This window comes from Phalacrocorax aristotelis, chromosome 5 (assembly GCF_949628215.1).
Source record: "Phalacrocorax aristotelis chromosome 5, bGulAri2.1, whole genome shotgun sequence".
Taxonomy (NCBI): Eukaryota; Metazoa; Chordata; class Aves; order Suliformes; family Phalacrocoracidae; genus Phalacrocorax; species Phalacrocorax aristotelis.
In genome coordinates this window covers 17,045,110-17,160,139 of record NC_134280.1, presented here as the reverse complement: position 1 = coordinate 17,160,139, position 115,030 = coordinate 17,045,110, and the positions used below count along the sequence as shown (strand labels likewise).

Here is a 115,030-nt window from a genome sequence, read left to right as displayed (position 1 = left end):
TAAGATGTTAAGTCCTAAGATATGAATTTGAAGGATTTGGGGAAACAGTCTCAAATGTTCAAGATGTTTATTATACTGAAGCAGAATTCTAGCTCCGGAGGGATCTCAGATCAGCACCCGATTCACAGGATCCATCTCCTGGACATCCTAGCATAGTGTCACCACACATGACCCCTTTGTACCATGAATGGGTCCTCCTAAGGACAGATATTCAGTCTTCCCTCACCAAGTTGTTCCTGTTTTCTTAAGCTGAGTATGGCAGTGTTGTGCCACAGTATAATCATGGTGGTCCTAAGAGGAATATCCTCAGTGTTACTGTGCCTGATCATGAATCCTGGTAGATAAGCAAATGCCTGATGACATACTAGATCCTCTCGGTTCACCTTGATTTGGAGAGCATGGCTTATCTCTCAGAATCAGCCTCTAATGGGCTTGTTTAACAACATTGTTTCCTCTCTAAATCCCATGTCAGACAAGTGAGAGCTAGTTCTAGGACTGTTGCATGCTGCTAAAATAACATACATCTAAGAATGCAATTAGAGACTTGAAACAAATTTGACTTGACTCAGGAGAGTAGTGGAAATATCCAAGGGACCTGTGATTATATAGTTTCTCTTTTTTTTTTTAAATGTCTAAATTCCAGGTCCTTTTAGGTTTGGGATTTCATGATAACTACTACATTCCTGGATAGTTAAAACCACTCAGCATTTGGCTAAATGCCTTCTGAAGATGTCCTGAAATGCACCATCTATTGCGGCTGCTCTATTCAAGTCACATTCTGACTAGTCACCCAAGGGGACAAGGAATTCCTTTTGTAGGAGTTAGTGTAGGACTTGTTACCAGGAAAGCTCTATGTTTGGGATTGTCTAGTCCTGAAGAGAAGTGCTGTGGCTTTACAAGTTTGAATTTGAAATCCAAATCCTAAAGGAGGAAGGGGGGGGGCTGTCCTTATCAGCAATTGTATCATCTCTGTCACATACTCCTGCACACTGACTGGCCTCAAGACTGCTTGTGGAGAAAGCGCGATAAAACAAAGACCTGGATTTCTTCCTAAGCCCAAAGAAAAAGTTGTGCAGTTGTACTTCTTTCCTTGGGCTCCTGTTGCAGGACATGCCTGATTTTTCCTTCTCTTCCCTTAACAGAGAGAAAGCTGCCATGAGAGTACAAAAATTTGCTCTGTATCAACTCAGAGGCAGACCATGATCCTTGCAGGAAGAGAGTGAGTGGAAGTTCAGTCCCTGCTTGGGGAGAAAGCAATAGCACAGGGACTCCCTGTGTGCAGAGTACCATGCTTTTTGCTCCAGCCTAAGGCAGCACATATACCAAGGCACAGCACTCCAGAAATTATTTCTGATCTCCTTTGAGAAGATCATTCCAATCAGTACATGGATTATTTCTGGATGCTTAGAGGATGCATAACCCCCACCTATTGAGCCCGACTTCCCAGCAGCAGCGTCCTTTGCATCAGCACATTTGCAACTGCCCAGAAAGAAAGAAAGACCAAAGAAAATGTGACAGAGCTCCCTCCAGCCCCCAACTGTGTCTGCCCACAAGTTATGGTAATTACATCACTTGAGATTTATTTAATATCTCCACCCGGGAAAAAGAACCAGGAAGTCTGGCTGTGACAAGCAATCAGAGGGTACTCAGCTGATGAGCAGCTCCCCATCACTGAGAGAGCAGTAGGAACCTTCAACGGATTGAATTTAAGTAATGGTTTGCCAGAGGGATGGGGCCCACGCCACAGCAATCAAAGCTCATCTGCACCATTAAGGAGCTGTAAGTGGAGCAGGAGGCGCAGTGCAGCTATTGACCGAGTAGGTGGGCATGAAAATGGGTTTAGGTAACTGTTTACTTCCTGAGAGACGGAGAACACAAAGGGATCTCTGGCAGCTTTCTGGCTCTCTGATCCCGGCTGTCCACATCAGCATTTATATTACCTGTCTCTCACATGCTTGTGCACAATGACCGGTATGCTGTGTTCAGGCTGTTAGGCTGCAGTCCACACAGAGTTTTCCTGCTTGCATTTGCCCTCTCACTATCTCTGCCATTTTTTAAAACTCTGACCTAACAACATTTAAAAGAAAAAAGATTTCTTATATGATTTTGTGTCAACCACCACATAAGCAGATTGAGTATCACTGCAGCTCTAGCAACCCTCTTTCTTCCTTCTTCCACCCCCTCTTCACTGAGTGATGGCTTGCACAGAGAGGTGAAGAGGAGGCACATAAACAGCAATACTTTATTCCTCCCTGTCGAGGTGGTAGCTAAGGGCCAATGGGCCTGCACTGCTACAGAAGAACAGAGTGAAAATATCTGCCGTGAGACCGACCTGCACCCAGACACCTGAATCCATCTCCCCTTCCAATTTCCCAGTCAGTAGCTCAGATGTAACCAGTCAAGAGGAAGCAGTTCTCCACTCTCAGCTGGTGGATCCATAGTTTTTTCTTCCTCTTTCTTGGCAGGGGTAATGTGTCCCAGAGCTGATGCCTCATATATATTTCCTCCCTATGTTAACCTCAGGACTGTTAGTGGGCTCTAGAGACAGGCCCTTCTGCAAAAGAAGGTGTTGCCCATCATTTGCTGCACATTGCTTCCTGTGGAGCAAAGTTAGGAAGGCTGCATTGGCCTCCGGACAGCTCCCTGCTCTCACTGGGATCTCACCGAAGTGTCTTGGGCCAGCTTTTTCCAGTGCAGTCATTTTAGGCAAGGCACCTTGATCCATACCAAGGGACCTGAATGCAGCATCCAAGTGTGAAAACACTGGCCACTGTCCCATTTACCAAAAGAAGAATAATAGTACCCACTCACCTCTGGGAAGCATATGGAACACCTCCGATTTATTATTTGTTTTATTTATTTTGTCACATTTATCAGCCATTCAACTCTCTGGGCACACAGCCCATACATTAAAACCCAGAGTATAATACAAAGGTCTCCTCTACCCTGAGAATATCCTTTCTGTGAAACCAGGCATGGGCAGGAGGGAAGGATGAAAGATGCTTTACACAAGCAAAGGATGACAACAATATATTTTTCTCCAATTTTGTTATTGATGGAACCAGTCTAAAAATGTTGGCGACATCAAGACAAGAAGATGAGGGCAATAAAAAGCAGGGGGGGCTGGAAAGCCATCCTGGAGCACGGGCACAGAGACTCAGCCTCTAGCCAGCCTGTCTCATGCTCAGGAAGTCCCTAAAATGCTCTTTCCATTATTATTTCTCTAATGACCCCATTAGACACATGTGGAATTCTGAGAAGCCTTAAATATGTTGTAGAGAGACACACTGGCAAATCTGCCCAGCTTTTCTGAGAAATGGCAGGCTGCAGTGATGAATGTTTTAGCTTTAGAGCATCCTGATGTGTAATTTATTTGCTGGAAATTAATTGCATGTGCTGGTTTCATTTTCCTGTAACGAATAACCAGATTTGCTCCCTTTTTAATTAGGTAACAACATAGATTCCTCTGCTCTGATCATGTCACAGTGGTTTATGCATGTCGCGTCTTATTCTAAGGGAGACAATTTCAAACCATTGTCTAGGGCCCAGCCCAACTTTTGGGTGATGTGAGATTGTCTGTCAGCTGTAACTCTTGGGTCACTGCCAATGAAGACCTCAGGCACAAGACCAGCTGAGAACCCAGCCTGTTGGGTTGCACACTGTATCCTACTGAAGCAGGAGTTTGAGGAAACCCTATGGAGAAACCAAATTCAGGAGCCTGAAATTTCAATGGCGTTGACATGATGTCGGACCCAGGCCCAGCTCTATGTCATCAAAAGGTGCTTCCCATCTGGTGGGTGTTCACTGGTCCCTGAGCTGAGACATCGCACCAACATTAGACAGATTGCATGGACTAGAAGCCGTCAGATCATCTGTATCATTAAGACTTTTGGACAACATCAAAACCAGCACCTTTGTCAGCAGTTCCAGCTGGGATGGCAAAGACAAAGTACCAGTGGAGAGCTACCTTCCCCCTTCTGTGGGGAGGCTGGATGGGGCTGCATGGACACATATAGCTGGATGATGTGGAGAAAGCCACCTCGCTGATGTCTGCAGTGAAAAGCTAATGGACTCCAGGAGCTCCTACTTAAGATTTTCAAATAGGCTGAAGAGAGTAAAAACTGTCAGCTTTGGCTGCCATTGGTTACTTCTAGCAAATCTCTAATTAAGCAGTAGTGTTCAGTCATATTTACCCTTCATTGGGCTACCAGGAACCAATATTCCTACTGAAATGTGTGTTACTGAAACAAAACAAATCTATCAGCGAGCAAGCGCTGCTGGAGTGAAATGAAAAAATATTGATTATTATAGCTATTAAACCATGAAATCCTCTGCAGCTAATTAATCTGTGAGGGAGAAGTTTGTTAGTGGGATTTTGGCTTCCTGATGGGAGCCTGTAAAGCAGGCACCATCGCCCGAGAGATCACCAACCACTCGATCGCTGCCACCTGCCCCTTGAAAGTTTCCTTATTTCGTGGGTTCCCGTGAACGGGTGGGTTTGTGGCGGGTGGGAGATGAAAACCGGCCTGGAGGCGCACCGGAGCACAGAGGCCGCACGTTCAGGAGGCTGCAGAGCCTCACGGCCTCCCGGTCGCCCGGCGGGGCCGGCTCCCGCCGTCCCTCCTCCTCCTCCTCCTATTCCTCCTCCGGCTGCGGGGCGCCCCGGGGCTAGGCAGGGCTAGGGGGGGCGCTGGGTCGGGGGCGCGCAGCGCGGCGCGGGGGCGCGCCCGGCGGAGCTGTCCGCGCCGCGTGGTGCTGAAGCCGCAGCGGCCGCCCAGCCCCTGCCCCGCCCCATCTCCCCTCCTCCCCGGCCTGGGCTCTTGCAGGCAGCCGGCGGCCCGGGGCATGGCAGCTTGGGGAGGGCCCCATTTCTCCCTTTGATTCTCCCCCCACCCCACCCCGCCTTTTTGCTTCTTTCCTCCCCCTCTCGTTGTTTGGTGGTTTTTTGGTTTTGTTTTTTTTTTTTATGCCGGGGGAGGGAGGAGAGCGCGGCCACGTTACACCCCTCCCTTCCTGCAAATCCCCGCTTGCACTGCAAACAATCTGCCTTCCCCATTGCATCCAAGGGAGATAGCAACAGCAACATCATCACGGCAAGCCGGATGGGAGAGCAGAGAGGAGGCTGCCGCTGAGGGAGAAAGGCACACACGCACACACCAGCTCGATGTTGCCAAAGCGGTAGGAGCCGCACGAAAAATAAGCCATGCTGCCCCGTGTGTCTGGCGCATTGTGCTCCATCTGAGCCTTTTAGGAGGAAGAAGAGAATTATCTGCTCCGATTATTTTTTTCCCTGCCAGCGAGAGTGCGACAGACTTGCGATGGTTGAATGTCAATGCCTGTGAGAGAGAACAACAGTCAGAGGAGGAGGAGGGCAGAAGGGGAGGAAAATGAAGGTGGAGACGGTGGTGGAGAGAAAGAAGGAGCCTCGTTCAATGCATCAAAAGGAGGTCCCTGCAATTGCCGATAGAGCCCTGGCTGCCTTGCCATCCACAATGGTCTGCACAAGCTGCCAATGCGTTTGATGACGTTCCTGTTTTGTGAAAGGAGGAAATGAAACGTGATCATGTAAGATCCACGTTTCCCCGGTCAATTACATGCGAAGAATAGATCCAATTTCGACGGGTTTCTTTGGTTCAGGATGGTAACAGCTTAGGGAATAATACAGCCGCCTTCACTCACCAATTTCACGCTGATTTTTTTTGGTGTGGTCCAGACAGCTGCTGGAATAGAGAAGGTCAGAATATATAAATATATATAAAAATATATATGATATATGATATATATATTATATATATAAATATATTCATCTCAGTGCATCTGGGATTAAGCTCATCGAATGCTAATTATTTCTTTCAGGACTTCTAATATTTACAATGAAATCTTTTAAAGGCAATGGTAAAATCTGAAGCCACCTGGGAGTACAGTGTTGGAAACGTAGGGTGTTTTCCCACAAACAATGTGAAGGTCTTTTTTGTCAAAGAGGCAATTTTGATAATAACAACAGCTACCAATTTTGCATTTTGATAGCCAGACCGGCTGCTATTTTGTCTGGGTGCACACCGGGTCTCGTGTGATCGGGTTTTCTTTTTTAATTGAAACAAAAAGGTTAAAAAATAGAAGAAAAAGGAAAATTACTTGAGATGCCAAATACTGTCGAGAGAAGCATATTCTCCCTCCTCCCCACACCCTCCGGAGACGTGGACCCTTCTTCTTTACAGGCTTAGGAGTTGCGGGAGCCGACCAGGGGCTTTCTCCCGCGCCCGCCGCCCGCGCCCCCGGACCCTCGGGCGTGGGAGATTTATTTCCTCCTCCCGCTGATTTCTAAACAAACTTGCGGAAGGGGGAGGGGGGTAAGAATCCCCCCCAGGAGCGCGGAGTCGGGTTGTTTTTGTGGTTTTTTTTTTTTGTCTTTTTTTTTTTCTTTTATTTCTTGTCATCCTCGGCGGATTCCAGCAGGCTGCCGGGGATTTCACCCCCTCGCCCCCCGGCTCTGCTTTTGTCCTTTCCCCGCCGGCCAGCGCAGCCCCCCCGGCACTGAGGCCGCCGCGGAGCCCCCCCGGCCGCGGGGCGCCCGGCTCCTGCCCTTTGCTTTCCCACCCCGTCCCCGCCTGCCAAGGAAAGGCACATGTTAATACCACCCGGCGCGGTCATTTTCTGCTACTGCTGCTGCGGGCTCCTCCGTCCGAGACAGATGTTGCGAAACCAAGGCCTCCTCAAGTGCCGCTGCCGCATGCTCTTCAATGACCTGAAGGTCTTCCTGCTGCGGAGACCCCCCGCGCCGCCGCCGCCCTCCCCGCCGCCGCCGCTCCCCATGCCCGGCGGCGCAGAGGCGGCGGCGGGCGGCCCGGCGGGGGCCGCTCCGCCCGGGGGCCGCGGGCCCGGCTGGCGGGCAGCGGCGGGAGGCGGCGGCGGCGGCGGCGGCGGAGCGGGCAGCCCGGCCGCCGAGGAGTGGGGCAGCCCCGCCGGGGAGCCGCCCGCCTCCCTGCCCAGCAGCACCTCCTCGGATGACTTCGGCAAGGGCAAGGCCGAGGACCGCTACTCGCTGGGCAGCAGCGTCGACAGCGGCATCCGCACGCCGCTCTGCAGGATCTGCTTCCAGGGGCCCGAGCAGGTGAGCCCGCGGGGACGGGGGGCGCCGGGGCAGGGGGACAACGGCCCGTGGCAGCGATGCTCCGGCCTGCGGGAACTGGGGCCAGCTGCTCGCAGGGGTGCTGCTCCCCGCTGCCTGGAACAGGACCCCAAACCCAGAGGGGCTCTGCCCTCTGCCCAGGCCCTGGGCTCCGGGGTTTTGCGCCTTGGCGGTGTTTCCCAGGGAAATGTGGGGCGAAGGCCCGCCCCGTCACTCTCTGCTGCCTGGCAGCCTTGCGCCGGGCACCCATGCCCGGCCTCAGAGCCGTGCAGCTGTGGCACGGCAGGGACTCACGGGCTCCTTCGTGGAGCAGAGCACATCTTGGCGTGGGGGGCTTTTTGTTGCCTCATGGGTACCCAGTTGTGTTGACCCCAGAAGTGATGCAAAGGAGGCGTTTAATGTGCTGTTTGCTTTTAAAAATACAACTTTGGTCTGTATAAAACACGTGGCGGGAGGCAGCCCCACCTCATCAGTTGTTCCCAGGGGACGGCTAGCAGGAGCTCTGCAGGTTTGCCATTGCTCTCGTGTTCCCGGTTGCACTAGCTGGAGGAGGAAAACCGCTTGTTACAATTGTACCTGCTGAAGCTGCAGCCTTGAGATGCTCCTTGATACTGACTGAGGTTGGGCCAGTGAAGTTTCCCTCCACTACACAGGAGAATGAAACAAACGAAACCTCGCTAGAACATCAGGTGCCACCCTGGGGCATTACTCTGCCTATTTAATGACAGTTAAAAGCAGTTCATGTATTTTCAGGCTGGCAACTTCCTTACAGTAATATATACAGCAATATTTGTACCTAATGTGACACAGCTGCAGGTGGCAAGGAAGGCTGCAGACCACTGCTTGTGTGATACCACAAGCCCGGATACAGATAACTCTATTACTCAGGATAGTCCTGTTACCTGTGATAATAAGGGATCCTTGCACAAGAAAGGGTTGCAAGGTTCGACTTGGCTGATACCCATTTCCATTTTAGGCACAGGTCCTGGCACATAAGGCGATACGTTAAAATCTTAAGCAAAACAGGTTCTGCCTCACATCTTCGTTCTCCCTCATGGACCTGTGTGCTCTGCTAAGGAAAGCCAGTGCTCATCTGAGGGTGGCCACGCTCTGGCACACGTCCTGCCTGTCCCAGGGATAGCACCCACATCTGTAACGCAGTGATCATGCCTTCCCTTGTGTCTGTCCAAACATGGTGGTGATGGGGGCAGGGAGGTGGGGAATAGGCTCCCAGTCTTTGGGGCCTGCCACCAACTCATCCAACTGTCCACAGCCCTGCTGCATGTGTCATACCAAGGGTCCCATAGATCAGAGCTCGGTGCTCAATGGACTGTAGCCTTCTCTAATGGTTTATGCAGCTGACTGATAGCTGTGAGACACAATTTTCACCATAGGCTTTTAGATGGGGGTAGGGGAAATAATTCTTTTTTGGAGATGCTGTATGCCTTCCTCACTTGACTGTCTCCTCCCTGTCTCTTCTAAAAGTTGGAAGCCATGCAACTCCCTCCCTGTGAATTTGCATCATTCCACATGTCTAGTACTCTTCCCTGGCTTGCCATTCTGCCTGTGTACACGAGACGTAGTGCCTGCAAGATTGGCTTACATGTCTGAGCAAAGAGAGCCTAAGCAGAATTTAAATAGAGGTAACTTGCTTCCTTAGAGAACATAAATGCTTGGAAATAATTGGATGCTAACTTTCATACTGAAAACCTGTGTAGGCTGCATTGTAAAAGTGAGGCTATTTGCTGACCATCTGCCAACCTACCTGAGTGAGAAGCTGAGCAGACGTGACTGGCATCTAATAGAGTTTCAGCAGGATTTCTCTTTTTTGCTTCTCACAGTTTCTGGCCAATGCAATAAGACACTTACAGCTAGTCCTTGAGCAGTACCTTATTCCACAAAAAATTTTTTCTTCACCAGCATGTCTTGAGGAGTGTCTGAAACCCTTTGCCCTGCAGCAGCTGGGAAGCATAAGTCATTACGGAGGCCCAAATCACAGGGTTTTAAAGCATGGCCAGATCCTGACACAGCTTCCTAGAAGTACGGTTCAGAATAACTGAGAGCTGAATCAGTGCAGCTGATGTCAAGACCTGCAGTTTGGTTTATTTGGCCATTACGTCAATAAAACTCTAACAGGGCTAAATCCCAAATTCCTTGTTCTTTTTTATTATGCTGGTTATTACCGGTTTAGCCTTTATTTCCCATTTGTTTTCCAACTCAACAGCTGAGTGAGGACCCTTCATGTTTTGGATGCTCAAAACTGTAAAAGTCATAGATGCACATTATTCCATACCACCCCTGCCAAGATCATAATGAAAATTTATCCATTTGGAAACAAAATGTAATTGCTAGTTCTTTACTGTGCAGATTAATAACAATGACAGATATAAACAGTGTTTTATTTACCTGTCAAAACCATCTGAAACTGCTGCAGCTGTGGGCAAATTCGCAGGGCTGCATCACAGTACCAAGAACAAAAGCCTTCATTATAAATTGACTGTTAGGCGCTCTAAGCTTATTTACCCAGATAAAATGACAGCGAGTCTCCAAAAGATGTTTTAATCCTGTTTTGATTTTAAAAAAAATACACCAGCCAAAAAGGTTTATTTGCTAATCTAACTTCACAAGTAGGTTTTATTCAGTATTTAATGCAAAATAAAATCGGTAGGGATTTCAACTTTAAATTTATGATTGCCCACCATGCATGATACTTCAGGCTACCGAGTTGCTTATAGCTTAAGCTCCTCATGTTTGTTTGTGGCTGCTATGGGTAAGCTGATTCTTTCATTTTAAAATGTGCTGAGGACTGTAGGAAGGAGTAAAGCTCATTATTGTAAAACTGTTCTGATCCTTGCATGTTCCTTGAGAGAAACCAGTGGTGCGGATGAGAAAGAGTAGATCTGATGGCCAGGTAATCACAGCATCTTGGCTCCTGTTTTGAGGGCATGAAGAGCAAGCTCTGCTCAGGTCTGGCAGTTGAAAGAGGCAACTACTTTTATTGAAAACGAGGGCTTAACATTGTGAAAGCTGATGGGCTGAACTCTGAGCTTGGTAATAGCATTGCGTTTCAGGGTCTTGCTTGGCATTTTCAAAGGTTTCACTGAGTGAGCATCCAGCACCATTGTGTCAGCTAATTCTGAGACCCTGGATCAAACAGTAAAGCTCTGGGACAAAGTGAGAAAGAAAGATGCTGGAGTATTTTCTTCTGTTTTGGTTAATGCTTAGTTTTTGCAGAATTTTGTCTGTTTTCATGGATCTCTGACAATGTTCTGCAAGAGGCAGAAACTAAGATGAGCTCTGCTCTCACAAATGTTTCAAAATGCTTGCTATGGATCCAAGTTGAAAGCAAGTCATGGAGAGTAGCAGGAAAAGACATGTGTGAAAAGCCTCTTCACTTCAGCAGATAAATGCTTTGCCCATGCCACAAGGAGTTAGCAGTACTGTGGAGTTTAGGATCTCAGAGATGGTGCTAGCTGTGCCAAAAATAAATAGAAAAGCATTCTTAAATGAAACCAAGATCGTTTGGAAATGAGTGTGTCTCAAGGATTGCTTGTTAGATTGTCAGTTAGAGCGTGCATACATCTTTCCTTACCTGCCAGCTTCTGTCTGCATTTCTCTATTACACTGTTCTGGGGAAAAAATGCTGTAAAGATGGAGATTTGAAAAGTTAGTGCAGATAGGATTGGCTGGCTAAGGAGGATCAGAGAGAACAGACTGTGGACTCTTTTGCCTGCAGGCTTCTAGCTTGGACTTAGCTTGGTATTCAGTAGAAATTCTTGAAAATAGACTGTTCTTCCCACCGAAGTCCCCTGCAGATTTTAAGGACACCAATTCATTAATATGAGAACATGAAGACCTTCAAGGAAATTGGAATGGAAGACAACTTATAATGGGTATTAGGACATGTATTTCCATGTGATATGTCATTAGGCTGTGGAGCTCCTTGCTGCAGGATGTTAGCAGGACAAAGACCTTGACTAAGTTTAATAAAGGATTGTAAAGCCATGTGGTTGTTAAGGATATTTAGAGTCATTGCAATTAATGATAACGCTTCTGAAAGTAAAGTTCTGCTTCAGGCCTGAAGCCAGTCTAGAGATCAGGGTAACACTGAAGAGGAGCAGAGCCCTGGGGCTGGTCTCTAGCCCCACAGCTCACCAGCCCCTTGTGCATGGCCAGTGAGATCCACCTCTCCAGGTGCATGTCTGGATTTCATGCATGTGTAATGTAATGACTTCAGCATGTAGGCACTTGATATATTCAGGAGGACCTCTCTAGAGCTAAGGTGACCCTAAATTACTCAGTCTGGATTAATACGCCATTCTTGGGCGACCTATGTAGGATCAGTGGATGGTTAGTAGCATTGAATGGCTCATCATTAGCATGCATTGCTTCAAATAACTGGTGAGAATCTCAACCCCGTTCCTGTTAGAAATACAGGCACAGGCAAAAGCCATCATTAGCTTCCTGCCTGGTAGTGTCTTCAGAGAAGGCATGAACTAAGCCAGGAAGTATTGCCACTCTACAGTCTGGTCTCTCAGCAGCACAGAGGAGTGGAGGAAGTCTCTGGGATGCTTGATTTCTGATTTACGATGTTGTAAGATTGAGGAGAATCAGGTAGCTCTTTTCTGGAGTGAGACAAAGAGGAAAAGAGGTAGCCTGTGGCAGAATTCAGGTCACGAGTGTGAAAATGAAGGAGTAGAAGAAACAGCTGTGCAACCAGCATCACAAGCATGTCCAAAGCCAGGGAAGCTCAGGTAGGGGGATACTGGTGTTCAGTGGGGTCTGTGAAGACCAGCTAGACCATCAGGACATTGTTTTCAAACACATTGAATAACATGATGATGGTGCAGGCTTCCCATCCATGTCCTTTTCATAGGTGTATTCCCACAGGATTAATTTACTTGATGTCAGAAGGAGAATCATTCATTGGAAAACAGCCAGTCCTGCTAAAACTGAAGGCTAAGAGATGCTGGGATGCAGCCCTTTAGATTTCAATCTGTATATTATAATTTATGACAGAAGGGAAGGGAAGATGCTTCCTGTGACATTCAGTCCACCTCTCTGCCTTCCCATCTTTGAATCTTAACACCTCGATAGCTAACTCTCCTGTTCCATCTGTCCCAGGATCAAATCTATACTGTACAAGCAGAATGTTTTTGGCTTCGGCAAAAGCTTTGCTTGAGCCATCAACTGAATGGAGTCCAGGATGTCATTTATTTTAGATTTAGGCTCTTGTTGCCACAGAGTTGATTGGCAAAGCTCCCATTAACTTCAACAGCAAAAGGGTAGGCATCCAGAGCAGGGACTTGACCCCTGTATTTCAATAATGTTGTGCACACAGTGGGGTTTCTATAAATAATAGTGAAGGCCACTAGTCCCATTGGCTTTTAATTGCTCCAGGAGATAGGGTTTTCACCTTTTGTGCCTGCTGAAACTCTGATGCCTGACCCATTTATCTCAGTGCCGCTAGCTAGCCTGAGGAGTATTTTTTCTTTTCTTTCACTTTTCCCCATATAAAAGGCTTCATGAAGGAACTTGTCTGTGTTTGTGTCACTGTTTCTTAAATATACATTTCAGACCATGATTAACGGTGGCTGATGTCAGTTAGTGACAGAACAAGCAATGCAAAAGCATGTAGCTCCATTGTTTGCATCTGTAGAGTCACTGTTATTTCTACAAAGGCAACACTTGCTACTGGAAGGGCTCTGTTTGTACAAAACTGAATTGCATTCAGGTTGTCGTTCAAGCAAAAATTCATTCCCAGTGAGGGCCTCCTCTGTGGCAGCCTTTTGCTCACATTGGTATTTTTCCATTCAAGGTTCACCCAGTCCAGAAGTCAGAAATACTGTTGTGCCAAAAATCTGTGACGCTGTGTGTTCTATGTGTCCACTGCACATGTCTTCAACACTCCTAGGCTGGAGTAAGATAATAAGATAGACTGTAAATATTATTGGTCCATGTCTGTGGCCACCCCGTCCCTTTCATTAGCTGATTGCTAAAGGAATAAAGCCGCGTGATGATGTTAGCTGAGTTTACGCTCATCAGCCCTCCTCTAAACCTACTGACCGATTTCAGCCAGATTTGGCAGAGAGTGGAGATCTGAAAGCATTAAATTCCTGCAAGTTTCATGAAAACTAGCTGGATGAGGAAGAGGAAAACTAGAAATGTCTTGTTGTGGGTGAGATTATATCATTGGCTGTGTTACACAATGTAGAGTCCATGCAGGACAGAGCATCAGTTGGAGCAAAAGCTTTGACAGAAACGTGTATCCCATTAGACATAAAAAACCTGTCGACATGATATGGTTTCCATGGGAAACCAGACTCATAATACTCACAGAATAGCTTGTTAACTTTTTATCTTTCTCCTTTTCCTTTGTTAATCAGGGTTACTTGCCTAAAATGAATTGCTTGATGCTGAAGATTTTCTTAGCTTCCCCCAACTTTTCACAACTGACCTTTTATCCTTTTCTGATTTATCACTGGTTACAGTAGAACAGATTACATTGTTGGCAGTGGAGAGTGATGAGTAATGACTTTCTTCTGGTGAGGAAAAGACCAGCAAGACCTGGAAACCTGTGTAGATAATAAATGGGCTGTCCCCATGCCCCTCTGTGAAAAGGGATGAGATAAGGCAAAATGTTGGTGGGCAGACTGGTTCCAGTGACAGGGCCCAGATCCTGAAATCCTCACACATCTTTTCTTCTGTTGCATCATTTCTTCTTCTTTACGCTCTTTGGTGGTTTTCTCTCACCTCCTCTTCCTTCTCTTCTTGGCCAAAGTCAACTGACACATCAGACCTTGGTCCCACCCATCCTATCTGGCTCTACTCTGCACAGGTTCTCCTATGGCCTATGTACCATCTTAGCCGAGCACCATCTGTTTGCAGCTTGAATACTGGTGGCATTGCTCACAACAGTCACATGAGTTTAACCTGCTTCCCTGGGTAAGAGTGAGGGAAGGGCTAGTACCGAATGGGAGAATGATACACAAAAATATGTTTTACATGTTTTATTCTTTCCTACATCCTGTGCCTTGTGTTTCTTGGAGAAACCAGGCTGTGCTTGGGGAAAACTGTGTAAACTCCATGGAGAATGGGGTAGTTCAAGCTTGAACAGATTCCTGAGAAAGTTTTGTCTCCTCTGTAGAACTTTGTAGGGAACTTCTGTTACGGTTGGAGAATAGGAGTGTCAGCTGTATTTTTTACCATGGAGTCACAGACATTTTAGACTGGCAGGTCCACATACAAAACAACTTTGCAGAACAGGAGAGAGAAAATGGACTTGATATTCCACCAGTTTGGGAGGTCAGAGACTGCTACTGTCTGTGGTGTCCCTTTGTGCCATGCCACTCTTAGTTGTTTACCAAGGGTTGCTTGATTGACAGTGTGTTTACATTTAAGGTAAGGCCATGAGGTCAACTTTTCCATGCAAAATTATGTGTCATTAGCTAAGAGATCCATGTAAGAAGCACCTTTAAAGTTTGTAGTGCATTGAGCATTTGGATGTGTTTGCCCTGGATGCAGACAGTCCTGTAGCCACAGCATCTGTGAAGTTGTTCTCTGTGACTGCCATTGTAACCTCTGGTATTATGTGGGTTTAGCTTCTGTTACTTAACCCATGCACCAATCATGCCCAAGCACTGGTCAATGCCCAAGTCTCAAGAGATCAATTAGTCCACCCATCCAAAATCCTGGCAGAGGCTGATCTAACCAGTTCTTAAGAGTGATCATGGGTGGAGACTCCATCTTTCCTGCTGCAGCCTATTTCTTCTTGCCTTGCCCATTAGGAGGAGAGCAGATTATTTTTACTGTTTCCTTTTTTCCAAGTAGTAAGTAACTGAAAGTATTATCCAGTAGTTGTATGTAAATATAGTGAAAATTCATCCTCTGAGGACAACTGAAACCATGAGACTCCCTGTTCTTCTCTAGGCTAAACAATCCCAATTCTACTTTTGCTCTTATGACATATTCTTTAGAACTCTAATCATCCTTGGTCTTATCCTTTGGACTCTCACCAAATGGTCCATATTTTGCTTTAAATGCACTGTCTAAAGTTGAAAACAATTCTCCAGCTGAGTCCTTGTCAGTGCTGAGCAGTGCAGACAGGTTTTCAATCCTGTTTAACAGATAACAGAAGCCATCCATTCCAGAGTGATGTTTGCCCTCTTTGTTTGTTTGTTTGTTTGTTTATTTATTTGTGGAACAGCAGAAGATTATTGATTGTTACTCAACTCATGATCCCATATAATCTCCATGTCCTTCAGAAGTGCTTCCTGGCCAGTCTTCCTCCATGCTGGCTCTATGCAGTTGGCATTACTGTCTTGGTGGAGGAGCTGTACTTGGTCCAACTGAATTGCATCCTTTTTTCCCCAGTCCCCTCCTCTGCAGTCTCTTAATGGGGTTCCACAAGGCTCCTTTCTCCTTTTCCTTCCCATCTTTCTCCCGCTCATCCACTTCCTACATCGGCTGTCTCCCAGCCTTCTGGCTTGATTTGCTTCATTCCAACCCCAGATCTCCTTCTGTTACTGTATGCTCTGGTATCAGCTCAGATTTCTTGTATCTAGTGTCTTCCTCCATGTCCATCTTTCTTCTGCCTTCCTTTTGTGCTAGCACTGTCACTCAGGACATTGACCCTACCCTCAGCTTGAGCTTCTTTCCTCTCACTTCCCAGCTGTGTATTCATGTTGTGCCCAGATCTTCATTTGCTTTCTTTTGGGTTGCACAAACACCTGCTCAGGTCCCCATTTCTTCCCTTATTTCTGTGATTCCTTCTTCTCCACCTTCCCAGCACAGACATTGCCCTGTTTCAGTTAAGTCAAAACCAAGACATGAAGATCATTTTCTTTGCCTGGTATTTTGATGGAAGAAGTGGTTCCCCTGAGAACTCCCCTCCCATCAGCGTTCCCTGTCTTTACTCAGGTAGATCCTGTTCAGTTTTTTGCTCTGATTCCCATTCTTTGGGAAAGCCAGGAAATCCCTGTGGATGGATCTGATGAAGACTTAACACACAACATTGGCACGCAGAAATCCTGTGGACATTTCACCCACATCACATCAGTACCTACCCTGGCAATTTCATGCAGGCAGTGAACTAAAGCTCAAAGGATGGTTTGCTCTTTCTGCAAGTACAGGGCCATGGGCTAAACCTCCCCCTCCAAACACACCAGCACTTTTAGTTGTGTCAGGTTGTCTTCTCAGCCTGTCTCATATCCTGCATGACCTTGCCCTGTCTGATGAATGAAAGCACTTTCCCTCTCCTTTTCTCCTTGTTAAGCACACTAGGACCTGTCAGGATTAAAGGTGCTGGAGAAGTACAAGCAGATTATTATCCCATCCCAAGTGATATTGAAAGAACATTAAGATGGATCAGATGAGCATTCAGGAAAAGTAGGTAATAATAAAATATATCAGAGGGAAATAGCAGTTAAGTAATTAAAGAGAGGGTTTGCACAAGAGGCAGAAGTAAAGTTATGGGTGCTTCTGGCCTCTAGACCATTCTTTATTTTAATACTGTGATAAGCTTTAGAGGATGTCAGTACGCCAAGCATTGTACCAAGAAGTGAAGCAAAGGCTTTGCTTGGCCTAAAGAGTTCACATTTTAGGACATAAAAAACCTAACATTCCTTTAACATTGAAGAGAGGTGAATTCTTACAAGATTTAGGGCCAGAGGGTGTTATTGGGCTAGTCTAGTCTGAACCTGTCTATAACAGCAGTGAAATAAGTTCCCTCAATGAAATTCCCACTTGAAGGTTAATAGCTGTGCAAGTATTGGAGAAGAAATATCCCATCTTGATTTTAAAATCTCCAACAATGGGAAATTGTTGCAGTGCCCAAGAAGAAAACCTGGAGAAATGGAGAACTGAAACTGTATTTGCATATGAACTTTTGCCTTGTGTTCTGTGACTTTCTGTCACAGAAAGTCTATGTATGGTGTATGTCCTTAGAAACCAGCTTCAGAAACTCTTGAGCTGGCTGGCAGAGGAGATTTTCCCTATGGAAAAAGTTCTGTGTTTGAAGACAGCTTTTATTCCACATTAGATTAAAACCAAGAAACTTTCAGTCTGGGAGAACATGCATGAGATTCAGCTAGTTCGCAAAAACCAGTTCATAGCCTCCTCTGACATACGAAAGCAGAAGTGCTGTCACCTGCATTTAACCCATGTTTAGAAAATTTTATTCCTAGGCAGGATGGCTACATAATTTCTAAGAGAAACTTTTCTATAGCCCCCATAGCCTGTTGTGAGGACTCCTACTTAAAATCCAGCTTGCTGGATGACCTGCCATGACCTGCCATGACCAAGCTGCCATGACCTGGTCCAGCTGCCATTGCCTTTTTCTTTCTCAGTCCTCATGGATTTATTTCTTGCCCTTCTTGCAGAGATACGAAAATCTGCAGGAGATCCCCTGGCCTCCCCATCCTGCAGCTATTCAAGAGATCTCTTCTCTTACCTTTTTCTTGGTGTTGCCAGACAAGAGCTTCATATCTTTAGAGGTGTGCTCAGACATATGATGCAAATGTCAGGGGAAGGTGGAAATTCTGAGTGTTATATCTCAGATCAAACAAAATCAGACAACCCCAGAATAATTTAGGATGCAGGGATCTCTGGAGGTCATCTTGTCCATCCCCCTACTCAAGCAGATCCAACTAGATCAGATTCCTCTCGGCCTTGTCCAGCTGAGAGCTGGATATCTCCAAGAATGATTATTCTACTCACTACTCTCTAGACCTCTGGTCTGATATTTGACCTCCCTCATGGTGAAAATGTTTTTTTTTTCTGATTTCTAATTAGAATTTCTCATGTTCCAAATTTAGTCTGTTGCCTCTTTTCTTAAAACCATGTACCTTCAAGAAGAGTCTGCCTCTCATAGAATCATAGAATTGTTTAGGTTAGAAAAGACCTTTAAGATCATCAGATCCAACCATTAACCTAACAGCTGCCAAGTCCACCACTAAATCATGTGCCAAAGCACCACATCTACATGTCTTTTAAATACCTCCAGGTATGGTGACTCAACTGCTTCCTTGGGCAGCCTGTTCCAGTGCTTGTCAACCTTTTCGGTGAAGAAGTTGTTCCTAATGTCCAACCTAAAATTCCCCTGGCGCAGCTTGAGGCCATTTCCTCTTTTCCTATCGCTTGTTACTAGGGAGAGTAGGCTGACCACCCACCTCACTATAACCTCCTTTCAGGTAGTTGTAGAGAGCAATAGGGTCTCCCCTCAGCCTCCTTTTCTCCAGGCTAAACAACCCCAGTTCACTCAGCTGCTCCTCATAAGACTTGTGCTCCAGACCCTTCACCAGCTTTGTTGTTCTTATTTGGAAATGCTCCAGCACCTCATTGTCTTTCGTGCAGTGAGAGGCCCAAAACTAAATACAGGATTCAAGGTGTGGCCTCACCAATGCTGAGTACAGGGGGTTGATCACTTCCCTATTCCTACTTCATGCATCATGTATTCATGATACAAGCCCAGATGCTGTTGTCCTTCTTGGACACCTGGGCACACTGATGGCTCATATGCAGTCAGCTGTTGACCAATACCCCCAGGTCCTTTTCCACCAGGCAGCTCTCCAGCCACTCTTCCCCATGCCTGTAACATTGCATGGGGATGTTGTGACCAAAGTGTAGGACCCAGCACTTAGCTTTGTTGAACCTCATAAAATTGCTTCGGCCCATCAATCCAGCTTGTCCAGGTCCCTCTGTAAAGCCTTCCTGCCTTCCAGCAGATCAACATTCCTGCCCAACTTGTTGTCATTTGCAAACTTACTGAGGGTGCACTCAATTCCATCATCCAGATCATTGATAAAGACATTAAACAGAACTGGCCCCAGTACTGAGCCCTGAGGAACACTGCTTGTGACCTGCCACCAACTGGATTTAACTCCATTCACCATGACTCTTTGGGCTTGGCCATCCAGCCTGTTTTTTACCCAGCAAAGAGCACGTGCCATCCAAGCCATGAGCAGCCAGTTTCTCTAGGAGAATACTGTGGGAAATGATGTCAAAGGCTTCACTAAAGTCTAAATAGACAATGCCCACAGCCTCTCCCTCATTCACTAAGTGGGTCATCTTGTCATAGAAGGAGATCAGGTTAGTCAAGGAGGACCTGCCTTTCATGAACCCATGCTGACTGGGCCTGATCATCTGGTTGTCCTCTTTGCTGTATCTTTCCATGGGGTGGCTGAAGACAGCAATGAGATCTCCCATTAGCCTTTACAGTGATTTTAGGAGGAGCTGTACAAAAGATAGGATTAAATTTCTGCTCTAGCTCTCTAGGGTGGATTTGGACAGGTGCTGTGCCGCCTAGCCACAGAGTGAAGAGTGAGAACAAATAACCCTAATAATAGCAAAGGCTCAGATATTTCTGTTTGTCATAGCCAAGACATTTCTTGATCCAATAATTGCTAAACCTCCAAGAGGCGATACTATTTCAAATATGAGTTTTATATAGAAATACTGGTTGTAGAAAAGCTTGATTGAGCAAGAACTATTTCTGTTTAAATTGAACAGAAGGATAAGCAAGAAGAGATCTGTAACTAAGGTTTTCAACTTTGCAAAAGCAGATTTTGAAAAATTAGGAATCTTTAAAAATAGACAGTATAGCAGAAATTTATTATACGTTGTCTAATGACTACTAAACCAGCCATTAGTCTCTTTGTAACAAACAAAAGCATTCTGTTACAATTGCTGCTTTCTGGAAGCTCACAGTCATTCTCCCTTCTACAGGCTATTTTTGCTTTCTGCCTTCAATTAATTTGCCTGGAAAGCTGTTAAAAACCTGTCCCAAGACGTATTTTAATAAAAATGAAAAGTGTTCTTTTCTCCCTTTCTAGCTTGCTTTTCTAAGCAACAGTACTTACCCATGTAAGTTCTAAGTCCATGAGATATACTCAGTGACATTAAAACTTCTTTGCCAAGTTCAGCCACCTTTGATAAACAAAAGTTGAAGAATTCTTAAGCTTTTATGAGTTTCATGAATATACGTAGCCAAGTGGGGCATACCCCCACATTGGGTTTGTGATGTCATGGAGGGGAACTGTCTTACCCCTTACTGTCCACCCCTACTAGACATCAAAGAAGTGACTTTACTCCCAGGTACAAATCAGAGAGAACCTATATTTTGTTTGGCTTCATTGCTCTGAGAACGTCTGAGTTTGCTGTTGGTTTTGTTCTCCATTCTGTTTAAAGAAAGGCAAGTAAAAGATCCATCTGCCAGCAGAGGCTGAGCCTAGCAAGTTTAAATGCAGTACTAGAGTATTTCAGAAAACTATACATTTAGGAAAACCAAGGAACCACATAGTAAAAGTTCTGATGTCTTTTCCACTGACCAGCGTCTGTTTTTTCAGCCGGCCTCTTCCAAGTGCACTTCACAACAGGGCAGTCATGCCCAGCCAAATGATGCTGTTTGCCCTTCAGGCAGCACAGACGTGGAGGAGGTTGATGTAGAGCTGCCTAGGAGAGCCTGAAAGCCTGAGACAGAACCTTTGGTAGCTGGCTGATCTCTTCCCCAAGCCTGCAGAACCCCACATGTCACTTGATCGCTATAGCAAACCCAACTGGAGTGGAGAGCCAGGTGGTCAGGGGAGTGATTGTAGACCAGTTAAGTGAGCATGCATGGTGGGGAGAATATCAGAAATAATTCTGTGCGACTTAACGAGAGGAGGAACTTTGATCAGAGGCAGCCAAAGTATGTCTGTCAGTAGGAAAGCAAACTAAGCTGCTGGGACTCTTCAGATGTTGTATTGTTGTGGTAAGTCAAGGGGAATGCAGAGAGGGCTGTGGGCTTCCACAGAGAGTCCTAGAGGCTCCACGTCAGAGACTATTTGCAAACACAAGGCATACAAATGTGTGTGTGTGTAACTGAGCTGCTCTGTGTGTGTTTAGGAGGATCAGAAACATACAGGGCAAATATTGCAGTCTCCTCTGAAGCTGGCAGGAGGTTTGCTGCCGTAGCATGGCTCTGTTTTCTGTTTGGGTTGGATCCAGTTATTTTTCCCTGTAATGGATGTGAGGAGACTGCTGTGATCGGGTTTCTCTGATGAAACAGAAGGTTCAAGGCGATGATCTTGGGAGACAATAAGCTGGAAAACACATGCTCTGCATCTCTGATCAGCACAAAGTTGTATTGCACCTGGTGGAGCCTCAGTCATTCGCTCCTGCCGGCAATCCCACTGCCACCAAAAGAGCCCAACGGTGTTCATGTGCTCCTTGCTTCCTTGCATCACTCCCAGTTCTGCCTTTCCCCACTTGTGTATCTCCTTCCATAGGATTTAAAACTTCATCCCTCTCCAGGTGATGTCTTTCCAATGGGGGAATGTAACTTTCTGTCTTTTCTCACCAGATAAACCTCTGCCCCTAAGCATTCTGATCAGAGCAGCAATACCAGCCTTCCCAGGCTACAGGGGAGTTTTTCACCTTCTCTGCCTACCTCCTGAATGCTCCCAGCTTTTCAGCATGCTCTGCATTTTGGCCTGATTAGGCTATTTGTTCTGTTGTATTGCAGAGACAAGGAGTGGTGCTTAGGCACAAGAGAGTATGTTCTCTCTGTATCTTGTAAAATAAGAGAAAATTTGCTCAGCTGGAAATGAAATAACCTGGAGTTCAAAACTCATTTCCACTGACAGCTGTTTTGCATTTTCATACATTTAGCAGCCATCAGCACTGGCCAAGGTCTCTACCCCTAGGTAAATGCCCCTAAGGCACATAGCTATTTGTATGCTGGAGATACTGATGAGTAAAAAAGAGGCTGTAGGAACACGTGGGGATCAGGAAAAGCATCCAGATCCCTGCAATTTGGCCTGCCTTAACCATGTCTGGGACAAATATGTAGGTCCTTCCTACAATTTATATCCTGTCAGGGGGGAGGCAGGGATTTTTGCCAGGTGTCTCTCTACCTGTAAATGTGTGTGGCATAACGTCTGGGACACAGCAGCACTCACATGTCTGTCTTGAATCTGCTTCCTTTTATATCACTGTGTCTACATTGCCTTGAGCCTTTTTTCTTCCCTCCTGAAATGTGCACAGCAGCATCGGAGGTAGATATCTTCAGTGCATTGCTCCACTCTTGAACTGCACACCCTCTGGGCCTTTCATGAGATGGTCGGAGGACCATGGAGGTCAAGGCCCTGGTTTTGCACTAACACACTCCCTGACCCCTCTATCTTTCAAGGATCAGCCTGATCTCCAAGCAGCAGCCAGCCATTATGCCCTGCTGCAGTGTGCACCGATCCTAGCGCTCACTATTAGGTGGGGATTTGCTGGGCATGTATTTGCAGCAGTATAGTCAAAGGCAGATGCCATGTGGCAGAGCCAAATGTGATAGAGAAGGAGATTAAATGGTTACTTGTGGGTCAGCTTTTCCTGCAAAGGGCAGTTTGGTGCCATGGTGCGCATCTGAGCTGTTGAGCAGATGCAGCAGTTTCAGGCTGCTGCAAGACACTTTCCTGGAGGTCTCTACTGATTCTCACTGCAGGTTTGGAGACACAACAAGCCAACCAAGAGCTCTCCCAGCCAGGGACATCCTGTGCAGAAAGCAGTCCTTTGGAAGGTGACTACTGTTTGCTGTTACTGGTACATATGTACTCATAGATCAGCACTTTAGCTGTTTCTCCCAGTAGCATGTGCATGGCACGTCCAATGCAACATGGTGATTTGCAGCATATCATGACCGGGCTGAATCACAGTGGCAAAAGGATCAGGCCTGTGTGTGTTTTGGTTTTTCAGTCCCCATACTAGTGCTCTGCGTCTACCCACTGAAAAAGATCTTTCCATCTGGCTGGTCATCTATGAGATTCACCAGGTTATGAAAGCAGGATGACCAAGAAAGATCCAAGACATGATGATGGCTAGGAACTTAGGCTTGTTTAGGGTTGCGCAGTTTCTGACACTGGGATGTCAGGGCTGTGACTGTGAAACAGTAGTGAGCCCTTCCTGGACAATACAAGCAGTAAAGAAAACTTCCTGGTCAGGGCAGTATTTAACCTATGTGAGAAAATCTCTAAGCAAACAGCACACCATGATATGGAGGAAAACCACATGGCCTTCCCCCCATGATTGCACGGAGAGAGGCACCTCTGCTTTCTGCAGAGCCAAGGTTTGCCTTTTTGCTAGAGAAAAAGGGTAGGGTGAAGGGTGTGGGGAACTGAGCAGCAAACACAGTTCTCTCAGCTGAGAGTTAATCTAGAGATCAGTATTAGCAAACCCCAGGTTTTAGAGTCAAGGTGACAGCTCAGTCACTAGATAACAAACAGGTCCTAGCCTAGGTGGAGGGTTGCTCGCTGGTTCTAAGAGGACACATTGAGAGTAATTCTGCCATGGTCACAGCTTGACTAGAAGAGGTTCCTCTTCCAGTTCAGGTGGATGAAGGACGATGAGCAGCAACCCAAGGATCTCAGGTTCTCCTCCAAGCTTTGTAAACAGGCTCAGAGCCTGGGCACATCACGGAGGTGGGACACAGCTCCAGATTGCAGACACCTCAATGCGAGTGTCACAATGTAGGTGTCCACATGTGGACTGGGTGTCTAGGCAGTGAAAAAGCAAGAGCTTGGCTCATGCCCCACACAATGATTTCTTAACAGAAAACACCTCGAGGTAGGTAATCGTGTCCCTAGTCAATACAGTCAGTGGAACTGGAGAGCTGGACACCTACATTTAGTTAGCTGACTTGCTCCCAGGGCTCTGCTGTCAGCATTGACTAGACGTCCATCAATTATATGGGACCACAGATACCCAGTGCGCATACAGCTGCTACATCTAGATATAGTCCATCTGGACCTGGATTCACTTGTAGTGATATGTAGAACCCTTTCGTCCTGCCATAAAGCAGGATTAGAAATCTTCAGTTCTTGCTAGGAAGGCTTTAAGGGATCCTTGCTTGACTATAAAACACCTAGAACACTTCAAAGTTAGGTGCTCTGCAAATGTTGAGATTCACGTTATTATAAGTAAAAAGCAATTCAGAAATGAGTGTACAACATAGAAGAGTAGTAAACAGATGGGAGAAGTTGCCAAGTAAGGATGTGCTGAAACAGTGAGCAAAAATAAGTGTTAGAGACAGTCTGACATTTTTATAGTGAGACAGATGCAGCCAGGATTTGAAGCAGATAGCAATGAAATGGGGCCAAGGAGGTGAGCTGCCTTTTCTTGGCCAAGTTCTCCTGTTGGGCAGTCCTTCCTGCACTCAGACAGCGAGCATTCCTCGTCGCTGGCCTGGCTGGGAGTTTTCGAGGTAATCACAGTGCAACACAGCTCCAGTGGACAAGGCAGGAAAAGCAATATTGTTTATGATGAGCTGCTGTGTGGGAGAAAAGAGAGTTTAAACACAGCCTTGAAGTCACTGGATTACACCAGCACTGAGCTGAGTTGAACTGACAACTACTAATTGCTGAGAGAAAAATTACTCACTAAAACCCAATAATAATTGTCTTACATCTAATTAAAATGGATGATTTACAGTCAAATAGAAAACTATAGTCTTGGCATGGGGCACATGCAGAATGTGATGGACAGCCTGCAGCCTTGCATATCTTTTACAGAAATAGAGTTTGAAAGTTGTGCGAGACGTACTGTATTTTAATTAACCAAAACCCAGAGAAGCTGTTCTGCAAACCTAGGCAGAAATTGCTCATGAGGATGCTGTTCTCCTGGCAAAACACTGAAAGTCCAGTCTGATGCTGATAACTGCAAAACTCCTCTGGCTTCCGAGGAGTTACTATTTTACCTTTTCTGGTATCCAGGTGGAATTGCTGCTGGAAACTCTTCCATGGGGTGGGGAGAGCATCGGCAGAGAGGGTCTCCACAGAGAGTATCTCCACAAAAAAATAGCGAGAGGGAGCAATTCTGACTGAACAAGACTGAGACAGACAAGACTGAGCAAGACTGACATAGTAAATGTGTGACAGGCACTTCTGAAAATTCATGTGCCTGCCAGAGACATTAAAACTTTTTCCTGTTGGTGTGGTAAGAATGTATGAAATATTTGTCGGGGTTTACACAAGCATGGGTTATAAGGAAAGCTCTTGTATTTTAAGGGATTGCATACTTTATTACAGTATATGCTACCTAAGTAGTACTGAGAACAGTTATCATATATGTGTGTACTACAAGGGAACAGTAAGCAAAAGGCAAATGGTTGTTGGTGGTCTTATGTGTGATTTGGATGAACAGGCATGGTTTTCCTCTTTTTGGCATCCAGAATAATCTTTTCACCTCCATAAAGTGACCTGAAGTCTCTCTGAAATGCCAGCTGGTGTTGAGGCTCTCCTCATTTGGGTGCAAATGCCTCCACTATGCTTCTGGGTCATTGGAGCTCAAGGGATGTGTCTCTGGTTCCCAGTTCACTTTTTAACCTTGAGCAGGTTGTTTCCAATCTCTGTTTTGGGAGGGACTGCTCAGCAGACCTTGGCTCTGAATTTCAAACTGCTGGGCCTGCTCAGCAGATGGAGATGTCTGCTGGGGAACAAGGCACTCAGCATCTCTGGAAATGGCACTGTCAGTTCAATGTAATTTTTCTTCTTTTAAGAAAAAGTTGGCTTGGTTGGCCTTTGTGTTACTGTTACCTTCCCGTGCATATCTTGATAATTCCTTGTTGTTGGGTCATTTCTGTTTGTAAAGCACATTAAGGACAGTTCAATACCAGTGTGGGACAGGCTCTTCCCTAAGACGGTGGTGGCCTCCTATTCACTTCCACTTCTCTTTTTCTCTCTCTCTTGCAATTGCTTGAAAATTCCCTTGAGCCCTTGCTTAGCTGGTTCACCCTGGACTCAAAATAGTAACAGCCTTAATCCAGGGGACTTCGCTAATCCTGGGGTCAGAGTGGGAGGCATGAGTGGTTGCTCTGAGCAGCAAACCCATTTATGCAAAGTGTTTCACTCTCTGAGCAGCATCATTGAGGAAGGATGAGATTAGAAGGATATCACTGGCAAAGTGACTAAGAGATTTATTTTATTCATAGGCTTGGCTTGTATTTAAGGAATTTACATTATTGGGATTTTTCAAAATCTGAGCTGGCCAAATCTATCCTTCTTCCAGCAGTGTCACATATATTGAAGGCTTGTTGTTTCCTTTCTAGTTCGTACCTTCCAGCATGGACACATCGCTCCCATTGCTTTCTCTGTTGCTTTTCCATGCTTGTTTTCAAATGACAGAAGTACCACAGCCTCCCCCAAGTTCCTAAGAGTTTATCATAAGGTGATTCAGTGTCAAGACATTTTCCCAGGTATTCAGCCTGTTTTTTCTCTCGCTTAATTAATTTTTTCCTGATTTGTCTAGTTAATACTGTTGGGAAGGATTAAGAGGGATGCATCCCCTCTGACACTGACATGTCTGAATATTTATAATGAAGAAGAGTTAGATTTTGAAACTTTTAGGTCAGAGATCCCCTCTAGAGAGGGAGCTGGTCCAGATCCATCCAGGATGGAGATCAATATTTCTATGCATCTGTCCTGAGAGAAAACCCTTGGGAGGACAGACCTCAGGGAGCTCTTACCCCAGCTGAGGTCAGGGATGCCAGCGTGAGGCCTCCAGCTTGCAACACTGAGGGAAGCCCTGGAGTGCCTTTGCTCCACTAGGATTGTGTATGCAGCCAGAGTACTTGGGAAATTATATTAGCAAAACCCCACACTCCTCTGCTAATTAAGACTGACACCTTGCTGGGGGCTTTGGAGAGGTGACAGGGCTGGGCTGGATGAGGAGTAGGGATGGCTGGGCTGGCACAAACAACTTGTTCTGGGAGAAGTCTGTGTGGAAAAAGACATGCAATGCTGGAAGGCGAAATGTCCACAGTGAGCAAAGTCAGGCTAAAGTCAGTTCAGAAACTGTGTCCTCCTAGCACGGTGTCTCCCTGCTCAGCAATTGAACCAGAAGCAGCAGGGACATTCTTAAGGGGGAAAAAAAAGGTGTCACTGAAGTTGAACATGAGGACATGGGTGTCACTGAAAGAAGGCAAAGTCTAATCTACAGACCTTTCCTCAGTGTAAGGATGGCTTTCTGGTCTCTTGGTGTGCTCACGAGCAAGCTGAGCCAATCTAAGCCCATGCAGCTATACTGAGCAGCAACCTCAGCTCTGCATTTCCACCCCTTCCAAGCCCTAGCACCAGTGACCATACAGCCAAAACTCGAACAAGAATCAACTTTTTAAAAATTCTGATTAGCTTTCAGTCAGATCAGTTCCCCAGTCTGACCACTCAGTCACCAATGCAGCACCAGTGAAGGAGCAGGGCAACACACCCAGGACAGCAAGGGAAAGGGGGACATGACAGCACAAACTTAGGCATAAACTGTACATGGAATTGCATCCCAATACCAAGAATTTAGCAACTCCCTTCTAGCAACAATGGCAACTCCCTTCTAGCAACAATGAAGTATAAGGCATTTGAAGATACACTGCAGCAATTTCAAGGGGATTATTCTAAAGCCCAGTGAGATAAAGCATACTTTAGGCTCAGCTCTTCAAGAAAACAAGCTCCCTACCTGGCCTGACATCTGAATATCTGTCCCAGGAGGGACAGATATTTACCTCTATAATAATTTCCTTTACGTCTCTAAAAGGAAAAAGAAAACCAGTGGCACTTTTAGGCATGGAGCCATGCCATTTCTGTTCTCATATACTTTGCAGTTTTTCCCAAGTGACACTGAAGTTGTTCCCAGATCAGTGATACAATGCCTTCTCACGAGCCTGAGAAGAAGAGCTTTACAACGGCTATGTATGAGGTGGTTGCAGGCTGTGATTTCAGAGGTTTATTTCTTAGCTCTCAAAGACCCCCACTACAAAAGAGAGATTGACAGTCTGGGGCCAGTCCATGGCAGGGGGCTGCTAAGATGGTCAAGGGGCAGGAGCCCATGATGGGTGCAGAGAGGTGGAGTGAGTTGGAGTTTTTTAGCCTAGCAATGAGACAATGAAAGGGGAAATCTGCTGCCTTCTGCTACCTAAAGTCAGATTATAGAGACCGCAGGGACAGAGGGCAAGAGTAAAGGACAAGAGACAATGGCACAAGTTGCAGCAAGGGAAATGCTCTTTTGATATACAGAAACAAACTTTCACAGTGAGAGTGGTGCAGCCCTGAGTCAAGGACCCAGAGTATGGTAGGATCTCAGTCCTCAGAGATCTTCAATGTTCAGCTAAATGAAGCCCTGAGCAACCTTGAAGCTAGGTCTGGTGTGAGCAGGAGGTTGGACTAAAGAAATCCAGAGACCTTTCCCAAGCTAAATTCTGCAACCCTATGAAAACTACAGGGTGAGGGGACTGAGAAGTGTTTGCAATGTCACTGCTCATAGGATTTAGACTTCTTGTTCTGGAGAACAAAGTTGGGGGGGACAAGATTTTCACACATGCAGAGATGTGTGCCCACCCTCTTGCCTGCCTTCAGACGGGAATGTGCCTGCAGCCGTCTCAGTGGTGTCCCGACTTCTGTCTTGTTGACCTTTAAATGCTTGAGCTGGCCCAGCATGAGAGCCTGCCCTAATGAGCACAGCAAAGAGCCTCTGGAACCGGTGGCAGCAGTCGGTGCGTTACTGGTGCCAAGGAGGTGCCTGTGCCTGGCTTCATACTCATGTCAGGTGTCTGCTGCTGCCATTCTTCACCTGCTGCAATTTTAAGATCAAATTAATGTAGAATCACTGAAAACTGGAGCTAGAAGGGGCTGGATAGACCTGCTGTACGCCCACCACCTGCTTTACCTGTGCCTCTAACATAGCCCCTGCTATATCCCTTGCATAACCCCCAATCTCCTGTATCATCCTGCTTCTCTCCACCCCATGGCCCCCAGCTGACTCCCCACCACTCACTTTTCTCCTTGTTTCCAAGCATGGCTCTTCTGCCTTTTCCCCCCTTTGTGCCTAAGACCTGGTGCTCAGACCTGGATTGGAGGTCCCTTCTGTCCTCCTCAGGGATAGCAGCAGAGTGGGAATGGTGATGGAGCCACACTCTGAGGTTCATTTAGCTCCCATGGTGAGACCACCTTCTGGTGAGCATGAGGCTGGGTTTGGTGCCTCTCTCTCCCAATCCCTTCCATCCCAGCAGAGATGGAAATAATATCCTCCAAGCCTGTCTCGCTTATGGGACCCTGGAGTGCCTGGACAAACTGTGTGCCCTTGCCCATCCCAGTGCTGCTGCTGCCCTTTCTCTATAAGGGAGCAAGGAAGGAAAAGCAGGCAGGAACAAGAAAGCACTTCTTTGACCAACCTGGTTTTCTGCATGTTATCCCAGCTCCATCCAGTGTAAGATCAGACCCCTGCTTCCCAGCTCATCAAGCCCTTTACCCTCACTGTTATTCCCCAGTCCATCTCACTGAGGCATCCCAGTCCTCCCTCCGGTGACTGTCACCTCAGAGTCACAATTGGAAGCATCTGTCTTACACGTCCATTTCCCAAAGCCCTTCAAAGCTCAGTACTGCCAACTTATCACACTTGTGACTGTCCTCACACGGGGCTCTTTCCCCTCTGGCACAGCCCCATCTCCTGCACAGCCCCTGCCCTCCCAGCAGCTCTCCCAGCCCATCCTCCAGAAATGGTCTTCCCAGGTCCCCCCTTCATCTTCACCTTCCTCCCTGGCAGGAGCGTGGGAGGAGAAGGCAGGCAAAACCTCTCCCTGTAGAGTGGGTGTGCTTAATTTGGTGTTTGTTTTCAGTGCCGTCTGCTCAGTCACTGCTTAATGGAGTTCATTTGTGATGTTCAAAGAAAGAAAAAAGATACATCCCTGCCTCACTGCAGCACCTTCTTTCAAGGGAAAATGCCTTCCCTGTTTGCCTGTGGATGCTGGTTTCTGTCTGTGAGGTTCAGCTACCAAAAGAACTGAGTGTGGTCACCTGAAACATGCTTTGAAATGCTGCTTATTTTCTCCCTCAAGGGAGCAGGTGAAACATTTTCAATCTTGTCTTGTTCTGCCAAGGGGGAAAGCAATGCTAAAACGCAGCCTGACCCAGCGGAGGAGCCAGGTGAAGACGACAGCTCAGCAAAGGCAGCATGGGCTCACCCAGCCAGGTCCAGTCATCACAGGCAAGCCCCATATCTCCTGAGCATACCCAGCACCAGCAGACAGAGAGTCTCTTCTCTCCCTGCTCTTGCTGAGGACAGACCCTGAGCATCCATGCGCTGGGGGTGGTCAGGAAATCTCGACTGATTTCTATCCAGAAGTCCAGGCTACTCAAGACCCATTTGGCTTTGTGTCCACAAAGTCCTTTATTTAACCAAAGTCAGGCCTTCAGCCTCCACAATACACTCTAAAGTGTGAAACAGTTGATTTGTATTCCTTTAAATTGCTATTAATTTCCTCTTTTAAAATTTCCCTCCCATTCTTCTACACTGAGTTTGGATCAGGTGCCACAACCAGCCTTATGTCCCTGGACAGGGGCAGGTTTCCTGGCCGCTGCATGGGATTTGGTACCAGACAGCAAGTTTGCAGGGGAGCCATTTTCCTGATTTTGGCATGGGCTTTGACTCTTACGCAAGCCACTGTGAAAGGAGGGGCATTAGGGAATGGCTGAGGTCTCCAGAGAGCCAGACCCAAGCAGAAGTGTGAAATGTCACTGTGCCAGTGGGTAAGGAAGAAAGTGTGTTAATGCTTTCGAGAAGCACCATCAGGCCACAGACTTCATTTCTCAGCCATCCACCTCGCCACCCTATTTGCAAACCGCAAATAGTAACACCTCCCTCCATCCCTTCCTCCCTCCAGGGAGTTGGGAGGCAAAATTAACTATTGCAAGGCCCACTAGGCGCATGGAACAAAGCATCCAAAGTGTATATGAAAAAAGCCTTTCCACGATGTAAATTCTCGCTTGTGATGTATTTTAGGCTTTTCACAAAATTAAAAATAAAGCGAGACAAGCCTCCTCCTAGAGCTGAGAGCTGGGTGTGCATGCAAGGCGGATTTTGGCTCAGAGCAGGTGCTGCTCTCCGCAGCGTGAGCAACTTGAAGGAGAGAGCCCAGCCTCGCATTGTGCTTTTAGCACAAAAGGATGGATCTTGAGGCTCACTGCAAAGGAGTAGCGCTGCATTTCCCTGCCACCATAGTCCCACCTTCGTTATGGCAGAGCACACTGCCGGGAGCAATTAGGCAGAATGAGTTTTGTTCTTTCTGAGAGCAAGAGCTCTCTCGTGGCGAGGTCGCTTCTCACTGCTCAAACATGGCTTAGCAGAGGAATTTGCTGTGGTTTTTGAAGGGGTGCTGCCAGGCAGGGTAGGACCAAGAGGTTCCATTAGTAAGAGGATGAATGAGAGCCAGGGAGGAGCATACAGGCTAGTTAAAGGAAGGAAGGGACGGTGCTGAGATAAAACCTCTAACCTGGACCTCAGAAGCGTGTGGTGTAAATCTGTGCTACACTGAAGACCTCCTGTGTGTCCTCCGGAGAGTGTCTGCCCACACACCAGCTCCCACCTGGGAGCTGGGGACACCGTGCTGTCCCTTCTCCCCAGGGGGACCATCAAGGTAAAATCATTGACAATTACACAGCCCTCAGACAGCATAAGAAAAGGAGATGCACACGCACGTGCCTGAGATAGCCGCTATTAACCTTGCCTCATTTTATATATTTTTACAGCTGCAGCAGATGTCTCTGTGTCTCCCTGGAGGGACTTTAGGTACTTCCAGCCCTTTCAGCTCTGACAGAGCTGCCTAGAGGACCTGATGGCTTTGGCCCTGGCTCCAAGAGGCTCCCTCCTTGTGGGCAGGCTGATTGAAGACAGTAGGATTGCCCCTGCCCTTAAAGGGGCTTCTCTGCCAGAGCATGGCTGGGTTTCAGCAGCAGGGTCAGCGCTGGCAGCCGCTCACCCAGATCTAATTGCAAGCTCAGGACACAAGACAGAAGATAAATAAGAAAGGATGTGCTGGGAAGCCCCACAAGAGGAAATAAGGATATTATTATTGATGAATAAAGATAATAACAATAGTAGTTGTCAACTTGATCTTGCAGTGTCAGGCACACCAGCCATGTTGTGCTAGTGCAGGAGAAGCGAGAGGTGCAGCAACCCCTGCACGCCAGTCACGCAGCTCATTTGCTCTTGCTGAGCTGAACAGAGCACGTTTGTAGAATGCAGCCTGAATATCACAAGCTAAAGTGACCTGTAGGATTTTCCTACTATAGTCACCTGGGGAACTGTCGGCAGCAATAATCCAGAAGTATTTTTCTGTGGCATCAGCCCAGAGGATGGTGGAATTTCAGGGAAATGTGCTGAATTTGCAGATCTTTGGAGCTGGCTGCAAGAGTCTTGCAGAAGATGAAGAGGAATTGGGTTTTGGTGGCAGGGCAATGCTGGCTCCAAGTCCTAGGCTCTGCAGCAAACTGGTTTCCCCCTTTATGCCCCTGCCAAGGGTGCACAGAAACCCAACACCCACCCTCCAGGTGAGCTCTGCACATGTTCATGGGGTGGAAGAAAACACCTGTAATTTTTCACTTCTGGTGTAGCCATCTCTGCTGTGGCCCAAAATTATTTTTTTTCCATCAAAGATTATTTTCCCTGTTCCTTCCCAGCTGCTTGCTTCTTGTCCAGCCCTGGCCAGGGCTCTCTGTCTGCAGCACACAGCTGATGTCTGAGCATCACATCTCTGGGAACCCTGGGTGGTGGGTTAGCCTGGCTTTGAGTGGGCACTCCAAGCAGCCAGGAGCGGGACACCCTGACAGGCAGCTCTGCCAGCCTCTTGCCCTGCTCTCCATCCTATGCTCTGTCTTCCCATGTCCTCACTGGCTTGGCTTACAAAATGCTGGTAGCTGCGTGGAGATCCCCTTGCCAGATTGAAGGGTCATTTCCCAGATTCTGGGGTTGCTTAATAGGGTAGGTTTGGTTGCTGAAGAGCCAGTGTCCCTGGCACATCTCATCTCCCTGCAGTTTGCAGCTGCTCCCTTCACCCCACTTGTGCCTCATTTTCCCCTGTATATGTAATACAAATGAGAGTGGCTGGCTCTGATAAGTCCTAGAATGCTTAGTGTATTAAAGATCACATGGCACCTTGGTAGCCTTGGATGAAAGAACGTGGAAAACAGCTCCACATTTTTATTAAATGCATTTTCTATCAGTCATTCTGTGCTGCCTCCCCAAAGCCACCAAGTCCCTTGCAGATGAGGTGAAAACCTTGTACAAGCAGCTGAGCCAGCTGCAGGGACCTGCTGACGGAAGAGCCATCCCTGGACCCACCGTAGCTCCCTGAGCTCAGGGCTGGCACAGCTATCCCTGGAAATGCCATGTGGTGGGATGTATCCCTCCTGCTCCAGTGCAGTGTGCACAGCTGGACCCCCAGCCTTAGTGCCAAGGTGAAGGACATGCTCTGCAGAGCTAAATGCTAAACATACTTGCTGTCTCCTACTTCATGCCCCACAGCCACCTTTCTACCTCGCCCCTTGCAAGGCAGGTAGCTTTTAGTCGGGGAAAACACTGCTAGGATGCTGCAGCAGCTGCTGGCTTTGGAAAACAAGTTACAAATGGCCTGAGTGAGAAAATGTAGAGCTCAGGTAACCCTTGCCCACAGGATCTGTGGGGTGGATGGAGTCTTGACCTGGATAAGAAGCTTATGTGTGTTACGGTGACTGCACATCACGTTGCACAGGAGCAGCCCATGTTTGCTTTGTCCTCTCACCCCCTAAATCTGATTTAGGGTGGCCTCATCTATGAGGAAACCTGCTTATTTCCCATTCCTTCAGTCTGTTTCAAATCACACTGCTGGCCACCCCGCTAGTGTGCGGCTGTATGTGTGTGTAGAGGGGTGTTAAGCCCTTTAAAGCATGAAATGTGATAGCTCTCCCTGCATGCGGTGAAGTGGGGCTGCAAAGGGAGATGGAATTAATTGCACCAGCAGCAGAAGCTGATTGACAGTCAGCGTCATGGCGGTGGGGAGGTAAGTCTGCAAAGGAGTAAGCTTTATCAAAAAGCTGGGAATCAGCTTAATCAGGAGGGGTTTTCCTCAGCTGGTAGCTGGGCGGAAACATATCTGTTGGCATTAGTGCCTGAGGGCACCTGCTGGGTTTAGAGATGTGACATTGCTTGGATGCCAGCCTGGGCTGCCTGAGGGTGTGGAGAAGGGCTTGCAGGAGAGCAGTCTGGATGTGCTGCACAAGAAACCTGGTTTGCTCTGCACATAGGAAAAGGGCCACAGGCCAGTCCCTGGGGATGTGGGCTGTAAGTGAAGGCTTGGGACTGGTCTGATATACCAGATTTAAACGTGAATTTTGGAGGTAGCAATTTTCAGAGGTAACTGCCCCAGGCAACTGGGTCAGAAGACAAGGGACACTGACAGCTAATCTCCAATCCCCTAGCTCACTGTGGAAGACTTTAATAAACATCTCCACAACCCCAAAAACACTTTGTACAATATACCCGTTCAGAGTCCCCAATAGGGCCAGATCCTCAGTGATTCCAACCTGGTGTCTTTCCCTCCTCCGTGCTATGGAGAGGTTTTATTGCATGCATCGGAGGTGTGACCACCCGGGCTGATCAGTCCCAGGCTGATAGTCACCATAATGACAAATTACCCCATGGCTCTGCCTTTGTTACAGGGCTATCACCACCATGTCCATGACATACAGATGAATCATTCTGCCCAGCAGTAGTGCACATCATCCTCCAGAATAGCCGCTGGTTACTCATGCACAGCAGCAATACGTGCTGGCTTACTGCTCTACGAGTGTCATCGCCAGCTGCTACTTCAAAATGCAAGAGGGATGTGATTTAGATCTGCCCCATGCCATTGCTGAGTGGGGCTGAGCCCCTGGATGGGCGAGAAGAGGGGCAGCAAATTGTCCTGTCCCTCTGTGGAGAGCGGAGTTGCTCAAAGTCTCTGCAGAGCATAAGGAAGAATGAGGATTTCCACCCTTGAATAAAGTCATTTGAGCAGATCTCAGTGGGAGGCAGGACTGGGCAGCAGGGCCCCTCAGCCCAGTATTCGGCTCACAGCTGTCACTGCCTGACACAGGAAAATGGACTAGGGCTTGTCTGCACCAGAGAATTTCCCCCCGCACTAATCTGGTCTGGCAGGGGAGGCAGAGTGAGGTGCCAAAATGGTTTTTTTCCTTTTTCCTTTTCATCCTCTTTCTAAAAAGCAGTTCAGCTGTTGGGCAAAACACGGTCTAGAGTAGCATTTCAGGCAGCAGAAAATTAGTTCAGCTTTTACCCTCATTAGCTGATTGCCAGTAACTAACATTTTGTCATTAACTACAGGTGTTTATGGCCTGGAAGAGAAGTTTGGGTGTCTCCACATTAGCTTGCAGAAATGCACTGATTATCTCCATGTAATTGGCTGACTGTGCCTCAGTTTCCTTATCACTAAGGGGCAAAAAGGGCTATAATGACTTGCCCCCATCCCCTACTTTACATTCCAGCCTGTAAGGGCCATCAGAGGAGAATCTGCTGCCTTTAGATATGGGTCTTTTTAGGAAGTTTGGCTTCAGGAAATGCAGTTTTTCACTCTGTCTAGCTTGCCAGCCCTTCCCTTTAATAAGCCTCATCGTCCAATAGATCATAATCTCTTTGGCATTAAGTGTCTCTCCATTATGTCCCGGGGTTTTATTAAAACTATTATCTACAAATGAGTGTGGATGCCCATAAGTGCATTCATGCCTGTTTTTTGATGGGACCTGGTTCTTTTGCAGCTGGTTACTCTAAGATATCTTAAAGAACCACACCTGGGGCCCAGGTGGACCGTCATACCCTAAAGATCCTATCCTGGTCTGAAAAAGCACACGTAGCCCAGCACTTGGGTCCAAAACCCAGAGGCCACTGGGGATGGCTAGCACTCCTTCATGTCATCCTCATGCTTCTCTCTCTTTGACAGGCTTCCGTATCTCCCTGGGTTTCCGAACAAATCCTCCCATACTGCTTGTTTTCTCATGACAATAAATGCATTTATGTAGCAATCTCTTCTGGAGGAGTAACCCCCATGGTAGCAAATTCTTATGTGCAGCCTGGTATTTCAGAGCAATGGTGTAATGGGAAATAAAGCCAGCTGGAGTTTCATAGGGAAAGCTAAATGAGAACTCCTTCTCCCCTATCCCCACTGCTCCGGCCCGGGACACCGAGCATGGCCCCAGCAACGTGACATGGTTGTGGCTCTCCTCCCCTCCTATTCCCACTGCAGCTGTGACGGCCCCAGAAAACATGAGAGACAGCAGCACTTGGTGCAAAAATGTGTTGACAGGAGGGTGCTGTAAGTGTCACTGAACAAACAGGGAGCCTGGGTAGGGAGGAAGAACTGGAAAATCATACACAATACGCTGCCAGTTTCCCTTTGAAAGTCATTCCTGTTTATCTCCCCAGCACACACCTCTCCCGTTCCTCCCGCCGCTGCTGGGAGCCTCAGCGCTCTCTGCTTGCCAGCCACTCCTCCGCCTTTTCCTACGTAGCAATCGCCACCTTCTGATGCTTTTTCTCTGAGCAGGAGGATGCACAGTGGAGATTGATAACGGAGTTCAAAGGCCCTGGGGATCAAGCAGTGCCACTTTCTCACAGCTACAGTGACTCTGAGTCTCTTTCTGGTGACTCCGCCTGCAGGGCTGTACACCAGTGCCTCTCCCAGGTATAGCTATGGTCTCTGCAGGCTGAGACAAAGGGTCTGGCTGTATCTAGAGATGGTGGCAATCTTCGATAGGAGGGAATATAGGTTTTCAGGAGAGCTAAAGGCAGCTGAGTGGTTCCTGGTTCACACAGCAGTCCCAGAGTTCAGCTGCTGTCTGCATGGGCAGAGCGAATTTGCGTGTGCCAGCAAAATGCACGTTGATTCAGCCTCACACACCAACCCCTCCTGCACAGCAGCTTTGGCTGCCGATGCAGTCCCTGCCGTATTTCCATCCCAGCAGTGTCGGAGCCATGCTGTTAATAGGTGTCAGCATCAGGACAAGCAGATTTGGCAGTCCCTGGGGAGAGCTCATCTGAAGGATAGGGACACGAGGGCATTACAGTATCTAGGCTGGGGCTGCTCAAGCACAGGAGGGGAGTATTGGTGTTGGAGTCTCAGGACAGGCTGTCATGCTGGGGGCAGGAGACAGAAGAAATGGTGTTCATGCAGTATGCCCAGCACTTGTACTTTCTTGCCGTTGCACCTGCTCAGTTTTCTCTCCTCCTCCAAGGATGTCACCTGCTGAGCCTTTGAACTGCTTTTCTGTGTGGCATGCACTGGCCTTGCACAGATTAAACCCAAGTGTGTCTGAAAACCCCCGGGGCAGCACTGGGAAAGCATGACATCCCAGAGAGTGGCATGCCAGGAGCAGCCAAGACAAGGGAATTATGGGGTATCCAGATAAATCCAAGGAGTCCAAGGACTGGCCTCAAGCAGGGCTAGTGTGTGGCCATAAGCCATGTCACAGCCACATGTAACGCCAGGTCTTTATGAAGGAACAGGACTCCAGTGACTGAGCTGTGCAGAGCATGTTTGCACGCAGTGGGAGCTGTGCTCTCCACATCTTCGTCAGTCTAGGGGCATGGTACAGTCACACCTGATCTGGTGTTAGGGAAATGGTCTCATTGGGATGGCTTGTAAGTCCCAATGACTGTATTAGCTCTTGCTGGACCCATTGTTCAGCTCTGCAGCTCTGCCCTGCAAGTGCCATCCTGCTGGAGTGGTTTTGCACAAGGCAGGAATCCCCAGCCCCTGGATTTCCCTCTGCTCTTGGCAGACAGGCTTTCTTCATGTAGTAAAATCTCCAAACACCTACGGGATCCCTGCAGAGTAAAAACTCCCAGTCTCTCTTTTGGTGAATTCTCTGCCTTCTCTACTCCTCAGCACACCACCCAGACACCTGGGGTGACATACCTCCTCTGCAGGCAGAGAGGGAACTCCAGAGGAACCTGGAAAATGTGCTCTTCCTGCTAGTTAGATGTCTTCAAAATGGAAGGATCCACCACCAACAGCCTCAGCAAATATTGCCTCCGGTGCTGGCACCCTGGTCCTAGCTCCATGGTTTCCAGGAGGAAAAGACCCTGGGTCTTCAGTGGAGGTCTTGAAGAAAAGGGTGCCTCAAGGCTCATCAAGACTGCTTTCCTCTGTGTCTTGCAGACAAATTCTCTGATGCTTGATCATGTGAACTGAAGCAATTTCCAAGATACCAGAGCATTTCTGACACTTCTTTTAATGTTCTCTCCATCTTGTGTGGATACTTCACTCCAGAGTCTAAAAAGGAATATAACTCAGTCCATTGATTTTTCTACTTAGGTAGTTTTTAATAAGGTTTCTCTCTTCTATGCTTTCCCCTATTTTCAAGCAACATAAGTAAATTTATTATCTTGGAGCCCTCAAATCCTTGCCAAATTTGGCTGGAAGTGGTCAATGGCTTAAAAATGAGTTATTGGGTGGTATACACAGACCCACATGTTACCAGCAATGTGGTCTCATAAGCCCCATTCCCATTACAAACCATGCTAAAAAGGGGAAGAGCAAAACCTGGTACGATTCCATGATATCTGATGAGATGAGGAAAGTCATGATGGGGGGAGATGCGACACTGTAGAGATGGCAGTGATGAGAGAGCTGAGGTGAGGTACCCCTGACTGCGCAGGAGAGATGGAAGAATAAAACTCAGCAGTGTATGAGGCTGCTGAAACGATGGGATGTATCTGACCTATGCTGGGCAAAGCATGTGCTGGGATAATCCAAAAGACTGCAGTTCTGGCCAAAAGTTGATACTCCAGGTGTGACTAAGCACTGGTTTGAATGCCTCCATGCTAAGATCCTGTGGGTGTCCCAGAGTTTGAGCTAGAGAACTGGATAGACCATTGATGGTCACTGGGAAAGTTGGGGCAGGGAAGGAACTGGTGCATGCATTTCTGCATGCATTACTGCACAAGCACATCATGCCCTGGGGAAGGGCTTCAGGGCTGACAAAGTGTCTCAAGGGTTTGGACAAGAAGGTCTCTGACAGGTGTTCAGTGTGCCAACAAGAATGGAAAACACCCATGGGACATGTCATTGCCACTACTACAGTAAGTAGGAGACAAAATCCTCAATTCTCTCAACAGCACTCATGCAGCCCTTTGGTCACCAGATGGATGCCAGCAAGATCATTTCACTTATGAGAACTTCTTCAGTTCTGCAGAGTGTAGTGGCTTGGCCAGAACAACTGCTTCCAGGTGGGGGCTGGAGAGGCACCTGGGACTCAGCGTGAGCTCAGCCAGCACGGAGATCCTCCTCATGCCCCAGCAAGCACCAAAACAGGGAGAAACACAACCCAAACTGGGAGCCAGATGTTCTGGTTGGGTTGAGATGCATTTGCAGCCTCTGAGTGGATCCAGGGGAGAGGCAGGGAATGTCTGTGTCCAAGAGATGCAGGGAGACAACACTGTGAGAAGAGAGCATAGGGGTGGGCTGCAAGAGGAGGCAGGTTATTCTGGTGACGTATAGGTGTGGAACAGAGGTCACGGTTACCGTAGGGCCCTTGAAAACTGAAGTGGGAAAGGAGGGTATGTACAAGCAATTAAGAGCCTGATTAACGTTCTCCTGTGGAGAATGTGTGTAACCACATGATGCACAAGTCATGACTGGAAGGCAACAGCTATTAAACAGACATTCAGAAGCCTTTAGGAAGCAAAGGTAAATTCAGGGATGATTTTTTTTTAATGGGTTCTTTTATGAACCAGCTATCCTGGTTTCTCTGTGGTGTGGAGTTCTAGCAGGTTCCCCTCATTTCAGAGCCAGTGACACCTATCATTTCAAACATAATCAGGTTATGTTTAAGACTTCAGGAGCTGGGGGACCTAGTGCATCTCTCCATAGGTTCTTCAATGGCTAATTGCTTTCACTGTTTAAAAAAAAAAAGCACTTTATTTTTAGATTATCTGCCCACCTTCATCTTCCATCCACTGGATCTCCTTCTGCCTGTCTACCAGATTAAAAAGCCCTCCACTGTCAAAAGCCTTCTCCCGGTGGTAGTACTTAACAGATTGCAGTCTTGTCATGTCTTCACCTTCTCTTCATTAAGCTAAGCAGATTAAGCTTCTCTCTCCACTCACCAGGGAAGCAAGTTTTCCCAAACATGGACTCACAGTTCTGCTTTTCATCTCTGAAATTGTAGGAGGGTTGTGGGGAGTCAGGGTACACTCCAGATTGTCCAGATGACCAGACTAACCTCAAGACAGGGGGATAAGGTGCAGGCTGTGTTTGAGAGGCTAAACACACTCTGTCTGAGTTGCTGATTTGCCAGACTCTGGTCAATTGAGATGAAGTACAGCACAGTATCATCTTGGAGGCCTCGCCTTTCTGTTGTATCCCCTTCCAGGATGTATTTACACGAATTGGAGGTAAAAGAACATTTGTTAACTTTCTCAACTTACAGTGGCTCCTCCCTGCATCTGGCAGTCCTTGGGTTAATCTTGCCCTTGGAGGTTTACTGATTTGCAGAAATCTCCGGTTTATTTCTTGTGTACACTTTGTTAAGGATAGGCCTGTATGTCCTGTCTGCTTATCTAGCCTGAAGGATTGACACAAACGAATGGTGCCATCCACAGCCTGATCATACTTAGCATCCCTGCATTTGGCAGAGGCTGGGGAACTAGTTTTAAAAAAGAAGAAAGAAGAAAAAAACTGTAAGATGCTGTCAGCTCTGCTTTCCTGAAGGGCTCATTAGAAAGTATGTTGTAAGAGTCCGCTCAGCATTTTTGTGATTTGATCAAGAGTACCCAGGAGGGATGAGTGAAACAATCTGGAAGGAATAAGAATTGATCCAAAGCTCAGCCTGAAACTTATTGGAAGTTTGTAAGTTTGAGCAGCTTCATGTAACTGTTCCCATCACCACTTTCATCAGCTCCTGCCTTGCTAACACTGGGACCAGGGTCCGGAATAACAGAACTGCTCTAAAGCCAGGACGTGTCCTACCTGACCAGACCTGCCAAGTCCTGAAGAGGATCTCTGCGTCTGGATTTCTGGCCAAGCCACACTTCTAGATCACATGTTCCTCCCTCAACATAAATGCACAGTTTCTCATCCTGGCAGTCTGGGAACATGCTGTCATTGCTGCCACCTGGGAGCAGTGAGTGGGATAGGCCTCAGAGCTGGGGACTGAAAGATGTCCAATCCCCTATCTTTGCATGCTGTTTGTGGTGATGTCTGTGAAACGTGACTTACTAGCTGATTTGGTTTAATGCACTCAGATTGGTTTGTGTCAGGTCCCCAAAACCATTCCAGTCCTCTTACCTCTGGTTTGTGAAGAGTCAGGAAAGGGATGTCCAGCTGACCAAACTGTGCCAAGGACTGAAGAGTCCTCAGGACGACACAGAAAGATTTAGCGAGGGAGAAGACTAAGCAGAAAAAAAGCTCCAAGGTTCAGGGTGGGTAGAAAGAAGAGTAATTGTTGGAAGTGATCCCATTGTCACCACAAGGGGTCTGCCTGCTGTTTGGGACCCTTCCAGTCCTGACCCCATGGACTGCCTGGAGCAGTGTTACTGAATTAAGGAGTTATCTCCCACCTGCCTCTGGTCCCCAGTGTGTGTTAGGGCTTGTGTTTAGCTCAAGAAGCTTGCTTTCAGTCAGAATGTTCTCACTGGTGGGCATTAAAGTTCTCATGATGCTTTTGGAAAGGGCCTCCAAAGAACAGTGTCCTGGTGAAAGGGCATCCACACAAGTGTCTGGAACTTGCCACACACTTGCCAGTCTGAGGAAATCATTGCTACTGCAGTCTGCTTAGATCTCTCATTAGAGTTATTCAGTTGTGGTAGGCCTGCCAACACTAGTGGCATTGAGGGTGAATTACTACTTTTAGTGGCAGTCTACTGCTTCCCTGATTTGGGCCCTAATCTGCCACATTTCCAGTTAGCTACTGACATATGTACACATCCTCTCCATGAGTCAAGTAGGTGAGTTTTACACTGAGCAGTAAATTTGATGCCTTCAGGTAGCACTGGACTTTCCAGAGCAACTGGACTTTTACAGAGGAAGAATCTGCTTTCCCAGGAGGTGATATGGTGATGGTTGGGTGGCAGCCAAGGAAATGCCTCCCATGTGTCACACCACATGATGGAGGAATGGTTGTGGGATTTCATGCCTAGTGCGTAAAGCTTAGCAGATAGAAGGGTACATCTTAATTGTGGAGTTGTGCAAGTACTACATGCATAACCGGGACCCAGTTCCCTTTCTGTCCTGTTAGTACAGCAGAAGTGAAAGGTCTTAGGTGGCAGATACACTCAGTTACAATGTTCAGACTAAAAATAATTAATCCTTATGAATGCTAAGAGAGAGTTTAGGGAGCTGCCAGCCTGTTTGGTTATAAATCCCAGCTAAATGGGTTTACCACAGTCAGTCAAAAATGTAACTTAACACTGACTAAATAAGCAAGGAGATTATTAGGTGTCTGGGCAGGAAGGGTGGATCAGAGTGCTGATCCTTAGAAGTCAGTGCGCCTGTGGTGGTTAAAATGTCCCCTCTGTGTCCCCCTGGGCTTCCACAAAACACGAAGGATAGGATGTTTAACCACGTGTACTTAAGGTCATAGGTGATAACTTCAAGCCTCAGGGGACCTGTGGAGACTAAACCCACTAAGACTACAGAAGGGACTGTTCAGCACTGAGGAAATCTCCCATGCAAAGATCTTTTACCATGCAACAGTCATGGGTGTTCACAGTACATATGTGATATACAGGATTCACATTCCGTTTTGCACCTTAAATACAAAGAACATGAGAAGGTTGGGAAAATACAAGGTATAAAAAGAAAATATAAGAAAAAAGGAAAAGAATCCCAAAATTATGCATAGCAGAGAGAGAGAGACGTGCGATCTCTCCAGCTTTCTCCAACGCTGGACACTTCCAGAATAAGCACCAGAACTGCAGTCCCTGCACTGATAGCACAGCCCTAGCCATGGCTGCTGGCGTAGTGGTTTTTGTTTATTAGGTTTCCTGAGGGGCAGGGGAAGCCTGACTGAAGAACAGAGTGGCTTGGTGGGCTAATTAAAGGAGTGCGCTAATGAAATCTGCTGATGACATGAGGTTCAGAGATGTTGGCCATGGAGAGGAGAATGAGAGAGAGTCTCAGCTTTGGATTACTCTCGGTAATAGAAATGACATGAAATGAAGTAGGGCTACAAGGAATAACAGCCTGGACTTCCAGTGTTGCTGCTAGAAATGGTAATGCTGGACTTTGCAGGCCAGGTGTTTCCTGAAAAGGCAGGAAAATCATGACCATGGCATTGGCAAGCACTCCAGGGAAGGGTTTCTGGGATAGCCACAGGCATGACGACTCCGTCGGATGAGAGGAAGACACCAGCTATGTGTTTAGCCTAATAAATCAAAACCTGGAGGAGAGACACTGGACTATTCTAGCTCTGCTTGGGGTGGAAGACCACAGTGCAGAAGAGTGATGTACGCTGGTGGTCAGCGCTCGTTCCCAAAGGAGAGACATTCAGAAACAGCCTCTCAATAGGAATAACAAGAAGAGGAAACCTGCTTGTAAGAGGAGTCCAAGTCCTTTATTTGGGATTGAGGCTTGCCCTGGAGTCATGCGACTTGTTCTACCCAAGTTCAAAGTCTCCCCTATAACAACAGTCAGTTCAGAAAAGTCTTGTATAAATCACCCACCGTGTCCCTGAGTCTGTAACCCTACTGTTCTTCACACACGCAGTACCTGTTTGCCAAAAATAATAAATAAGGTAACTACAGGTAGGAGGAGGGTGGTATGAAGTTTTACCTGTGAGGGGAAGATCTGAGATTCCAACACTGGGTATACAATTCTATACATACAGCTGGTTTATCCTAGCTGGATTTGTTTTAGTCATTTGAGACTCATCCACTAGCAAAAGTAAAAATAACTTCAAACTTATGACTATTTCATCATCTCTGGTTTCTTCTCCCCGATCAAAAACTAGAGCTATAAATCAGGCAGTTTATCTTTGTAATCTACCTCTGGTTAAAGAAATGTTATCCTAGATCTTAATCAGAGTAAAGCGTTTAACAGAGTATTAATTTGGGTGTAGGGGAATAGACAGGGATTGGCGACCGGAAGATCACGGGCTGTGACGGAAAGATAGACCCCTCCCCATAGGAGTGGCAGGAACAGGAAGCGCAAGAGCTATATAAGCGTGTGACGCAGCTAAATAAACGGACATTTTGTATCCATCATATTGATGTCTGTGCATCACTGTCCCCAGGGTGGGTAGAGCCCTGTGTCCCGGAGATATGCGGCCCAAGATAAGTTCTCCCGTAGAAGCGTACAGCTACATTTGGGAAAGGTCTAGATCTCCGCAGACACTCTTCATCCCACCTAAGTAGGCAGGTCTGCTGTCAGGAGGCATGGAGAGGAGCTGAGATTTGCTGTGGTCCAGCTCCTGCTCTCATAAACAAGGGCAGAGCAAGCTTAGACACCAAGACCTTGTCTCAACTTTGTTTTGTCTCTCATGACTTTGTAAAGAGGAGATAAGATGCAAATCATTCAGGACAGTATTTAAACTTCCACTCACAGTCCAACTGGTGGTCTGACAAGACATGGCTATCTGAGGAGAATCCCATCTGATCAGAAGGCAACTGGGTTTGTCATTAGCTATAGTTAATCACCTCTAGCTAGCGCAGGCTCTTTGGAGGTAGCCTTTAGTGATGGTCCTGTTGTGCCTCAGCCACCTGTGCAAGGCAGCGCAACCTCTCCAGCACCTGAAGTTGTGAACATACCTAATGGTCTCTACCAGAAAAAAAAATGCCAGGAAAACTCCCAGGAAGTGCACCTGGGAATGAAGCTCCCTTCCCAGGCTTGACCAAGGGGCAGCAGATGCTACCCCTCAAGCTCTCATCTTCTCTTTGTTTCACCCAGTCCTCAACATTATTTCTAATATCAATATTTCACATATCAGACAGATATGTGAGGAGTCACTGTCCAGCTCTGCTGTAAATTCATTACAGGATGTACTTACCCCAACTCAATTTCATCCACCGCTAAGGAAAGGTAGCATTGCTTCTCCACAGCCACAATATGTTACATAAATAGTGCCTTTCCAGTAATTTTTGAGTTGTTGATGGTTGACTGAACTACCAGCCGCACAGCCTGGGAAGTTATGTCAAAGTAAGACCCAGTTTGTACTATCCCTGGTTTTGGTACCCCCAGCACCCACATCTGGGCATGTCTGAGGGCAGGTACAGGACTGCAAGGGCCTGCGATTCAGTTGTCTTTCTGACTGGTGTTCAAAGGACTTACAGAGACTGTATTCTTCCACTGAGAAATTGCAAGGTCCCCTTTAACCAGGTAGCTTCAGCTTTCCAGAGGCCTCATGAAAACATGGAAAGGACAAGCTGAGGCAGTCATTGGCGTGGCTGTTCTCTATGGTAAGCAGTCTCCTGTTGCCCTCAAACAATGTGGCAGATCCCTCCACCTAGAAGTATCTCCCGGCACCTCACAGTACCACAAATCAGTGTCCAAAAAAGTGGCAGTAGGGCAGCTGAGCGAGGGGGAGTCTGACCATGCTTCCTGGTCCATTCCAGAGTGACCACATTACATTTCTCCTTCACTCAGAGGCGGTCACTGGCCTTCATCAGTCCCAAAGCAAACTTTGCATGCAATTATTCCTTCAGCCTTCATGCGTGGTAGATCACACAGACCCTGCTGGGGGTCTCCAGCCTTGGTCCTATGCTGCTGGCACTGCCTTCCTGGGGAACAGCAGGCCCACTTCATCATGGCTCCATCACAGGTAGAAAACCTCCCCTCCAGCCCAAGTGTGGCCCTCTGAGTGGGACTGAGAAAGGGCCTTTAGTTCTTCACAGCCAAAAATGTGGTAGGTTTGAACATACCCTCCCTGAGCGACCTGCCCTGAGACTGTGCTGTGGAGAGACATATGTTACGTAGGTCCTGCCGGCTGCACAGAGAGCATTAAATGACTCACTAGGCTTTTCTGCCAACCTGTTGGACTTTTTAATTTTTTTATTATTATTTAGCCTTCAAAAGCATTTTTCATGTCCTCTTATATGCTTTTAATGAAATGCATTTCATTTTCCTTTTTTTTAACCTAAGATTAAGGCGTGATTTTCTGTTTTTAATCCTGGGCTGGGCATTATCGCTGTCAAAGTTTTTGGTATGGCTGGGGATTTCTTTTCCATGTGTGTTAGGGAGAGCAGGACTTGAAGCAAGAATAGACATCTACATTTATTCACTGTGCCTGCCGTGAAAACCATTCTTGTTTGAAATGAAGTCTTGTTATCTCAAAGATGCCTCTTACTTCTGCAGTGGCAGCTGCCAGAGAAAAAGCATTACCCTTCCAGCTTGTACAGGCGGGTTGGGGCTGCATGTGTGAGAAGGGAGGAGCTTTTTTTCTGGAAGGACCCTTTACCCAAGTGCAGATGCCTTTCCAGCACAAAATTCTTGCTCCTGGGATGAGGGACACCATGAGAAGATGGAGTGTGCTCCTCAGGAAAACATGGAAAGAACAATTGCAATGAATTGTGTGAGCAGATTGCATTTTTAGGCAGTCTCTGCTGTCACTCAGCTCTGGTGAAGGCTAATGTGCTTTTCTGGTGGAGCAGAGGGCCTCTGAGAGGAGCAGCACAGCCCTCACTGCCCACCTACACAACAGCACATTGAGGTCTCATTTGCAGCCTTTCCCAGAGCCTTTGCCAGCCCTGGAGATGGAGGTGTGTGTGGATGAGACAGGTGCCGCTCAGAACAGCTCTCCAAATTACATCACTGGGGAAGAACACGGAATACAGGCAGGGTGCAGGGAAGAGGGGGGGAGGCAAACTGGCAGGGTGAACCCAGGAGCAGGCAGGGGAGGGGAGATCGGCAGGATCTCAAAAGCAGAGGCAAAAAGAGAGCTTGATGCTGTCACCAGCCTGGGAGGTTCAGATAAAGAGCATGGGCGTCCCGAGGACTGTGTGTGGCTGTGTTGGGACGTGTGGGTGTATTTGCTATCTGACAGAGATTGCGCAGCATCATCATCAACCCTATCTAATATATTGATTGTGATTAATGCTATTACATGGTGTATCTGATTAATTAACAATGACTTCCCACTTGCAACTGCTTCTAGCTAAGCAAGTGCTTCAGCTCTTGCCCATCATATACTGGCACTGGTATTGCAGTTCCCAACAGCAGGGCTCCCCACTGCCCACTGTGGGAGCACGGTGGCCAGGGCGCTAACAAAAGGGCTGGAGGAGACGTGCCAAAGCACCACGTTGGTGGCAAATCAGCTTTCTCACAGAGAGAGTGGTATGGCCCATTGTGCCAGCAAAAATGATAGCAAAGGAAAGAATGTTCATCTGGTCAGATGGAGCAGGAGGCTTGGACAAGTCAGAGTTGCCCTACCTGTGATTCATCCTCCTCACAGCCTCAGTTCCAACCACCAGGCAGTAGGCTTTGATCTCATCCAAATAGAGGGCTCTGCACTATTTGGACAGGAGGGTTTAAGGCTCTTCAGTGCCTCACATCTCCTCCTTCTTTGGCATCAGTTGTTTTTACTTCCCTATATAGTTCTCCGGCCTTGCCAGGGAAAAGGCACTATGGGAACCTCCTCACCCTGACCTCCGTGGTGGAGGATATCAGGCGCCTGCATGTCTGCATCTCCTCTGTCCTGTGCTCAAAAGCCATCTTGATCTGCTGCCTGTTGGCACCTGCATGGGAACCAAAGGAGAGTGGTGGATTTTTGTAGCCTTTTCTATGTGGAGGACAGGTCTCCCCCTGCCTTCTCCCTCATCCAGGGGCAAAGCCATCCTTTGGCATCCCCTTCCCTGCTGTGTGTCCGTCCTCCCCCCACCCCAGTTGCCATCTGTCCTTGTGATATTTTTTTCGTGGATGGTTTTTGATAGCTGATAACCTGTTACCATGACAACCAGCCTCTGTTATGACATCGGTCTTGAAACGAGCCCAGGCTGATGGTTTTCAAAGTTCTCATGTCTCAAGCAGTCAGAGGGTTGCCTTTGTGCCCTCCATTCATCCCCGGCATGCCTCTGAGGCCAAGAGGAGGAGGGTGAAGTTTCCCTCTAATGAGGGCAGTGGGTGCCTGGCTACATTTTTATGCATTAGTGAACCAGAGAGAGATTAAAGGAAAGAGGCTCCACTAAAGGATTAGCAGATTTGGGTATTCAACTATCTCTTTAAATTATTATCCCTAATTATGAGTATGATGAAAGTCCACTTGGTGAGGGATTAGAAAAGAGTCAGATGCAGCACTTGAGGCTCTTGTGCTAGCGCCTGGCTCTGGGGAAGAAATCCATATCATGCTTTTGTGTGCTCCACTCTGCTCTTTCTTGTTCAGGTGGAGAACAACTCACTCACTTAAAGGAGGGCTGAGGTCCTGGTGTTCCCTTTCCTGCCCTCTGAATCCATGAGATGTCCCATGTGTAGGAGAAGACAAAGGCAAGCAGGGCCCCTGTCCCCTTACTGGCTCCTCACCATGTCCCTTTGCTTCCATTTCTGATTGGACATGGTTTCTTTGACTTCCCACATCATGACATGATCAGAGCCCCACCATTGTTTGCAAAACCCTTTGGGTTCCTCACATATGCCCCAGACACAAAAACTCTTTAGTATTTAAAACCCACTCAGTCTTTGCTACATGTAGGTCTTCTGCACCTGCCATGTTATTTCCCACTTGAAGGGCTCCAAAGCAGTTTGCAAGGACAAGACTCAGGTTCCTGCTGCTGACGGGACTTGTGTTGGGAGGGAAGAAGGGGACTGTCACTAAAGACACAAAGCCCAAACTGGGCCAGACACTGGAAGTTCCTGGGAAATGGGTGAACTGAAGGACAGGGATTTCCTCCTAGGAAGAACGCTGAAATTTGGGCAGGAGATAGGGACTAACCCACCTATGCCTGCAAAGTGCACACAGGGAGGTTTTTAGATAATTTTGGGGGTCATTCTGGGGTTGCTGTACCCCCATTTTCCAGGCAAGCTAGCACACTCCTTCCTGGCAGCCTGCAGGGTCTGGAATGACAGTCAGCTGCAAGGCAGAGTTGAGCGCTGGTGGCTAGAAATGGGGCAAAGCTCAGGGACTGATGTAATTAAGCTCAAACATCCTCTGGGGAAGGGTGAGGCTAAGCAGGACTGGGGAGAGGGAGGAGCAGCTGGCATCCATGAGCCTGGGTTTTGTCAGGGACTTGGTGGTACTAATCCCTTAGGTGGAGCAGACCTTGCTGGCAGCTGGGAGAGGGACCCTACAACCCTCTGAATTGTGCCTTGGGACAGCTGATCAGGAGCCCCAGAGCCAGCCGCAGCAGTCTGGGGTCTCTTGTGGTTACAGTGTTGTGCTACAGATTTGATGGAATAATTTCCTTTTTGGGTGTTGGGTTTTTGAGGGCGGGGGAGGGTAAATCACTGGCAAGAATTTGAAACACAGCAATTAATAGGATTAAAGTGTCATGTTTTACAGGACTGCATACACAATTTACAATAATGGGAATTGTAATTATAAGCACTCCCAACTGACAGGTAAGGCACAGCTTTGCGAGTCAGAGTGCCTTATCCAGCACACCACAATGTCTCTTTGGGATGGGGAAGAAATGAGCAGCAGTGCTTGGGAGCAGCATCATTTTGGGGGAGGAGTTGTTGTACTGGCTCACAGAGGAAACCTGAGTGGTCCCAGGTGGGGGACAGAAACCACATCCAATCCAAACATTATCATCACTATCAGGGCTGCCGAGCTCCAAGTTATATCCCAGTAACCACAGCAGTATTGCCTCCAAACAGTGATAACCATAGGTTTGCTGAGCTTCTTGCTGAGCAGAGAGGAGGAGAAGATCAGAGAGAAGGTGAAAAACCACATTTTGATCACTGCTTTGACTCAGTGTAGATATGTGCTTTGCCGGTTTTGCTGCAAACCTGCCTTACATGCATGAATCTGGTGGAATAAGATTGAATGATGTGCAAGGAGCTCTACATAGGAGGGATGTCAGTGTGGGGAGTCGGAAAGGCTCCTTGGGCAGGACCAAGGCCAGTGCTCTGTGCCCCAAACATCTGCCCACCTCTGTCAGTGCTTTCTCTGCAGGGCATGGTGGCTCCATGGTCCATGTCTCAAAGGGACCCCATGTCTTTGGGGTGTGCTTGGCGTGGTTAATCAGTAACATCATGATTATGAGAAAAGAGGTATTAGTAATTGGACTCTGCCACTTAGTTTCATCTGCAGCACGTAAAGTTGGGAGTTCCCAGCACAGGGAGGTTGGTGCCAAGCAGGGCTGGATTTTTGGAAGGTTTCTACTTTGGGAAGCTCTCTGAGGTTGGCTGTTGGGCCCCTGTGTGTGGCTGGCACCCAAAACTGGTTCTCCTGCATGCCCATGGCCATGGGCTCAGCGGCTTCCCAGCAGACAGGAGGAGACCCAGGCTCTGCATCATTACGCAGGTAAATGGCACATCCTGAGCAATGGTGTGTTGTCCCCAGCCTGGCTGGTGTGGGAAGCACCAGCTGGGTAAATAAACTAAGAAGCCTGAGAGAGGTGATCTGGCTGCTGTTTCTACAAGCTTCATCTCACACCATTAACAACAGAAGCTGAATTTTACCTGTTAGTTTGCAGTCCTGGGGCTGGTTTTGTGGTGCTGTCATGCAGTGGCAGGTTCAGATCCAGCTGGGCCGATTGAACCAATCCTCCATGCTCCACAGCATCACAGTGATTTAGACCAGCTCCAACGTCAGCAACATGGAAGCAAGCACATTTAGGCGGGATCTGACACTTTTCTTTGTCTACCAGAAAGCAGTGGAGCTTCCCATAAATTGTTCCCTCACTACCACGTTGGTATAGTCCAAGAAGGTCTCAGTCTTCCAGGAAAGAAGCCAAGATTAGGTTCCTCATAAGATCAGCCTTGGCATCACTAGGTCTCCAGCTGAAAATAGGGTCAATCCAGTCTCTGTGTTTTCCAGTACACTGGAACCATGACCGGTAGTTCCCAAATTAGGGGTCCCCTTTCGCCAGTGGCATCACGAGCCCCTTGGAAGTACATTCCTAGTAATAGAGCTGTGAAATGAACCCAGCAGTGCTCTAGGAAGTGGATCATCCGTGAAAAAGCCTGGATGCAACAGGGCTAGAAACTGCCACCACAAAGAAAGCTGAGATTGTCACTGAGGGGGAACAGGTCCTGTGGCAGGGGAGGTGGCACAAAATCAGTTTCTTTTAACTTCTGCGGGAGACACCCGCTGTAGAAAGGAGCAAAAAATGTGTCCTTCACCTGACACTGCTCAGCAGTTACCAGGATCTTTATGTGAAGATCTGCACAAAGGCAGTGGAATATTTGGGGGATGCCAAGGGCAGAGGGTGGGCTACATTTACTCAAATCCAGTTTAGGAGAGATTTTTGTATGCGTTGACTCTGAAATTCACAGCAAGGACAGAACAAAGCTCAGCTCAGGCAACACGAAGGCCTTATGGGGGGGGGGGGGGGGGGGGCGGGGTGGAAGTCAGCAGCTCAGCATGGGGGGTTAATTCCCTATTGTCAAGGAGAGCTGGAAAGCAAACCTTATCCAGCTCATCATGTGCTCACCTTCCTGCCAGGCTGCTCTGTAAAATCTCTGCCCACAGCCAAGGCTCCTCCTAGCTCCATGCAGTTGTTGCTCCTGCACCGTTTCAACCTGCCCCTGTTATGCCATGTTTATAAGATGCTGATGGAAACTTGATTCATAGTTCTAAGCTGAGGAGGTGGGTCTGCATCTAATGAAATGCAAGAGCAAATGTTGCCTTAGACAAGATCAGTTTTTACAGGTTTATATTTTTTTTTCAGCTAGATTTATACCCCTGTCCAGCCCTACTCTGTGTCTGGGGGTTACTGCTGCCAATAATTAATAAGTAAGTGAAAAGCTGGGCTGAAATTCCTGCGTTTCAGTGGAAACCCTCTTCCTTTTGGGCTAGTTTTCTGATGGCCGGCAAGGAACAGAACAAATCCAAACTCCCTGGCCCTTTAGCTGAAGGCTTTTCCACCATGTTTCAGTAAGTGTTCAAAGTCACCCTCTTGCTGATTTAAATGTTTCACAGCTTACAGGGCCTTAAATGAGTTGTGTATTAGAAACAATAAATTACATCACAGCGTGCGCAATTGGGTTCAGCCTAAACATGAAACACTCATTTTCCTGAGTCAGCGAGTTTTCCCCAATAACTTTTAAGACTATTTGTGTTTAAATGTCATCTGTGCAGAGGATTTGGGACCTGTCTCTTTGAATGCTGAGGTCAATAACTGCCTTCTGAATGCCAGCGAGAGCAAAAAGGATTTTAGTTATCCACGCTCCTTTTGCCAGGGAGATTATTGCTTTGTTCAGAGAAGTTGTGTGTGGTTGGGGGTATTACAAGCGATTGCGAAATATGCCAGGCAGCTGCAGTGTTTGATGGCTGGAGCTCTGCCCTGGGTCTTGACTCCCGGATTTGACTCTTAAGTCCATATTTAGTCCCCTGAGGCATATGCCCTTCCCATGCCTCAGTTTCCCCAGCAGTACATAAGTGCTATGAAATAATCCTGAAAAACAGCTCATATGAGAGGGGTTATATTTTCAATATGCTGTTAATAAATACTGCAATATGAATCATTTGGTAGCCTTACATATAATCATATATCCTCCTTAATTATTGAACAGATGCTTTAATAAAACATGCAACAAATAATTCAAAATCTATTCAAGGAACAAGATGTGCAAAAATTCTTCTTGTAAATATGTAAAACAAATAATTTGTGTATTATTTAAAAATCAGAGCAGTCCTTTGCTCTATCTATAGACAATAACTGAACAGAAAAATATTGAAGTTAGTAAACAGCAAATTAATAATTCACATAGTATTTACAGTCACAGTACACCACCAAGTGCATGTTCGTTTTTCACCAATCAACTGAAGAGATGCTGCAGTCTAAAGCACTTGTGTCTGGGAACTTTTGTGAGCTGTTTTGTGACGGGGGAATGGTGCTGTGAGCTACTCGTCAAGTTGTCCAGCTGGTATTGGGGCCAATGAAAACCTGCCAAGATGGAAAGCCAACCCCTAACTAGAGGTCTGCAGCATTTCAGCTCCAGCATCCGGAGCATTGTACAACCCCTGCTTCATGTGAGGACTAATGATCTCATTTGTATGCTCTGCATCCTGGTCCTGTTATCACAGACTTAATCCAGTTTATGGCATTCAGATTGATTTTAAATTATTTTCCGTGCTCCTAGCTCTGCAATGGTCAGTTTTGGAGGTGATTGTCCTATGTTAACATTTATTCTTCTCTGGAATTGTCTGAAAATCTAGTACTTGGGCTGTACCAAAATCTGCATGTTGCTCAGGAGAAATAAGAAGTCATTTAGGATTCCCATTTAAAGAGGAAATGGGGTTGGAAAGCAAATTTTGCCACAGACCTCCTTTGGGATCTTTGTGAATCACTCAGAACCAACCTGAAACCATCACTGCAGTGTGCAAATTTTGGGGGAAGAGGAATAATTTGGGTCGCCTGCTCTCCTGAGCCCCCCACCTGGGCCCCCAGACGGCAGTGCCAAGAGGTGTGCACCCTCAGCAGCCAGATATTGGGTGCTCAGGGTTCCTTCATGTTGAATCAGCACTGCTACAGGGGTGGTTTGAAAGCAACAGCTCATTACAGAAACACAAGATGGTGTTTTGGGAGCAGCTTGTAGACATCCAGCTTGTACCCGCAAAGGCAGACTCATCTGGCAGCAGGGACATCACCCCTCCATCCCTGTCCCCAACCACGACAGGGGGGGAAGGTGTCCTCATACCCTGTGCACACAGCCGTGCAGGAGGAGACATCCCAAGGGCAGTGCTGGGCCAGCCTCCATAGGCAGCTGGTGACCTGGCTGCCAGACACCTGGCTGGGGATGTCTGCACCTGCCGGCAACCCTCCTGTTAAATCAACCCCCTACAGCCACTGCTGGGGAGGAGTTTGCTGTAGATCAGATCTTTGATTTCAGCTCCCATCCCTACAAGAGGCTAAAACCCAAGAGTCAGGGAGTCAGACAGATTTATGTGGGCAGTCCTCCAGAGAGGGTTTTAGACCTGAACTCAGGAGCATTTAGGCCACTTGGGTTAGGATCACCTCCAACCTTCCGCTTTTTCTAATGACACTGCCCAGGGCACATCTCTAGAGTTCAGTGCGTTTAAGAGCTTTTTTTTTTTTTTTTGTGCTAAATTTTGTGGGGAAGAAGGCCTTTTCAGAAACTCTTTGAACAGGTTTTTCTAAGATCTAGATTTCTATTGTGTTCCTTCCTTTTTTTCAGATCTGAAAATTAACTGCTGCCTGACTTCTCCAGTTTATCCCCAGAGCAGTCAGATGTTGCTTCCTTTCTGAAAGCCCAGAGCATTCACAGCATCCCTGAGCTCAGGGAACTGGAATCAGGAAAAATAAGTGTTTTTTCCTTTCTAGCTCGCTGGTCTAAATCTTGGTCAGCGACTGCCCATGTGGGGCAGTCCTGTCAGAAGAGCTGAACCTTGTTTCTTGTCCTGAGCCCTGGTTGGTTTTCAAGGAGCAAAATCCCAAGACACGCTCACAGCTAGGTGTTACCAGGGCTGGGATGGAGTCAGGGAGGTTTTGGGGGAGTTGGGAGTTTCGGTGAAAAGGGAGCAAGTGTAGGTGGCTCTCCAGCATGGGCTGCAAGAGAGCAAGCCTTCAGCCAGGAGTTGAGTACTAAACCCAAAAGGGTGGAGGAGCAAGGAGAGAAGTAGCCTGACCTGTTTTCACAACTTGGAGACATCAGCCCTCAGGGGTGCATCTGGATCTCCTGATGAGGGCAAGGAGGGGAGTCACCAGAGATCTGCATCAGGGGTTATTTCTTCAGTCAGATTCCTCTTGCATTTCCTCCCAGGAGCCCCTGACAGATCTCCAGCAGGGATTCATGCAGCTCCGTCAGTCATTCATTACTGCTGGAGACTTTACATGCTGACAGCAGCCACTGATGGGACTGCAAAGGAACAGGGGGTGTCTGAGGGACAGGAGGCACATTTTACTCCATCATTTTCCTTCTTTGCTGGGGCTTGTGTGACTTCATATCTGACAAAGACGGGTATTATCTTCAGCTCTGTGACCAGATTTTAATGAGGCAATACTTTTATTTCTGGTTTACATTCATTGAATGCCTGGATGCAGAGAGGAGGCATTGCACAAGGATTAAACCATTATCAAACCTGCCAGATATGGCAAGCCAGAGCTGCTGTCCATATTTCCTGTCCAAAATCGTCCACAGAGACCAAGGCCACCTTGCCCCAACCCACAGTGAGGAATCTCAGCAGGGAACAATCAGGTGGTTTGGGGTGAAAGTCGCTCATGAAAACTAACTTCTTAAATTTTGGGGTTAAGACTGTAAGACCACAGAGCATAAAAGGCAGCCATGGGTTTCACAAATGTTGCCTTGCCATCCCATCAGGTGAAGAGTCTGGGTACAGGTAATGACTGGAGATTCCACTTCTGCTCTTACATGGTGAGGTCTGGTGGGGCTGAGTGTAGAGATGTGGTCAAGTACCTACTGAAGCCATCAGGGGCTGTCCCTAGACTGCCTCACATGAGAGCAGGGAACATGAGTTATCCTGAGGGTGCAGTGTGGATGTATGTTAGGTGCATCCTGGCCAAAATAACCCTTTTGGTTCATCCCTTTTCATGCACTCACAACCACGTTAGGAAAAGCAGAGGAAAGTGAAAGGATGGAATCCACATGGCAACACCTGCTATTTTCTTTTCTCCATGCTCTCCCAAATTTTTAGTTCCCATCATCTATATCCACTTTCTTGGCTGAGGTCCTCTAGTCATGGCCACAGAGCGGTACCTGGAGAGAGGTGGTGAAGGTTTTGTGTGGTTTGTCTTTCCTGGCACCCCTGCAGTTTTCCACTCATGGGTACATTCCTGGCATTGCCCCACTCTTTGGGTCACACATTGGCAGGTGTCTAGAGTTAGGGGCTGGCTGTTCCTGGCGGCAGTATCTGTTCTACCATCCAGGTGGGACCTTCCCTTTTTTCACAGGGATGCTCTACTCCGTTTTAGTTTTATCACTGGAGATAGACCCCATTGCTACCATGAGTAAGGACCCTTTTCTGGGCCTTTGGCATGTATTTAATGTATTTAGCATCTGTTTTATGCTAATGCTTCTGTTTTCTTTTGCTTATGGGAACACCAAAAGAAGAACTGAAGTGAGATTCAGATGGTTTTCTTCTTTGTTCTCCCCAAAATATAAAGGGCATTATTCACAGTAAAGATAAATCAACAGAAAGTCTGTCTCCCCTTCTGTATACATAATAATGCAGTTTCAGCTCCAGTTTAAAAATGAGGAAAGCTATCCCTCTAAAAGCTAATTATATTCAAAGACTATTAGTGTAAACGAGACATCAAAAATACTGTTGCATTTATTAAATATTCAAATTCTAGTCAACCTGATTGTGCAGGAAAAAGCCTAAAAATATCAGCTCTCAGATTCTTGAGGCAGAATTTCTGCCATTGAGAAATTTCCAGCTGCACAGGGGAAGGTGAGCACACTGCACCCTATATACCTCCAGAAACTTCTAGAAACAAAGCACTGTCCCCATGGATATGGTACAGCAAGGAAGTGTCCAGACCAACTCATTGGTCGTGGCTGGTCAATGGTTACTTCTGCAGCTCTCAGCCTGAGACTCTTTCTTAACATTGGTATCATCACAACAAAAAGTAGGTGTCAACGTCTGCCTTGAACTCCATTAAAGACAGTAGGCTGTAGGGCAGGCATCATCTTACCCAAAATAAGCCAAACAAACCCTGCCCTCTCTCTTACCTGTCTTGACTTGTCCCTAAACCAGAAGCCCAGGCAGCCAACCTCGGACGGAAGTGTCTCCATTGGAGCACTGCACATTAAATGTGATATATCCCATCTCTCAGATGAAGTGTTTCTCTTGCTGTCAGTGCCTTTCTCAATGTTCCTCTCCATTTCAGGTTTCAAAAAAGGTTGATGTTGCTGCTATCTGTAGGTTATGAAAATGAAACATCAAATTTATTTCCCCCAAAATACACCACCTTCCTTTGCTCTGTTTTTAGATAGGAAGGAGCTAAATAACTAGTTCACCTTGGCTTGGCGAAGGAATGATGGTGGGGATTATAGGTTAGAAACCTATAAAATCTAGAATGGGGTGGAGTACAAAAACAGGGAACAATTAATTATTCACCACTTCTTCCAGTCTATGAACCAAAGGGTGCCCAGTTACCAGATAACAGGTCAGAAGGCAGCAAAAGGAAGGTGTCACACAATGCATCAGATGGGCAGCTCATTTCCTCAGGATGTTGTAAGAAGAAAAAGAATAAAACACCTGAAAGAGGGATTAGGAGTTATTAAACAAAGTGGTCCAGAAATGACCTCTTTCAATGGACTTCAGTCTGACCCTGTTCTTATTAAGACTGTCACTACAAAATGTTAACCCCAACGACTGTGGCAATCCCAAGAGGAATATTAATTAAAACACAGTTGTCCAGTTCAAGGCAGTAGTGATGGGGGAGATTCAACAGATATCACTGGCTTTAGAGGCAATATCATCTTCTGTCAAAAAGCAAAGGAGCCCAGCTGGACTCTAGAAAATGGGAAGCTGATCTGCTGCATGGCCTCAGGCAAACCATTTCCTTGGTATTGCTCCTGACCCTGGTCTGTCTTATTAATATGATGGTCACTCCTGTAGGGCAGGAACAATCTTTTACTATTTTTCTGTTCAGTTCTTAGGAGAAATCAGCCCATCTCTCAGGCAGTGCCTCTCATTGTGCTTGCAACAGAGACCTAAATTGGCAATAATTATGTCTATTATGGAAAAAATCCATTCCACTGTGTATTTTACTCTGCATATTTGAAGCTGTTCCATTTACAGACACCCTCTGTGTGTCACTCCACTTACAGACTCTGATGCAGATGGTCCAATTATTTATTAATCTGGTTTTAAAATATCCTCAGAGTGTTTCAGCAGGATACAGTTTCTTCAAGGTCCCAATTTCAGCAGAGTCAATAAGAGTTTTGCTGTTGAATTTGCTGGAGAGCAGGATTGAGGCTTCTTTTGTCCTTTCTGACCTTCCCTTTCACGTAGTACCAACATCTCTTAGACCTAGGAGAGGCAGTTACTCTTGTGGTACATTCATTTTTTAAAATGTCTAAAATTGAAGGGATTAAGTCTTAAATCTTTGCCTGCATCCCTAGAGTGCCTTTATACTGTCACAAGCCATGGCAGCATGGATAAGAAAAAGCATAAAAAATTTTGTGAATTAAGTGTTAAAGAGCTTTTTCTTTTTCCCTGCCACATGCCCCAGAAGATTCAGGACATCTGGGATGTTGGCTGCAAGCCTGAATGAACCGGATTTAGTGGCAGGTCCTTGGACTTTGCCCCACTTCTTTACAAGTATGTGAAGCCCACCAGGTGATTCATCCAGTGCAGGCACCACAGCTGAACTGGGCATCATCATGACTCAGGCTTTTCCCTTGCTGTGACATGGAAGATGTCTCACTGCAGAATAAGCCCTTAGCTGATCTCAGTTAGCCAGCCGTCGAGCCAGCCACATGCACGGGATAGGGCATGCGGGTTGCACTGAAACCCAAAGGCCAAATTCACCCAAACCATGGGGGACTTCAAATATCAGCTTGGGGATTGTGCCCTTCCTCTGCAAAAGCAGAGGAGAAAAAGCGCTAGGAAACACATTCACCACCTTTTTGCTTTTCCAGCACCAGTAGTTGAGCACCATTTCTGATGTGCTTATGGGGGGTGAGGCACCAAAGGGTCTGCAAAGCACTCAGATCTACACCTGCAACCTTCCACTGGCTTCATGGGACGAGGTCTGAAAATAACCATAGCCTTCAAAAGACAATAACAGCAGAAAATAGCACACACAAACCTTTCCTCTTGTGCATCCTGCGAACCTGAGTTTGTGGTACAACACTGCTATTGCCACAGCCGGCCAGCGCGCACCTGGGAGGAGGACTCCCATGTTCTGAATGGCACAGAGTGTATTTTAGAGGTCTGAACCTCTGCCTCTGGTTCAGTGCTCTGCCCCCCATGCAGGAACAGCTAGAGAAGCTTAGAGGAACAGGGCAGCATATTTCCCCAGGACAGGTCCCTATTTGGCCTCATATCCTGACCTGCCTCTCAAAAGTACCTGTCCTTCAAATCCCATCATTGCAAGGTTAAGCTCCCTTTTATTGCACAGAGTAAATTTAGAAATAGTTAATCAGTACATTTGTCTTATGTCCATTAAGTTACAGTGCAGCAAAAAAGATTTCCCAGGAATAAAACGATTATTGTGGAAAATGAAACGAGCCCTTTGTTTAATTCCCTTTTGTAATTGTTTGGACAATGCAACATTTGAACTGATGAGCAGGAAACAAAATAATTCTGACATTAAAGAGAAGTGGAAGTCTCCCCAGTGCTGCCACCAACAGGGTGATCTTCCCAGCTCAGACCATTACTGTGTGAAAGTGCTTGCTGCGCTCCAGGTCTCAGAGGGAAATGCAGGCAAGAGGGACACCAAGGGCTTCTGCTTTGCCGAAGCTCATCCGGGCTTTTGCTGCTGCACCCCTTCGTGCTTTACCTCCATATTCTTTGGCCTTTTGTAGCCAGCGGCTTCTGTCATTTAAAGACCCTTTAGCTTTAGGAGTAGCTCAGATCCTACCCTCCCACTGATCAGGCAGGATGCGAGGAAGCGATGCAGAGCTTAGTCGCAGACAAGACTTGGGCAAGCCTGGAGCTGACCTAGTGTGGAGCAATGCCAAAGGTGTGGCATCCTCTTGTAAAATCTCTCAGTCCCTAATGCACAAATATTAGACATTTGCTAAACTTGTGAGGCTTCCGTCTCCAATAGGCTGGTTTCACAAGATTCCAATATACACCATCTGGTACAAATAATATTCCTACACTTGCTGCTGTAGAGTCCTGCACACATCAGAAGCAGAAGGATTTATGTTTGCTTGTGTCTGACATCTTCACCCCTAGTAAAATTAAAAACAACAGAGAGAAAGTAACTGAGCTTCTTAAGGAAGCCTGGTATCTGTGCATCTGTAGTACAAAGCCCTTGGTGTTGCGTTGAACATATAGTGATTTTGAATGACCAGGGTGCTTCTGGGCTGAAAAAGACAAATGTGATTCTGCAACACAGTGGAAAACAGTCTCCCCACTAGCTCTCATGCAGTGTTGCTACCTGCAGTGTGGCTGCAGGAAGGGCTACGCCAGGCTAGCATGACAGGCAGACCACCCATGCTTAAAGAGGAGGTCCTCAACCCAGAATCAGCACAGGAACAGGCTACACACAACCACAGTGAGGTGGTCTCATGAACAGAAGCTCAGGAATTCAGGAAGAAGAAACAGCTGACAGGAGACCTGATTTATCCCTGTAAGTACACAGGGGAGGGGCAACTCCTCAGGGAAAAAGAGCTGTTCAAGCACCCCAAATTATTTTGTAGCAGGAATATTTAATATAGATAGAGCTGGAATGAATTCAGGGTGAAAATCATAAGCAAGTTTCTAAGTGACCAAGTAGGGAGGTTTTGGAAGAGCTTTCCGGAAGGAGTTGGGGCATTAAATTGAACTGATTTTACAATGGAGGAGAACATGTTTGTGAGTAAATTTATGAGACGTGCAATAACAGGAGGCTGGAGCTGGCTGCTGAAGTGATCTCTTCAATCTTATATCTGTCTGTTCAAAGCAGGCTCCAATTTCTTCACATAAAGGCATTTACCTCAGTGAGGGAAGATGTGTGGCTGGCCACCAGCCCATGAGCTGCTCTCCAAAGCTCAGACCTGCTTCCCATGGTCTGCTCTCTCTGTGGTTAGGCTGGGGGCTCACACTTCTTGGTCTAAGGAGAAACTGTCAAGCCACAGCACTACAAAATCTCCTGCAGCACAGAAACTCCACCCTCTGAAGTCAAACCTAGTTGTGCTCTTGTTCTGCAAGAGCCTCTTTTGAATGCTTTTAGGCTTTTTTTTCCTCTGCAACAAGAATAAAGGTATATTATTTCTAATACGGAAGCAATCCAGAAAAGATATCCACAGAACAGTAGAAGCATTGTGGCTCATGACACATGACAGCTAGAACAGAATCAATGCAAGGAGAAGACCCTTCCCAGCCCAGGAGAGCATCATCCAGGATAAGGTGGACCCTTGTCATATGAGGGAATTTTGGTCACCGTCTCCCATTGCTTATCCTTCAACTTTACTAAATAATCTCTCTCCCTCCCTGATCTTGCAGCTTCCAGCAGGCCATATATGCACAGCGGGACTACCTGTCCCTCTCCAGCTTTTTTGGAGACTTTGAACATGGGTCTTCACCTGTGCTTGTGGTGGGTTGACCCTGGATGGACACACGGTGCCCACCAAAGCCATTCTATCACTCCCCCTCCTCAACTGGACAGGGAAGAGAAAATATAACGAACAGCTCATGGGTCAAGATAAGGACAGGGCCATCACTCAGCAATTACCATCACAGGCAAAACAGACTCAACTTGGGGAAATTAGCTTAATGTATTATCAAGTCAGAGTAGGGTAATGAGAAATAAAACAAAGTCTTAAAACACCTTTCCCCCACCCCTCCCTTCTTCCCAGGCTTAACTTCACTCCCAATTTCTCTACCTCCTCCCTCACATGGGGATGGGGAATGGGGTTTGCAGTCAGTGCATCACATATTGTTTCTGCCACTCCTTCCTCCCCAGGGGAAGGACTCCTCACACTCTTCCTCTGCTCCAGCATGGAGTCCCTCCCATGGGAGACAGTCCTCCATGAACTTCTCCAACATTAGTCCTTCCCACGGGCTGCAGATCTTCACAAACTGCTCCAGCATGCGTCCCTTCCACAGGGTGCAGTCCTTCAGGAACAGACTATTCCAGCATGGGTCCCCCACAGGGCCACAAGTCCTGCCAGCAAACCTGCTGGGTGTGGGGTCCTCCATACATGGGACCACAGGTCCTGCCAGGAGCCTGCTCCAGCATGGGCTTCCTACAAGGTCACAGCTTCCCTTGGGTTCATCCATCTGCTCCAGCATAGGGTCCTCCATGGGCTGCAGATGGATATCTGCTCCATCATTAACCTCCAGGGTTCAGCCTGCCTCACGAGGGTCTTCACAGTCTGCAGGGGAGTCTCTGCTCTTACTCCTGGAGCACCTCCTCACCTCCTTCTTCACTGACCTTGGTGTCTGCAGGGTTGTTTCTCTCACATATTCTCACTCCTCTTTCCAGCTTCCATTGTGCAGGTTTTTTTGTTTCCCCTTCTTAAATATGTTATCACAGAGGTGCTACCACTGTCACTGATGGGCTCAGCCTTGGCCAGCAGCAGGTCCATCTTGGAGCTGGCTGGCATTGGCTCTATCAGACACAGGGGGAGCTTCTAGAAGCTTCTCACAGAAGCCACTCTTGTAGCCCCCCCTCCCCCCCAAAGCCTTGCCATGCAACCCCAATACAGTGCGAAACCCCCCTCAGGTTTTGTGAGTCCGAATCAGAACAAGCAGTCCTCAAATCAGCCACAACTATTGGAAGAAACCAGCTCCAAACTTACACAGGAGAGAACAAGTAAACCTCAAATTGGTAAACAGCTTATTGCTCATTTAATATTATCACTCAAAGCTCTCAGTTTGCTAATACACCTGGGTGATCTTGTTACAATTACTGTTGAATTGCGGAGGAGCATCCTCCAAAATAGTTCCAGGTAGATAGCGCTTGCCTGGCAGACAGTTCTGAGTATCTCCCAAGTGAAGTAAGTATTGTTTCCACCTAAATAGGATCTAACGAGCCATTCAGGGTAATGGGGGGCAGGGGGTGGGAGAAGTCTTTGGCCGGAGGAAAAACATCCCAAAGAGCTCAGTAGCATTTCCAGCTTGCTGCTGGTAGTGCTTGTCTCTCTGATAATACAGGCTAAGATAATTTTCTTAAAGTGCAAATGAAACCACGGAATTAGGTTGGGGAAATGGGGGTTTTTAGGGTTCAGATTTCATAATTGTTTTCTGGAGTCTTAGCCTTCAGTTTCATAATATATTATCCTATCATGCTTGCAAAAAACAATGGACTGTGGCAGTCCCAGAGACTGCTTCCCGCATTTCCAGAAGACAGGTGAGAGCTGAGCAATGGCTCATCACTGGTTCAGAGTAACGCAGGCAGCCGTATCAGTGCTGCCAGGGACCTCTTCACAGCTCACAAAAGCACAGAATTACAGCAAAACCACAGAAAATAAGTGAATGTCTGCCCTGAAAGGATGCTGGGTTGCAACTGCATGTTTCTGTGAGCCTGGGGGTAGGGCAAGGAGTTGCAGTTCTCTGTGGAGTTCCATAGTCCATGGCAAGGTTTGCAGAGAGCAGTAACTGCTTTCATCAGCTGAGCTGATACAGGTGAAAAGCTGGCCTGACTCACAGAAAAACTTATGTCAAGTACAGGCCAGATACAGAGGCTCTGTATTAACCTGGTTGTACAGAAAGAGGTGAGGCTGGGCAGCCCCAGGGCATAGCTGAGGGTTAGAGAGAACAAGGAGACGCTGCAAGCCCCAAACAGAGAGGGAAGGATGCTGAGCACCAACCAAAACCAGGGTGAGCAACCTTGTTATTGCAAGGCTTAAACCTGAGAGACGCAGTTGTTCATTGACAGAAAAGTGATTTTTAACCCCAAGATCATCTCCTGAGGATCAGGGAAGAAAAAAGTCAGTTGTATCATCTCTAGTGAAAAAACATTCCCTCCCTATTGATTGTATCTTTATTCCTGTTCATAGGAAAGGGGACGAATCTGGAGCTTAACACACAGCGAGGGTGAGGTAGGTTAGACATAAGCAGAAAGTCTCCTCTAGGGACTAGAAAAATGTGAGGGGTTTCCAAATCACAGAAGCTTAAAGATAAAATGGGTTTAGCAATCAGGTTAGAAATCTCATGCCAGCTGCCTGGTCACATCCAGCCATTAACCTGCTCTTGAGAGATTTTGTACCTGAGAAAGGTGCAGAGCAGGGGTGGGTGCAGGAGGAATCCCAGTCAAACCAGTTCAGAGCTCATGTTCACACCCAGCATCATTGTGGACCAGGACAAATAAATCTGTCCCCAAGGGCTCCAGAGTGACCCTGGGTCTGCCCAGCCCACGATGAGGTGGGGGCAGAGCAGAGCAGAGCAAATTCCTTTATAGGAGGGGAGGTTTGGGTGCAAGCTATCACGTGGCTTTTTCTTCCCCATGACTATAGTTACAATTTAGGAATAAAATTAGTTTGTATTTCATTATTAAAAACTTAAAAAACATGCCTGGGAACAGGCTCACAAAACATATACAGGTACTGCATGACCACTCAGAGACAAGCGGAGGAGTCAAGAAAACCCCGCAGTCCCGGTTCTCCAAGAGACCACAAGACCAGAGAGTTAATCCTCCTAAGAGGGAGGTGCAAGTTCACATTGTCACTCTACAAGGGAAACCAATCCTGCATGACTGAGTAATGTATCACAACCCACTGAAGCCAAATCAAGGCCAAAATATTACTGCATAAAAGGGAGCACAGCCCCCTTCCACCCATCTTCCAAGCACAGGTTCCCTATTATGTGTCTATCCCTTCCCTGGCACCACCAAAAGCTTCAGTTTTCCCTAAGGCTGGTTTTCAGCCAGATCAGCAGAGCTGGCCAAGAACACAGCCACCTAAGCGCCAGCTACAGCACAAAAAAGACAGCAAAAAACTTCCTAGATGCCTGCGTGACACATAGCAAACCTATGCCCAGGCAGACTTTTGTTGTGATAGAAGTTAAAATGTACCTTCTCACAGTTGCTTTAGGAAGCAATTTAGATATGGAAGCTCCACTCCTGAGGACCCTGGACTTATCTCTGAACAGGTACCCTGAGAGTTCCCAACAGAAGACCCTGCTGCCTCATCAAAACCCTAAACTGGCCTTCTTTTTCACTCTTGAAGAGTGTACATGTGGTGCTCAGGTGTGTCTGATAACGAGGGACAGGACTGTGGAGATGAGCCCAATGGCTTTCCACAAGTGTGTTTAATAACCAAATTAGAAAGAAGACTTGGACAGTAGAAGTCCTGGGATGGCTTTTGGAGAGGTGCCGTGCTGCAGCAGCTGCAAGTAGTCTGTGATGCTGTGTGGTCCCTGCTGAGGAGGTCTGAGCTGGAGAAGGCCCAGGTTCTCCCCAGACTGTATTTTAGGAAGTTGGGCTCCTGGAAATGTTTTCTACTTTAGCCAGCGTAGTTTTAATTCAATATTAATACTTAAGAAGAAAGGCTGTAATAAGACCATTTTATGTTCCAGGGCACTTTAGGATCCTCCTCCCACTGCCCAGTGGGAATAGGAAAGCTTTTCTATGAGTGACAATCTCCGTAACTGAATATCAAAGTGCAAAAAGCCTGTGCACACCCATGTCGATGCCTTTTCTTTGAAGGCACCCTCCACGGGATGAATAATGACGTTTCCCTTGTAGGTCTTCAGTCCTTGTGTCCATCCCCACATATTGCCCCCATCATCTTTCAAGGCTGTACCTTACAATGTTTCTCCTGTGAAAACAGTGCAGGTGAACATGGCATAGCGTCTGCAGCCATCTATTGCTATCTACTCCTGACAGTCTGGGATGAAAAAGGAGAAATCAGTGTATGTAGGGACGTCATGTAAAGAGGAAGGTTTGAAGGAAAGGAAGGTTTATGGCAGAGTTAATCAGGCAGGTTTGAGTGACCGCCTTTGTATATCTCAGCTTATTTCATAGTGCAGGGAAAATACTGATTTTGCTTCTGGAAAACAATGTGCAAGTGTCTGTACAAAGCCAGGGACAGTGCAAAGCCCTTCCCTGAAGGGCTCACACTCTAGGGACGATGAGCACGTAATCAGCCCTGAGGTTCCTCCTGCCTAAAATCCCAAGGACCGAAGCAGACAGGCAAAGCATCACCCAGGTCAGGGCAGGACCAGATCTGCTGGCAGTCTTGAGGTGGCTTGAATTTAACACATTCAGTCCTAGCAGCGTTTTATCCCTGCCTCATGAGGAAAACCAAATAACAAATCTCCCCGAGTTCCTGCCTTGCTGTTTCTGCACAGCCAGCGCTGCTATCGACTGCGGCCAGCACGCAGGCAGCACCAGGCAGGGCTGGGCACGTGCTGCCAGCCTGTGTTTACTCCTTGCACCACAGCTCTCCACATCTCTGTTTCCTTTGCAGTTTCACACCTTGCTCCCTTTCATCACATTATGCCGAGGTGACCGCTTTCCCTCCGCCTTCCCTTTGCGCTCCAGCCCAAGCGCTGAGCGTTGCTTTCACATGCCCCAGTTACCTGCAGGCTGTGCAAATAAAATAATTTCCACAGTGACAAACATGCGTGTATTTTTGGCTCACCTTGGGGAAACTCTTGCTCAGTTTATGTCCCTGTTTCCTTGCAATCGAATCAGATAAGGAGGGAGGCGAGCTTCCCCCTGTAACAATGGGCAAATCTAATAATCACAGGCTTGGATTATTACGGATTATTATTTTTTCTGAATCTAACCAGAAAACAAGCTAGTTAGGAGAGACCTGAGCACCCTGCTCTCTGTCTGTAATATAGCCAGCCCTGAAACTTGGGGCAGCACAGCAGAGCACGTTTCAAGACCTGCCCCCCGTGTGCTCACGTTCATCAGTGCTGTTACCAGGCAGACTTTCACCTCAGACATCTCCAAAGAAATTAAAGAAAACAAATTAAATGAAAAATTCAAAACCTGTTGCTCTCCTGCTTGCAGCAGGAGGGAAAATTGCTGGAGATCCTGGACAGTGAAGCCCAGGATGCAGGTCCCACCCAGAGATCCCACTCAGTTTCCCTGGCTGCTGGCAGAGCCCAGGGATGGTGGCCAAGCACAAGAAGGAAAGGGTCTGGAGGACGCAGAAGGAGTGTTTCCACCTGCCAGGCCCTGGAGCTGTTACAAGTCCTCCAACTTCTCGGGATGATTGCAAGTACCCTTGCCAGCAGGCACCACCAGTTTAATTTTTCACTCACTGCCCCTCAAAAAAAAATCTCCAGGTGAATTTACCGCCTGTGGAAATGCGTGGATACGAGAGATGAAGGCAGACACAGCTTGGGCAGGAGCCATGAATGCAGACACTGTGTCTCTGCCAAGGCTCCTCGACCCTGCTCTGCCACCTCTGGAGCCAGGAAGCGTGGAGGCTTGCATGGTAGCTGGAGGTACTAATTTCAGAAATGAAGTTAAAAAAAAATCATCTTCCATTGCCCAATCCTTTCAGCAAGGACACAGAAGTCAGACTGAGGGGGTGTGTGTAAACGTATTGAGTAAGAGAAGCCCCCTGATGAGGTGCATGCGCAGTAGTAGGATAATTTCCCTCAAAGGCTCTGTTTGCTTTCACATGATGATGGCACTGAAGAACACCTTCCACTTAAACACCCCTGTGGGTGGACGGGACTGACAAAGGGACATTCTTCCAGAGCAGATGTGGGCTGCCCCAGTGTTTAAGGCTGGGACATGCTCCAACTGCCAGAGCGGCACAGCCATGCCAGCAAAGATCAATGTCCATACAGATGGGTTACCAGGCACATTTAATCATTTGCTCTTCAACAGCCTTATTTATTCAAGATCTCAAAGCCCCTGACAAATGCAGATAAATGAAGTCTCCAGTTGGCCATGTGCAGTGAATAAGAGTCATTACCCTGATACACAGAGCAAGGGTCCCGGCATGGAAATTGCCTCAAACCCAACAGCATGTCAGCAGCAGAGCTGAAGGAGAGAGAGCCAGGTCTGGGACCCACTCTGCCCGTGCTGACCGCAGATGGACGCGCTTCTTGGCACACCCCAGCCCACAGGGAGCATCCGTGGTTGCCGCAGGTATTTCCCATTGCCAGAGCATTGCCGTGAAGGGTGATGGCAGGGTAATGAGTTTCTTTAGACTTGCCTGAATGCTTTCGGCTCTGCAGAAACAACTTCTCAGCGTTCAGCACCAAAGAGCAGCTGAGTTGCTGGTTACATAGTACCCTGCCCTGAACACAAATCTCAACAATTAGTGGGACTTCTTCCAGGTAATACACATCTGTGAATAGTGATAATTTTTGTGCTCATCTCTCTACCAATCCCAATTCTGCAAAGGCAAGAAAAAAAAAAAACCAGGAACTTTCACAAACCTCTTAAAATTCTCCTGGCATAAGAAAGCCAAGGAGCACCGCATTAAAAGATCTCAGGTTTTGGGACTTCTGGCCACTGGCCACTTTATACCCATGACACCCAAAGCAAAGCGATAAGAACAGCATCCCTCTTTTCACTTCGTTCTCTGGTCGCCCAGCTGGTCACCCTCTTGCAGCATCAAGTGAAGAAGTAACTTCAATAGTGAAGGATGTCAGCAGGGCATCATCAGGGAAGGGGGCTGGCTAAATGGCACACTTCCATGTTGCTTTTAGCTCAGTGTACCAATAAGTGGGGTAGAGCAGGTGGGTGGGTGTAAAGGACAATCCCATCCTAAAAGCTGACTGCAGATTAGGAAGACAATAAGATCTCCACCACTGCTAAGTAACAGCAGTGGCGTCTCTGTGCAGCTTGAGGGGCTGAAGCCTGTGGTCAGTGCACACCAACTTTTCATTCCCAACACTGCCCAAGAGCAGGTTGAGAACCAGTGTCATAGCTTGTGCCTTTGGCTTCACTGCCAAGGCAAAAGAAAAGCCCCGGACAAAAACAAGCACTTGACCCTTCCTGTGCAGAGACACATCTTGCTAAGGGAACTGTAAGTTGTTACAGAATGAGGCGAGTTGTTTCCGAGGAAGGCAGCCCACCTCCTAGCTAAAGGAGGATGCTGGAAGACCTGTTATAGCCCAGTCTGTCTGGGTGTAGTTCACCAAGTTAAATAACCTAATCTAGGTGTGGTAGGAGGAACGTCGTGTTGCAGAAAACGGTTCCGTATCTGATACAGCAAATCCCACGGGGATGGAGCAGGAGAAGCAGTTTGACAAAGCACAATAAAGACCAACAACAGAGAAGGTAATAATTCATATTTCAATAGGGCATCTTTTGTGCTGAAGGATACAAATGATTTGGCCACTGTTTGAAATTCAGCCACCTCTGGAGTGGAACATAGCCGTGCATAACATCTGACATTGCCTCAGTGTTGATGTATTTGTTAATATGCAAACTGCCAATCAGTATATCTTCAAAAGGTTATTGCAGAGTTAGATAATAAATCAGCCCTATGTAACGCTTAATATCTTTACACTGACAGTGCTGAAACCTCAGAGCCCTGGCACTGTTTATATATACACGTCTCTGTGTGTGTATTTCACTCTTACACACAGAGTAAACTTGATATTGTTCTTCTGCAAAAGGAAGATGGAAAGAAAAAATAGCAAATACCTTCTGTAGCCCACTTTACTGATGTTATGGCTATTCTTATATTTATTTCTACCTTTCCTCCTCTCTGTTGTATACTCTGCCTGTGAAAGGGAAAGCTGGATTCCCCATCTAGGTGGGAAAACACAAAAAGGCTTTTCACCAGGAGGTGTATGCAGGGAAAGGCTGAAACACATGGATTCCTACAGCTTCTTATACAGGTGGCCTTTGGCCAGGGCAGCATTGGAAAATCAGAATTAATGTGCGGCTGCCCCCAGGGACAGTGCAGCCAGCACCGCTGGTACCTTCGGCTCTATCCTCTTGAGCTGCTCTCGGCTGGAAAGTTGTCATGCAAGGCAAAGGGATTTGGGGATTAAGTTGCCTGTCCTCCTTTCCCATGGTTTATTTTTGCTGCACTTCAACTAAGTGGGCCTACAGGTTTATGATCTCTGGACCATGCTCCCGCGGCGGGGGGAGGATGGTGCTGAGACTTGGCAAAAGTGTGCTTACCCGCCTCCTAATGCCAGCTTTTCCCCAGGGGACTTCACCTACTTCTCCAGCACCTAGGATGCCTTGAAATTAGAAAGGAAGTGAAGAGGCACTGTGAGCACTCTTGCCATGGCCAAATGGTTTGAAACTCCCTGCTTTCATCCCCTCCCTTATCCCATCCCTTGGTCTGGCTGCTTTGCACTGCTGCTGCCTCCCCATGTAGTTCACAGCCCCCTAGCTCCCCAGGCATGACCCTGCGCTGCCAGCCCTGCAGACACCTCTCCCCAGATCCCATTGGGGAGGTATTACCAGCAGCAATTGCTTCATCCCATTTGGGGTCCTGCATGGCATCCATCATCACTGCACAAGTGCGTCCTGCAGGCAGCTGCTCTGCTACCGCTCCACCCCCTGGCTCGGCAGATACCTGCTGAAGAAACACTTTGTATTTATGACTGGTTTTTAGCTCACTGCCAGTAAAGGCAGTTCAGCCTCACTCTGTAACTGCATCATTTCTAAAGGAAGTGCCTCTGCCTCCAGTGCACGTTTGTGCCAGCAAGCATTTTGACTTTCTGCCAAACATTTAAGTGACCTTATGGCAGGATTGGAAGGCAAGGCTCTGGAGCTACACCACCCACGGTCCCTGAGGGCCTCTATTCTCCCCTCCATCGCCTTCTTCATATATTTTTGTTCAGCATCTCTGCTTGCAGGGTTGCCTGAGACCTTAAAAAGAAATGCCTTCCCCACTAAGACACTCTATAGTAATAAGAAACTTGATCTCACATAAATTGGGATGTTCTGAGAACCATTTTAATTTCTGCTAATCGGCAGATGAAAAATGAATTACTTCAGATGTCATGTCCTAATGCACGAGTCTCGTAACGTTTGGAAAAGCCGTAACGGAGTTACCCAGTAATTGAAGGGCTCTACATGAGTGAACTTTGTAATTGCATATTCTTCTCCTTGTGTCTGGGAGGCAAAAAGGAAACACGGATCAGGCCACATCTTAATGAAACAGTTCAGTCCTGCGGCATTACCGAAGCTAAAAGTAAACAAACCGTGCTCAATATTTTATATCGCAGCTCCCCAGCTGCCCCACTTCACTGCTCCTCCACCGCTTCTGCTTTCAGCCCTGCGCCAGGCTGCCCTCAGTCCCGGCAGCAGCCTTCACTCTGAGTGCACCCAAGGCCAGCAGCTGCCCCTGTCCCAGCACTATCCCACATGGCAGGAGACACAAACTGCTTTGCAGACACAAATGGCTTTAGAGGGTTTTCATCTCCAAGCTGACAGTCCTGACCGACCTGGAAGGAGGAGGAAAAGCAAATGCATAACATCCCCATCCAGACCTGTTGGGGTGGCCCCTCCTGCTGAACCCCCATCTCTGCTCCCAGCTGGGAAATGCTGCCTTTGAGTACTGGGAACGCTTCTGCCTATGCCTTATTATTGTCTTCCACTTTTGAATATGCACCCAGTTCCTCCAGCTCCCCACCTTGCTGCCCTTGGTCCTGGCCTGGGGGTCACTCGAGGGTACTATGGCAAATGGTACTATGCCAAATCCTGCAGTACTGTAATTTTTCACTTCCCTCCATTGATGAACTGATGGTACCAGCATGAAGCAGCTCTTGAGCAGTTGTTGCACTTTTGGAAGGAGCATCTCACTGCTATAAGGCTGCAAACAGCAGCTGGCCATTTTCTCATTCCTGAAGAAAGCGGGAAGATGGGCAAATATTACAGAATAAAGATTTTCTCAGCTCTTATGTTGAAGGGTTTTTCAGCTTTCCCAGGAAAAAAAAAAAATCGCTCTGTTTGTTTCACTGTCTTTAAAAGTAGGATCTATCATCTGGAGTGTCAAACCAGTAGCCATTTCTGTGGATTTTCCATGGCTGCTCCTCATCGGCTGATGGCATAATGTTTTCTGAAATGGCCATTAGCTGAGCATCTTTATGAACAGCTTCCCAAGGAAGTAGCTGCAAAGTTCAATTTGCTGAATTATGAGTACATCTCTGATAAGAATTGCATTATATGGTACTTGCATGCTAAAAGCATTAACTTTGAACTTTTAAAATACGCATTGATGGATCTGATGAGGACTGAAGAAGTAGAAAGGTGAAGGTCCCCAAGGATTAGCAATAATAAGGAATAATTGCTATCTCTTTTTTTTTTTTTTCCACAAAAAAGAAGCAGTATATTTAGAAGAATTCTATTTAGCTGAGGTTTTTTCAGTAGAAAAAGCCATTTCTACCAAAAAAACCACCACCAACAACAAAAACCTTTTTAATTGGTTGAAAAATTATTGCAACAAGCCATAACTTAAGGGCACTTGATTTGTGCTGAAGAGCTGTTTGGCTTCATAAAGTCACATCAGGTTTACCCCAGCATCCTAGGGAGAAAAATTGAGCTCACTCTTGTGTCTCACACAGAATAAATCTAAGTATTGTCTGAAATACTTTTACTTTTTAATTAAGAAGAACTAGAGTAAAACAACAGTGGATTTGTTTCAGAAGATAATTCTACCTCACAAAATGGATGTGGTCTACAGTAAATCTCCAGAAGTTTAAAGCCTCGATACTTTGGGTGAAAGCCCAAGAGCTACAGACTAGGATGCTTCTCTGGAATGTTGAGACAGCTCTGCTCTGTATTCAGGACAAGTCTCGAGCTGAACTCGCTTTAACACCCAAGTGCTCAGGGATATTCAGGTATCTTGATTTCACATGCACAGCACTGTGATTTCTATGCACTGAAGGCTCTTCGCTTAATCAGTGCTATTATCACACCTGATGAGGCACAGCAGGTGATATTTGAGATGCTTGCCTTTTGATTCTTTGCAACTGAGCAACATTTAGTAAGAATTACTTAAATCAGCTAATCAAAAACATGTTCAATGACATTAGGATGAAGGGAGCTCTAGAACACCTAAGCAAAGTTATTTTTCTTCTGGAAATCCTTTTGCAGAGAGAAAAGCATATAAATCCCAATGTGATCTATATATTCTAAGCTTTCTGCTCCTTGGGCTATTGATGAGTTCCTGATAATCCTTTGTTATTCCGTATTTCAGGCAAGGTTCGATTTTGTTCTGGTAGAACTGGTTTTTGCAAACCTTTTCTTCTTGTATTTTGGTGGCATAGCTGAGACCGGCCAAGAGCCTGTGTGATAGCTGCAAGAGTAAGGGCACGCTGTGGTGCACGTGGGCTGTGGCTGGGCTCAGTGACTACATCCATGCAGAGCTGGGACAACCTGGTGTCTGCCTCCCCTGTGCCAGGGAATCGGGACGGTGGGGGCCGTTTGTACATTTCATTTTGATGATGGTGCATGAAGGCAGTGGCATGGTCCTTTGCAGTGTTAGTCTACCAGCTGCTGTTCCTATTGAATAGGCATTGAGCCCTCGTCCTTCAAACCAGGTTTTCATCCCCTAGGAAAGGTGTTCTCTGACTTTAGGAAATTAATTTGCATGGAGTTTGGCTACCCAAAAGTGCTGATGCTGAAAGGACAGGATGGTAAAGAGGTGCCTTTGTAAAGAGGCAAAGTACAAAGCTTCGTGCAGTGGGCAGAGCAGGGGGCAATCACCTCCAACTTGCAGTCACCTGGGGGCAGGGTGAGCTCCTCCCATCCATGCAGAGGTGACCACAATGCCTTGTCCACAGAGGTGTGAGGGCCTGAGTACAGCAGGGAGACACCACCTAACTACCCAGACTCTGCAAACCAAGGGCTTCCACTGTGTTGAGAAACAAAGGCAGAGACAATGCTGGCAGAAACTGCTAGAGATAAACACCTGCAGAAAGTGAAGGTGCATGTTTTCTCCTCTCTGAAGTCTGTAGAGCCCTTCTGCTGTATCAGAAGTGCAGAATGGCCCAGTCTGCTCAGCACAGGGTAGGATCAGTCCTGGCTTCTTCTTCTTGGGTTCAGTTGTGGCAACAACGGCACAGCAGGAGTGCTTGCAGGTCCCTGTGCTTGCTGTATTATTTGCTCTGAGGACAACTGATGGGTCAGGATTCCTGTTCAGAAGAATCTCCTCCCAGAAGGACCTGTCTTTTGGCAAGGCCCACACACAGAGATGGAGCTCAGCGTCTTCCCTCTCAGTCAAAGAGACACTCTTAGGAACTCTCTCACTCCCCCAGCAGTGGCTGTCCCAAGTGAGAGCCAGCCCCCCGCATCCCTTACTATGCTGTCCCCCTTTCATAGCCAAGTGGGACTTACATCATACAGCTCTCTGCCCTTCACCTTTCACTGGCCTGAAACCAGGTGTTAAAATCCTCCATAGCCCATTGCACAAAAATTACGATTCTCTGTTTCTTGCAAAAATGTATGCTTTCTTCTCCTTTAAAGTCCTTTCCCTTAAAGGAAATTGATGTTGAGCCACGAGACAGAGACACCTGGTCCTACCTGTGTACCAGCTCCCTTTGGCCTTTGCCAGTGGTGGCAGGGATGTGCCCAGAGCTGGTGAATAGTGCCTGCCTGCGGGCAAACACGAGTGAGTTACTATCAGCTAGCTATTGAAACAGCCCTAACCTAGATTAAACCCTTTTTTTCCCACTTGTTTTTAATGGGAAGGGGTAGAGCCACATCCAAATATTTCAGTAAACTCCATAATATTCCTGCTTTGCTTTTCTGTTTCCAAGGCATTGCAAAAAAGTGCCCCAGCTCCCTGACAGCTCACATTAAGCTCCGCAGAGCTGTGTTCCATCACCTTCCCCTGGAAAACAGAGAAGGAGTGAGGGCAGAGCTGTGGCATGGAGCTACCACTCCAGACTGCTCCGAGGATGAGTCATCGAGGCAAAGGCTCCTGTCTGAGGGAGGCAGAGCCGCCACTCTCTAATGCATTGGGCTTTCTGCACCGAAGACATCTCAAGCCTCTTCCTCTTCTTTCTTCCTGAGTTTTTATTCTTCATCTTTGATTGTCACCTACCCTCCTGTCCTGCAGAGCTCTTTAACGTTTTAGTAGTTAAAGGGGGGAAAAAAACCATCCTTATTCTGCTCCCTGGTGGGGCTGAGAGCTGATCTGTGTGCAGAGGAGACCAGTCCCTGCTCCTGCCTGGCTGAGCCTATTGCACCATTGCTTACCCTTTGGGAAAGGTGGAGTTGCTCTCAGGCTTTTTCAGTGTGGCACCCATCCCTGTTAATAAGCAATGGGGATCCCAGAGGGGCACACGGACAGCACTGTGGGGGTCTTGTTTTTGAACATCCCACTCAGACATGGCAGAGGAGGAGCAGGGCAATTTGGTGAAGAGGGCAGCTAACGCTGTGGTGTGGCTCAGGGCCCTTTTGGGGTCTCCTGTGCTCTGCTGACCTGGGCACAGCTCTGGGATAGGGACCAGCCAGATGCCTCTCACCCAAATCCCTGCACTGTTGTGAGGCATGGGGGTATGAAGGTTTTGCCTGCTCTCTGCCTCTGATACAGCTGAGCCTCCTGAGTCATCCACTTTAACAAAAAAAAAAAAACCACATCTTTTTGTTTAAAACATGGGCAAACTTTACTGATACCCTGGTAAGCAGGCAAGGTGGTGTGATGGACCCTTAGCTCTGCAGCAACAAAAAGTCCCAGAAACCCTGTGGGGATCAATAAGGCTCAGAAAAATCTTCCTTCCTTCCTCCTTCTCCATCCTTCTCACAAATTCTGAGCTGCCATCCCCAGCTTTGTCTGTCCATCCATCCATCTGTCCCAGTGGCGGCGATAGGCACAAAATTCTGGAGAAGGGCGGAGCAGAGATTACTTAAAATTCCCCTTGGCCATGGTAAAGCTGAATGCAGCGGGCAGCAGCTGCTTAGCTGGAAAGTCAAGTCACTTGTGGTAGCTGTGGGACAAGTGTTCCTGCAGGAGACGACTGTGGAGCAGGTTCCACCAAGCCCTCCATGCAGATGTGGCTGCAGCTTTTCCTGTTTTCATCAGAAAGGTGCAGAAAAAGCCTGAGCAGCGTGGCAGCCTTGGTGTTCCTCGTAGGTGCTGCGGCAGCAGCCTCCGTGGGCGGAAAGGCAATTTGTGCAGTTTTCGGAGGACTGGGACCTCTGCAGACGTGATGGCTTTTCAGATAGGACTCACTCTGGACAAACATTAGGTCTCGACTCAGGACTGTGTGAGACATATCTCTCTCCTGACCAGCACCCACATTTCCAGACACTCCCAAAATATCCCTGGCAGTCCCAGAGGGGTGCACGGTGATTTTGCTGGGTGTATTAAAGCCAAGGTGCCTTTCTGCTGGCACCCAGCCAGTAGGTACAGGGATGCCTGTGTTTTATTGCTAGATTAGCTATTGCTCTGACAGAGATAAGTGCCCCTTTTTCAGGGCTGCCAGAATAACTATCACCCATCAAAAAATGCAGAAAACCATGAAAAAGCAGAACTGTGCCCCCTGTGCACCCACCTCAGAGCCCCCAGGCTACAGTGCCTAGCTGTGGCTGCTGACCCATACTGCCATGGGGATAAAGAGCACCAGAGAGGGACCCACACCTCTACCGTGCCAGAGCCCCACAGAAATGTGGTCCTACCCCAGGGAGCTCCCAAGCCAAGATCCCACACCAGAAATTTCAGGCAGACACAAGCTTAAAGCCATGGCCGAGCAACAGAAATAATTGTCCGGAACTGGATTTTTTTCTGGTCTTTTAGAGGGCTGCGGTTTCTCTTGCTGCTGGGATGGTGGATGCTCACTGCACCCCAGGGCACACATCTCTTAGCTGGCATGGGGCAGCACTGCTTCTGCACACTGCAGGGATGCCCAGCCTTGAAGGGAGGCTGTGGGATGAGCCAGTCCTGGTCCTGGAGGTGGCATGACAGCAGTGGTGGCACTGATATTTTTATAATCACTCATGTAGATTTTCCTATAGGTTCCCAAGGTGTTAGGGAGCTGCCCAGTCAAAGGATAGCCCCCACAAGGAAAGTCTCAGCAAATTGCTGTGAAGATGGAGGCTGGAGTCAGCACCCAGCTCTGCTGGGGTGCCTGGGGGGATGCTGTCTCACCACAGAGCCCTGTACATAACCGTGTCCTGTGCTGTCCTAAGCTCACTCCTCACTGGGTCCACACTCTGCATCAATCTCTCACAATGCTAGACAATTTTCGTGCAATATACATATATATATATTCATAGATACTAATTTCATGTCCCTTGTTGTCTGTTGCTGTCTGGCACGGCACTTGCACATGGGAGGGTACTCACAGGAAGCATTTGATGCTGATAGTAATGTATGTGTTTAGGTTTAAAAGCATGGAGGGGTAGTGCCTGTAAGTGTGTGTGAATACAGAGTGATCGTTAGTACCTGTTTATTGAAGTTTACCAGCTCTGTAACAATGGATTTCTCTTTGCCATCAGATTTAACTCCTCTGTAATTATGTTCCTAATATGGAAATCATTTGGCATTTATTTGCCATAATAAAACTTCCCATTGCATTTAAATTCAATGTGAAGATTTAAGTGTATTTAGGAGACTCAGCTGAAGACCTGAAATTAAATATTCCTAGTTTCCTTCTCCAAACAAGACAAACTCAGATAAATGCTAGCAGTCAGATCTCTGCATGCAGCTACTCCTGTGAGCAGTGGCAGCTGCATGCGCATACCCAAAGAGAGATGGTAGCCCTTGTGATGTGGACAACTCTTTCAGCTTCTCACTGTCCAGCACTGGCCTGGGGCACTGGTCCTGCAGGCGATGCTAATGACTGATGCTACTTTGTACACCTGAGCAGGGAAAACACACAGTTGCAGAATAACTGCGGGTGTTAAGATCACCACCAGCCATCCTGGTTTGCTGTACAGCTTCCACTGGTTTTCAAAATGTTTGCTGTAATAGCTGTGGTAGCAGGATGTTGCTAACATGGCTCTTTCCAGCTGAGCTGGTGCTCAGGAGCAGCCCAGGCAGCAGATGTAGGTCAGCACAGCTGGAGCTGGGAGAGCCCAGAATGACACCATTGTCCCCAGCCCTGCCACGTTCAAAGGAGACCAGGTGGGCAAATTTGCTATACTTAATTTATAGTTAAAAGAACAGGCCTGGGAAACAGATCCCATGACCACCTGCTGGTGGGTGAGCAGCTGCAGCTTTAGTAGCAATGTGTGGATGGGCTCCCAGTGCTGATAAATGACAGATCAAATGGCCAGGTGAAACACTGACACCAGCATGCAACAGGGTTGACGCTGCTCCTGACGTTGTTATTTTCTCCGTAAATATACTGAGCACCAGAAGCATGTGCTGGCGATAATTTTTTGTCCATTCTTTCTTAGAACTCCTTCCAATAGGCTTAAAATAGCAGGGCCCAGATAATCATTAACCACTTTGACATATTGCAGCGGATACAGATTGGCAATTCATAAGGACAGGACAGAGATGGAACAGACCCACACTCCCTCCAGCAGTAACGTCCTCCTCAGGGTAAAGCCAGTTCAGCTTGGCCTTGCCACTGCTGCTCCTAGAGACAAGCTCCCATCACAGCCAGAAACAGGGAAGAATATTATATATAAGTGCTTACTATATCACTCTTCCCAGAAGTAGGGAAGAGTAGTAATATATAGGGAAGAGCATTTCATCCATATGTTGAGAGGGTTAGGGCTGAAGCTAGAGCCACCCTTCCCTTTTTGTAAAGTCTGGTTTTCCACCTTTGTCATGAACCCTAATTTAGACTCGGATAGCAACAACAACCAAAAAAAGGCAAGTGCCCTGAGGCCCTGAGTCCTAAGCCCACTTGGTTGCTTCAGGGAGCAAAATGGTACTGAGCAAGCTGAGGCTGAAGCTTGCAGCCAGGAAGCATTTCTTCACTAGTTGCTGATAAAGCAGAAATGCTGCTGAGGCTGATCTGAGTGACAGGTTGTAACTCTACAGAGGAAAATTGCAAAAATAAATGTTGGGAAGTAGACCCTTCAAAGGGTCTTTGGAGAGCAGTCCCCAAAGGGAATTGGTGGAATGCTGTAGTCTGAAGCACTGGAGAATACGTTGTGCAGAGCTGACTTCTACAAACCTACAGGAATGGGCATGGGGATTTAATTTCCATCTCTAATTGCTGTGATCTGCACCTCATTTTGGGCTTGCTTTTGCATGTGTGTAGCTTTTAGGAGAGGTGCCTGTGCAGCAAATCCTTCATGTGTATCACAGCTGATGGACTGCTCCTGAGCTTGCTGTACAGCCAGTGATGAGACTCCCTCTCCTGTGCTGTACAAAGGATTTATTCCTTTAATATGCCTGATGTTTATTTTTCTGCTGGTACAGGAGTGCATGTGCGTGCGTGAGCATGTGGCAGTGTTTTACAAACGCCTGCTGTGGACAGAATTGGGCTTCACAGTATGCAAAAATAGCTGTGCACCACATGCAAGGATATAATATTTCACATGGCTGGAGAAAATGTGATAAATCAGGTTTTTGCTAGATTTGCAAAAAAACAAGAAACTGGGGGATTCATCTCCACAGTTGAGTCCTGAGCTCTTGCAGGAGCCAGCAGGACTGTCTGGGTTGGAGCATCCCAATTAGTGAAGGGGAACTAGGTCCCCACAGCAGTGTAGAATGTTTATGGACATCTCTTGGCTCTGAAGAGACAAGCTCAGATTTTTTAGACTCATTTATTACAGGGCTCAAGAAGCCAACAGGAACCCAGGCTGCAGCTACAGCTTTTCTCCTGTGCCTTTGCCTGGAGGTTGTTGCTCTTAGTCCCTGTTCTGTTCTGCCCCGTTCCTGATCCCTCATCACCAGTGCCTCCAGCAGCTCATTAGTCAAAACCCAGGTCCTCACTCACACTTTTGAGCCTTGCAGGAGACCCCGGTGTGTAGCAAGGTGGAAAGGCAGGGATGCTGTAGAACTGGGAGGATTCTGCATTACCTGCTTGGTGCTGGGACTACACTTGTGCACTGAGGGGTGAAGAAGCTGTTGAGAAAATAAAGCACCAGGGACTGAGATGAGGAGAGCAGACCAGAGGCATGGAGCAGCAGTCCTTGTACCAGGCTAGCTCTTGGTGTGGAATAGGACTGGTGAGCAGGGGAGTAGAGGAGCTGTGCTAAGCCCTGATCTCTCCCCTTTTGCATCCTGGCTGGCAGTACATGCTCATGCGGGTTCCTTATCACACTTGTGCTTTCCCACCCCAGTCCCAGCAAGGGGCACAAACATGCACAGCCTACCTGAGCCCCTCAAACTGCACCTCACATGGGAGTTTGAACACCAAATATCAGTGCTCCTCCCCATATGCGCCTTCCTCCCATCTAATCTTTCCCTGCTTCCCTTCTCCTGGCTTGTCCAGTCACACCTTTCCAGGTGAAAAAGGTTCATGGGTCCTACAATCCTCCTTGCTGCCCTTCTCCCTTTGTCCCTTCCTGTGTGTAATGAAAACCAGTGACAGGTAGAGCTGAGCCTGGTTTTGTAATGTAAACTGTTATTTACATTTTTGCTAGAATTTCATGGAAGGTGACATTTTTAGGTCACCTAGCTGAAGCAAATGAAATTATTAACATGTTTGCATTAGGTTTCATTTTAAAAAGTATCACTCCTGCTCAGCATAGTGCTCAGTTCTTCAGGTCTTGAAACCTGACGTGGTACCCTGAAAGCTAAGGCAATTTCCCACCAGGATTAGTAAGAGCAGGATCTGGTTTCCTAACCCAAGGCAGCTGGGATGAATGTCTTTTACTGTGTCCAGCAGCCTCATATGCCGGGGTTTGTTATCCCTGTGCTACATTGGTGATAATGATGGGGCTGATGGTGCCAGCCTTCTCCACCCCATAGATATTCTGCCTTTAAAAGCTTTTAAATCTTGGAGCGCAGCTACATACAAAATTGGGATCTATACTGTGGCTTTTAAATACTAAAAGGTGGGAGTAAAATGTAATTGCTCTTTTCTTCCCTAAACAAGCCATGTCAAATGACTGTAAAATGAACTCCTGAGCTTGCGTGTGCAGAGGTCAGTTTAGTCCCGTGGTGAACAGCAAAATAGCAGCTGGATCAGAATAATATTGAGGTTTCCTGGATACCCCTGTTTAAAGCTACACCAGAAACAAGGGAGCAAGCCAGGAGGATGAGTGTTTCAGCCACCTCTCATAAATGTCTGTGTGTCATAGGCCAGGACACAATTTGTTCCTCATCTTGCTTGCTTCTAGAGTGGAAATGCCAGCCCTACAGGCTAGCCATCAGCATGACTCACTTTTGACACAGACTGTCTGGGGAAGTGGAGAGGGGAGTGGGGGATGGGGGGTGGAAATTTGAAGACCTTTTCCCTGCCGGGCTATGGGTACACTAAACACACCCTACTACCCATGGTCAGGTTCATCCCTCCCACTCCAGGAGCACTGGGAAGGAGAGACCTGTGTCTAGCACTGCAAATGCCCACTGCCTGGCAAGTCCCCATGGCGCTGGGCTCAGTCCAGCTCCTGGAGGCACGCAGCACCTCCACGGCTGGTATGAGCCATCCTGCGCAGAACGTCCAAGGGCCACTGCTCTGTGGTCCCCCTCCTGCCTGGCTGGGCTCAAGAAAGCCGCCTTGGGCTGAGTGGTACACCAGCCTCCAGCAGAGGCTGTCTCACAGCTATCCCCACCACCAACCTCACTCTCTAAAATAGGAGGTAGAGGTACAGAAATGTGAGCAGTGAAACAGTGGCATCTGGTTGCCACCAGAGCTGTCCCTACTCGTTGTGATCTAGTGTGGGTGCTCTGGTGTCTAGTAAGAGCTGTATTCATCTAGCTTTTCCTTCACAATTATATTAGGCATCTTTCATCTACCCAGCTGTCTCTTTCCACACAAAATTGTAGGACCCAAGTACCTGAGACTGTTACCACCCTGTCAAACTCTGTTAACATCAGCCAAGAGCTATTAGAGGAAAAACGGAGGAGGGTAGCACGTTTACCTGAGCCAAATCAGGTAAAAAGGAACAAAGAGCAAATGGGTGGATGATAGAACTTCTGCAGTGCCATGCTGTGCCATGCTTGGGCCCTGTGGGAGAAGGGGAGCCTCGCTGATGGTGTCTCTCTCTTTCAGGGGGAGTTGCTGAGTCCGTGTCGATGTGACGGATCGGTGAAGTGCACGCACCAGCCATGTCTGATCAAATGGATTAGCGAGAGAGGCTGCTGGAGCTGTGAGCTGTGTTACTACAAGTATCACGTCATTGCCATAAGCACAAAGAACCCTCTGCAGGTAAAGGTACTAGAGACATTTCAAAGTCTATTTATTATTGTTTCTATTTTTGTTTCTGGGAGCAAGTGGATTTTACCTGCGTGGGTTTTCCTTCCCTGAGCGCAGTGATCTGTATGTCTGAGACACTTAGAAAGGTTTGTCAGGAGATGGTTGAAAGAGGCCCCATGTTCTGCTCCGTGGTACAGGGGGCATCCCTCGGATGTCTGCTCTTTCTGTCTTTTGACAATTTCCACGTTCATTTTCCTCCTGTTGAAAATACCAGTGTGACCACGATAGTGCTGTAACACCTCACAGCCCTTCAAATGTGTTAATACACTGGGGACTGCAGGTATGCCACTGTCCCCAGAGGCAGTTGGGAATGAAGGGAGTTACAAGATTTGCTACAACAGGGTACACAGTCTGTAGCAGAGCAGTATCTTGAGACCCCGTGTGTCTAGAGTTGTGCCGTTAACTCCAGTCTCCTGCTGGGCCTCCTCTGCGTTGGCATGAGGGTTAGAGGAGGTAGATGGAGGGCTCTTACAGCTCTCCTCTCTGATCCTGCCACCCTTTTCACTTTACTGCTCCCTCATGATCAAATATGTGCTGGCATGGCACAAAGGGTGTTGGTTCTGATGCTCTGTTTTCTCCAGTCCTGATTCTCGGTGGATGTTTTCAGATGTGCACACAACAGGTAAAGCACATCTTGATGTAAGTGGCTGTGAAAGGCATCAGAGGACCCTCCTTCTTTCTCTTCCAAGTTCAAAAGCACTGTGGTTTAATAAGTCCCACTGCAGGATGGTAACTGAAATCAAGATTCAGAATGGGGAAAACTGTGGCTGTTAAAAAATTGGATAAATTATCCTTAATAGCTATTGACTTATTGCGGGGGGTGAGGGGGTGGGGGGGGAACACCTGAAGATGGTCTAATTGCTGTATGCCTTTGCTGAGCACCATTAGTGCCTCGGGCATAAAGCACATTGTATCCAGGCACTACTGCTTAATTATCATCATCTGGACTGGAGAGACATTGCAGCAGCATGCTGTGGTTTAGAGACCGGGAAAATGTCTGTAAGTATGTTGGTCTGTCCAGGACCCGGCTTTGGCTCTCTGCTGGTCACACTGCTCTCTAACAGGAGGCAAAGACTTTGCCAGTGATGGTGCCCAGTTTTATGGGGGCAGCAGGAATGCAAACTCCTGCTCTTTACTCTGAACTGCAGTCTCTGTGTGTCTTTTTCCAGGCCTGATGTCACTAACTACAGTGATGAAAGAGGGACACCCCTTTAGGATTCCAGATTTAAATGAAATAGTGAAATTAGTGGGGCATCCTGGGGAAGTTTTTCTGGAGGGAAGGAAAAAGTCTGCCTGCTCTCTGCAGGTCCCTACAGCTTCTGATTCAGTTTTTCATGTGCCACAGGCTGGAGAGATCAGTAGTTTCATCCCAAGCCCCAGACCCAGGGTGTTTTAATTTCTTGACTCTAGTAACTCAGAGCAGATTGAAACACAGGAGGGGAAATGTGGACAAAGCAGTGGGTTTTTTTATTTTTGTGAAGCTGGTCCATGAGTGTCCTAATGTTTCTTGTGTCTCAGATCAGGGGTGCGATGCTGAGCAGCACTGAAGGTTTGCGGGTGCAGATTTGCGAGCGTGTGTGTAGCCAGCGCTGCCTTCAATGAATGATTTCCAAATGCTCTACACCTTCAGGTGGTTCAGGGCAACAGGTCACTGACTTTCCTCCTGCTCCTCACTTGACTAAAATTTGTTAGAGCTATTCACAGACAAGCTCCCCTCCCATACACACATTTCAAAAACACTGTGCAAAGCATTGCTCTTTCTGGGATCCCCTGTTAGAAAGTGGCCTGATCTGCTGGCCTTTGCCACGAGAACAAAAACTGAGTGGCAGGAGCAACTGAGTTAGAGAGCTCAATTCAAGGACTGAGGGTCCCCGAGGACCGTGCAGACCCTGGGCTCGGAGGCTTCATGTTGCTGTCCTAGACTTCACAGCATTTCTTGCAGAAGCACTGGGAGATTTGGAAGGTGGGAAGAAGCAACTGAAGTGAAAAGCCACTTGGTCCGGAATGAGCGTGGTGTGTGTGTGGAGTTACAGCTGCATGCCTAGGCACCCTGTCTGGTGCCAGCACAAAGGCATTTCTGGGAAGCAGATGCTACACTAGCACTAGTATGTGAAATCCCATGGGAAGCAGCTGATGTACCAGGCCTGAACTTCCCATGAGGGCTAAGGGCTCGGGCCCCACATAAGCCATCATCACACATGCCATCAGGATTTCCCTCATTCCTCAGTGGCTCTCACCATCTTCTGATGCTAGGAAAGGGAGGCAGAGAGGATCCAGGGGTTGTGATGCCCTGACACTATGTGCCATAACAATGTGTCACAGCATGTGCAGGTGGGAAGAGCATCCTTTCTGCTTGGACTTCACCCCACACATGGATAACAGGGGCCACCTGGACATACAAGCATGTCTCTAAGTAAAGCAATAGTCCCTGGCCTTTCCTCTCAGGGTCTGCTGGAACTTCTGCCCAGCTTTATTTTCAGTAGAAAGTTCTGAATTTCTCAAGCACAGGTTTTGGAGTGCAAATGCAGTAGGAAGTCACGGACATCTGTTTATTCCAGACCAACCATAATACAGGCAAGGACCACACAAACCTCACCTCCTTGTCAAATGAAACCTGTTTGGGTGATGTGCTGAGCTGGGCTAGATTCTAACCAGCAACGTGGCCTACCTGTCCCCTGCAACTATCCCCGTGTCCTCTCCTGTGACAGACCACTGGAAAGCCAAACCCAGGCAGCTGTCAAGCCCATGGCTCCCTGAAGCATGTCCAATTGGTCTGAGCAGAGCAGCACACCCGGCACCCACATGTTCCCCAGGAACTGCATGTTTCTCTGCCCATTTTGATATCTGCTGCACATTTTCTGGAGTGCTTAGGAGCACGGCCTGGGCCAGGTGAGAGAGGCCTTTAGTCTGGTATTTTGGCAGAATGAATCTCTGTGAATTAGCCCACCCACCCCCATCGCTGGATTGCAGGCATTTACAAGCAAAGGTCTTAAAGCAGCAACACTGCAAACCCGCTGAGACTGGGGGATTAAAGTTGTTGGACAACATGGCAGGTGTCCTGCCAAGAAGCAGTCAGGCAGCAGATGATCAAAAATATCCCACCAGCTGTGAGCAACCAGAAGATCCAGAGCTTTTGTCCGTCCATCCATCCATCCATCCATCCATCCATCCATCCATCCATCCATCCTCCTGCTCTCCAGTCTGCCAGTTACTGTGACAGGAGTCATGGGCATGGAGGTTTTAAATGCTCCTCTCCATTGCAATATTTGTGCAAAGCATATGATTTTAAAAAGGCCCTAAAGACACAGGGTTTTAGAAGCATGTGATAGTACTGTAGGCACCCTGGTGCCAATACATAGTGAGTAGGTATCTGCCATGATTGGACTCTGCAGTGGATTTCATCTATAAAGCTCCTTTGTAGCCACTCCTGAGCCACATCCACTCTGATGCTCTGATTTTAGCACAAACAAAAAATCTGTTTGAACCAACCTACCCAGAACTACAACTGCAGTCTTGGGGAGTTCAACTCTGCTTTATAGTTGTTATCTCTGACTCTTCCTGTATTGTGGGTTGTTTCAGCTCCAAAGATCCTCAGTTATCCAGTGCTGGGGTTGGGATCTGGTCCCAGTTCTCCTCTCGTTCTATTTTGACTGTGGTGACGCTCTGTTAAGCGCTGATGAGTGTTTGTTTATATGGTCTGTTCATCAAGACACCCACATCTGCAAGAAAAGTGGCTGAGGTCCCAGGGTGTTTGAACTTGCCTTGAGGCAAGTTCACTGGTGTCTCCTGGTTGTCCCAGGAAACTTGCTGAATCACTTGTGTTGAGTACGAGCTTTGGTCGGACCCTGCTGAACTCCAGCTGCAGCCTACAACCTGCAAGCAATGGGCGCAGTCACAGCAAGAGAAACTTTGTGGCCGATGCCAGGGGCTTTCTAGGATACCTAGAAACTCAGGCTATACTTTAGTGTGAGTTTTGCCAGATGCTCTGGCACATGGAGGAGAGGGGGTTTTGTCACTGTGTGTTTCCATTACACAACCCTAGTGGATGCTCCTTCCTCCCTGCTGCCTTTCCAGTATCTGAATAAGCCATAGAATATGTAAATGTATGGCAGGGAAGGTATCACAGCGGTGGCATAACTTTGCTTGGTGAATTTATACAAAGAAAAGCCATGCTCCAAAAGATAATTGAGGAGGATGGCCAGGGCCTCAGGACAGCAGTGAGGGGAGAGCCAGACCTAGGCAGTGCTGGGAATGGTCGACTCCAACCTTCTAGGAAAAAACTCTGCTTGCTTGTGATCCTGGGTCTGAAACTTAAATTGCTGACTAGCACAGCTCAGGATGTTAATGATACGTACTAAGGGAACGTGTCAGATACAGCAATAAAAATAAACTGAACTGCCTGAGGCAGGCATGGGGGAGCTCTCAGAGGAGTGTAGGAAGGCTTTTCCAGCAAGCAAGTCTTCTTTGCAAGCTACTGCAGTAAGACATAGATATCTTCTGCAGGCAAATATCTGCCTTGGATCTGCTAGTGCTTGGGAACCTTTGGAGGCTGCTGGTGCCAAAGAAAGGGAGATACAGATCAGGCCTTAAATACTACAGTAATGACGTTATTAATCTGCATTACATTAGCAGCAGGAGTTTTCACTCAGAAGCCTCTGAGCAGAAGCACTGAAGCAAACAGGGAAACAAGTTTGTCCCAAGTACAATGTGTAGGTTATGAAACAGTGCAAGAGAACAAGAGTGACATGACTGGCCTGCACCAGTCCCAGCTTGGCCCTGGCTAAGGTCACTGTGAATTTCAGACCTGGGCTCCTAACTCCTAAGAAACCTATTCTGAGGCACCTGGGTCACAGAGCTTTGCAGTTTGAGGACAATGGGGAAGCTTGGGGAAAATCGGTTCAAGAGAGTGTGGTGCTCTGTACAAGCACATCTGCGTGGTGTGCCAAAGCACTCAGGCAAGGGGAATGGTAGCAGAGGACAGACAGATAGCTCCGGAGTGAATGAGGACATTTTTTTAGAATTATCTGGAGGGATGGAGCCCTTTTTCCAGTGTGGGTAGCAAGCATTGCAGAGAGCTGTTTGGGCATGCTCTGAAGCCATTGTAAGCCCAGAGGTCACAAAGCTGCTCCTGTTATCCTGCAGGAGCCTTTAACGCTTTCTGGTGCCACCAAGTCCTTAGTTCTGCCTTGTTCAATGCTGGCAGAGCATCAGTAGAGCTTTCTAACTGCCTAAAGGTCACATTCCTGATTGACAACCTGGGTGAGCTGCCGGTTGTTAAAGGTGCACTTCAGTACAGCTCAGCGGCTACTTGGGACTCAACAGTCATTATCAGCTGAGGAAAGAAGGGCTTGGTTTTAGGTCTCTCCCCACAAGGTGGGATTGCTTGACACTGTGACCTTGCTAGAGCTTGAACGTTGGAGCTGGAGATTTGGAGAGAGGTGGCTGTGTCTGCAGCCAGGCATTCAAAGAGCTTTGGGGGTTTCAGATGTGCCGGTAAAGGGACTGTGCAACATTACTGAGACCTTTTTTTGCAGCTCTAGCAGTGAACCGAGGACAACAGGCTCACCCACCAAATCCCTGGTCTGCTGGCCGTAATGATGGTGGAGAGGGGTTAGGAGAACACATGATTTTCTAAGGGCTGTTATGAAATCTGAAAGGCACAGTGCTGTGATTGAGGTGGGCTGTCAAGGCCTCCAGTGCAGGGATGCATCAGGCCCAGTTCCTGCAGCTGAAATTTATCAGCATGTTCCACCTCCAAACAGGTCTTGGACCCTTCTGTCTGTGCTCTTACTGGGTAGCATGCTTTATCCTCTGTCTCACCCCTTTTCTTCTCTCTGTGCAAACCTCATACCCTAAGATGTGTAGCAAGATGGAATCAAAAGATGAAAAATAATGACTCCGGTTATTGGTGGCTCGGGCTAGATGTGTGATGGTAAATTGCAGTTCTCAGGGCTGCTAGAGAGGAATACCACATTTATTACTTACTTTTTTTTTCTTGGAAAATATTAAATTCTTCTGCAAGCTGGTTATTTTCCCCAGTGTTCAGCTCTGACCCATTTACTTCCTTGCCAGAGGGTAATCACACCTCAGTGCCACCTCCTGAATAGTCAGGACTGCTGCTGCGTGTGTCACTGTCACTTACTGCCAGATGCCGGGGGAGAGTCTCCTACCCCCTGGCACGGCTGACAGACTCCAGCCTCTTCATTACCGCCACAGCGAACTTCCTGGCAGCTGCTGCCAGCTAAGCAGCGTCAGGCGGTGGCCCTCCCTGTGTTCCAGCCGCCCTATTTCCAACCGGTGGGGTTTGAAGTTTGCACTCAGGTGTAACTTCTCTGTGCCCTGAGCCACATTCCTTTTCACAGTGTATTTAGTACTACACCTAAGGCTCCCTGTGTCTGCAAAGCAGTGGTGCTAGTCGTACATGGCTGCTAGATGTGCAAAACAGCTCCTTCTTCTTTTTCTGTCTTTAATTGCACCTTGGAAGGACCTGTTGCCACCACAGGCCTTGCAGTGTGCCAGACAGATGGTGAGGAGCCAGTCCATTACCTCCTCGAGAGAGAGAAATGATGCAGAATGATTAGGCTGGCACAGGCACACACGGGTCAGCATGAGGGACCTGCAATAAAACCTTCACATGCATCACCAGCCTGTGCACCGGGCTCCCTGCACTCCCGTCCTCTCAGCATTTGCCAGAGTTACTGGAAGAGGACATGAGGTCTGGGGAAAGCTGCAGGCATGAAAGTGCAACCCCGCACACTTACCTGACTTCTCCCCCCAACCCCGCCCCGCCATGTGCCTCTGGTCCTGGAGCTCTGAGCTGATGGCACTGGTTGCAGATTTGTCCTGCATCTGCTTATGGTGCTGTTGAGGATGAAGCTGAAGAGCCGATGGGAGGGCAGCATAGCCACTGATCCCACCCTCAGAACCCAAATTTGGGGGTGGTGGGTGCTGGGATGTCTGCCACCCCCTCTGAGCTCTGAGGTGGCCTTTGCTTGCTCTCATGAGGGGAGAGGAGTGGCCCAGCTGTGCATCTCCTGTGGACTCCAGTTCCCATTGTCACTGGCACCACCAAGCTCCCAGCCTTCAGAGGAAGGCATTTCGCTACCTCAACTTCTTCTTGGCACAAAGGGGCCACTGGTGTAGATGGATTTGGTGGAGGTGTGGAGCAGGCTGGACTATGGCAGAGTGGGAACAGGCTGTTTAAGAGACCACTGAGTGTCCCCAGTGCTTTGTGTTTGCCCTTGGCTGGGCCAGCTGCTGGAGCAGATGGCAGGAAGAGGATTGGAGTTAGATGACCATAGTCCTGCCTCAGTGGGGAACAGGTTCTTCTCTGTTCAGCAGCTTTATGGCCATCTACTCTGTCGCCAACTACAAAATAAGCTGGTACCACCCACCTCACTGATGCTGCACATCCCTGACATACAATTTGAGGGCTGTCTACCCTTGCAGGACATAAGCCAAGCAGCAAGGCTGGCAGAGGCAGACACTTCAGCTCACCCCTGAATCAAGCCAGGCAATCTCCTTCCAGTGGCAACCTGCAGACCTCAGCCTCAGGCTAAAGCTCTTGTCTGTTCCTCTCCAAAGGCAGCCCTTTGCAGGGGAGGGCATTTGGTTCAGATTTTTGATCATTGGGCTGGTAGCAATGCCGTGCATGCTTGTACCAGCACAAGTTACCTGTTGTCCTTCTTGCCCTTCAGTCAGGGTTCAAAGTCCTCCCTACCTCCCAAGGAACACTGGTACCTCCTGGCTGGCCTGAACATTGAAGAGGGACCCAGCAAATGAACTCCCTTCTTGCCCTGCAAAAGGATGAGACAAGGCTTGATGGGTGATCATGCTGTTCCAAGATATGTTTGACAAACAGGCAGGGTGCTGAGGGCTCTCCAGAGGTGCCACCTCACAGGGACACTGAATTTGGGCTAAACATTTTCAATTCCTCTGAATCCTCTATACCTGCCGGAGGTTGAAGACTGCATTTATTTATCCTTCTGCCAATCCACTGAGAATTCAAGGGCATGTGTCTCACAGCTAAAGGTTGCCTATATACTTCGATGCAAGGAGAGACTGTCTCTTCCCAGCCTGTTTATGTGTTTGATTTTTGATTTGCAGGAGGGGCTACAGACCATGTCCCCAGGTCTTGTTAAAGAAAGTAATTTCTGCTCTTGGTTTTTACAGGGCGGTTCTCTCAGCAGTGTAAATCTGAGTGGGGAGGTTTTATGCTGGATGATAGAGAGGAATCTGGGCTTAGGATATTTATACCGTAGCTTATACAGAGCTATTTGACATAGTGAACCGATTTGGGGGAGTTATTTCTATTTTTTTGATTCTTCTGAGGAAGAAGCATTGGCGTTTACCTTGGAACACAGCCTAAACATGTCATCACCTAAAGGCAGAGTGTCCTGACCACAGCAACTTGTGTTGTTTGTAACAAGTTCTGTGGGATGTGCGTTGCTGCTGTGAGATCCTACCTAATGCTGTGATCCTCTCAGATCTCACAAAGTGGGACAGAGCCAGCTCATGGGTGGCCTCCCAAGGAAAGCTTGGCTCTCTGAGACACTTCTAATGGCAATAGGATGCCCTGGCTGAGGATGCTGCCTGGCTTTTATTTGAGGTAGCAGCTGAATGTCCTGGTTTGTGATGGACACCACAGACCTGCTGTCACGGGAATATTACTTTTGGTGTCTTTCCCCCAGTCCACCCTGCCTCCCTCAGGTCTCTGTGCTTTCCTGGTAAGATGAAGGATTCCTCCCTATTTCCCCTTCAGTAATGGTAACAGGAAACATGGGGCCATGCACCTTTGAACTGCCATGCTCCACCCCAGATATGGACCAGACAAAAGCTTCTATTCATAGGGTGTACATATAAGTCATAGATGCTCTTTGGGACCTCCAAAACCACCACAATGTAAAACAGCAATGTTCCCAATGTAACTAATCTCTTCTATTTTTCCTTCCTCCCTCCCCTTTGTCCCCTTTCCTCTCCCTGTTGCCCCCCCTTGCAGTGGCAGGCCATCTCTCTGACAGTCATTGAGAAGGTTCAGATAGCAGCGGCCATCCTGGGTTCCCTCTTCCTCATCGCCAGTATCTCGTGGCTCATCTGGTCGACCTTCAGTCCTTCAGCCAAATGGCAGCGCCAGGACCTGCTCTTCCAGATCTGCTATGGAATGTATGGCTTCATGGACATTGTCTGTATAGGTGGGTGATTGCATCTCACGGCACGGCCGAGGTCGCCCACCTGCTCACTTGTGGAGAGGCGCAGGAGATTGCATAGAAAGCCAGCGCATACAGCTTGGCTCAGATTGAGCCTCCCCGGCTTTTCTTCCTTTTTGCTTTTTCAACACCTATTTTAAAGTCCTCTCTGCTCATCTGCACAGCCCTAGGGTATCTCCTTGGCTGGGCTGGCAGAGGGGCCTGCAACAATCCCAGAGAGAAATAAATCTCTCTTCAGAGCAAGAAGAGGGTAGGAAGGTCTGGAGGAGGCTGGAGAGTGTAAGGCTTTGAGAAACTCCTTCCTCTCTGGAACAGCTATTTAGGGACTGTCCAATGGTTAGCTATTGCAGGCTGTCTCCATGTGCAACTCCTTGGCTCTCCAGCCCAGTGTCTATGCCAGGCAGGGGTAATTGCCGCTTCTTTGGCCCACCTTGGAGCTGCAAGTTCCAACCACCCCAGGTCATGGCCCAGCCTGGGGTCCTTGTCAGGTCACTGGTACAGAGTAGCTCTGAAGATGAAGCTGTCCCACACTGAGAAAGCCCAGACAGCAAAGCAGATGCTGGCGACCTGGACCCAGAAGGTCTCCCTGAGAGCAAGAGCTGTAGCCCCAGTGCAGGCCTGTGGGATGTGGGAATGTAGCTGATGATACCTACGGGCACTCACCAGTCAGGCTGTTGAAAGGGGGGTGGTTACCAAGACAGTTCAGTGAACACCAGCCACCTCCAAATGTGCTCCTGAGCAGTGTCCGCTCAAGCACAGGCCAAAAGATAACATCAGTTCAAGTGATCCTGCCAGGAAGCAAAGAGGGTCCCAGAGAGCTCCTCATGTCTGGGTCCTTCCATCACTGGTATAATGGGAGAAGGAGCCTCTCAGAAACTTGGTGGGACAAGGCAGTCCTTTTGACTTGGTGGATATATGTTTGTGTGGGTAGGGCCAATCCAGATAAAGGAGTACAGCTCCCACTTCAGCCCTCAGGAGGAGCAGGACAGACATTATCACAGAGCAGCAGTGCAGGAGTAAAACAAATCCAATGGCAGGGCAGAAGTTGGACAGCATACCCTGGTATCCAGGTTCAAATGGCTTTTGGCTTCAGCGTCCTTCTAGCACAGGACTTGGGCCTGCCAAAACCCAGACCAATTCTTCCCACTGTTGCCACCACTGTGCTCACAAGGAGATGTGAGCTTGGCCTGTAGACATCATCCTGCTCCTCCATGAGATGCTGGTGGAGCTACCACATGTCTCCAGGAATGAAGGGTGGCAAAGCAGGGTGAAAGAGAGATGGGCAGCACCCACATGTTGGCACAATAGCCACTGGGGACATGCTCTTGCTGGTGTGATTGGGAGTGGGAAAAAATGATCCCTCTGTGTGTATGGTATGCGTGTGTGTTGCCTTGTTGGCAGAGGACAGAAGTTGAGAGGCCTGGCCTGGGCTGACATCAGTAACATTATTAACTGGCTTTGATAAAGCTTCAAGAGCTGAGGGGAACGGATTAGCTCATCTGTCAATGGGAGCTAAATCCTCCCACATGGTAGTGAGCAAACTACACCAGCCATGAACTGAAGGGGAAGTGGACAGACAGATTCAGATTTGAGATTTTCCATTTCTTTCTTATAAATTTTTTTAAGGTCTGTCCTGTATTTCTCTTCTCCACATTCCCTGAAGGGAAAAAAAGGCCCCTTTTCTATCTCCACTGATGTCACTATCAAACTTAATGCCCTAAACTGGGAGCTTTGAGTTTTTTTCCAGCCAAAGAGCAAGCAGCCATCCTGTTCCCAGGAACATTTCAGAATCGTGGCTTGGGGCAGCCCCTTGTCTCATGCTTCTCCCTGTGCAGCTGGCCATCTTGGTGGGCCGGGCATGCTGGCTTTCCCGCAAACTCAAAAGCAGCTGTGAAGCATTACAGGTGCAGTGAGTTAACATGCCTCTATGTGGCTTCTCTTGCCCAGCACCTCAGAGCAGAGTCCACCCAGATGTGGCTCCACTTGTGTGCAGCATGTCCGCCTCTGCTGCCAGGCAGCCCACCCATGCTTGACCAGGAGAGATAATGTTCTGGACCATGTGCGCCTTTCATACATTTCAAACATTTCCCTAGAAAAGCTTATATGTGCATGCAGCCAGCCCTCTGCCCCTGCTGTGCTCCAGTGTAAAATTTGCTTGTATTGTGCATCAATACCCTTTGTAATCCTGGGTGCTGCTGCTCCTGGGTCTGTAGTGGAGGGGAAGGACAGCTCTGAGCAGTGCTAGTTGAGATCTGGAGGTCACTCTCCTCTCTGCTGCCTCTTCCTCCTCTTCTTTCTCTGCCCAGATTGAACCAAGTGACAAATGAGGTCTTCACAGGTAGCTGTGGCTCTCTGGCTGTTGATGTGTTCACATCTCTCCCCTGAGTGACTTCTCTCCAGCCCTTCTGATTTCAGGGGGCTGCACTAGTGCTAGCCAAAAGGCTGGTCTGTCCCATGGAGAGGCCAGGCTAGGTCACGTCAGCAGAAGGGGCTGATCAAAGGGAAGTCTGTGGCTGGGTTTAATTCCTCATTTGTTCTAGCTTTTCTCAGCTGTGATGGATGCAGCAATGCCAGCTCCCTAGAAGACTCACAGTGAGTTCCTCACTGTGGAACAGCTATTCTCCCTCTCTTTATCCTTCTCCCAAACCTTGCAGCATTGTGCAGGGTCTTTGTCACAGCCAGGCGAAGCAGGTTCCATAGATTCAGAGTTCTGCTCCTGACTGCCAGCATGGCCCAAAGCCTCTTGTTACGTCTCCCTAGGCTTTAGTTCCACTTCTTCAAGGTCAGGATAAAACCTCTCATGGATAATTGCAGTGACAACAGTTCTCGAAATACCAGGGTGCTGTCTGTGCATTTCGGTGTCTCCTCCTCTGCAGTCCAGCCGTTTTCCCCTTTTGCTTTCCAGCCTGTGGGTGAGTAAGAAAGATTTAGGAACTAAGAAATGCTCAGTGATGGGGAAAGAGCAGGACGTTAATTGCGGTCAGTTCTACCACTCTTGGTTTTTTCAGCTATTGCTGAAAAACACACACATTGCCTGTGCGTTTTTTGGTAACAGGCTGGGCAGCCTTAGCTAGCAGAATGCTATACTGTAGGTCCTACATTAATTGTATGAATTCCAATTGTTCCTGCCCCCAGTTTCACCCTCAGTTTCGCTTCCACTGGCAGAGGAGCAGAGGTTTGAAAGACAAGGTATTCACTAAAGAGCAGATGTGCTGAAGCAGAGCTCCTCTGTAGTCCCCACTTTGGTTGTCCTTAGATGTCTCATGCCCATTGAGTAGCCAGTGACATTTGTCCAGGAGGCCAGTTTACACACCCTGTCACTGGAGTTGCTTAGCAGAACATTTCCTCTGGCACTGTGGAGCCTCACAGCTGGAGAAGACACCAAATCTGCAGAGATCCTGACTATTGTCAGACAGGCAATACACATCTAGTCAGCAACTGCCCAGCTGTTTTGTGTGATCTCCTCTCCACCAAGTCATTAAGGGATTTAGGTAACAATTTGCCAAGACAGAGATATCTGTGGCAATTTGCATAGGCAATCCCATGGCAACACTGGTCATTCCAATGTGGAGTCAAGGGTGAAGGCACGAGTGCTCACTTGCACATGTAGCTCCCTAAGTACAAGTAATTTTGTTGTTGTAATCTTCGCTTGAGCTGTACTTGATCTGAAATAGCCAGATCATCTCCAAGCTGAGCTGTCAAAATACGGCTGTTAACTCAGAGACTATGCTAACTCAGACTCCATGCATCAAAATCCAAGGATCTTGGGTTTGACCCTCAGCCACTCACATTCAATAATACACTAATTTTCTTTGGACTTTGCTAGATCCTAGCACTCTCCACAAAAACAATTTTAAGGAACAGACACCATTTGCTACCCCTTCATCCACCATGGAAACAAAACCACAACCAAAGTAAAATGAAGCTGTTGCTGACGACCAGCAGGACAGATGGTATGGCCCCAAGTACCAGAAGCTATGTCCATCTGGGCAAGACATGAAATACAGATTTTCAACATTGTTCTCCCCCTTGCTCTCAGACATCTAACAGGAGGGCAGGAAGCACTGGAAAGGATTGCTCGGGATTCGTGGGATTCTCTAGTACTGGATTTTTTTTAAGAACGTGTTAGAAAAATCTATGTCAAGAACAGGTTGAGGAGAGATGATCCCAGTTTGTGAAGGAGGAACAGACTAAATGCTTCTTCATATCCAGCCAGCCCCAACGTCTTTGATTCTGATCTCTCTCTTTCATCTGTGCTCTCTCTGGTCATGTCTGTAAAACAGATACGAGAGTTGGATTAAACTAGAAACTGGTAATGGTGCCAGCATAGGTATTGCTCTGCTATGAAGCTGTCTACAGTACAGACATTTGAGATCAGCAACCGGGAAGTGAATGAAAAGTGAGACAGGGACTGTTCATTTGATTAACTGCTCTCTCCATGGGTCCATGAGAGGTAAATCCAGAAAGCTGGCATAGAGAGGGATTAGCAGAGATGTGGTTATCAAAATGCAGAGATAAATGGAGTGAGCATTCACAGGCCTGAGTTACTGAGTAGGGAGAGTAGAAGCTTAGAGCTGGGCTGTAAATCCTGAGAGATACCTGCCTGTTAATTAAATGACAGCCCTTGGAGGGGGAGGGAGGGGTTTGCCTCTCTCTTTGTCAAGGTGCAATTAGGGAAAGTCAGTGTTTGTAGATTAAGGTGTCATTTGGGGTCAGAAGGACAGGAAACCATCTCCTGTTAAACAAGGAGAAACTCTGCCAGCTAATGAGAGCATGTCACAGCCTAAGCTCAGGCATCATCAGATCGGCTCCAAGGGGGAAGCATGTATCAGAAAGGCCATTAGCAGGCTGTGCACATAGGGCTGTCACTGTCATGGTTTGTGTGCACAGTCCTGCTTGTGGCTGGCATGAGCGGGGCTTATCCTCAGTAATGCAAAAGCAATCCAGTCTGCCTCTCCTTGGATCCCTGTCTGGTGGAGACTGTTGCTTTGTCCATGCCCACCCAGTCCTTGCTCTCTGACTCACCCTGTCTTGGTGCTGACAGCCGCGCAGTTTTGCAAGTACTAAATCCTCATGCTCTTTGAAGCTTTTCCCTCGCTTTCCTTGGCAGCCAGCCCCTGGGGGTATTTGCCTTCACAACAGTAACTGCACTGCAGCTCAATAGCACAAGAGACAGGCAAAGCAGGACCATTCATCCTGCCAACGATTTTTGTTGGCACACCATGTCAATCCATTACAGATCAGGAAGTGTGTGCCCGCTGTTTTTAATCCCAGCTGCCAGCAAGAATAATCAAAAGCATCCAGTATGTCTGATGGCATCTCAGCACAACCGTAGGTAATAACATAAGAAATCAATAGCCAATTAAAAGTGATCCACAGCATTTGATCTTTCATAGAGCAATGGGAACAGTAATTAAGGGAGCTTCCTTGAGACAGTCACAATTCAAACTTCCTGCCAGGACTAATGTGGTTTCATTTTAAATGAGCTTTGCTTCCTAGAGGAAATGCCAGGCTGAGGTAGCCTCAGGGTATTTTGTAGCCAGGTCACTTGGGCCCTCAGCATTCAAAGGATTTAGGAGTCAAAGTCCCAATATAATAAAGAGAAACTGAGAAATTAAGTGTCTTTAGGGTCTTCATCTGTATTGATCAGATTCTCAAAAGGAAAGCAGATGTTTTCATTCAGGTCTGTGCAGCCCCCCAAAGTACAAAGCAGGAAGATTTGCTACAGCAGTAGGGAATCAGTTGTGGGGAAGCACCAAGCCCATGCATTAGCTTGATGACACCCTAAAGGCAGAGCATAAGGCAGAGAAGTTCAGCAAATGTCTTCTTCAGAGGAGAAACCTGAGACCAACCCAGACAGCAAACATGCATGCCTTTGACATACCTGGAAGACATCCGTGAGAGTATGCAGAAGTCTTCCATTAACTTCAGCTTAATTCACTGCTTGCCATGCTGTTCATGAACTTCTTGCCCAGTTTGCCTGCAAACTGGAGCTACCGGGAGCTAACTGGAGTGACCAGATCCGTGCCCTATCATCAGAGCAGGTAGCTGGGATAAAGTCAGGCAGCCAATTCCCTTTTTTTGCACTGTGAATTCTGGTTTGTATACATTCAGCCACAGCATGCACGCTCGGAAAATCACTGACCAAATCATTGATTTATCAGCTGTAAAGTGGGGTGTGGAGACAGGAACAGTCCCCACAGGGTGCACTGTGGGGCTCTCAGTCCAGCTGGGCAAGGACTGTCCCTCAAGAGCAATCACTCAGGGCCCTGTACCTGGCCCAGCAGCAGAAGTGACACTGCAGCTGATCTGCTGGCTGACTTCTTGGCCACTATCCAGGAACAGTAGGTGCTCAGCAAAGCCAAGACATGCTGCCACTCTGTTCCTGAAAGACGGGACCTATTTTTGTCTAATGCTGCACTGATTATTCAATAAGAGAGCAGAACGGGCCAGCCAGCATGCGTATGTGTGTGCTGCTTTCACCAGCGGGCATTTCTGCAGAGCCTCAATGTGCCTACTGAGCTCCAGTGCAGCTCTGGCAGCTCTCCGCAGAACAAGCATGTTGCTGCTGAGCAAATAGCCATGGGGTTTGGACCTGGCTCTGAACCCCCTCCCTTTTTGCAGGGAAGGAGCTTGGCTTCCAGCACAGTCAGAGCAGCACCTGGCCTTTGACACATGTCCTTTCAACCCCACAGTCCTTCACCACATCCGTCTTCATGCAGTTTCCCACTGTTGCAACAGGGCTCTGGATATGTATTTTGTCATGAGTAACCATATGGTGCTCTCTGCTCCAGTGGATCAGTGTGTTTAGCATTTAATGAGGGCAATATAGTTAATGTTTTCTGAGGGGGACAAGAAAGCCTTTTGCCTTGTGAACTGTATCTTGTGCTTTCAAGTGTGATATGTTATAATCAGAACAATGCTTCCCTGACACTAACCCGTGTGCTGGAATCAAGTGCCTGGTGTCCCTCGGTTAAGCTCCCATCCATGGGCAGAGGCAGAAGCACTCACCTGCCTGTCACAGCCTCTACTCTATGGCAGCAGATTCCCTCATAGGCAGCTGGTACGATCTCCTGCACCAGCTGCATAAATTGTGCTATCTAGTAAAGGATGGGAAAAGTCCTCAGTTCTGTACAAGGCTGTGTTTTTCCAACTGCCTTCTGTCCCATCGCTCCTCCTACTACAGCCTCCATCCCTGCAGACACATTCCTTCTGGAGGTGGGAGGCTGTGGTCCATGACATGCCTTTGTGGCCACAGCAAGAGAAGTCAACTCTGTAGCCAACGATGAGGTGCAGGGGGGTCATCCCACATGCAGAGTGGCTGAAGCTGCTTTGGCTGTGTCCCCAGCTCTGTAGGGAGCCAGAAGCAGAAGTAAGAAGAGATTAATGTGCAGCCACGTTAAACCAGCTCTTGGATCACTTCTTAAAGTAGTGACTGATCGGTTCTTCTCGTGGAGGGATGGCTACCTGCCAACAGAGCCATCTTTCAGACCCAGATACAACAGCCTGAATAGCAATACAACAGCAAGAATACTACAAACAGGCCCATGGGCTACTCTGCTAAACTTAAGTGGCTAAACTTATTCTGCCTGGAAGTTACTCCCTGAAGCAGCATTTTTCTTCCTGAATCAAGACCACTGATGCCAGCTACAACTTGAGTCCCTCTGCCCCATGGCAGAGCTGGATCTACAATACCCATAAGACCATGTAGTGTTTGGCAGAAGTTGTTCAATAAGACTCAATAATGCCAGGGATCCTGTCCCCAGCAGTCCAGCCAGCACTTTACCTTCTCAGAGAGGTTCAGCCAGCAAGCAAATCCACAGCAATGACATTCAGGCAGGGTCAGTGTGGCGTGTGCAGTCAATACTACCTGCTGAATGCAGAGAAGCCTGAAGAGCCAAATGTCCAAGCATTTGCTGTGCCAGGTGGGTCAATTCACTCTGCTCAGTCACAGCCACATCATGGACCTCTCTGTGTCCTACAAGGCTCTTCTCCAGACCTTTGCTGCAGGCTTAGCCATTCTCGGTTCCTTTCACTGCTTTCATTCTTGTCAGCTTAGCATTGACGAATCACATACATGCGTATGAATTCTTACCTGCCCCTTTCAGCCTGTGTCAGCATTCACTCAGCTCGGTATCTCAGCCACTAAAGGTCTTCAGCTCTGGTGGAAGAAGCTTGTATACCCAAAGCAGGAAGACAAAAATTTTGTCTTCCCAGAGATCCTAGCTAGTAACAGATCAGAAATGATAGACCTTTGTCCTCTTGGCTCCTACCACTTTCCTGAATTTTGAATAGTGCCTCTGTGTGAGAGGTGAAGACCTTTGCAGGAGAGAAGGTGGTGTCAGACCTGTGGGGACACTCTAGGGGAGCACAGAGGAAAGGCCACAGCACCCAAGGTGGAAGGCTCCTGGAAATCTTACAGAAATCCTGGAGTCTGCAATGAAAGATTTTGTCACAACTGTGGAGGACAAAGCAGCCAAACGCAGGCTGCACCATGGTGTGTCCCAGGGACACATTTATCCTGACAAAAGGCTGGCCAAAGAGAACTCTGAGCACCTTCTACCTCACACCCTTGGGATGCCTTCCTACATGGCAGAGGGGAAAGAGACCCACATCTTGCACCAACAAGGGGGTAGAAGCAATTGCAATGCAAACGCCGACCTGCAAGTTCAGAGGCACTCCCAGGTGCATTAGTTTAGCCAATGTGCCCTACATTACACTGGGGGATGCTCTGTTAAGCATGATCTGTACTCATCTTTATGTATCTCCTAACTGGTCCCTACTCCTCTTAGTGAAAGAGCACTTAGGTGGCTGGAGCAGTCCGAAGGGATTGGGCTCAGACAGGACCTGCATCCCTCAGAAAATGAAAAACTGTGAAACTATTCCCATTTTTTTCTTTCAGAATTTCATTTGCTAATAAAAGCAGAGAGGGAGGCACTAGTTCTACCTTCAATAAGCAAATGTCATGTTTTGATCATTATTGAACAAAGCATTTTGATTTAACATTTAGAGATGACTGCTCATGCTGGGTATTTTAAATTCAGTGTCAGAATTGGAATACAGGATTTAAAAAACAAAATTCAAGTCCAAATGAAATATTCTCACCTGTCTGAATATATGTATGTATTCTTCCATTCTGGGGGACAGCATGACTTTTTCAAGTCTCACTCCAAGCAAGCGTGAAGCCAGATTTCCAAACCCTACACAAAACAATGCTGTCGTCCAGCTTTACCTTTAAAGAAAAGTCCAAGGAATGGCTGAGGCTGCAGCATGACTGCACAGACAGCACTTTGGTCAAAGTAATATTAGCTATGAGATAGAAAGGTTCAGGTCCCAGACCTGGAGGACTGACTGCCATGGTGCAAGCATAGTGAAATGGAAGCCATGTGCTTTTTCTCTCCTCACCACAAGTATACATCTCCATGGACTTCTGTCAGGGAGTGTCTGGAAACAGAGACCCAGAGACCAGGGTGTGCATTTGGCCAGTGCTCTGCTCAATCCAGTTTGCAATTATTTTCTACTCCCTCTTTTAAAGTCCTAAGAGTGTCTGTCATGCATACAATGAGTGACTATTATCTCTCATGCACAAAGGTGTGGGGGGGGTGTTCTCGTCTCCATTTTAAATCTGGGGTGAAAGACGCACCAAGAGGGTCTATATAATCCTAGCTACAAGGCAAGGAAGGGAACCTTTAAGAGAGCAAGGAGGTGTATGGGTAATGCCTCCAAGCCCTATCCCTTCTATACTGTCACAGTTTTGGGTAGACTCACATGTGGGGAATGATGCTGGAGATGTATGATTCAGAAGCAAGGCTGTTCTGTCGGTGGAGCTCTAGTCTTTATTTATTTATTTGCTTTTCCCAAGAAGAGTCTCATTTATTGCTGCCCGCATAGCTAGAGACTGCCCTTTAATCCTCTGCTTTATCGTGCACTGTGAATGAAATACCACAGGAGTACAAGAGCCCTTAAGGGCACAACATCCATTTTGCTGTAGCTGTCCACAGCCAGCTGAGTTTACAGGAGTGTTTTGCTTATGGTTTATCTATTGCCTGAGCAAGGATTTATCTGGGTTTTATTTTACCTATTTTTGCTGTTATTTCTTGTTTGGGTTTTTTTTGTCCCAGATTTGAAGCAAGGTGTAGAAGTGCTAGTCTGGGCAGGGCAGGAGAAAGTTGTGATGGTTGGTAGGACCTATGCTTACAGACGAAAACACTGCAGCATTTGTAGATCAATGATGTTGCTGTGTCCGGTTCCCAGGGTCAGCCCAGCTCCTCTGTCACAGATGGCATCCTGCAGACAACTAACACTGTTTCCCATTAAAAACAAACCATGTGGGAGTGCTGAATGTAAAGGTATTTCCTGTCCTTTGAACGTCTCCTACCAGCTTCTTAATTTTGCTAGTCTTTCCTCATTTGGGGCCTTACCAGCTCAGCCCTCCAGGGCCCAGCCCATGTGTTACAGAGGAATGTGAGGGTGGGCAGAGGACATGAATGAAGACGGCTGTCCTGGGATGAAGGTAGCACCTTGTAGAGAAGCTGGCATCTACCCAGCAGCCATAAAAGCTCCCCCAGTGCTCCTACAACATATTGCCCCCAACTGCCGCCAGCTCCCCAAGCCCAGTGACAGGTAGTCTCACCTGTCCTCTCAAGTCATCCCACTGGTTAAAGCATTCCTCCTTCCCCAGCTACGAATGCCATTCATGTGGGATGGACTGCTCCTGCTTCTGAGAGGAACCCTGTGCGCACAAGAATCACTGCCACATACTTGTGTTGCGTGAGTTCATGATGTGCTGCAGTGTCACGACCTGGAAATTTTCTCTTGCGTATAGCTCAGCAGCATCCTGCAAAATCACAGTGCTGCTTGGAGGAGAGATGCAGCCAGCTGTTATGCCAAGCACTCCCATAAAAGAGCTGCCTCCTTTCCCTGGCCCCCCTCGCTCAGCCCCGCTGTGGCAAGGGGTGAGGTCTGCCATGATCGCTCACCTGGTAGAACAGCAACTGTGGGCACCTTCTGAGATGCCACATGCTGGATCCATCTCCCACCCAGCAGGGCTCTTGCTGAGTCTGGGGGCGGGTGTTAATGGCTGCAGAGAGCTTGAGGTGTAGTGTAACCACCCACCCAGATGGGACCTGCTGCTCTTGTTGCTCTGCCAGATGGAGCAGAGGAGGCAGGGAAGGAGAAGGGCTCCCGCTGCCTTTGTGGGGGGTCCTGGACCACCTGGGGCTGAGGAAGCTTCGAGGCAGAGCTGTCCTTGAACCCCAGCTTGCACTAGAGGCAACAAGCCATAATAAGCACAAGGTTTGCCTGTTAGTCAACAGTAAGAGGCTTGGGGGCTAGCCTGTTTGTGCTGTTAATGACCCAAAATGGCAGAGCCCATACCTCCACAAAATACCCCCCCAAGATTGCTGGGAGCAGCTTTTCTGCGTACATTGGTGGTGGCTTTGCCTAGGCCTTGGAGGTCTTGCCCTTTGAGGGGCTCAGTTTGTTTTGCTGGAGTTGTGGCCACTGTGACACATAGATTGCTGTGAAAGCTGCCTGCCAGCGGAGCCCCATTAGAGCAAATACTCTTAAAGGATGATGGGTGGAAGGAGTGTTTCATCTTCCCCAGACCCACGGGCTCCCTGACAGCACATCATCCAGTGATCAACAGCATTCAACAGGGTCCAGCCATGCAGCTATCCCAGTTCTGCCAAGCCAAAACACAGCCCAGATTCGTACAAATTGAATCAGTTTTTCAGATATTAAAAAATGTGCATGGAGAATGATTGATAAGAAAATGCATAATTATAATCAGCTAGGTTTTTTTCCCATTTGCTAAGTATTCACTTGAGCTCTAATAATTATGAATACACTTTCAGTTTATGCTATATGTCATTCAACACTGGACATTTCTAAGCTTGCACACCGTCCTTGTACAGTTCCAGCATTATTCAGAGCAGACCTTTACTAGATGTCTTGTGGACTAGAGACAGCCTGCTTACTGGTCCAGTGTCTTGCAACTACCTGAAATGTCTAAAAGACAGCACCAGAGGTCCCAGGCCATCCATTACCTGGACTTCTCCTGTATGCAAAACAGACTGTCTGTAAGCTCTCAAAACATTTTGGGGACAAAATTTATATTTTGGAAAGCAGGCGTAACAGTTAAGAAAGAGTCTATACTTCATGTCTGATTTCACCAGAAAGCAAAGAATCCCTGAAAATCCGAGTGTAGCAGTAGTTTGTATGAAAAGTGACTGTACGATGAAAGCATTCCTGAGCTGAAGAAAAGGATGATGTGATTATAATGGACTCCAGAAAAGCAGCGGCAGCAGCCTCAGGGGACCAGAACAGGGAGTGTCTCTTGGGAAGAGAATCTGAAAGATAAAAGAGCTGCGAACAGCTCGCGGCTGCCAAAAGGAATGATACTAAAGGCGCAACAGCAAACTGCCTGTGAAGGGGAAAGCTCAGAAGCGTGGGAAGAGAGCACTGAGGCTGCATCAGGAGCTCTTTGAGGACCCAAATCAGATGCTGCAATCACACAAAAGGCAGAAAGAAGAGTCTTCAACTAATGAAAAGTCTCTAGAAATCACACAGGCATAGGGAGCTGTCACAGCTGAACCCCAGGATGACCATCCAGAGATACAAAAGACAAGAAATGGGTCCACAAGTATATGTAAAGAAGAAGAACATGGCAAGTCTAGAGCTCAAATAATAGTTGATACAAAAAGATCCAAAGAGTTAAATGTTGCCTTTGTTTCAGTCTTCAAAACTTAAAATAAGTTTAATGAGGAGAAAGGAGCCCAGGGCAGAAACAGAAAAGAACAGACTCAATAATATACAAATGAGTTCGCTCTGTCCTTGTCAGCATGTCCTAATGAACTTCAGAGGAAGCTGCAGGAGCTGCCTCTGACCCACGAGCATTTCACCATCAGGGACCTGGGGAGGATGCAGGAGGTGCCAGGCAGCTGGGGAAATGCAAGCAGAGTACCTAGCTTTAAATATAATCTCTATCATTAAAGAAGGTAGGAACTGAGGCTCACGGAAATGAAGGGCAAATAAGCTTAATGATTCATAGAAAGATATTAGAATAATTTTTAACTAATGAATTGATGAGCACAGGAGTATAACCATACCTAATTTGGGAGGGTAATTGTCCTAGTGGCTAAGGAGGAAGCAGTCAGTTTGATATGCCATGACTTGGGCAATGTTTTTGGTGCTTTGCCTTAAGATTCTCCTAAACAAACCAGAGAAATGTGGTCTAGATTAAATAACTGTAATGCAGGTGTGCAGCCGATCGAAAAAGGGCTTTCTCAGTCGTTGTCAGTGATGTACTGGAAACATGTTTCAGGTAGGACTCTTTTGGATTCTGCTTTCTTCATTATTTTTATTAATGGCTTAGATACTGAAATAGGAAGTGCTGTTATAAAATTCACAGATGACACCAAGCTTGGAAAGGCTGCAAGCACTCTGAAGGATCGGGTCAGCATTTGAAATGATCTTGGTAAACTGGAGATATCAAGAAGATGGAATTGAAGGCTGCAGAGCTGGGCCAAGGGGAACCTGAAGAAATTCAACAAGAGCAAGTGCAAGGTCCCGCACCTGGGGAGGAACAACCCCATGCACCAGTACAGGCTGGGGGCTGAACTACTGGAAAGTGGCTCTGTTGAGAAGGACCTGGGAGTGCTGGAGGACAGCAAGCTGACCCTGAGCCAGCACTGTATCCTTGTGGCCAAGAAGGCCAACGGTATCCTGGGCTGCATTAAAGGGAGCGTGGCCAGCAGGTCGAGGGAGGTTATCCTCCCCCTCTACTCTGCCCTAGTGAGACCACATTTGGAGTACTGTGTCCAGTTTTGGGCCCCCCCAGTTTAAGAAGGATGTGGAACTGCTTGAGCAAGTCCAGTGGAGAGCTACCAAGATGATCAGGGGACTTGAGCATTTCCCATATGAGGAGAGGCTGAGAGACTTGGGTTTGTTCAGCCCGGAGAAGAGAAGACTGAGGAGGGATCTCATCAATACCTATAAATATCTAAAGGGTGGGTGTCAGGACGATGGGACTAGGCTCTTTTCAGTGGTGCCCAATGACAGAGCAAGGGGCAATGGGCACAAGCTGGAGCACAGGAAGTTCCAGCTAAACATGAGAAAAAACTTCTTTCCTGTGAGGGTGCCAGAGCAGTGGCACAGGCTGCCCAGGGAGGCTGTGGAGTCTCCTTCCCTGGAGACATTCAAAACCCGCCTGGATGCGTTCCTGTGCCCCCTGCTCTGGGTGTGCCTGCTCAAGCAGGGGGGTTGGACAAGATGATCTCCAGAGGTCCCTTCCAACCCCTACCATTCTGTTATTCTGTGATTCTCAATAAAGAAAAGTGTAAAGTGCTACCTTTAGGAAGGAGAAATCAGAATCTCCAACACAAGCTGGACCAGGCAGTCACACTGCTGAAGACATCGATTCTGTGACGTATCAGTTTATTTCATCAGGGAATCAAAAGGAAGGTGGGGTATACAGTGCTGATCCTGCACCTCTCTGCTCTGGGGCTTGCACCTTCCTGGGGTGTTTACTTGCAGAAAAAGGGGGGTGAAATGAAATTCTGGAGATGATGAACAGGAGTGAGAAGGAGGGCATTACCTGATTCCCTGGTCAACTCTGATGTTCACATGTGCCCTCCCAAATCAGCCCAAGTGCAGAGTGCCACAACATTACTTTCAATTATGAATCTACCTCTCCCCACTCCCTGGTTCACCCTCTTCCTCATTGCCTTCAGAGCACAGCTCTGCAGCCCTGAGTCTAGGCCACCAGAGGATTTAAAGATGCTAGGTCGTTTAAAGAGCCTGTCATATTTAGATGGAACTGACCCTGCCACAATGCTGAGGGATGTCAGCTACCGGATGCCCCTTTCCCAGCCCATATTTGCAGGGAAAGGCCCCTATGGCTCTCTTTTCCTCATTTATCACCAAGGACTATCTTGCATCATGGATGAGGGATAAAGTACAGAGGACTGCACTGAAAAGCAGTAGGGATTGGAAGGGTCCAGTGAGAGCTCGGTGACTCACCTCCCACATACTGTGAGGTATTTGTGAAGCTGGGGTGAGGCAGAGATTCATGGTTATTTCTAAAGCACTTTTTGGAATGGAACAATCCCATGGCACTTATGAGAAATTGGGAATTGGTGGGGCAGCCTAACAAGCAAATGCAGAGCAAAAGTCAGTACACTTTACTGTACTACACTAGAAACCTATGGTTAGGGAACACAACTGAGCCAAAAGAGACCATCTGTGGCTAGGTATGGCCCCTGCAGCACGCAGAGCCCATCAGGGAAACACCACTCTCTTGGCTTTGGTTTTTACGCCCTTCCTTGTACTGTTGACCACTGCTGGAGGCAGAGTGCTATGATCGACAGACCCGTTGTCTGAACCAGAACAGTCACTTTTCTGCTCTTAGGTTAAGATAAAAGGCGGCTATGGCTGGAGCATATAGGATGAGATTAATGCAAAGAGATAAGTGAGGGCTCAGCTGCTGGAGCTTTGGAAACAAAAGTGGGAGCATTTGAAATTGCCACAAAAACCTGAAAAATTCACAGAAAGGGATAGAAGGGTTTGCATATGCAATGAGGTCAACAGAGGGAAAGCCCGGCAATGAAAGTGTTATCTCCCAGGAGAATTGGTTTGCCTTGACCTGAGCCACCACTGCTGTGGAATGGAACATTAATCTTTGGTCACAGCAGCCATAATCTTCCCCTGACACCCAGCAATGAAAGCAACAGAAACTAACTGCCAGACTAAAGCATGGCAGCTACCTGGCTGAGGTGAAACTGCATTTGGAAAGGAAACCAAAGGAGGAAAGTGCTACTGAAGGTGGAAACAAGAGGTGACAGGTCAGGTGGCAGGACAGGGACTTTATGAGAAGCACGACAAAGTAACTGGCTGGAATGCTGTGATTTTTTCCTCCTGTAGCTAGTGTGAGTGATGTACCACTCACTGACAGCAGAAGCTTTGTTTTGGTGGTTTCCTTACTGGCAAACAAGAGAAACAGTTCCTGCCCCAAGAATTTACCTGTCTCTTTCACGAAAATGCATGGCAAGTATTGGAATAAGAGAAAGGTTAATCAGAGGCTGAAAATCCCAGTTAAAAGATCACTTGGTGGCAGAGGCTGGCAATGTGTAGAAGGTAACTGCTTGTCATTTCTGAGAAACTGCTGCTCCAAAGTTTCCTTAAATTGGAGGCTCACAACCACTCGGGTTAACCTCACAGGATGGTGGTGCACCAGCTGATCCCGCCTTGCCCATCTGGAGGCACAAATGCAGTTGTCCTTGCTACATCTGGGTTTTGCCCATGTTCTTCCAACAGCCCTTTTTAGCCATTGGGCTGAGGACCTCTCTCTTGACCAGTCTTGCCATAGGCCCTCTGACAGCAGTGCACCTCTGGCCCGACTAATCCCAAGAGACAAAGGGCCACCTACACACAGCCCATATGTGTCCACCCTCAGCACCAAGAACATTTACTTGCACAGAGACTGCCCACATGGATCATGATGTGGTGTGGGCAGGTACTGCAAGGCTCAGAGAAATCCTATAGTGACATGAGCCTTACCCCGGGCCATAATACTCACCCTTGGTCACGCTCGCCTTTCTTGCATTTTAAGAGTCCAGAAGTTCAGGGTTAGCTGTGGCAATCAGTAGAACATGGAAATTAAACTGCTTTCACCAGTGCTAGCTAGCTCTGTTGCAGACTGCATCTCAATCATCTGGAAAAGAAACAGTCCAGTATTCTTGCTCTGGGATGAAAATGAGAGTGGGGAACAGGGTGTTAATGGAAGGGGTAAGTCTTTCATCAGAGTCAGCAGTTGTCAGCTTGCTCTCCCAGATGCTGTGGGCATGCACTGATGGGGTATGCAACTGCACTGACACAACCCTTGCCTAGCCAATCTGTACTTATGTTGCTTACCTGTTGCTTTAAATGCAAGCTGGGACCATGCTCTGAGCTTTTTGGGGCTGGGCCACTTACTGTGATAGTTTTGCATAAGAGCAGCGGTTAAGTTCTCTCCCATGTATAATAAATGAAAGGAAGCATAAGATACCAGCATAAGCGATGTGTACAGTTTGGGTATAACCTATTGCCAAGGTATTGTTGTGTTTGCCTGTGCTGTGAAGCACAAAGCAGCCTCTCAGCTCTGGGAAGTAATCCCTGCACCCAGGATAATCACTAGTCTCTCCTGCCTGGACTCTACAGGGGTCCACAGGACTGACCATGATCTGACAGTCTGTGTGGACTCAATAATAATAAAGCTGCAAGACAAAGAGCAAAAAAGGCTAATATATGGAGAGAGTGAACACAGGGAAAAAAGATCGATATGGTTTTCTGTACATATTGTTCCAGGTTCAGCATGTGTTAATTTGGAGCACTGCACTGGGTGAGCCCTACCACGTTAGCTCAGCGATACTATGCCTTGTTCTAGGAACAGCACAGCTGCATCTATGTGGCAATGTAATCAGAGGCATTAGAAATTTTTTTTGTAGACTTTGCTGTCAGGTTAATGATGCCATCACATAATATGGGCTGTCTCCAGCTTCAGAGCCTTCTGGGAAATCTTTTCATGGGTCAAGCCAGTGCAAGTAGAATATCTAAGAATGGCCAAGGCTCAATCTAGCCAGATGCCATTGATGGCTGCAAACTGACATAAGAGTCAAATAAGAACAAGAGAAATGTGTATAATAGTTCCCCTGAATATTCCTTCCAGCATTCAACAATTTTCAGCTCAAGGAATTTCTTCTGGGGCTGGTCCAGCCAGATCTCTACACGGGAATGAGAACGGCACATCTTCAGGGCCCACATTCCTTAGGAGTTTCATTTCACCAACACCAGAAACAAGGGATGCCATGGACTAGGCAGCAATCTGGACCAACGCATTTTGCATGAACCTCGCAGAGATTTTACTTCTGAAGACGATGGTTTTCACAGAGGATCGAGTGAGAACACATTTTTTGAAGCAGAAGAGGGCGAGATAAACTTGGGAGGAGTAGAAAATGACCCGGCCCCTACCAGAATCCATCTGAAATTCTGATATAGACATTTCTGAATTGAAAAGAGAGAAGTGCACAAAGAGGGAAGTTCACACCAACCTGCTATCTTCCCCACATATACAGGATTTGCCTTAAGGAATAATTACAGAATCACAGAATCACAGAATGGTAGGGGTTGGAAGGGACCTCTGGAGATCATCTTGCCCAACCCCCCTGCTTGAGCAGGCACACCCAGAGCAGGGGGCACAGGAACGTGTCCAGGTGGGTTTTGAATGTCTCCAGGGAAGGAGACTCCACAGCCTCCCTGGGCAGCCTGTGCCACTGCTCTGGCACCCTCACAGGAAAGAAGTTTTTTCTCATGTTTAGCTGGAACTTCCTGTGCTCCAGCTTGTGCCCATTGCCCCTTGCTCTGTCATTGGGCACCACTGAAAAGAGCCTAGTCCCATCGTCCTGACACCCACCCTTTAGATATTTATAGGTATTGATGAGATCCCTCCTCAGTCTTCTCTTCTCCGGGCTGAACAAACCCAAGTCTCTCAGCCTCTCCTCATATGGGAAATGCTCGAGTCCCCTGATCATCTTGGTAGCTCTCTGCTGGACTTCTAGCTGGACACTTCTAGTTGAATACAGTTCTTCCTGAAGGATTTCCCACTGAAGTCTGGCCTTTAATTGGGAAGTAAATAAGAATGATTCTTGAGGGAGGGGTGTTTCTGGAAGGGGATGCACAGAGCTGAACATAGGAATTCCAGTCCTAATTTGTATCAGGCAGACAAGATTTGTTTCGATGGGAGCATTAAGTGTCCTGCAGCTTGATATAAACTGATGGAATCTTGCTTACTGTTGGCATTTACTCGTGCAAATGAATCATTGTTACTTCCACCTCCCTGCCCGCCCCTCCACTTGGTTCCTTTTTAATTTTACAGCTTCCTGAGCTTGACACTGGGAAATCGATAAGTAATTTAGAGCCCTGTAAATACAGATGAAAACAAGTTATTTCATACTTTTATAAATATTTGGAAACCAAAATTATCTAAGAAAACAGGTGCTCAGTTGACTCAGCAACCCATCCATCAGCATCACACAGTTAATTGCAAAAGATCATAAACATTTATAATTAGGAGGCAAACAAACAAGAATTTTATAAACAGCCCTCTTGAATCAGGCTGCGCATTAAATATTTGTGATAAGGTAATTAAGAATAGATTTACAATCCTGGCTCAGTGTTTAATACTTTGGAGAATGGATTTGATTCTATGGAGAATGTTCTACAGCCAAGAAGAAAACATTCGATTTTGGCTCTTTTATCCAAGGCTTAAAGTGGTCTCAGAGAAATATTGGCTCTGTCATTGATCAGCATGGAATTTCATTTATTACAGATCAGACAGCTCATTTAAACGTATGTCTAATGTCCCTCATTATGGGCTGCTCCACTTCAGGCCTGCTTCAAAGGTCTGTCTCCTTGGCTGGATCTGCATGCTTTCCCTAAGTCCTGCTTTTTATGGTTGATGCTTTGATCAGAAGATGTCAGGATTCTCAACTGTGTTTCAAACTAGGGAGGAAAACCCACGTTTTTCTATTATGACATTACGGTGTTTGGTTATGGAAAACCATCATCACTACAGGATTGGAGCTGTGCAATCTCACTGGTCTATGGGAGTCAAGGATCTCTTCCGTACTGTAGTGCCCAATGCCATTCCCTGTCCCAAAATAGCCAAGTTTGAATATTTAAACTATCTAATGTGATTACTTCTACAGCCAGTAAGCAGGCACAGCACCCTAGTACGATGAATGCAAGAGTCCGCCTGAAGCTATTCTGTGATCAAGTCAGCAGGGCTTCTAGTTATGCTTAAAACCAGAAGGGCTAGAAACTCAATCTGTACTGAGGCTAGAGTTTAACCTCTGTAAAATCAGATGCAGACCCTAAGAAACCAGGTGGCTTCGTCTCATCAGTGAGTAATGGGGAGGTCAGCCTTCGGATATTTTGGGTTTTGATATACACAGATTTACTCCAATAATAACGTATCATCAGAAACTAGAAGAGTCTGGAAAAGCAGGATGGAGGGTAAAGCCCTAGCATTTGATTCATCAGGGATAGCAGTAAACCACTTCATTCTGTGGTGACCATCATCTCCCCACACAATGCTGGTCAAGGTAACCTCCGCATTTTGGTATGATTTTGCTTATTTCTTGTGAGTCTTTTGTTCTTTGCCCTTGTATTAGTAGGCTTGCAACAGGTAGGCAAGAGGGCTGCTTTTCCTAGAAATGGTTCTGATAATCTTGATCCTGACCAAGAATGGTGAAGCCATCGTTATTAAGAACAATTAAGTTATTAATGTCCTAATTCACCCAGTATGTGCCCTACCTGGGGCACAAAGGCACTTTCCTAACAGACATTGCTACGAAACAAGGCGACTCAGACCCTCCTCGTTCTGCATAAATGCCACTCTAGCAAAGCTTGTTGATTATATTAGTGTGTCAGCTAAGCCAGTCTACACAAGATGGTGCAGCTTCTTCCTGCCTCAGTGCATCAGAACAACACAGTGTTGCAGTCACTGCTGGTCCTACTGCTTTCAAAGGATTTAGCCAAAGCCTGGCAGCGTGAATAATAACAGAGCTTAACGCTCTGGTCCTGTCATTGTCTAAAGAACGTCTAACTTTATCTAATCCTTCAGTCCTCTTGCAAGGGTGGGAAGGATGACAGAGACCGCTGGGAGGTGAGCTAACTGTTGGGTGGAAGGACCTGAGCTGCTCATGCTTTTTCAAATGCAGAGGCCATTAGAAGTCTGTTGTCTTACAGCCCAGTGCCATCCCCCGGGCATCAGCTCTGGTGTGTGCAGACAGGTAGCAGGACATAGGCGTTACACGCATACTCAGTGCACAGACAGTGTAAACTCATCTGCCCTTCCTTTCAAGCGTGTTGTTTTCCCCCTTGGAAGGGAGCAATGACGTACAATGAGGTACCTGCTCTGCAGATGAGCAAAACTTTGCCTAGGATGACAAACCATTTATAGGTATAGACAGACTTTTTTTTTGCACAATTGTGCCTCTGACCTCCATGTGCGTGTCTGCTCTGCTGCTGTGTGTGTGGGGAGAGACTCAGCTGTGTATACACATGACGCTGGTGCAGCAGACGTCACCAACATGTCAGATCCAGTAACACCCCCTCCAAACACACAGTTCGCTGGGTGAATCATGCCTATGCAGCATGCAAAACCAGTCCAGTGATAGATAAACCTCAGGCGTTTATTGGTAAACAGATACTGTTTTGCTGTAAGAGCATAACTCACTCTGCTGCATTTACGATCCATTTATTGATTGCTGAGATAAAGCTGTAATCCTTTTAATTCAGGGAAAAAGGGATCCAGCAGAGCAGGAGCACTGGTGCTCTGCCAGTCGGTAATTAAAATACATGATTTATTGTTGAATAAACATCGGCTGAGGGAGAGCTGAGCTAACCAGCTAGCTGGGGGCAGGATGCTGGGGTAGGTTTATGGTTCTTTCTAAAGTTTTGTTTCTGTTTTATGTTTATTTCTTTCCCCCTTCCCTCCAGGTCTAATAATACACGAAGGGCCCTCGGTTTACCGGATTTTTAAACGGTGGCAGGCGGTCAATCAGCAGTGGAAAGTGCTGAACTATGACAAAACAAAGGACATGGAGGAACAAAAAACAGGGACCAGGACAAATCAGCGCCCCTCCTCCCAAACCACCCACTCGTCCTCCACTGGTGGTACAGCCACTAACTCCGCTCCAGCCGACAGCGGGGCACGGGCTGCCGGCCATGCCACAGGCACCCTCTCTGACCACCACTGTGCTTATACCATCCTGCATATACTCAGCCACCTGAGGCCTCACGAACAGAGGAGTCAGTCTAGTAGTAACAGAGAGCTCGTCATGAGGGTGACGACGGTCTGAACCAAGGAATTCAGGAGGCCTTAACATGAAGCGGAGGAGGCAAAGAACTATAAAGCAGAGGAGCATGGTGTGCCTTTTTCTTTCTCGTTCCTTTTTTTCCTTTTTTTTTTTTTCCTCTTCTCCTTTTCTTTTTTGGTAACTGCACAAAATATAAGAGGCGGCACCTGGCCAGCTGAGGAAAAAAGCAGGTGGAGGGAGAGCTGCACACTCATGCTAAAGAGGTTAATGTTTTCCAGCCAGTTTAGAAAAAAAAAAAAAAAGAAAACCTAACAACACAAATCACAAAAAAAAACAACAAAACAAGTGCAATACAGACTACAAACTGAGTAGGCAGAGTTCTGGGGACGCAGAGGAACAGGTGGTTTAGCATGTCTTACAAATCCTATTAGCTGGAATAGGTAACACTCTGTACACACCCCCTGTACACATACGCACACAGACAAACACACACACACACACAGTGTGAGATTTATAAAAACAAGGAAGGGAACGAAATATTTGGAGTATTTTTGTTTTCCAGACTGTGATTAACTGGGGCTATGAGTTGTTTTGTTTCATGAGTCACTCTGGAGCCTTGTTCGATTTACCATAGGGTAGCTGAAGTGAAATGGCTGGGGATTTTTCAGTATTGATTTACAGAAAGAGAGATTGAATCATCTCACCAAGAAAATCTAACAAAACCCAGGCATAGCCAAATTTCACCAAAATAAAAAACCTGGGTCTTTCATAACGTTCCTGACAAAGGGTTTGTGAGGGTGGAACTGGGGCGGGGGGGGGGGAGGGCGCTCCATGACCTTTATTCAACATGTAGACATTTTTGGCAAATTTTGTACAAATGCTCTGCAGGTGTTTCAAGCACAAGTACTGGTGTGATTTATGCCTTCACAACCCCAAATCCAGCATCCAAACTTTGCCACTCACACACATAATTTCCCATGCATACATTCCAGGTTAATTTCCTTCCATTTTACTCCAGTCACAAGAAGCCGACCCATCTCGGTGAGTTTCTGCTACTTTGCTGATTCAGACACTCATGCATTAGAGTTATCCATCTTTTTTTTGTTGGTGTCTGTATCCCTGCTGCTCGATTTGCAACAGTCTCATTCAGTCTTGTAGGCTGAGCCTTTCACCATCCAGTCTGTTAGTTTATTACAGAGTCTATTCCATTCAATCTTTGAAGAGAGAGTTAGTCTGAAGAGGGAGCACAGTTGCTGATTGACTATGTAACACTTCTAATAACTCTCCTTCTCTGGGATATATCCTCGAAGGTACCGGTTGCTCTTCAGGAACATTCTCTTTCAATGCACAATGGCTGAATCATTTGTGGATATTAAAGGGACACTGTCAAGTACTTTTTAAATAGTTTTTAGAGTTTGGGCTTTTTTTACTCTCCATTGTTTGTAATGTTCTCTTACAAGCTTGAAAATAAAATTTCTTTCCCTACTGATTTTGTCCTTTTCCATTTGGGCACGAACTGTTCTCTCCACTCGCCCCATTCCTTTCACTATCCCCATCCTTCTCCTCCCTACCTTTCTTCTGTGACAGGAGGAAATCCATGTTACTGATTTCCTGATGACTGTCCTCACTCTATGGAGGGTATGTCCCAGCTCTACAGGGTTGAGCTGTCTTTGCCAGTGCAACTGCCACAAAGGAACTGTAAGATCAGGAACCCTAAAAATACAGACATTGGCTAATTGAGGAGCAACAGCTCATCAATCCCAAAACAATGAGCCTAGAGTGATCAAGCCTGAACCTAGCTCCCTGCAAAATTAAGCTAAGGACTTCAGCAGCAGTGCTGAGCAACATTGCACAATGGCTGCATCCAACTGCCCTCCGTCTTCATACCAGCACCTCTCGCAGCTTCTGTAGGAGCCAGGGCAAAGCGGAGCCACCAGCTCCTTTGGCAGCTAGGCCATCACGGGTCAGGTGATTCTGGACTGGGGACGGTGTCAAACTTCAGTCTCAGAGTTTGAATGCACTAGCCGTTCTGCAACATTGAAGATGGTGGTTAGCATCTTAAGGCAGGTTGTATTTTTCACCTCGATTACTTGACAGTGTCCCTTTGAATATCAGAATGCAACAGAACAGGTACTTCTCTGGCAGAGACTGTGGGAGGTGAAACACCGGCCAAGAAAGCTGACTTACTGCGGACCCTTGTGA

General features: G+C 47.4%; 1 protein-coding gene across 1 annotated transcript; it reads left to right on the top strand.

Annotated features, from left to right (window-relative positions):
• The first annotated feature begins 5,851 nt into the window (after window positions 1-5,851).
• Window positions 5,852-113,616, top strand: MARCHF4 (membrane associated ring-CH-type finger 4). Its single transcript, XM_075092553.1, has 4 exons — window positions 5,852-7,111; window positions 81,562-81,717; window positions 90,764-90,956; window positions 112,509-113,616. The coding sequence occupies exons 1-4, from the start codon at window positions 6,626-6,628 to the stop codon at window positions 112,868-112,870; spliced, it is 1,197 nt and encodes a 398-aa protein (XP_074948654.1). The 5' UTR covers window positions 5,852-6,625; the 3' UTR covers window positions 112,871-113,616.
• Window positions 113,617-115,030: the final 1,414 nt, after the last annotated feature.

What these genes read in the sequence shown, in the direction of transcription:
- MARCHF4 (XM_075092553.1), top strand. Translation starts at nt 6,626, where the DNA reads ATGTTAATACCACCCGGCGCGGTCATTTTCTGCTACTGCTGCTGCGGG. An exon ending in GCACAAAGAACCCTCTGCAG is followed by an intron (nt 81,718 to 90,763) that starts GTAAAGGTACTA and finishes CCCCCCTTGCAG; the next exon opens with TGGCAGGCCATCTCTCTGAC. An exon ending in CATGGACATTGTCTGTATAG is followed by an intron (nt 90,957 to 112,508) that starts GTGGGTGATTGC and finishes CCTTCCCTCCAG; the next exon opens with GTCTAATAATACACGAAGGG.